At 40.6% G+C, this 144,179-nt stretch overlaps 1 protein-coding gene across 1 annotated transcript; it reads left to right on the plus strand.

Annotated features, from left to right (window-relative positions):
* The first annotated feature begins 40,037 nt into the window (after positions 1-40,037).
* On the plus strand, positions 40,038-99,616 carry LOC136874318 (GDP-fucose transporter 1). The gene is made up of 6 exons (XM_067147962.2): positions 40,038-40,489; positions 58,285-58,489; positions 61,164-61,302; positions 85,171-85,257; positions 91,290-91,582; positions 98,650-99,616. The coding sequence occupies exons 1-6, from the start codon at positions 40,431-40,433 to the stop codon at positions 98,851-98,853; spliced, it is 987 nt and encodes a 328-aa protein (XP_067004063.2). The 5' UTR covers positions 40,038-40,430; the 3' UTR covers positions 98,854-99,616.
* The last annotated feature ends 44,563 nt before the right edge of the window (positions 99,617-144,179 follow it).

A 144,179-nucleotide genomic window follows, 5' to 3' on the forward strand; every position in this document is an offset into this window, starting at 1 on the left:
TCCTATAACAGCGCTACAGCATTTAGTAGATATATACAATGCAGCATTGCAAATAGGCTGTTTCCCAGCAAAGTGGAAACTAGCGAAAGTCATCACGCTCGCTAAACCAAATAAGGATCACAGCAACCCATACAACTATCGACCCATTAGCCTGTTGGACGCATTAGCTAAGCTATTTGAAAAACTCATACAACTCAGGCTACTAGAAACCGAAAGTATCAGGAAGGCCATCCCAAATGAACAGTTTGGATTCAGAGCAGAACATTCCACGGTACAGCAACTAATCAGAATAATAAACATTATCACTAAATCACTAAACCACAGGAGAGCTAGGCCAGTGGTATACCTTGACGTAGCTGAAACCTTCGATAGGGTATGGATTGCAGGACTACTCATAAAACTACGAAGGCTAAACCTAGATGACACGTACTGGAGGCTCCTAGCGGATTACCTCACTAGCAGGAAATTCTTCGTCTCCCTAAACGGGAAAAATTCGATGCATAAGGACATCAGGGCAGGCGTGCCACAGGGCAGTATCTTAGGCCCCCTGCTCTATGTCCTATTTACAGCCGATATTCCACACACGGAATGAACGGAAATTGCACTTTATGCAGATGACACATTAATCACGGCAGATTCCTTTAAAGTAGAAATCGCAGTGGCTAAAGTGCAAGGAGCACTCAACAAAGTCCATGACTGGATGGAAACATGGCGAATCAAACTAAACGCTAGCAAGACGGTAGCCGTACTACATACGCTACGATATGACCATAAACAAACAGTTAACATTCAGCTCAGCGGAACTGAAATACCATGGTCACTTGAAGGAAAGTATCTTGGCGTCATACTGGACAAAAACTGACCTTCAAGAGCCAAGTAGAAACAGTCATAACCAAACCAAAGCAGGCAGCTCAACCTCTATACTGTCTGCTGTCCCGAAAATCCAAATTAAACAGAACAAATAAACTCTTGTTATATAAAACACTCATCAGGAGCGTGACAATGCATGCTGCCCCGGCCTGGGGGAACAGTGCGGGACACATACCTGGAAAAACTACAAATACAGCAAAATAAACTACTAAGGATGATAGCCGATGTCCCATATCATATCAGTAACGGGACAATTAGACAAATGCTAAGCACACCCACACTCAAAGAAGAAATCCAAAAGGCAGCTAAACAGTTCTACGCCAAACAGGCAGGAATTAATAACCCACTCATCCAGGAGATCCACGATATGGATGAACAGGTTCACTATAAAATCAAACACCCGAAAACATTACTATTACACTAAATCGAAACGGACGCACGCATGTGTGTGACAAGGGCAAACATATAAGACAAGATCCTCTGTAGATCACTAGTAAGAAATGTACATAATGTAAATATAAATGTAAATAGAAAATACTAGTATAAACCTGTAAATATAATAGTTAGTTAAGTCAATTAGTTAAAGTAAAGACCAGTTGGACTACACATACCCAACAAACTAATACACAAAATATAACTGTTGAAACATGCTCAATAACGAGCAAATAAAATTAAAATAAGTAAAAGTCAACCAAGTTGCACCAAGCAAAATTACACCCCAGTAGGCATGGGACAAAGGACCTGAGAAGGTCGGCGGTCCCAAAAAGATCTAAACAAAAACCACGCGACCCCCCTTCGGGGGGTCACGTGGTCTCGCATATCAGTCAGACACCACTCGAACCCAGGACCATCTACCAATGCATATACGACCCAGCCCTGCCAAGCTTCCCACGCCCTGATCAGTCTACTCACCAAGCTATTAGCAATTCCGGATCAGCCTCTACTCCCCACTATGCCTGCCAAGCAACTGATCCTCAACTAAATCCCGCCCAGAAAACCGTCCCCGCCAAGTAACAAACAGCAAGAACTTGCCCTCACTTCCAAACTGCATAAGCACCTCCTTCCCTAAAGCTCTAACAAAACACTGGAACACTCGGAAACCGAGGCGGGTGCACTACAACGAACTGCCGCATTTCTTATGCTGTTTACTTCTAAATTTAACACCGCACTCTCACACAATAACGTGGCGTCAGCTAGTTATGTGTGAGACACTGCTTTACGATGTCGGTTAACACCCACTGCAAACTTCCAAACGCACCAGGGCGTGGTTAGCTTCTAGATACCCCAGAACTACCACATCCGACACACACGTACTGCTGTGTCAACCTGACACTGAATGAAGCGAGTCCCGGTCACACACACACACACACACACACACACACGACCACACACACACAACGCACACGACTATAACACTCACATCTACAATAACAAAATACAATACAGTACGCACACACAAACTGTCAAAGCAACATCGGGCGTGGTCACCCACTGGATGGGTGACCACGAGCACACATAACTTGAAAAACAACAAACTGCTAAATAAACACACTAATTCACACAACGACCCATACATACAACTTACACACACAACAGTCCGACAGAGGAGCGCAGAATAGCGCACCGGTATCGGCACGTCACAAACCATCTATCTCTTCGGAGATAGGTGGAACATACGGATGACTAAGGCTCTTCAAGCTGCCACACAGCCCGCCCTCAGTCTCAGGGCTACCCTACATCAAAAAGCAAATTTGTCTTGTACTCAGTGGGTTATCTGCTCGTGTCTTGTCCCGGCACGACCCGTTAAAACTACACCTGACACGACTGGTGCCCACTGGGTGTGCTTTATTCTGGTCCTCTTCGAAGTTTGACCCTTCACCACTACCTCCCCCCTGACCAACCTGTCGGGCCAATCCCGGTGTATTGAGTAGCTGGGATCCCGACAACTCCAGCCATGAATCCGTCCCCAGGTTCTAATCCACCACTGCCTAAGTCCCCCCGCCTCCCCCGTTTATTTCACCGTACCAAGGAATTTAAGACGACCTTTTCCCCCCATCATAATCCCACCACCACCCACTGTTGACCCCAATGACACACACGCTAGACAAAATCACAGTCAACTCATAAACTCAGCCACTACTTCCATCCTACATCATGTCCAACTCCTCCAAGAACTACCAAATGCCTTTATCGTCATCTTCGCACATGACGTAAACAGCTTTTACGACATCACCACCCATCTGGAACACCATAAAGTTCCCTATTTCGTATGCAAAGGAATAATTTTTTTTTTTTTTTTTTTTTTGCTAGGGGCTTTACGTCGCTCCGACACAGATAGGTCTTATGGCGACGATGGGACAGGAAGGGCCTAGGAGTTGGAAGGAAGCGGCCGTGGCCTTAATTAAGGTACAGCCCCAGCATTTGCCTGGTGTGAAAATGGGAAACCACGGAAAACCATCTTCAGGGCTGCCGATAGTGGGATTCGAACCTACTATCTCCCGGATGCAAGCTCACAGCCGCGCGCCTCAACGCGCACGGCCAACTCGCCCGGTTAAAGGAATAATTGAAATTGATGACAAGGCCTCTCAAACCGATCACACGCTCCCACCTGACACATCCATCCCTATTCTCCCAAACCCACCCCCCACCACCCACCAATCAACTCAGACCTCTCCATCCTCTAACCACAAACACACTCAAACACTATTCTCCCGCCTTCTCCCCAAGATTTCCAGACCCACACAATCCGACATCACGCTCCCACCTGATCACCAGACAACACTATCCACCAACACATCATCACCACTCACTGACTCCCCACAATCTCCCGAGCCCGGAAATGAGACCCCTTCATTCTCACAACCGGGTAAAGTCGTACAAAACAAACATACTCAGACTGGGAGCAGGCGTAAAAAACCTGCCCCCCAGTCAAAACCTACACCAACACCTAACACCTCCAGCACAATTACACGCCCCCGCCCCTCCTCCTTGATCACACAGTGCTACAACTGCCTCAAATTAAACCACTCTGCGGCCTCGTGCCCAGAAGATACCCGCTGCAACAGATGCGGTGGTCCCCACCATCATACTGTTTGCAAGGTTCCGAGGCGCCAGGCGAGGTGCGCGAACTGCGAAGGTAGTCACGCTGCCTCCTTCCCCGGTTGTCCCTTTTTAAAGAAGGCATTAAAGACACACTACAGACACCCTGAACACCTGAACACACACTCCAATCCTCCCCCCTTGCCAGACATCAAGCAACCCCCTACTCGAACCCAGTACCACCACCTACCCAGCACACTGCCCCGCCAAGCTTTGATAATTCCACCCTGTTAAACCTGCTCCTTATCCAGTTACTATCGACCCTAAACCCGCCTTCACTACCAAGCAGACAGCTAATCATTAGCTAATCCCCCTGTTTGAATCCCGCCCTGCACCAAGAAGATTTAACTCCTCATCACGCCCTATCAGTACCCCCCACCCAACCAGCACCTATCGATGACACCCCTATCTTACCTCCCAACAGTTATGCACACATCCAACAATGAATAGTTAAGACAGCAACATCGGGCGTGGTCACCCAATGGATGGGTGACCTCCACCTGACATCGCTTCACCCCCTCTCCAGAGAACCAACGTCCCCCCCCCCCAAACATTCGCCCAACAAAGGACACCATCCGCCCCGCAAGGGGCGCAGGCCATACTCTGGTCAATTCGATCCCCGCACAAGCCGTCCACACTCCATTCATACCCATCATGTTAACAACATCTAGACTTCAGAAATAGCACTCAAGTCCTGAAAGAGGTCGACGGGCTATAATCCCTCACTGGTCCCTCGGGACCTCTCAGAATGTGGTCTGAGACATTCCGACATTAGTATGAGGCATTCTGATATTACTCTGGGATTCTGACATTCTTATATTTTACTTCCACTTAGACATTCTTTAATCTTCTACTTCGTGTTATTGAGCTGCGTAGGCACTCTTAACTTGGGTATGAACACACTTGTTTAAACTTGTACTCATGAAGCAGTTCTATCTTGAACATTTGTGCTTGCAGTGGACACTTCTACACTTGAATTCTTCAAGTACCGGTACTTAAGATGGGTTTTTTTTGCTAGGGACTTTACGTCGCACCGACACAGATAGGTCTTATGGCGACGATGGGAGATGAAAGGCCTTGGAGTTGGAAGGAAGCGGCCGTGGCCTTAATTAAGGTACAGCCCCAGCATTTGCCTGGAGTGAAAATGGGAAACCACGGAAAACCATATTCAGGGCTGCTGATAGTGGGATTCGAACCTACTATCTCCCGGATGCAAGCTCACAGCAGCGCGCCTCTACGCGCACGGCCAACTCGCCCGGTACTTAAGATATTACCGCGTCGCTGCACGTATTCGCTCTGACCGTCATTACGAGTTAGATTTGAAACAGAATACTATTCTGATAGACAGTCAGTTACAGTTAAATGTCTCATTTCGCGACTGAATCGTGCTGTTGGTATAGAAAGAACACAGGGAGAACTGTACTTACGGAACATCGCATAGCGGAGTGACAGTACGCATGTGTTTGGCCAACGCCGAGGTGCTGAGATCGTACTCCGAGAGTACAAAACAGTGTAAATAAGGAGTGCGGGAAAGGTTCTGTCAGGCTACCGCGGTGCGAATCAACTTATAAACCCATGCATTCAGGTCTGATCAATTGTAACAAATACATAATGAAATCTGGTGATTTTCTAGGTCTTTCTTTTCGTCCAAGTTGAGCAGCAATTAAAATGGAGGTCACAAACGTTCTCTTCACATGGTTTGCCACAGGGTGACTTTTTAAAGTCCTATTTTATATTAGTATACCGTATACCTCACAGTTAGAATATTTAGTTAGCAAACGTGCTGGAAACATTCTATTCGCAGATGATATAGTAATATATCAATCAGTAGATCAATCACGTCAGACAATAATCCAACGGCAGAGAGAGCCCATATTTAGTTATATAATCATGGATTGTAAATTGAATTCAAAAAGTCAGTTGCAGTAATGTTTACTAACCACGGCAACTATGACAAATCTCCACTGCGATATGACAGAGATGAGATTTTAGTTAAGAAGTGAACTAAATCAGTGGCATAACGTTACGGCCAGCAGAGCCTGCAATGCAGGTGGGCCCGGGCCTATAAGGGGCCCCACGGATTCCTTGCAAAGTGTTAAAACAATAACTTATATAATTCTGGTGGATTTTAATTTATTTGCATAGCGCATAGCACTTCGCGTAATCGCGTAGACGCGTGATGAATATATATTAATCTATGCATTTGCTAAGTAATGGCATTTGAGTACTTGACTCATTCACACGTGTGGATCATGAGTTCGTATTATTTTTGGAAGGTTTAACGTAGACTGATCGTCCCACGTACCCACGTCCTATAAACCTGTAAGGGAATGGAGACTGGTAATTTTAATTTACGTGTGATGTTATTGATGAGTCGATGACAATGCATATAAGCCTTATGGGGATTATTTCATGTATAGAATTGCACTTAGAATCCAATACGCCTACGTCATAAATTAATTGGTAACTAGCGTGTAAACACCTCTTAGTTGATTGCGCTGCTTATATACCGTTCTCCGTTCATCTCATCAACAGTCAATCTCTCAAATCAAATCTCACTTCGGAAGCAGTAAATGACAGTCAACTCAGTTTTGAACAAGGAGTCTTTGCGCGAAGTCAATAATATGTTTATCTACTTTTGCAGTGTGATACTTTTCGAACTTCATTTGAAGTGTTTGATTTAATTTTGTTCGTATATTTTTGTGTTGTAATCGAATAAATTATTGTAACTGGAATTTTGGTGTCGGTTACAAATTACAGTTCTGCAGTTACTGAAAAATGAAGCCATTTAAAGTTAACTACGAGCATCTAAGTGGTGCACAAAAAAAGAAAGAAGAAGCGAGAGTTAGAAAAAGCAACGAGCACATTAGTGAAAATAAGTAAAAAATGTTTCTCTCCCAAGTTCTAGTGTTGATGAAACAGTTACTTATGCTACTCCCTCTTGCAGTGTCATAGACAATTATGCTTCTAAAGTGAAATGTGATGTAGAAATAGACAGTAGTAGTGACAGCAATTGTGAAGGTGAAAAAGAAGATTGTGACAAAATCGCAATAAATACTGTGATATCGCCTGTCAATATCGGGCAGTATTCAAATAATCGTGCAGTTTATGAGTTAGATGTAGACGATTATATTAAAAAGTTCTTTGTTAGACAAGATCCATAACAGCCTGCGGGCCCTTTTCCTAAAAAATGCTATACTGCATAACGGATCCTTTTCCACTAAATACTTTCAGAAATCACATTGACAGGGTGAAGAATTTAGGGAGAATGGGTGTGTTATTCATCTAAAAATGACTGTTTATTGTAAAACATGTTGGCCCTTTGGAGGACAAAAATCGCCTTCAGCTTGGAGGGAAGGGTTTCGAGATTGGAGATGGTTAACCAAAAGTATAGTGCGACACGAAACTAGTCACGCACAGTTGAACGCATGTGTCTTTAGTAGGTGGCATAAGAAAAATACAGCTGACGCGGATGTGGATTCAGAACTAAATAAAAGTGAGAACACATGGAGACTGGTCCTTGAACTTACTGTGAATCTGACATTAACATTGGCATCTAATAATTTAGCTTTTCGGGGACAAAGGGAAGACACTGGGAAATCAAATAGTGGAAACTTTTTAGCAGTCGTCGAACTACTCGTAAAGTACGATTCCTGTGTTACGCGATTTCATAAATGAAACAAAATACACTCAAAAGTACCAGAGTCCCTCGATTCAAAATGAGTTAACAAGCGTTCTATTCCGTGCAGTTAAAATTATTAATGACATTAAAACTGCCCCTTTCTTGTCTTTTTTTACAGACACAACATAGGACATAACAAAAAGAGATCAACTGACTCAAATATTTAGCTACGTTACCATTTCATATTGTGAACCGGGAAGCCTTGTGACGGAAACATCAAGAAAGCTTTTCTTTTGGTATCTTCTTATACGGTACCTTAAAAAAAACTTTTCCCAACACGTTGGTCTTCCAGATATCAGTCTGTTAAAGCCCTGCATTATGATTATGCCGACGCTGTGTCAAAAATAATATTAATATCTAAAAAAGGAAGAAATAGGAAGAATTAGAGAAATTTTAATTCTAGTTCAGATAGTGTTGCAAACAAAGATTCTAGAATGTACTAATTTAGCATCACATATTTTACAATCAGAAAATGTAGAGCTCTATAAAGCGTGCATTTTTATTCAGAATGCAGCTGAAAATTTATCTTGTCGGGCTGAGTGGCTCCGACGGTTGAGTCGCTGGCCTTCTGACCCCAACATGGCTCAGTCCGGTGGTATTTGAAGGTGCTGAAATACATCAGCCTCGTGTAGGTAGATTCACTGACATGTAAAAGAAACCCTGCGGGACTAAATTCCGACACCTCGGCGCCTCCGAAAACAGTAAAAGTAGTTAGTGGGGCGTAAACAAAATAACATTACTAAAATGTATCTTACTACCGAAGTAATTTTGAAGAAGCAATGTCATCAGCTACATTTCTCGCAAAGAGTTGTGGCATTCCACCACAATTTCAAAATAAAAGAACTCGAAAAGTCAAAAAAATTGATTAATTGTGTCGGGATGAGCGGCTAGTACATCAAAAAATATACTTCAGAGCCACTGTTTTTCATGTCTGTTTGGGCATCATTGTAGCCCAAATAGAAAACCGATTTGAGGGTATGCATAATATTAACCAGTAATTCAAAATTATTTTCCCAGAATTCCTAAATTCTGCTTCCGACGAAAAGATACATAATGCAGCAGACGTTCTTCAAAATTAATATGACGAAGATTTGTCCAGTGAATTCCCAGACGAAGTAGTAGGTTTCAGAAACGCTTTGAGAAAATAAATAGCCTCAATAACCTCTATAGGTGACTTAACAAAGCTATTAGTAATAAAGAATTCGATCGTAGCTGCTAGCGTTCGAGACTTATGCATGGTGTTTTAGCTGTTTTTGACTATTCCTATTTTACCGTTTCTTCGGCCGAAAGATCCTTTTCAAAGCTAAAACTTATAAAGAACTCTCTATGAAATTCTATGTCCCAAGACAAATTCAGGTAGCTCAGCCTCCCACATCGTCCAGTTTCACTAGAGTTCAATGTGAGTACAAGCAACAGCACATAACTTGCTTATTATTTTATGGCTGTTAATTAAGTTGTTTCTTTTTCAGGTGTAATTAAGCTAAGCTCACCTTGAAGAACTACAGATTATTTTTGAAAATATCAGAAAGCTGGTTACGTGGAGATTTGCCTTCTTGTGCTGTAAATCTCGCCGGATACTCGCTCTTACGACATGACCGCACTGACAGACGAGGTTGGTGGAGTAGCCTTTTACTACAGGAATGATTTAAAATGCAAGATCATCTGAGACTCAGACCCAAGCCTTCCCCTGAGTCCTGAGTATACGTTTGTTGAACTCGACTGCAATAAGAAAATATTAATAGGAATTGTGTATAAGCCACCTAATATTAGACAAATGGAGGACTTTGAAGCAGCTTTAACAGATCAGCAGTTCAAGTGGAAGAGTCAATGGCTCTTTTCCTTCGGGAAGATGTCATAGTCATGGGCGACTTTAATACTGACTTGTTAGAACAAACCAGTGAATCGGATAAGTTGCGTCATATATTCCACGCTCTGAACATGGAAATCCTACCACTTAACGCTAGGAACCACGTCTACTACCCTGATCACTCGACTCACACATTGATTGACCTTATAATTGCAAATCAACCCCAGAAAGTCATTAAGCACGGACAGATCCCAGCTCCTGGGATTTCAACTCACGACTTATTGTACTTACGTTACTCTATCCATGGACCGAAGTATAAAGCACGCTACATTTTTTTAAGAGACATAAAACATATTGAATTAGATGACCTATGCAATGACGCATTTAACTTACCGTGGGATGACATACGTGATCTTCATGACATTGACTCAAAAGTTAACAGATTCAACTCTTTAGTGCTGAACTTGTATGACAAACATGCTCCGGAGAGGCAGGTAAGATTTACCAGCCCCCCTTCTCCTTGGCTGACGACCGAGATAAGATCTGCTATGGTCAGCCGTGACCGTTGGTACAGAAAATTCAGACAAACATGTGACAAAGGTGACTTTGAACAATACAGGAAACTGAGAAACAAAGTTAAACAACTCATTAGAAACAGCAAATGCCACTATTTTCAACAGTTAGCGGGAAATAATAATTTAAACCAAACATGGAAGAAGCTACGATCTTTGGGCATAGGCAAAGCTGTAAAAGAGCACATTCCCACCATACCTCTAGATACATTAAATGATTACTTTTCTCAACCTAAAGTCGGACCAGTTCCATTACCGGCTAATCCCACAAACTCAACATGCCGTTCCGAGCACGACCAGTTATCTTTCCACACAGTTAGCGCAAATGATGTTAAACGTGTGTTGTACTCTATCACTTCCGATGCGACAGGTAATGACGGTATCTCGATAAAATTAATTAAAAACATCATCGGGGCTGTACTGCCAGTACTGACTCGCATATTCAACTACTGCCTGACCAATGGAGTATTCCCTAATGTTTGGAAAGACGCACTAACAAGACCAATCCCGAAAAACGCTACCTTAGATTCTCCATCAGATTACCGCCCCGTGTCCATCCTACCACCCCTCGCAAAAGCACTCGAACGTCTGATTCATGCACAAATCACTGGATACATGACCCAGAATTCCCTCCTTGACCCTTTTCAATCCGGCTTTAAAAAAGGACATAGTACCGCGACAGCATTACTGCGGGTTACGGACGATATCAGAAATGCAATAGACCAACGATATGTGACTGTAGCTACACTACTAGACCTAAGCAGCGCCTTTGACACAGTTAGCCCTGGGTTACTACTGCTAAAACTCCGTAGTCTCAACTTTAATGAGACATATCTTACATTTTTTTAGTTCCTACCTTACTGACCGTCGGCAACGAGTATCAGTGGGAACAATGTACTCAGGATGGCATAACAAGTCAATAGGTGTCCCGCAGGGGTCGGTTTTGGGCCCACTTTTATTTGTTGTTAGTGTGAACGACATAGGGGACGCATTGAAATATAGCAAGTAGCATATCTATGCAGATGATCTTCAGATTTATTATCACTCATATCCACAAGACATAGATGTAGCCATTGACAGAGTAAATTTTGACTTACGACGACTGAATGACTATGTCAAAAACAACAGCTTGTTAATAAATCCTAACAAAACTCACACTAATCGAAACAGACTTTCAACGTATTAGATCGTGTTACGTACATGTAGTACGTGTTGAAGAGATGTTAAGTACAGAACAAAAATGGCCAGCCGGACACCAGTGGGATCCGAACCCACAACCTCCCGATTTCGCGTCGGTTGCTCTACCAATTGAACTATGGTGGCCTAGGCCATCTTTGTTCTGTTTGAAAGGATCTGAGCTACAGGTCTGGCACTGCTGCTAGCACACTGTAGAGTGCGTTTAAGTCGCCCGTTGTGGGGCGAAATCGGGAGGTTGTGGGTTCGGATCCCACTGGTGTCCGGCTGGCCATTTTTGTTCTGTACTGAACATCTCTCCAACAACGACATAATACGTTGAAAGTCTGTTTCGATTACAATGCGGTCGTGAAAATTCAATATTCAAAACTCACACTATTTTATTTGGTACCAAAAGGAACCTTAACATGTTAAAAAGTAGACATGAACCCCCAATTATTTTAAATAATACTGTCGTGCCCTATTGTACGTCAGTAAGAAACTTAGGTGTTATAATGACTGAGACACTAAACTGGACTGAACAAGTGACAAATACATGCCGTAAAGTGCAGAAATCTCTTTTTCCTCTCAAACGTTACTCTTTCATATTTCCAAAATATCTTAAAATACAACTAGTAAAATCCCTAATCTTACCAATTTTAGACTACTGAGACACTGTACTTACGGACATAACTCAAAACCGTACTTGCAGAAATTTTGTTATGAGGGAATCATGAGTTCGTTTTTACATACCGAACGACGAGACTTTAATATTAACAACATTCCTGGAAACACTGTATTTTGCAGTCCCACTCACAGGTGGGTTTTCAGCTTGTTGAACTGTGAGAAACTGTCACTGACAGTCGTTGCACGAGAGCGGAATCGTACACTTACGTCGTCATACTTTTCATTGTAAGTCCCCACGTGTCTCACACAAATTGCATTATGAAATAAAAATAAACCTTGCTTCTCTTGCCTCGGTATTCGTCGGTAATCTGTAGGTTGTACATGATCAATAAACGAACAAATAGGTACGATACGTAATCAAAGTACAACGATTTGAAGGGAAGTAATTTCTTTTGATGTTACACTATATAAGAATAAAGTATTCGTCATATAGATGCTCGACGCTAATATTAAGCCAGTTGTGGTAAAGAAGAACCGAGACGAAAGGGGGGAAAAGAGGGGCATGCTCACACGTGGAGGGATACTTTTCCTCAACCCTTGAGTTGACTTTCACCATAGTAGATATCATATTAATTTTAAAACCAAATGTCAATAAAAAAATCACTACACTAGGGTTTCCTAATCAAACCAAACCAACAGAAGAAACTAAACTGATGCTTAGCACATGCTCAAGTTTGCATTTGAACAAACCAAACGCGGTACTATTTTAGCTAATATCGATAGCTGCATTATGGTCTGATATATTGAAGAAGGTCTTGTACTACTGTTATACCAGGTGGCTCCCGAACGCCGTACTTTCTACTTATAAATGTATCGCATGCATAAATGATGAATGGGATATCTACCAACTGATTTTCACAGGGGCAGTACTACTGCCAGTTGGCATGTTACGTCAGAATATGAAGCGGTAAGAACCGGACTGTCGCTCGCAGTATGTTACTCAGCGCTACAGGTCTAATGCACCCCTTGCATTAGTAAACCTCGTTTTCCACCGCATAATTCTAGGCTGGTGTATGGTACAGCCGCACTATATTTGCTGTCTGCATATCGGCAATGGGTAGTGTGTTCAGCAGCGACGAACACACAGACATTATGTTAATCTGGACAACCTGGTCGGAATACAGCCGAAGCTCCAAACAGACGTACGCCTTCACACACGTATTTCACCGAACAGTATTAGTTTTTATTTCATACAAGCAACTCTTTTATCGAGTGGAATGTCTGCACGTGTATAAATTAATGAGTTATTAAATTTCCTTTTCTGCATCTTTGGCGTATTTAAACAGTAGCGGCGATAAGGGGGTGGGGCGAGGAGGGGCAGTCCCCCCCCCCCCGACACACATTGTAGAGTAAACATTACATTTTTATTCCAATTAGCCAGCTGGAACTAGAAATTAGTTTTAAAAAGCTATTTGTACGAGCCTGGTTGTCTTATCTGCTAATTCTTTCCTTTATTTTCTTTAATTATTAACATAATTATTGGTGAAAACAAGCACAAAATACCGTTCGTCGCGGCTCACCGATTTGTATAGCTTTACGGCAAGTAGTGGAGACTTTGCATGTGCTGTGAAGAAGGGTAGTAGGGGTGCATAATTTTTTGCCAAGGTCGTGGACACTGAGGTATAATTCACCCGCTTCCGCGCGCATTCGTCAGTCTGCCAGTCTCTTAAGTGTATTTTAGTTCCTTAGTGTGTATTCAAATACTCAATGATTTCTAATTGCATAATCATGCCGTACGGCTATTTAATAGTAGCAGGTAGCTGCCTCTATGTGTCAGTGGTAGAGTGTCGGCCTCCGGATCCCAAGATAGCGGGTTCAAACCCGGCAGAGGTAGTCGGATTTTTGAATGGCGGAAAAATATCCATTCGACACTCCATGTCGTACGATGTCGGCATGTAAAAGATCTCTGGTGACACATTTGGTGTTTAGCCGACAAAATTCATTAAATCTCAGCCATAGACTCCCAAGAGAGTTTCGGTTTACTCGTTCTGCCATCTAGCGGGCCTAGAGTAAAACGGAACGTCGAAATTGACGAGCAGACAACTAGATGGCGTCAAATTGAAATGTCTGCACACGGTAACCGAGGCCATTCGATTATTATTATTATTATTATTATTATTATTATTATTATTATTATTATTATTATTATTATTATTATTATTATTATTATTATTATTATTATTATTTATTATATATAATTTACACTTTTACAATTGGGTTTATGAGCTTCTTCAGTACAATGTACATGGAAGAAGTACTATTTAGTACATACGCACATATGCTTCATACATATTGGTATATAGGCCTACTTAACGTTGTTGACAAATAGACTTGACAGATATTTATGAGATATTTACTATATATAAACGGCCAACATTATTAGTGGACGATTTTCATTAGTCCTCTCTGTATGGTGGATTGTTCATGCCAATAAACTTTCGTAATATAGGGCAAGTGGCCAGGATTGCTGCCTTTTGTAATTCTCTGTAAGTGAGAGGGTGGAGATTAAGAGCTTCAATGCTCCTGTGTAGTGTCTTTGGTATAGGCCTAATACCATTACATCCAATCACTACTGGAATGATGATAACATTGTTGAGTTTCCACATGGTTTTTATCTCTGTGGCCAGATCTGTGTATTTGGAAATCTTCTCTGTATGTGTTGATTGAAGGTTGTGAGTATTAGGGCATGCTACGTCGATTATGAAGCAGATGTTCTTGGTTTTATCTACAAAAGTTATATCTGGTCTATGGCAGGTAATAGTTTTATCAGTGATGATACTTCCATCCCACTAAATTTTGTAATTTTCACTTTCCAAGACTGATTGGAGTTTGTACTTACAATATGCTGTGGTACAATGGATTAGGTTATTTAAGTTATTTTTTCGGGCTAATTTCTCGTGAATGATTTTTGCAATTTGGTCATGTCTGTATTTGTAGTCTGTGTTTGCCATTAATTGACAACCTGAGGTTATGTGCTGGATGGTTTCTGGAGATGTATTTCATCGTCGGCACAGATCTGAATAGACAGACGGATCATGTAGTATATGCTTTCTGTAGTTCCTTGTGGCAATGACTTGATCTTGTATGGCGAACACGAAGCCCTCTGTATCTGCTACACAAAATAAATTACTCGTTAAAGACTGCGTATAAATTTTATACTTCAACAACGCGGTTAAAATATTACTTCTTCTCCTCTGGAGAATCTGGACACAATATAAACAACATAACCATTTGAGAACCACACATCACTTACGACCACCACGAATTTCACCAATTTCCCGCCAATCGACAGTAGCACAGAACACCAATATACCATGTGGCTCCCGAACGCCGTACTTTCTACTTATAAATGTCCCGCATGCATAAATGATGAATGGGATGTCTACCAACTGATTTTCACAGGGGCACTACTGCCAGCAGGCAGGTTACGTCAGAATATGAAGAGATAAGAACCGGACTGCCGTTCGCAACATTTTACTCAGCGCTACAGGTATAATGCACCCCTTGCATTAGTAAACCTCGTATTCCACCGTATAGTTCTAGGCTGGTGTATGGTACAGTCAATTAAGTCAAGGCCAAACCGTTTAACTTATCGAACCAAGATTAGTAGTTAGGAAAATATCTCTTTCCAGCAGAAAGTGGTGAGTTTTCTAGGAGACAAGCTGAATTTTGCCAAGTGCACCGAACAAGATTCGATCTACTTTTGATGACCTTAGAACAAACTCTTGGTTGCACGTAACGTAGTAATGAAGGATGGTACTGTATATTTTTTATTATTAAAGTACACGCTGGTGGTAGATTTGACGATATCCATCAAGGAATTCCTGTTTCGAAGTGTCGAATGCCTTGAACGTGAAAGTGTTTTGTAAGAAAATAGGTGTCTGTCAACCGAGACCTTCTGTATAGTAGCTGGAATAAGCTGTACAATTTGGTGTGCCAGTTTACAATTACGAACATCATTCCATTCCAGTAGGATTGATATCCTAGTGAATATTTCATCGGATGCGTTCATTCATGATAGTGATGTGGATATAGTAAGAAGTAGGAAAATAAAATTTGCTTTGGAATGATATTATAATTATTTAGTTTCAGCTTAGGGTACAGTTTCCTCCAGAGCTTCTGATATGGGCTACTGCGCGTATCCAGGAACCTATCAGTTAATACAAAGAACTAGCACCATAACTCTATTTCATCATTATCTTTGACAGAATAGTTAGTATGAATACTATAAAATCTTGCTCTAAATTAGACCAGGAATTCCTTGTATCCCACAGCTATCGAGAGGCAGAAAGTTGCTCTAGCTATGAACCTTTATCATAACATAACATCTGCGAGTCGGAGCGTGGAATGTTAGAAGTCTGAATCGTTGGGGTAGGTTAGAGAATATGAAAAGGGAGATGAATTGACAAAGGTTTATTTAGTTGGTGTAAGTGAAGTGCGATGGCAGGAAGAACAGGATTTTTCGTAAGGCGACTACAGAATTATCAACACGAAATAAAACGGCGGAAATGCAGGAGTTGGTTTAATAATAATTAAGAAAATAGGGCAGCGGGTAAGCTACTACGACCAGCATAGTGAACGAATTATTGTTGTAAATGTAGACACCGAGCCACTGTCCACAACAATAGTGCAGGCCTATATTCCTACTAGTTCAATAGATGATGAAGAAATCGGAAGAATATATGAAGAGATAGAAGATTTAATACAATATGTAAAAGGTGACAAGGATTTAATTGTGATGAGAGACTGGAATGCAGTGGTAGACCAAGGAAGAGAATGTAATACAGCAGGAGAATTCGGTTTGGGACAAAGGAATGAAAGAGGTAGACGGCTGGTTGAATTCTGCTCCCATCATAATTTAAACTTGCTAATACTGGTCCAAACACCACAAACGATGGCTGTTTACATGGACGAGACCTGGAGACACTGGAAGGTACCAAATAGACTTCATTATGATTAGGCGGAGATTTCGAAACCAGATGTTGGATTGTAAAACTTTCCCAGGAGAAGATTTGGGCTCTGACCACGACTTATTGGTCATGACATGCCACCTGAAGTTGAAGAAATTGAAGAAAGAAGGAATGCAAGGATATGTGATTTGGACATGTTGAAAGAAAAGTGTGTGAGGGACAGTTTCAAGGAACGTGTTGCACAAGGACTAAATGAAAAGGCTGAAGGAAACGTAATAGAGAAAGAATGGACAATCGTGAAGCATGACGTCTCTAGGAAGAAATTAAAGATCAAGTAAGAATGACTGGATAACTCAGGAGATACAAGACCTCATTGATGAACGACGAATGTACTAGAATGCAAAAATGATGAAAGGAATACAGGCGATTAAAGAATGAAGTGGGTAGAAAGTGTAGGACAGCTAAGGAAGAATGCATGAAGGAGAAGATCAAGGAAGGTTGTATGGTCCTTTGAAAGATAGATGCTTCATACAGGAAAATCAAGGAAGTCTTTCGTGAAAAGAAAACTAGTTGTATGCATTTCAAGACCTCAAATGGAAAACCACTTTTAGGGAAAGATGACAAGGCAGAAAAATGGCAGGAACATGTCCAACAGTTGTATCAAGGTAAGGACGTAGATGACATGGTTCTGGAACAAGAAGAAGCTGTTGATGCTGATGAAATAGGTGTCACAATTTTGGGGTCAGAACTAGACAGAGCTTTGAGAGACCTAAAATTAACAAGACACCTGGAACTGTGACATTCACTCTGAATTACTGAGTGGCATAAGAGAAACCAGTATGGCGAGGATATTCCATTTAGTGCGTAAGATGTTTGAGACAGGAGTTGTACCATCCGATTTTCGGCAGAATGTTATTATACCTATTTCCAAGAGAGCCGGTGCTGACAAATGTAGAAACCACCGAACTATTCGTTCTGTATCTCACGCCTGCCGAATTTTAACACGTGTTATTTACAGAACAATGGAAAGACAAGTTGAAGCTGAGATGGGAGGAGATCAATTTGGCTTCAGAAGAAAGTTAGGAATACGTGAAGCAATCCCGACTTTACGTCTGATCTTAGAGGACCGAATTAAGAAGGACAATCCCACATACATGGCGTTCGTAGATTTTGAAAAAGCATTTGATAATGTTGATTGGCACAAGCTATTTGAGATTCTGAAGGTGATCGTGACCAGATACAGAGAACGAAGAATTATCTACAATCTGTATAAAAATAAGTCTGCAGTGATAAGAATCGAATGCTTTGTAAAAGAAACAGCAATCCGGAAAGAAGTGAGACAAGGTTGCAATTTTTCCCCCCTCGTTTTGAATGTTTGTATAACAGGCAGTAATGGAAATCAAAGAGGAATTTGGAAAGGGAATCACGATCCAAGGAGAGGAAATCAAAAACCTGAGATTTGCTGATGATATTGGTATTTTATCTGAGATTGCAGAAGATTTAGAGAAATTGCTGAATGGTATGGGCAGAGCCTTGGGTAAGGAGTACAAGATGAAAATTAATAAGTCCAAATTCAAAGTAAGGGTTCAGTAGAACTAAGTCTGGTGATGCAGGAAATACTAGATTATGAAATGAATTATTCTTAAAGAAAGTAGATGAATATTGTTACGTGGGTAGTGAAATAACTAACGAAGGCAGAAGAAAGGAGGACATAAAATGCAGACTAGCACAAGCAAAGAAGGCCTTTCTTAAGAATAGAAAGTTGCTCGCTTCGAACATTGATATACCGGTATTGATTAGAAAGGTGTTTTTGAAGACTTTAGTCTGGAGCGTGGCATTGTATGGAAGTGAAATATTCCTTTATTTCAAAGAGTATGTATAGACTTTACCTCCATTGTTAGGCCCTGTGGAATATACATACCTAAACAAGCTCTTTCAAATCGACTTGCTGGACAAATGTACAAATAAGCAACAAACAACAAAACAATATAATAATTAGGATCAATTGGCTCACGGTCGGCTCCCTTCCGGAGATCCGATAGCCATGGTAATACGGCAACTGAATGAACAATATCAAATAAAATAGCATAAAATAAGGTGGAATAAAATAAACGACAATCATCGGCAAAAAAACGGGCCTTCATATCTCTCCTGACTGGATTCGCGAACCTTGGCAAATTCCATACCTTATACCATTCTCACTATTGACCCACTAAGGTTAGCTCATCCAGTCTTAACATTACAACACCTGCCGCGTTGTGTGCTACATTCTCCTCACATTGCAACTTTCTACTTGAACTAATTCCTTGTTACCAGTCATTATTACCTAACTTCACCTCCAAATCAATCTCTTCTCTTTCAGATGTATTTAACCATACTCAATCTCATTTAAACTTGAAACTAGTCCCCACATTAAATTATACCATCACGTCTTACAATAACCAAATTTACCAACCATACTTCACTGCCTCCCTTTTCATCAATCTTTCAATCACTATTTTACCTTTTTCAATATTCTTAGCCACCACCAGTCCAATCTCATTTAATTTTCAGGTCATCTCTTAAACATATTATCTCATCGCAACCTTAACTGAGAATTACCATAATACTTTCTTATCACATATAATTAACAAACACAACCACTCATTGCCACCACCACTCCCAACTCATTAAAATTACTATCAAGCCAGTCTCCACATTAAATAAAATAAATTATACCATTACGTCTCACCATACCAAAATTTACCAACCATACTTCACAACTTCCCTTTTCATAACCACCACCACTCCAGTCTCATTTAAATTTTAGGCCCTATTCGCATTATATTACCTCACCAATCTCTTAAACATGATCACTCTTACCCCCACTTATAATTCAATTATACTTAAATATCAAACTCCACATTAAAATCACTATTCGTTTCAAATAGAATTAACATACACACTCTACCCCCTACCACATTAAACATCTTAACATATTCCAATCTAATTATTTACAGACCGAATCACCTTTCATTATTTCCACTCTCTTGTTAATCACTCTTACCTTCACTTATACTTCAAATATACTAAACTATCAAACTCCACATGAAATTCACTATTCATTTCAAATACAATAAACATACACACTCTACCATCTACAAAATTTACTTCTTAACATCTTCCACTCTGAATATTTACAAACCAACCCACCTTTAATTATGACCACTCTCTTACTTACCATTCGAATATACTTTAATCACACCATACCTCCAATCTATACATTAACTCCCTTACCTAGCTTACTTACTAATTCTAATTGACTTTTTGCTTCTCGTTAATATGCCTTCATCACGTTTACCTTTCTTACCCCAACGGTCCTTTAAACTCAAGCTTCTCCCTTTAATCATAGTTCCTCTTACTTCTGCTTTCTCCCTCAAACCATTATTTTTTCACTACGCGTATGTCCACTTGCCATTTCTTGAGTTTTTCCTGTACCGGCACTTCATGTATCCTCATTTCATATACCGCATGGCCTCCAGCATCAGTTCTTTTCCTGCATCCCTGATTCATTCTAAAACCGCTTCTATGATCTCACTGTTACTCGGTGCTCCTCTCTTTCTAGTATACACGTCCTCTCCGGTCCTACTTATTTCTTCCTGCTTAAGGCTCTCTTCAAATTCCTGAAGTTTCGACACTGTCCAACTTCGAGTCCATTCCCCATTGGTAACCACCAGTAACTAGCCCCTAATATGCGCCCTTAACCCTTGCAGTCTCGCTCGCACTAAATGTTTCTTTAAAATTTTGCAATTCTTGTTCCCATCTTTTCCCATGTCCCTTTAAATCCAAATTTTTTCACTCTGCAGATCGCCGGCGTTTCTTGTCACTATGTCCGCTATCAATGTGGATAGCAGCGTCACTTTTATATGTCTGCGCCCTCTCACCTTACATACTCTCTCAGCTTCATCTATATCGACCACATCAAATTAATTTTCATTTTATTTTGAATGACATCCACCATTTTATAAATAATGTCCACTTTAGCTTCTGCCTTTTCTTCTTGCACACCGTAAATAAATATTGTTTACTTCCTACGTTCTTGACTGTTGGCCGCTATTTATTTCTTCAGATGCAACACCTCCTCTTCCATATTTATTTTATTTCCTCCCTTAGTGACACAATTTCTCTCTCACTATTTTCCATTTTTGCCTTAGATTTTCGTATTTTTCTGAATCCATTGCCTCGTCTTTTCGTGCTCCTTAACTTGCTCCTGTATCATCTCTTTTAACTGTTCAAACGGGCAGAGCTCCTTCTCTACCTCCTTTACCACCTTCCTTATGACTTATATGTCCTCCCAGCTCATGTTTTCACTGCTCTGTTGTCCTGGATTTACTTCCAAGCTCCCAATAACCAGCAGCACATTGACTATCGCTACCACAAATAGCATCTCACCTTTCAACCGTAACTCCACTTTACCTTCCTTTCTTTTGGTTGTTCCCTTCTTCATTCTTCCCTGTCATCTTCCTATAACGACCCGATATTGCTCTATACCGATCATCTTCCTCGTCACACTCCACTTGACTCGTCAACTCCCCACTCTTACTCCATTCCACTCAATCGGCACACACAACACGGCACGTCCGTTCCCATTTATTGCTTAGGCTAGACTGGAAGTGAAATATGGACGATAACTAGCCCCAAAAGAAAGAGATTAGAAGCTTTTGAAGTGAGGTATAACAGAAGAATGCTGAAGATGAAATTGATAGATCGAATCACGAGTGAATGAAGAGATACTGAATCGAATTGGCGAGAGGAGACCGGTTAAATTTGACCATAAGAAGAGATAGAATGATAGGACAATCCTAAGACACCCAGGACTTGTGCAGTTGGTTTTTGAGGGAAGTGTAGGTGATAAGAACAGTAGAGGTAGACCAAGATATGAATATGACCAGCAGATTAGAGAAGAGAAAGGATGTAGAAGTAACGTAGAAATGAAAAGGTTAGCACAGGGCAGGGTGGCATGGAGAGCTGCATGAAACCAGTCTATGGACTGATGACTCAAACACACAACTTAGCGTAACATATCATAAGATTTTATATAATGAGCGTACTGTTATTTCTGAGGGCACTGTCCAATTTCTGAATGTATTATCCAAATAGTGTAATATCTAAATAAAATAAAAGTGTTGGTTTTGGAAAGAAAGTTAGAGAGAGCCACCATCGTACTGGGCCTAGAATTTATTATCCAACATGAGAGTTGGGTGGGTTAGGTGAAATGCTTCCGAAAAAGCAGCTGAAACCATTTTATTCTGCTAGCTTCGAACAGCGGACATTGAATAAATATATGGTTAATTGTACCGACCGAGGCATTACGTTTACATAGATTACACTCTATCATTTTCATGCGATATAATTGATCAGGAATGCACACGTGATTGAGACGCAATCGAATAATATTCGTAATATGACGTCGAGGATAATAATACCGTTCAAACTACGGAGATTTATGTATAATCGGAAGAAGCGTAAACAAGCCCCGACCCGTTCCACTCTGGCCACAGTTTTCTAATCGTATCTCTAGAATTGCTCCAAAAATCAGTAAAGGGTAATGCCAAATGGTATGCAACACCCTGTCCTTTAGCCGCTACATTGGCCAAGGCATCGGCCTGTTCATTCCCTTTAATATTAGAATGACCAGGAATCCAAAGTAAGGTAACCATTATTCCTAACTGATGAATATCGAATCAAATTTTTCGAATATTTTGTATTGAAACAGGAACCGTCCGGTTACGCCTGCAATTGCCAATAATCGAACTGGAGAAAGCACGGCCTGTTTTATAAGTTTAAACTGTGCGCGTTGTAGTCTGTGACGTAACGCATGCTGCTAACAAGCTCGGCTGCATCTGCCAAGGCACGACCGCGACGTAACCGAACACGTGCCTGCACGCCAGAAGGAATGATCTAGAAGCTTTTGTTCTATCTCCACTTCCTGATGAGATAACAGCAAATGGACAACGGGATCGTGTAGCTGGTAATAACAATTACCTCGCACTCAAATTTGAAGTCGACAGCTACATTATTTGCGGAGATATTAAGACGTTAATATATCGGATGATTTCCATGATGTTCACGCTCAGGGTCATGTTTGTGTATAAAAGGCCAGTCTGGAGACTCAATGACACACAGCGACCGACAGCAGAGACCGGTGGAGGTCTGCTGCATGTCGTGGTACCGGTGAGTACGCTTTGACTTAGTGCGTGGAGTATGAAGTTCCGAACATCTGCAACTTCAAACTCAGTATCAACGAGGCACGGCCTAGGTAGGGACTTCCACTTCTAAAGGACTTATTTCAAAGTTGTAGCATTCAGACACATTAACATATTATGTTGCTTGCTTGAAAACCCAAGTGTTATACTTTGTTCAGTGGGACATATTTTTGTGCCATATCCTACAGAACTGTCAGTAAACAACATAACTTTCAATTTAATGAAAGAAGTTTACATATTTGAACTTCTGCAAGTGACCAGCTCTTTAGGACTCTGTTTCTTAAAATTGCGTGCCCATTATTGCACGTAAGGGAACATAGACTATGGAACTGAGCATTAATACTTTACGGTGTGCGAGATAGGCAGTAGACTGTTTCTTGAATATTACGTGCCCATTATTTCTTGTGAGGGAACACAGATTGTGCAGTTGAACATAACGACATTATCGTGTGCGAGATGGCATGTACAGACTCTGTGTAGAATTCACGAACTCTGTCATGACCAGACTACACTATAGTGTAGTCCGACCATGAATGTATTCAAACTTACAGTCGGGAACACAGTGCATTCAGCGTATCGAACTTGTGTAGTTGGACAGTGGCAGTTCGATCGCATTATTAAGTGGAACCTTGGTGCAAATATAATTTACATTTCCCTACGAACGTTACACTTGTTAATTATGAAAAGACAGTGCTATAACACACCAGGTGGGTGAACCATTTGACGCCACATGCATAGACTTAACCACCCGTGTCATCGTGTGAACTTCCATCGTGGGGACATGGTACCTTCGGGGGATACGTGGTGATGGTGTTCCGGATCGTCGGGGGACATATGGTAATGATGTTCCTGGTCGCCGGTGGATGCGTGGTACTATGGGGCTGCAAGTACGCAGTCAGACGGAGCCAACAACCTCAAGATCCAGAACAACTTAAAGGTGATATGAATATGTGTTGTTTAAAGAACAGTCAGTTCGAACTTTATGAACTGTGACTTCCAATTTAACTTCCAAGTTCACAAGTCACTTCCAATTTTTCAAGTAACTATTAATTTTTCAAGCGACTTCCAATTAAACTTTCAGTTTCAAAAGTTGCTTTCAATTTCTCAAGTAACTGTCAATTTCTCAAGTGACTTTCAACTTTACAAACAACTCTCAATTTAACACGTAAAGCCAGTGTAATATTTAGAGCTACTCCAAACTTGCTAACGAGTGGAAAACTACGAAGGACCTTTATAGAATGCAATCGAGACAGCCATTTCGTTAGATATTTTTCCAGTGAATCAGAACCTGACTTATATCAATTTTGCTTCTCACCTCAAGAGTGAACTCTGATTAATTTATGATAATTTTTAAATTGGACATTCAATTAAGAACCTCAAGTGTAAACTTTATTTGTTTTCATAATAAGTAAAGCTGATTAATTGTTCAAAGAATGAACGAAATTTATTTCGTAATAATTGAATTAAGCGTTTGGTTGAAACTTCAAGAATGAACATTGATCGTTTTACTATAACTGTCAAACATTAACAGAATTCAAACGTCAGAAATAAACTTTGTTTTCTTAAATACACGCCTGGCATGGTGCCGGGCTAGAGCGACTTGGATGAGGGAATGGCGGAACGTCGTGTTCTCCGATGAGTCACGCTTCTGTTCTGTCAGTGATAGTCACCGCAGACGAGTGTGGCGTCGACGTGGAGAAAGGTCAAATCCGGCAGTAACTGTGGAGCGCCCTACCGCTAGACAACGCGGCATCATGGTTTGGGGCGCTATTGCGTATGATTCCACGTCACCTCTAGTGCGTATTCAAGGCACGTTAAATGCCCACCGCTACGTGCAGCATGTGCTGCGGCCGGTGGCACTCTCGTACCTTCAGGGGCTGCCCAATGCTCTGTTTCAGCAGGATAATGCCCGCCCACACACTGCTCGCATCTCCCAACAGGCTCTACGAGGTGTACAGATGCTTCCGTGGCCAGCGTACTCTCCGGATCTCTCACCAATCGAACACGTGTGGGATCTCATTGGACGCCGTTTGCAAACTCTGCCCCAGCCTTGTACGGACGACCAACTGTGGCAAATGGTTGACAGAGAATGGAGAACCATCCCTCAGGACACCATCCGCACTCTTATTGACTCTGTACCTCGACGTGTTTCTGCGTGCATCGCCGCTCGCGGTGGTCCTACATCCTACTGAGTCGATGCCGTGCGCATTGTGTAACCTGCATATCGGTTTGAAATAAACATCAATTATTCGTCCGTGCCGTCTCTGTTTTTTCCCCAACTTTCGTCCCTTTTGAACCACTCCTTCTTGGTGTTGCATTTGCTCTATCAGTCAGTGTATCACATTTTGATGTCCATTTGACAAGGATTTCATGATCAATGGGAATTTATTTACATTTGCCAATAGTAATGGACTACTATGCAATACTTATTCAACTGCAATTCCCTCTCTGTACCCTCTCCTGCTTTAAGACCGCACACGCCCTGCGTACTTCTCATGCGCGACCACACGCGTGATTAAGTGCGTGTCTGTTACTGGTACAGTATGTACCAATTTTTCCCGAAACTGGGATTGTTTAAAGCCTGTAGGACACTTAGGGAATTAGATGCAATGTAAGCAGAGGTGAGTTGAGAATACTTTTATCCATAATAAGGCCCCACCGTAAAGATGGATGTTACCAAAGAGATCGTATGTTGTTTATTAATGTTTAATGTTTAAATCTTGTGAGAAAACAGCAGGCCCTACACCTGGAGGGTTATTATATTTGGACCCATCGGTATACAAGATTGATGAAAGGCAGTGAATCTCCTGTGGCAGTGCCACACGTACGTATTTAGTAGAACTGGTTCCAGTATTTGGGAACCACCGAATGAGGGGAGGATAATTTGGCGGACATAGTAATTTGCTTGAAAAGTAAGAGTGTAATTAGATGTAGAATGGGTGTATATGGTAGAATTTCGAAGTGAATAAAAGGAATTATAAGCCCGTGCAAGTATTTGGTATCGGTGAAGTGGAGTACCTCGTTCCTGATAGTAGCGTACGAGTAAGGATAATTTTGGAAGGATGGGGTGGGAGGTAATCGAGAGAGTCCTGAAGATAAACTTGGAAGCAAGCTATTTTCTCCTCAAATATAGTGGTAATTCCTCAGCCTCAACCAAAGTAACATTATTGTGGGAAGATTTCAGAGCCCCGATGCAGATTTTAATAAATTGTATCTGAATAAAGTCCTATTTAGAAAGCTTCTTATTGGCCGCCGTATCAACGAAGCTCGTGCCATAATCAAGAGTTGAACGAATGATGTTTAGGTATAACGAAAATAATATTATTTTCGGAAGAGATCTCTCTTCAAGGCAATGAATGTGCTAGTGCCATAATAATTTCCTGTCTAGATGAATACCTAAATATTTAGTCGACGTTACAATCGGGATCGAAAAACCTTGAAATAAGACAGGCGGGTGATCAGTATTATGTGACGAAGAGAAAATTACCACTTTACATTTTTCGTAGGCCACTTTTAATCGATGATCTTGAAGCCAGTAGAGTCATATGTAAGGAAGTGTAGATTTCTTCAATAGACAAGAGACTTAGATAAATAACAAGGTCATCGGCAAATTGCAACAACCAGTATCCAGTATTCGGGAGATAGTAGGTTCGAACCCCACTATCGGCAGCCCTGAAAATGGTTTTCCGTGGTTTCCCATTTTCACACCAGGCAAATGCTGGGGCTGTACCTTAATTAAGGCCACGGACGCTTCCTTCCCACTCCTGGCCCTTTCCTGTCCCATCGTCGTCATAAGAACTATCTGTGTCGGTGCGACGTAAAGCAACTAGCAAAAAAAAAATTGCAACAAACGAGACCTACGCGTTGTAACCTTCTCAAGGGACATCGAATATAGGGCAAGTAAAATAGGACTAAGAACACCACCTTGAGGCAGACCCTGAGATGTCATTCGTGCCTTGACATGCGGAAAGTGTTTTGAATGAAGTAGCCTACTATATTAGAAAACATGTTCAACAGAAGATTAACAAATAGGGACAGGAAGTTTTAAAGTCCTAAAGGAACAATTTTTGAAGTAAAACTTGGCTGTCAACGTTATCATAAGCCTCACGCATGTCAAAAATAGACATCAAAGGTTCTTTCCGACAGCGCGCGAGAGTAACATCGGTTAACAAAAAATTAATAGCGTCGGTGGATGAAGGACCTGGGAGGAATATGAATTGGAACTTGGGAAGTAAATTATAGTATTATAATGACCATTTTAGTCGCTCAAGGATATTTCTTTGAAAAATTACCGTGGCCATTGTCCAAGGTAAACGTCCCTGTAACTCTCGGGAAGTAGAGAGTTTTAACCTGGTTTTAAGATCGGTACCAAATAGAATTCGTTCATTGGTTAGGTATCTGAGCGGACGCTAAGTAGCGATTGAAAACCCGAAGTAAGGTAGTTCTCACCAGTAAGTTGTTTTAAAACCGAATACGATATGCCATCCCGTCCAGGGGCCGAGGTTCGTGACATCTGGATGGCCAAATTTAATTCATGTATATCAACGGGACTCAGGAGAGAAGAAAATTTATTTTTATATGTGGGATGTGGAAACTACAGCGAGGGGAGGCAGAATCCGGGGTTAGCTGATGAAAGAAAAACATTATAGCCTCCATATTGTAGTGTACAAGAGATGGTGTGCAAAAGAAATGATTCGATAGCTGTCCAATCGCTCTCCATATGTGTTTTGACGGCGATTGTCTATTAAGTGTGCAGATAAAAGATTTCCAAGCCAGGCGACGTTTGCCACTAAACTTCTTTTTAAATTGGACTACAATTACTTTATAATGTAAATGTGCTTGGAAAGTTCCCAAACGTCAAAAGAAGCGAAGTGCTGCTTTCCTTTGTGAAATTAAAGTGACACACCAATTGTCCCATCAGCGTGCATATTGGATAGAATTGGGTCTGATAATTGGACGTTTAGGATGGTGTTGATCTAAATAATTAGTATTAGTGAAGTAAATATGCTATATGACATTTGATGACAGTCATCACTGGATAATTTGTCCACCAAAACCCGTTGAAATTGGGTTGTGTTAAAGTGTATCATTCTTCTGCCGATTTTGACTGAATCTGGATGTCGAACTGCTTGATGACAGTCAGCAAGGACAATAAGGATGGGGATATGCTCAGTCGAATGATTGTTCTTTACCACCTCCCATTCAACTCTATGTGCCATTTCACTGGTACATATTGTTAAATCAACTGCACTTTTCTTTTGTAAAGGTGACGTCACCCGAGTTGGCGAACTGTCATTTAAGATATGTAAATTATATATTGCTGCTAATTTATCTGCCTTACTTCCTTTAGAACAAGCTATCTCGCATTCCCAGCTATGATGGTGACAATTGAATTCACCTCTGAGGTTAAAAGGGCGCCGAAGTTGCGATAAAAATGTTCCCAGTTGGTATACGATACTTGAATTTTCGGTGGACAGTAGAGAGAAACGACATTGATATTTTCAACAGAAATAATAACCAATTGTGTGCCCAGAATTCTGTACTGCAAGGGGGTAGAGTGGAACTGTAAGTGGTTCGATACCGTACCAAAATACAGGCACCATCATAGCCATAGTTATCATGTCGAAGACAAGTATAATTTGGAATATGAAATCGTCTGGATGGGGCCAGCCAAGTTTCACTGATCAAAATTATGCAGTGGCGTGCGGGGAACATATTCATTACCTCAGCTGCAAAAATGTTTTTTTAATATAAACAATCGTAGCCCTACTACACTCTCCAAAGTCAACATTACCATTTATAAGGATGCGTTTTTCGTGGAAAGGTCTACCTGAGAAAGATTTTTAAAGAATATTTTCAACCACACGCTCGCACATACTTCCAAATTGATATCCACGGCAGTGACGACACCATCATAACTTAATCTATAGCAGATTTTAAACAATGTACGAGGGTCATCCGGAAAGTAGTATCCGTTAGCGCCGCATGAAGCGCTGACGACTCGGGTAGCCACTGGGCAAGGTCAGACCACGACAGTGACTTGTCTGCCTACTTTGTGCGAGGTTGTGTGACGCTAGCATTGCCTGTGATGTGTCTGTGATCGTTTAAAATGTTTAAACAAATTGAGAATCCCGCCAGTTGTGAAGCGAGGGTCGTGATTACATTTCCTAATGCACGAAACGTTCGACCTTGTGATATTCATCGCCAGTTAACGGAGGTGTATGGAGACAATGTGATGGACGAGTCGTCTGTTCGGCGTTGGTGTCGCAACTTCAACCTGGGAAGGGGGAATACACACGACGAGGAGCGTTCAGGGAGACCATCTGTCATTACAGATCAACTGCTGAGCGCAGTAGACGAATGCGTGAGGAACGATCGGCGCGTCACAATTGATGAACTCTGTGAACATTTTCCTAATGTGTCTCGAACAATTGTTCATGAAATTGTCAAAGACCATCTGCATTATTAAAAAATCTGTGCAAGGTGGGTCCCTCGCATGCTTACAGAGGAGCACAAAACCAAGCGTATGGCTGCAGCACTGACGTTTCTGGTACGTTATTCCGATGAAGGAGACTCTTTCCTGACTCGCATCATTACTGCGGACGAAACATGGGTTTGTTATGCATTACCTGAGAGTAAACGACAGTCAATGGAGTGGCATCATGCTCATTCACCAACCAAACCAAAAAAAAGTTCTGTCCTCCAGGAAACTCATGACAACCGTTTTCTGGGATCGCCAAGGTGTACTGCTTATTGATTATATGGCCCGTGGAGGCACAATTAATGCTAATGCGTATTGTGAAACATTAAAGAAATTACGGCGGGCAACACAAAATCGACGGCGAGGTCTATTGTCTACAGGCGTCATTCTCCTTCATGACAATGCCTGGCCTCATGCAGCTTTGATAACACAACAACTTTTGCAGCAGTTCAAGTGGGAAACCTTCAACCATTCCCCGTATAGCCCGGGCTTGGCCCCTTCGGATTTTCATCTCTTTACGAAGCTTAAAAACTTTCTGGCGGGAAAAAGATTTGACAGCGATGAAGAACTTATGCCCGGTTTCTGGAATGATGAGATATCTTTCCGATAACTATTGCTTTGTTACAGCTGTCGACTCGATAAATCTTCGCTGCGTTGCACAGCGGAACAGCAGCTAACTTATCGAACTGTCAACTATTGACTCGTTGATCAAGTTTCATAAATACACACTAGATGCCACCCCTCGTACTGCTTTGTTTTTGTGCATTAGGTGTTTTCCCTAGATTGTCAGGCGCATGCGCACAAGTAATGCATCGCATTTGAGCTTTCTGTACAGCTCCTATTATCCCCTCTTTGCCATGCAGGAAGAAATGGATATTCGACTAGTTCTTGCAGAAGTGGGTGTCAGTTTCGTGGTGTTTAAGGACTGTCAGAAGAATTTTATATTATTTGAGGATTTCGAATGAAATATGCACATGAATGGCACATGTCACACGCAATCCAGTTTGCACTGAGCCTTATAAGTATACCGTATCTCTTCCCTGTTATTACAAAATATGAGCATTGTTTGATCACAGTATAACGACATACATCGCGTAATTAACATAATTATATAACCTGTTAGTTCCTTGTAATGTAATATCGCTAATTAAAAACAATCCCACGATAAAAGTATATGCTCACTGCCAATGCAAGAAGGCCTGCAGTAGGCCTACTACGATAAATGTGTAATTATCTGTTATACTCAGTTACTGGTACCAGTGCTTTTATGGACACGAATGCAGTCACAGATACAAATATGACAAGACGCAGTAGTACTGAATCTTAAAGGTTATCGTAATAATTGATCAACAGGGGACAATGGAAAATTATTTGTCACAGGACGCAAATTGTCGCCTGTAACCTCTACCATACCTACGGCAGTATATTTGTTTAGCCTCAGTCTGTCTTTGAATTCATTTTCACTACTGTATAGTTCATTAGAACTTTAGGCCGACGGAAGAAGATGAGAAAGCCATAGAAAATTTTAACAAACGCAACGTTAGCTGCTGATACTGAAGTACTGCGCACGTGCTCAGCAAGTTAACAACTAGATATCTCCTGCTCAGGGCCCTCTAAGTTAGCAAGCGATTTGTCGATCCGATAGATGTATCTTACGTTCGTGCAACGCCAAAACACAAGTTAACCATTCGATACCGCTATAGGTTCGATATCTCACGTTCCAGAAACCGGGCATTAAACGAGCCGTGACTACGTATCTCAATACGCTGGCGGCGGAGGACTATGACGCTGGAATACAAAAACTCGTCCCACGTTATGACAAATGCCTAAATTTGCTTGGAGATTATGTGGAGAAGTAATGTAAAGTATGCTCTTTCCAATAAAAATGTGTATATTTCTTAATATTTACTCCTGTGTCTTTATTGCGCAAACGGGTACCACTTTCCGGATGGCCTTCGGTACTTACAGTTTCATCCGGTGACGCTTCGTGATAGTACAGTTATGGTTTTCACAAAAATACACGGGGACTAACTATTTGTTTTTTAATTAAAAAGCCTAATCTAAACTAATCAGAAAAAATTTAACTAGTATTTTACTGTCGCTGAAGTTTTAGAGTTTAATTCGCATTCTGAGTGTAAGTGCTTCAACGACAAGCGAGAGAAAATAGTTGTCATGACGTATAACACACGTTATATTCATGAAGAATGCCACAGAACTCGCGAAACCTTCACCTATAATCCAAGAGGAACACTACAAAAAATCACGATACACCACCATCACAGACAACCAAATACAAAATTCTTTTACTTCGCGCTTAACTCTGTGTTCATGCTGGGCAACCTAAATATTTTTCTGCGGCTATCGGAACACATACTCTGCACGTGCCATCACTGAATTGTTCGAAAAAACTGTATACATGCCGAAACCCAAGACTAAAATATATTCTTCTATATTACAATTTATTTCATACACTGGCTCTAGTTTTATTAGCAAGACGATGTGCAAGTGTTAAGATGTTGATATTTTTCTTGCAGTCTATAGTGTATGGCGCTGAAGACTTCGAGTGTTAAGTATTAAAACTAACATTATCATACCTAAGTTGGCTGGCCTGTCGCCGTAAATTGCTGTCGGGACGGGCCTACAGCTCCACCCCACTCCCAGGACAAGGAAGCTTCAAGTGCATGCATCACCCAAGCGACCTTAAATTTCGCTGGGGTAACCCTCTTTTGTGCCGGCAAGGAAACCCAGCTCGCTGGAGAAGCTGAACTGAGGTAGTGCGAGCTGATTGTCGAGACATCTGTACTTGGCTTGGCTTACATGTTCGCAATTTTTTAAACATTATAAAAAGGTTTCTAAGAAATAATTAGAAGATGTTAATACAAAGTTCTTTACCCCAGCAGCGCTGGGGTAGGTGGGGTTCAGTGCACGCCACTGAAATTATATGTGGATTATGTCAATCAATGAAAAAAATTCGTGTCTCTTACTTAATACACTATGTGCATTTCACTGTAGAATGATTATAGTTTTTGGTACAGACTTTGCTAAAGAGTGGAAGAAGTAACATGGCCTCTTCTTGTATGGTTAGAAGCATCTTAGACCATTTTACTTATGTTGCGCTGCCCGAATATAGGCTAATAGTTTATTGGAAATAGCTTCAATTGTGGCGTTAAAAGGAGGAGATACCGGGAAGTTTTCTCATAAAGTGCCATCAACTTTATCAGCATTACTAGGAAGAACCGGTGATCGATTCATAGATATGGAAGACATGGGAGTAGGTTCACTCCTGGAGGAGGTAGGCATATGAAGAATTTCGCGGTATCCCCGTACATCAAATCCTGATGAAGGATCGTGTTTAGACGGTGAAGATTGTAAACTGCCGTAAATTTCCTTTTTCTTGACGTAGGAGACTGCGGAAGTTGAGAAGTAGACCACGGTAAGGGGGAAATTGTTGTGGGGATATGAGAGGTGCGAATATATTTTATACTGGGGCAAAATAGGACTGTAAAGTTGAAGAAGTATGAAATTCCATTGCAAGCTTTTTCTTTAACTCCTGATGTCTTTAATGCTTGGGGCAGTGGAGGGACCCCACTTAATGTTCCTCGGAACAGTTTAAACATTTCAGTCGGGAATCAGTACAATCTTGAGTCTCGTGAAATTGTGCACAATTGGCACACTGAGGGCTCATAGCTCACCAATTATTCCTAGTATGCCCATAACGTTGACATTTTCCGCATATGGTGGGTTGAAAAACAAAGGGTTCGACCAGAGCTCGAACCCTATAGAGAGATACATATTGAGGCAGTGTCTGACTACGGAATGTTATCTTAATTGTGCCTGTATGAACGTTGGAGACCTTGCCATCCTGCATAGAACGCCCATTAATACGCTGAACTGGCACTATTGGGACGGGCGATTCAGTGTATTTTCGAATTGTAGCTTCTATCAATTCCCTGTCTACATCTCTGTATGGTATATGGTATGCATCGTCGTATAGATTGGTTTTCTATGCAACAGGAGAAGGACCGTTCGGCCTATCGTTAGATGGAACAGGATTATGTTCGGATGTAAAGTTACATATCAGGAAGCACTATAGTCTTCTCCATGGAGCCTCCTCTACTGTCAACTAAAACTGTCTCCTGCTCCACATATTACGGAGGCTTTTTCGCCATTTCCGCTGCTTTTTTTCTGCTCCTGACGCGACGCTCTATTTTTTTTCGACCGGGTGACTGCTCACCTTTAATTCATCACCTACCCGAGCGAACAAGGCAAATTGGCTGGCACCACGTAGGAGGCCAGCCCTCTCACCATGCTCTTCACATGCGTTGCACGGTTCGTTCCTCTCGATCTGTCAGAAGACACCATCCACACCGCCCTTCGTCGGATCGGCGCCTATTGTGCTGTTCGGCTCCACACCGGGGTCCAACCAGCCGATGAGGTATAGAGGATGGTTGCCTAGTTGTAATTCCTCTTAAAACAATAATCACCACCACCACCACCACCACCATCACCACCACCGATGAGGTACTGCTCTACTGCCACGCACCTGCTGACGTCTCTACCCTTCTCAAGACTGGCGCCCGCATCCATCATCACACTTACATCGTCGAACCAACGTCGGAGCATATTCTCGCCCAGCTAATGGACAGCGACCCACCTCTGCGTACCACCACTGATCCCCCCGCCGCGCCCACACCCCCTCCATACCACTCATACCCGCAACCTATGTCCTGCACCCAGCAGCGGCGACTGGGAATTATAAGTGCAGGGGGGGGGGGAACAAAATTACGGACAACAAAAAGTACCCGGGTTATTGGGATATAGCCAGGGGAGGGGGTAGAGCGTGGTATATGCATGTAAACTGGAAGAAAAGCTAAAAAGTGGTACAATTTTTATGCTCTCTGGGCGAATTTCCACAGAGAGGCAACGGTTTTACCAATTTGAGTGCGGTATTAACAGTTTTAGAGATATTGATTCAATACTAGACTACTTCTTCTTAATCTGCTTACCCCCAGGCTATGCTGAACAGGGCCTTGGTGGGGGATGGTAAGATTGAAAGGGATAGACAAGGAAGAGGGAAGGAAGCGGCCCTGGCCTTAAGTTAGGTACCATCCCGGCATTTGCCTGGAGGAGAAGTAGGAAACCACGGAAAACCACTTCCAGGAAGGCTGAGGTGGGAATCGAACCCACATCTACTCATTTGACCTCCTGAGGCTGAGTGGACCCCGTTCCAGCCCTCGTACCACTTTTCAAATTTCGTGGCAGAGCCTGGAATCGAACCCGGGCCTCCGGGGGTGGCAGCTAATCACACTAACCACTACACCGCAGAGGCGGACCAATACTAGACTACAGGATAAAACTTCCACTAAAGGAACAATATACATATTACAATTAATTAGAAGTACGTCGTGAATATACAATTAAAAATCATTTAGTATTTGACTACACACAAAGAAACTAACAGACAATGCTTGCCGGGCTGATTGGCTCAGACGGTTGAGGCGCTGGCGTTCTGACCCCAATTTGGCAGGTTCGATCCTGGCTCAATCCGGTGGTTTTTGAAGGTGCTCAATTATGTCAGCCTCGTGTCGGTAGACTAGCATGTAAAAGAAGTCCTGCGGGACAAAATTCCGGCACCTTGGCGTCTCCGGAAACCGTAAAGTTAGTTAGTGGGACATAAAGCAAATAACATTATTATTATTATTATAAGGGACTGCCAGCCAGACGAATGCGCGCGACAATCGGTGAATCATACCTCAGTGTCCTTGATCTCAGCAAAATAAGACATACCCCTGCTACCCCTTTTCATAGCACATGCAACGTCTCCACTGCTTAATGAGGCGCTATGCAAATCAGCCGCGACGAACGACATTTTTGACGTATTTCCGCTAATAATTAAAGAAAATAAACTAAAGAGCTAGCTGATAAGATAACGGGGCTCGTACAATTGTTTAAATCATTCCAGTAATTCCTCGTTTCAGCCGACTAAAATGGAATAAAAATGTAATGTTTTCTCCATAAAGTGGGGGGGGGGGGACTGCCCCCTCCCCCTACGCCCCCCTTATTCGCCGCTACTGCCTGCACCTCCATTACTACGATCACTTTTATTACTACTACTACTACTACTACCACCACCACCGTCACCACTTTCGCTCACATCTCCTCCTCCCAGTCCCTCGCCACTACTACTATGTCTCATCCTTCTCATGACGTCGTCTCTTCCTTTCCCTCCTTCCTCTGATCTCACCCACCCTTCCAACGCTTTGCTTCCACCATCTTCCGAGGGTCGTTCATCTTCAGATCCTGTTGGCAACTTGGACGCACCACCATCTACCAGCACTTCCACCTACAGCTGCGTAGTCTGCGGTGTGGACCCCAGCATACGAACAGCTATCCTCGTTCAGGACCTCCGCCGGGCAGGGCTTCCGGTGCGCCGCGCCTTCCGGATATACATCGCGGATGGTCCCACCTATCTCATCAGGATTCATCTCCCTACGCTTGAAGACACCGAACGCCTCATCGCAACTGGAATTCAGACACGATTGGATAGAACCTTCTCGCTCATCTCCCCGCACTCCACCCAGTCCCCCGACATATCGTAGCCGTCCCCGGCCTACCCCACCTCCCTCACCACCTCGTTTTTCATTTCCCTCTTATCCACCCCCACCCCTACCTAGTTACTTCTCACCACCACCTTCCTTCGCATCCTCCTCACTTCTTTGGTTAGCTTCTCCTCCTTTTATCACACCATAGCCCTTCACCTATTTCCTTCACATCTGGTCTAACCCCTCTCATCTTCACATCACTGTTCTGTGTATTATTCATGCATTGTCTCACTTATATTGTGAATCATGTTTATCTCTGTAAATAAAGCTTACATATATTCACACCCCCTTAGCCAAGAGGCCTCCTCCCCGCATCTTCCCGTTTCAATTTATATCACCTTTTACCCATCTCCTTCCTCTAACGCATCTCCTTTCCCCGTCCAATCTCTTGGCCAAAGGGAGGGCGGAACCCTTCAGGTGGCCCTCCCCACCTCTTCAGGGTGGGTAATGAAAACGTTCTGGAACGAACATGATTACCCCCACTCGACTCCGCCATTAGGCCAGGAGTGTTGGCGAAAGTTAACACATAAACCAGCTACGATTCTCGCTCACTCCCAAAGGGACAGAGAAGATACACAACACCAATCAGGGGTACGATGCGCATTGGTATCACCCAAATATCACTGTAAAATTTGTCACAAATGGAACATAATAATTGCTTTTACACATATCAAGTGAAAAATCCCTAGCAAATTAAGAAATACCGTCGTTATTTGAGAAACATGAAAACATACTTAAGGCTTGTAGACAGGACTGGTTTATGACGTACTGCGCTGCTGGTGCCGTCTTTTGTTACTTTCTTCAGGTCCACGGCTAGCACCGTGGAATGGGAGTGCTATGTCTGTAGATTCTCATTATCTTTGTCCATATGACTAGAGCGGCCAGTTCAAATAGCAAAATTTAATTAATATATTTAATGCAGCCAAATAGCCATAACAGAGAATATAGGTTACATTGATGGGTTACATATTTGCATAATCACTTATAGACATTGTTCTTCTTGTACAGAATTCAATGTGGTACTGTTCACACGTTTTTCCACATAGTTTGCACTCACAGTCTATACTTGGGTCATGGAAGTGTTTTGATTTGCAGAGTAGGTGATGAAAACCGTGAACTGCTAATCCTATAATGACATGTCTTAATTCAAAATTAGCTTTCGTCCACGAGCGATCTATCATTGCTCCTGTGCCATAGAAGTCTGGTTGGACTTCTTCTCTCTTCTCCGTCAGATTTGCTAGCAGTTTCTTTGATGCACCGGTGTTCGGTAGTGGCATACTTGTCCTGAGATCTTCTATGAGAAATGATTCCCTTGCGAGCAGATATACAAGTCTAGATCGTGTCGTTTTTGATACACCTATTACCTTCTTTATATAGTTCGCTTTCACCTTTCACAGCAAAATGGAGGTCAACAAAAAATAGCATGATCCCTGGACCAATAAATATTTTTATGTCTGTTCGAACGAAACTAGCTCGATCCCTGGACCAATAAATCACTAGTCCGCTGAATTTTTCTTATGTACATTGGCCATACCATTTTGTCGCCTATTAAATATTGCATATCGCGATGCAGTTCATGAAATGATGATGTTTGAAAAGTGAAGCAATGAAACGAAAGCAAAGAACTTCAGTGAACACAGATATCACACACGAAATCGTTGAAAGTGTAAGACAAAAGACATATTTGTGTCACTGTGAGCGCAACACCAAATGCACTTGTAAAGTGGTAAAGTACGTATACATAATATTCTCCAAAAATCAAATCTTTCTTAATTTGCCAGGGATTTTTCACTTGATATGTGTAAAAGCAATTATTATGTTCCATTTGTGACAAATTTTATAGTGATATTTGGGTGATACCAATGCGCACTATACCCTTTTAAAGGATGCAAATGTAATGTATTTTAATCTAAATGACTTCGTAATCTCCTTCTTGTTTATTGTGCATCATTCCAATTATTGTCTGCAAAGTTCCTGGAGAAATGTATTAATAGTCTAATTTGCGAACCTTTCACGTCGAAATGAAGTTAGGTCTATTTACATGACTGTGACCAAATACAGTAGAGACAATACGCGACACTGAGCGAGATATCGAGGGACAGCTATTGGAGCTCACTCTAGCGGATAGACCTGAACGGTACTGATTCTGTCATAAGAGCACGTGTATTTTTGTGTGAAGTTTTTGGTGTTATTTATGCGTTTTCAGTGAGTTGACATAATTAAATAGTAGCGTGTGTCATTCCTTGATATCTTCTCTCAACATGAGGGGAAAGGTGTGTGCTGTGTTTGGCTGCAGTAATTACGAAGTAGAGAAAAATGCGCGGTCGTTCTTCAGGTTCCCTGGTGACAAGAACATGTAAGTAATATTGTGTTTGCATATATATTCTTCCAGTGACAGAGATTTTTATAGTACTTCATAATCTTCTGACCTGCTCGACCCATGTTTAACGGGCTTAAAATATAATACGCATATTTTATTGTATAGTGCAGCAGTTAACCTTCAATACCGATGTGTTGTTGTAGGTGTGATCTGTGGGTTTGAAATGTCACAGAAGCGATTTGGATAAAGTGTACAAGAAAGAAGGGACGTTACGCTTGTATAAGAATTATAAGATCTGTTCAGATCATTTCCAGGCCAGCGACTTTAAAAATCCTCGACTATACAGCCAAGGGTATGTTACATTTCTACTCTAATTGTACGTAATTATTCCTCAAAGCATCACTATCAACAACATTTTCAAATTTTTCTTTCTTTTATCTTTCTTTTCAGATTAAAGCCGGGATTTTATAGATTTTCTTTCTGTTAGTAGGCTTCATGTTAAGAGGAAAATTGTCCAGCTATTAAATGTTAATTCATTGCATCATATGTGTAAGGAATGTGCCGATATTTTTATTGACAAATGTCTTAATGTGATGATACAATGTTTTTAAATGAGGAAAAAAGACAAATCCAACCGTAAGATTTCAGGCAGGCATGCTAAAGCTAAAAAAGTAATGCATAAATGAAAGATCAAGCCATTTCACAGCAGTCCACTTCACACCTTGTTTATATGTCTAATTTCAGTCTTTGATTAATAACCTTTTAAATAATTCTTCATTCATTTATCCAGAATTGCTTTAGCAACTTCGAAGTTAATATCTCAATACCACTTTCTTTCTAGACGTAATTTATTTATCTATTTCCGTATATACATTTCCATTGATATTTGAATTTAGCGCGATTTGTTCAGGTCAAGTCACTAGGAGCGCCACCGTCGAATTGTCTCCCATTTTAGCAAGGCGAAATCCGTAAGTGTCGTGTATTGTCTCTACTGTATTTGCTGTGACATAGCCAACTACATTAGATGGCTCTGCTCTGTAACCTTGTTGAACGGTCAGCAGCTTTTCCCCCTATGATGTCCACAATTTTGGTTTTGATATTACGGTCTGAGATATTGCTGTCGGTCTTTGTTCCTAATATAAGAATATTAAAAGATCAAGGTATCAGTGAATGGACGAGGCAATGTGGAGGCCAATAGTGATCAAGAAGACGAGGAAGAAGAAAATGGGAGTGTTGGCACCCCTGTACAGATGGCCACAGATGGCGCTCCTGACGATCAACATGTTGCAGATGTCACCAGGCCAGGTGTCACCTGACAGCTAGATAAGGCAGAATTGCAGGTTAACTTTGTGGAGTTGGAATTGTCTTGGGAAATTTACTGTCTATTGATGTGTAGGTCGGGGCTGTCAGGAATTACTTCCCATGTTTGGTTCTAGTATGAATGACAGCTTTGTCAATGACGACTTGAATCAAGCTATGTCAAAAACTGCCATCGTTGAACGGTATTAGGTTAGGTAAAACTTATGAGTTTGGGCCGATGACCTAGATGTTAGGTTCCTGTAAACAACAAGCATCATCATCATCATCATCATCATCAGAGTATGAGTAGTGCATTCCATTCCTTTCGTCTTGTCGAATCAACCTTCACAGGGTCTCTTATGTTATAAGCAGTGTTTCATTAAACCTTACGAGCCGGTGGGACGGTAGCGTGACAATTTTCTGGTGGCGTCCTACATGTTCCCACTTGTTTAAAAATTACCAGAATATATTTAATTTTCCTCTGGGAAGACTTATTGCTGTGAAGTGCTATACTAACAATGTCACATAATCTGGATATAGTTATAAAACATCTTAACGCCCCACGTACGTTATGCCGGTAACAGCATTGAAGTTAGATATTTGGCACTGATGATGGGGTCGTGAAATTCACATCTCTCACATTTTATTTTTTTCATATCAATCGTTAGCCTGCTAACTAAAAGATGCAAGAAGGACTCTTTGTCAAATATGTTCACATTGCAGGTGTTGTTGCTGCCTACTGGTAAGTTATCTTAGCTTATACTTTGAACTCTTTCTGTTTCCTCCTTCAGTTATTTTTACAAGGGCTAATCCAGTAGGCTACGAATTTAAACACTTATTTTAATATATCAAGCCTGTGCCGTGGTATACGGTTAGCATGTCTGACTCTTACTCTTGATTCCCAGGATTGAATTCAGTTCAACAATTTTTATTCTGGACTGAAGGCTGAAATGGAATTCACTCAGCCTTGTGAGAAAAACTAAATAGGTTTCAGGTACGAGAGGCAGAGGGTCCTGCCGCGAAAGTTAAGGAGTATGGCTAAGGATGTCATGTCGACTATGTAACATTCTGATATTTAGCCAACAGTGGTTGTCCTTCCAGGTCAAGGCCATTAAGGAATTGTTGCACCATTGGTGTTTTTTATATATCATAGATACAAATAATACCAGTGTCAGGGTATGGGGTAATTTGTGCTACTGAATAAGATTAAAGATTCAGCATGTTTCTATTGGATCACAATTATTTAGTTAATGGGTAGTTAGAGGATGATATGCAGGTGCTATTAGTAAAATTACTGGGCTCCCTTAAAAAAAAAAATTTAAAAAAAATATTTATTTGGACCTAGGGTATCTCAGTACAGAAATCGGCAATCTCTCCTGATAGCCAGATCTCACCTTGGTTTTTTTTTTGCTAGGGGCTTTAAGTCACACCGACACAGATAGGTCTTATGGCGACGATGGGATAGGAAAGGCCTAGGAGTTGGAAGGAAGCGGTCGTGGCCTTAATTAAGGTACACCCCCAGCATTTGCCTGGTGTGAAAATGGAAAACCACAGAAAACCATCTTCAGGGCTGCTGATAGTGGGATTCGAACCTACTATCTCCCGGATGCAAGCTCACAGCCGCGCGTCTCTACGCGCACGGCCAACTCGCCTGGTCCACCTTGGTTTGAGCCTTCTATTGTTTCAATGTCGTGGTGGATATGTTTTTCCCATTTCATTGCAGCACTGGAATTTGCTGAGGAAAGTGTTAATGTTAGAAATGGACCTTTGAAGATATACAGAAACTAAAATTTGATTAAAGAGAGCCCCCTGTTGGTGGGGGACGCAAGGAAGGAATGCACCCACCATATCCCCTGCCTGTCATAAGAGGCGACTAAAAAGGGCGAGCAAAGGATGTTGAATTTTGAACCATGAAATTACCTGTGCTTAGTACCATCACGCGAGAAATACAATGAGTCGACTTTTTTTGCAATTAGTACCACTATGTTAGGAATACCTGGGGTCACTGGGCGGATCTCTATGGGTTTAAAGTACCCATGTATAGTATCCACCACTATGATGGGGTCTCCCCTCTATCCAGGTTTGGTTGGAACTCCCCAAGGAGAAGAAAAAGAGGTTATCCTCACTGGGGTGTTTCCAGCATCTGGTCGCAGACATCATGGGTCTGCGTTTTGAGGAACACCACAGATCAGGGCGTTTCCTGTGATTAGTACCACTATATGAGCAACGCCGTGGGTCTGTGGTGCCTGTGATTAGTACCCACTGTGTAAAGAACACCACGGGATAGTACAGATCCCTTTGATTAGTACCACTGTGTGAGGAACACCATGGGTTTGCATTGCCTATGAGTGGCGCTATTATGTGCGAATCAGCATAGGTCTGCGTTACCTGTGCGTAGTCCATCATCTGTGACTAGTAACACAATATGAGAAACACCATGAGTCTACGTTACTTGTGATTTGTAGTTACGTGAGAAATACCATGGTTCTATTTTACTAGCGATAAGCACAATTATGAGGGGCCATTGACCTGGATTTTGGACCCCTTTAGACAACAAGCATCATTAATTCAGGATTTTGCTTTAGAAGCTGCTCCTTGGTCAGTATATACCATTGTTTTAAGTTAGTTTCTGGGAAGGTGAGGCATTGTAGGCTGGATCCTCTGATTGTTTTAAGTTCATAATCATTGCTCATCGTCGTCTCTTTGAATTCTAGTCAGTGGATTGATTTTGGAATTATTTTTAATTTTTAAAATTGTGAGTTGGATTTACTGATTATTTTAAATTCATATTCATCCATTCGTTCTTCATCGTCATGTTTTGAATTCTGGTCATTAAGTTAGATGAATTTTTGAATTTTAAATTGTCATTACATTTCGTTTCATTTCGTACCATCAGGGGCCAATGACCTAGATCTTAGGTCCCTTTAAACAACAACAATCATCATCATCATGGGGTCAGTGGGCAGATCTCTATGGGTTTAAAGTACCCATGTATAGTATCCACCACTATGATGGGGTCTCCCCTCTATCCAGGTTTGGTTGGAACTCCCCAAGGAGGAAAAAAAAAAAAGCATGAAGTACACAGGGAATCTGGAGCCTAGAAATCTTCTTGTATAACATGTAGGAGAGAGAGGGAGGGAGGGTGGGTTCATTGCCAATGCAAGGGACCTCACCAACCCACCCTTAGAAATATATTTACTTTTATAGTAAAATATCAGAAATCTTACTATATTTTTCATACATCCGAATGAAAATGTCCGATACGAAACAGAACCATCCTCCTCCACGAAGACACACTATGCATTTTTGGTGTATTAGACCAATGGGTTTTATTACTAACACACACGCTGGTTAACAGTTTGTAATTGTGTGAGCAAGTAAGGTACGTCAGTAGGAAAAAGAGTACCAGTATTAGTGAGGGATGCTTGTATACCTTTGTCCATTTTTCTGTAGTGTGGTATGGAATTGTTTACTTAAGACAGTGTTATGGATTTCTATATATACTGTATATATATATATTTTTAGGAGGTGCTTCATTCCCCGTCCAAAGAGCAGGGCGGGCCCCTAGACAGTAACGCTGTCTCCCAGGCCAGAGATGTGATGAGAACTGTGAGGAATGTTGATTGAGGGAGATGGAAAGAACGATGTGCAGAATTTAGGGAGGAGGATTTACAGGGTATCTTGGTTACATAGATGGGAATTGTAGGGGATGCTCGCTAGGAGTGGGGTTTAAATGAGTTTACCAGGGTGGTAGGGAGAGATGCAGTGATGTTGCAAGGGAGGTGGTAAGGTTTTACATTAGGATTTTACATGCATGTTTGATTTACAATCTTACAATTTTAATGTACAATACAGTGATACAAGTATATACAACGGTTAAAATCTGGGGTATGTGTGAGGGGAAATGTGGAGCGCCAGGATGTGAAATAATGAGGAGAAATTCCTGAGTGAGGTGAGTAGTAGACGGAGAAGGTCAGAGTTAGACGGTGGGGTTAGAGGGCAGCCAGGCTGGGTTGGATAAAAACGAGGCAGCGGACTAGATGGTTGTGGAGGTGGGGCGAGCCGGGGACGACGTCGGGATGTGGTAGGGCGGGTCATAGAAGGAATAGGAGAACGGGAGTGTTCTACATGGTGGTAGCGGCCTTGAAGATGTAATCCGTGATCGACGGGGTGTTGGACATCTTCGTAGGTTGGCAGATGGAGGCGTACGAGGAAGGTAGGGCCGTCGGCGTTGCGGATCCGGAACGCTTGTCGTACGGGAATTCCTGTCTTGCGGAGGTCTTCGGTTATGTCTTCAGGTTGAATGCTGGGGTCCACTCCGCGTACAACACAGCTATGGATGGTATTGTTGTCAGGCAGTGTTGGGGACGATGGTGGTCTTCCTGGGTCAGTTGGGGTAGCAGTGGTAGTTTCCTCTCCAGGTGGCTGAAGGAGTACTTGCTGTGGACTAGGTTGTTCAGGGGTGTGACGTACGGGGTGAGAGGACATCATAAAGGAGGTAGGATGGGACATGACTGTGGTGGTGCTAGGAACGGGAGAGGAGGTATGTACAGCAGAGGTGGTGGTGGTGGTAGTAGTAGTAGTAGTGGTGCTGGTGGGGGGTAGTAGTGGAAATGGTGGTCACTTGGGCGATGGAAAGAGAGGGTGAAGTCTGTTGTTGCGGTGGTTCCTGCGGCGGCGTTGCTGGATGTGGAGCTGGTGTGTTGTCTAGTAACTGAGCCAGAATATTCTGGGGAGTAGGTTCGGCCCTATGGTGGCGGCAATGGATAAACACTCCATTGTCCGCGATGTACTTGAGATTATCTGCCTGACGAATATATAGTAGTATATCCGAGGGCGGTTCGGTGCCGGCGAGTAGTCTAGAGGCACTATGGACGCCCAGGATGCGGAGTTCCCTTTCAATTTCATAATCGGTGATAGAAGGATGAACATTGCGAGAGATGCAGGTGAACTGTTGGGAAGGCAGACTTCCTTCGTGGTGTCAGGCCGATATGTTTTTTTGAGGCCTGCGAGGTACGAATTTAAAGATGAGGCGTCACCCGGCCAGGCGAAAAAAATGTGAGGCGTTGATGTGAAGGATGGGGTGGTAAACAGTTGGAGAAGTAACCTGTAAGAGAAGTGTGTTGTTCCTCTATATTTCCCATAGAGCCAGAAGTTACTGCTTTAAAGGATTTCCAAAAGGTAGTTCCAGTCAGTTTTGTTTGTCAAAAGGTGTGTGTTTTAACAACTTCTGGTCTATGGATATTAAAAAAAAAAAACCTTCATTTTTGTGTCACTAATCTTCAGAAAATTATTCATCATTTTTAAAACTTTTTACCTACCAACATACTGAATAGGTATAATCTATATATTTATTTTAATTTTTTTAGCCAACATAGGACTACTTTAGTCAGGTTTATGAAGGTTTTTCTTTTTGTCAGCCCAGTACCGTTTCATTCTTTCTGAACATAATTTTCTTTCTGCTTCTGGAATCACTCTTCCTATTCTCTGCTTGTTGATTTTCATCTGTAATCTAGTGTGTTTATCTTTCAATATATTGAGTGTATTTGTTTAAGTTCTGTGATCCATCTATTATTCTTACTCTTCCATAATTTTTCTACTGATTCTATTTTCTGGTGACCATATTAGATGCCCTAAGAATATGATTCGTTTCTTTTTCATTGTGCTAGTCACAAATTTTATTTCTTTATAAACTGTTTTATTGGAAGCTAGTCTCCAGACTCTGTTTACTTGATAATTTTTATTTAAAAAGGTTCTCCCTATTCTCCTTTCTAACTTGAGTATCAATTGCAACTATGTTTGTTGTTTTGAATAATGTTTTACGTGCATATGTAATTTGTGGCTGAGTGACTCTTTTGTAGTGTTTCAATTTGGTTGCTATTGAGAGCATGGGCGCCCATGCCCGGGGGCAAGGTGGGGACGCGCTTCTCCCCCCACTAGCTCTCAGGGAAAGGATAAAACCTAATATAGCCAGGTGTTTTTGTTTCACGAAAATGATTTAAAAATCGGTATTACGTAGAAGTGGTAGGGGATGCCGCGTGTGGTACTCTACCGTAGAATACAAGTCACCATTCATCTTCCAAAATATTAAAAATACTACATACCCCCAGGTCTAGCCTCCCCCCCCTTACAAACTATCCTATGGGCGTCCATGGTTGAGAGACACTTATTAGTATATGTATTCTTGATAACATGCTGTGCTGTAACCAGTTTATCTATTCTACTTTGCCATGCTGGTTTCTTGTTCAGGTTATATGTGATTATTTCCCCTAAATATTTAAATTTTTCTACAATTTTTATTTCTTGGTCTCCCAGCTTAACTTTATTTCAAGTGGAAGTTGAGTTAGCATAATTCCTGTTTATTCAAACAAAATTTTCAAATTTTGAGCTATTTCCTGTAAATGTTTTATTTGTTGTTTTGTTTCCTGAATATCATTGGCAAGAAGAGCTAGATCAACATCAAATCCTAGACAGTTCAAATGTATGTTATCCTTCTGGGTTCCAGTTTTTATATTTTTCGAGTTGTTCTTGTACCATTCCCTCATAACTTACTCTAGTGCACAGTTAAAAGGAAGAGGTGACAATCCGTCACCCTGTCTTAAACCAGATTTTACCAAGAATGGTTCAGAAAGTTCTCCTCTGAACTTAATTTTAGAAATTGTATTGGTTAGAGTAAGTTCAGTAAACTTGATTAGCTTTGGGGGAAGTCCAAAATTTCTTAAAATTTTTAATAATGATGGTCTATGGATGGAGTCCATAAGCTTTCTTGAAATAAAATCTATAAACAGTGTATATATAAAATAAGAGTTTTGTCTGTACATTGTTCAGAATTTAACAAGAATGGTTTTTCTGTATTGTTCATGTCCACAGTAATAAGGAAATGCACTTTTAAATTTTCCGTCATCTCTGTCTGTCTGTCCGTCCGTCTGTCTGTCTGTCTGTCTGTATGGGCATCATGAGAAAATGGCTGAAGAGAATTTAATAAAATTTAGTATGTAAACTTGGGAAATGAGCCATTACAGTCTAGGCTACAAATAATGTTATTTACGCTGAGTAAAATGGTGGTAGAGGAAGGTCTAAAATTTAATTCTCAAATATTTATGTTATTAGAGGTCCTATTGATAAATACTACATAACTAAAGTTATATAGAATTAAATTTGCAATTATTAATGTCTTATACATTTTTACTGTACCGGCTATGATAACAGAGATAGGCCCTATTCATGAATTTCGAATTTCTATTTTTGTTGCCAAGTCTATATCAACGCCGAGCATTGCTATCATGGAAATATTTTTTAATTGTGTTACCTGACAATGTTTTTTGTCATGATTGTCTTAATGTGTAAAACCACATTATCATCCATCCGTATCTAAAAATTGTTAAGATGAATTTCTCTGTAAATTACTGTAAAGGCAGTGAGTAAGATTATATTAAATTGCATGTCTCTTAGTGCTACCCGAGAAACAAAACAGGGAGGACGCCATACATTGTTTCCGATGTAAGGTAGGCATTGGGGAAGTTTTGTTAACAATGGCAGGCCACATTTCCTACTGCGAATCACAATCGAGTTCGGGAGTTTCTACTATAACGGCAGGCTCACTTGGCTACTGCCACTCACAGTGGGGATGGAGTTTTTTCATTTATATTAATGATCTGTTTTACGTCACACTGGCACAGATAGGTCTTGTGGCAACGATGGGAGAGGTGAGGCCTACGAGTGGGAAGGAATCGGCCATAGCCAGAATTGAGGTATAGCCCCAGCATTCGCCTGGTATGAAAATGGGAAATCATGGAAAACCATCTTCAGGGCTGTAGACAGTGGGGTCAGAACCCACTATCTCCCGGATGCAAGCTCATAGCTGCGCACTTCTAACCGCACGGCCAAATCGCCCAGTAGTTTTCATTATAAGGGCAGTCCCCTTTTTCTAATGCCAGTTACAATCGAGTTGGAGAGATTTGATTATAATAGAGAAATGCAGTGCTATCTAGCGTATCTATGGTTGTCCAGTTTGTCAATATTTTGGGACATATTAGGGGGAAACACTAATCTCAAAATCTTAATTCTATCTTTAATTGGTACGGACGCAATAGTCATCTCTTGTGACCAGCTACCAAGCGGTAGTATCTCAGATTTTTTATAACTGACTTGGGCATTAGAGGCTTTCTCGTAAGTTTTTATTATGCTCTTCAACTGTGGGGCAACGGTTGGTGTCTGTAGTAATATGGTGACGTCATCAGCATAGGCTGCAACCGTGAACAGGCTCTGGGGGTTCGGAATCGTGCACATTACAAAGTGGACTGCCCGAATAAAGGGCTCAGTACTTAAAGCAAAAAGAGTCATTGATAGGGGACATCCTTGTCGTACCGATATTTTAATTGGAATTGGTCTGGAAATGTCTCCATTAAGAAGTATTCGAGAATACGCCGAACTATACAGGGTTCGAATAAGATTGCATATTGCGGTTGGGAGACCTAAGCGTTGGAGCACTGCTAACAAGTACCCATGATGCACTCTGTCAAAAGCTTTTCGGAAGTCCAGGTTTGGAATCGCGCCCATTTCAGTTGGTTCTGCTTCAAAGTTTAAAACTGCATTTCTTACTGCCTGTAGGATGTGGGTTATTTTCCTTTCGGGAATAGCACATGTTTGCCCTACCTTGATGATGTTATTAAGGTAGGGTTGTATTCTTTTCGCCAGTATTTTCATGAAGAGTTTGTAATCGGTGTTGAGGAGTGTTGTTATTGGTCGGAAATCCGATACAGTTCATGGTGCGGGGACTTTGGGTACAAGGATTATAATTCCTGTATTAACACCTGTGCAATCTTGTAGATTGGCGAACAATAGTTGCATTAGTGTTAAAAGGGTTGTTTTCATGATGTTCCAGTACTTTTTGTAGGAAAGATAAGTCATACCATCAGGGCCTGGAGCTGATCTGTTACTGGCCGATCGTAAGGCCTTGAATAGTTCACTTTCTTCAATTGTACTTGCAGTTGAACCCAAGTAATGCACTGTATACAATCAATTGGAGACTGGATAGCCGAACAGTGAACCTTGTGCCAATGCAGGAAAAACACTAAGATTATTCATTCATTCATTCATTCATGTTGTTTCGGCTAACTAAGGACCAACTTATTTGAACTGTCTCCTTCCCTGGGCCATAACATTTGCTCAGTACTCCCACATTCGTTGCCAGAGCTGATCCTTTCTTTCTTTGATTCATGCCTTCCCTGTTTTCAGCTTTGGCTTTTCTTCAAAACTCTTGTGGTCTTGAAGTTTCTTCTTAAGTGGGTTGTGCTCCATTATATCATCATGTATGATGCCCACTTCTTCTAGATCTTTTTCTACCTCTCTGAACCAGGCCACTTTTGTCTTCTTATCTTGGAAGTAGAAGAAAATCCACTTGGTTGACCTTGCAGAGCTCATTCTTGTCATGTGACCGTAGAAAGAAATCCTTCTCTTCCGCATCGTTTCGGTTATCTTTTTTATGTGGAAATAGAGCTTGTGGTTTTGCCGTCTTCTACATTCACCTTTGTCTTTTATGGAGCCCAATATTTTTCTCAAAATCTCTCTTTGATTTCAAGTTTCTTAATAAGGCCTTTTTTGTTCATTGCATGGCACTCCGCTGCATAGAAGATACTATATAATACTAATGTTCAGGGAGCACATTTTGCACACGATTCTGAACCCTACCGAAATGGTATATAATCCGTTCGCAAAACATGATGCCTTTAAATAATGTAGCAACGTCCTTTTACCATGTAACTAGGTTAATGTGTCTTGCTTCGTGACCGGGTGTAACGAAGAGGGGAATCAATGCATAAAACTAGGTAACAGTGTAGTAATGAATGTCTTAAACACCAAACCAGATGGCGTATGTACTCTGCTCTTGCCGTACTACCAGCATATTCCCAGCAGTGTAGCGTAGCGATGTGATTAGACGTTCGCCTCACAATCGATGGAATGTGCCAGCGGTGATTCGAATTCTGCATCATTGAAATGTTTTTGCATAGGTATGGTATTTGAATATGTAAACACAGGCTCACATTTGCCACATTCAAACAGTTGAATGACGCTGTTATTCATCTTGTGTGACCTGCGCATACTCCGCTGGTTAGGGCTTACATGTACTGTAATCTCTGCTGTCATTTGGAAAGTTTTCCACAGAAGAATACGTTGACATACTCCTCATTTATGGGGAAGCAAGACAAAACACGTGCAAAGCACTACGTCTGCACCAAGAACGATTTCCCATCAGGCAACACCCGGCTGATACGACATTCCGCCGTGTTGAAAGATGCCTAAGGACAACAGGCGTAATATCCAACCAGCCACCACTCCGTGATAGGCCTGTTACATAGGGTGAAACAGAAGAGGCCGTTCTGGAGGCAGCTCGTAACAATCCACACATCAGTACAAGGGCGATTTCACGACAGGTGAACACCAGCCAGCCGTCCGTCTACCGAATACTGCATGGACATAAATTTCACCCATCAAGAGCTCCATGGCAGGGATTTCGAAGCTCAAATTTAGTTATGTCAGTGGCTATTAGGCAGGCTGGACAATGATGCAGCATTCGTGTCGCATATGTTATTCTCGGACGAATCGCACTTCCACAATAATGGGAACATCAATTGTAAAGTCCTCACTGGGTGCGGCCGATCAAGTACCAGGGAGAGTGAATGTTTTGTGATTGGAATTTATTTCTTTGAGAGCCATTGGACGGGCCCACACTACCTGCACTTTCTGTGTCAGGAACTCCCACTGCTGCTGGAGGATGTGCCCTTGCATCGTTTGACGATGTGGTTGCAACAGGGTGGATTTTACGTGAATTTTGAAATAAAAAGCAATATCTCTATAACTGTAAGTTACAAAAAAAGTATATATGATAGCCTAAAGAACGCTTTGCAAGTAGGCACCAGAAGATACACAAGACTGATTTTCTGGAAGTCTGCATTTGGTAAATATTAGGAAATAGCTTCTGTAAATATCACCAGCGGGTTCCTGATGGGGACCGCAAATAATGTTTCTTAGCCATGCAATAGCTTCACTATGGTTCGTACACCCTTAAAAAGCAACAAGTTTGTAGGGCAGGTACTGGAAATTGTATGTTCGATTGTAGGCATTACTTCAAATATTGTTACTATACTGCTCGGTAGAGCACTAACAGAGAGCTCATCACTCATCCTACATCTGTTGAAAATGAGAATTGGTGGTCTTTTCTGATCAGGGACACTGTTACAGCACGGCACTTCTTCCACTGGAGATCGCACCAACAGTTGTCTTTTAAGACTTATCCAACAGAGTTTTGTGTTCTGTCTTGTACTGTAGGGAAATCACTTTAATATATGCGTTAGATATTCTTATGGATCAAAGATGTGTTTAAGACATGGGCTTTCGTGGAAATCGAAGAATACATGTACTCATTTCTTATTGATTCATTTTGCTTGAGGTCCATCTGCCTACTTGACAAATTAGTGTGTCAACACATGACTGTTGAGATTCATTTTCTGATTGCCTGACCTTGGTCATGAGTGAAATTCATATTTATCTGTAAATTCAAACGCGAATGCTGGTAAGTTTAAGGAAAGGGAAGCCGGTATGATTCAGAAATCTTCACCTTTTCTTCCTTTCTTAATCTGCTTACCCTCCAGGGTCGTTTTTCCCTCGGACTCAGTGAGGGATCCCACCTCTACCACCTCAAGAGCAGTGTCTTGAAGCTTCTTAACTCAGGGTCGGGGATGGAACTGGGGAGGATGACCAGTACCTGGCTCAGGCGGCCTCACATGCTGTTCTGAACAGGGGCCTGCAGGGGGATGGGAAGATTGGAAAGGATAGACAAGGAAGAGGGAAGGAAGCGACCGTAGCCTTAAGTTAGGTACCATCCCAGCATTTGCCTGGAGGAGAAGTGGGAAACCGTGGAAAACCACTTCCAGAATGGCTGAGGTAGGAATCGAACCCACCTCTACTCAGTTGACCTACCGAGGCTGAGTGGACCCTGTTCCAGCCCTGGTACCACTTTTCAAATTTCGTGGCAGAGCTGGGAATTGAACTCGGGCCTCCGGGGGTGGCAGCTAATCACACTAACCACTACACCATGGATGCGGACCATCTTCACCTTTTACTGAGCGATTTGGCCGTGCTATCGGGGCGAGCAACTGTGATTGTAGGTTCCAATCCTTTAAAAAAAAAATGCTATTTGTTTGGGGCGTTGATCTATAGAGGTATTTTGTCCCTACTTGCACCATGTGATATGAACCTGCATGTAATTGGAATGGAGGAAGTGTAGAGTTTTGAATGTGAGGAAAGGAACGTTAAGGGCCCATCATTTAACATCTGATCGATCCAACAATCGCTTGAGGAATGAAACAAGAGGGAGTCATGAAAGAAGGAACGTTAACACTAGATGCTCTACTTTATATCCCAGAGTTGGAAGAAAACTAAATGTGAAGGCATACAATACCGAATACCTCATAAAACTGATCAAGAATAACGTTACATTGACCATTGTTGTGATATGATTGATGTGGTTTGGCTGCCACTCCTCTCCGATGGGATTACTGCTGCGTCCCGCGTAAAGCAGCATTCCTGAATATTAGCAGAAAGTAGCTGGAGTGTTGGATAACTACACACATGCTATATGATTGTCCCGTCAATGACAGGTACTGCGGCTATTTTTTTGAATTAGATGTAGGATAATAGCTTTGTAGTTTTTTTTTATTTTTGAGGGTTTTGATGTTTTTATTAATCATTTAAGGAATTTATTTTAGTAAATTAATGTAAGCAGAATAATTTGGCCTATTTCAAAATTTGATTGCACTCAGCCATGCCAGAAACTACTGGTTATTTACATCTGGTGCTCCATCATCCAGCTCTGCTGCAGGTAGAGTAGCATGCTAAATCTGTGACTGCTCAGTCATTCATTCATTATACACTGGTTCCTTCACTGTAACGCCACAAGTCTCTGAGTGATCAACACTCATTCCGTTCTGAATTTGCTCTATTGGTTTTGCATTTGTAGCATTCACAGATTCTTCTATGAAGTCCATTTTTTCCTGACAGTAATACAAGACTCTTGTGATCACTGCACTCTGTCCACTGCTCTGCCTCCTGTCCTCTACCGGCTGCAATAAACAAACACTAGTGCTGCCTCGTGCAAGTCCAATTGTATTTTGAATATGTAATATCAGAGATGAGAGGGGAGGTATTGAGAAAAGGAAACGTGAACATAAGTATCTTAAAACTAAAAGAAACCTTGTCTACTCTTACACTTAATGCCTGTGCTCTGGATGAATGAAGTAATTAGTACATCTCATTTTGTGAGGTATCCAAGTTGTCCGCTTTATCACTTTTCACTGTTATGTATTGTTACTGTCAAAATCTCCTAAGCTGAATCTAACTGGATCAATTTCAGTGTCAAAATGTTCACCCTGTTCTTCATTTTCCTTTACAATTTAAGAATCTCATAATTGTTCCTATTGACTTTACAGTAAAGAAATATGTCGTCTAACTAGTAGGTCACGATTTATGATGAAACTTCACCTTTACCTTTAGCTCAAATATTGTCAATTGGATTTTAGTTTGGTCGGATTGTGTGCCAAACAAAGTTTCAATTCTACATGCCAAGATTTGTGCAGTTTATTAAGTCGGTAAAATGTGTGTTTTAGCTTGCATTCTGCCAAAGGAGTTAATGAGAGGAACAGTTTAGTGTTCACACTAGCTAAGAAGCTTATTAGGAAGTGAGATTTAGCCATGATTCAACTCGTATTACAGTATTTGGCAGCCTAAGTATATACCTATTAAATTCTATTCCTTTCCATACAATACTACTACAGAACTCTACAACTGATGCTTCCAAGTGATACACCACTTAAACTGAGGTCTGAAAACGTGTGGTGCTAGAGTATGGTAGTTGGGATGGCTTTGGATTTCATGCAGTGTTCAGAAGGCAACAACCGTTAGTGTTAGCAAGAAACCAAGGTGGGCGTGGTACGTTCGCTTGTGATGGAAGTGGTTGAACGTTTTGTTTGGTTCACCCTGGTTGAGAGGCTGTATTCTGGTGCTTAAATATGTTATTTCTCAGCTCCTAATGATAAAATTGACATAAGATCAAGTGTAGGGAAATTTTGGTGTGTCTACTTTAATATTGGCAATATTGGCAAGTGTCATGAAAAGTGGTTAAGTAGTTCTTGTGTTTATTCAGTTCAAACAGAATGATATCATGTATGCTATCAACCCTCTCAATATTGTGACTGAAACAAATGTACAGACAAACACTACATTCTTATTGTATTAGTAAAATTAGGTTAATTATAATTATGTAAGTACAGTATATTGAAGTAAAATTTAAATTTCCTCCACCTGCCAAAGTTGTTGATTTGGACCCTGGTGGTGGGCCTTATCAAGAGAGTCTGGCTGTCAGATAGAATTAATAACATCATTACTGCAGTTTTTGCTCACTGATATTAATGCCTCTGTTCCCCACAGAATGGCTGTCTTCTGTTTACTTCTCACTGTTTTCTCGCGGGGGATGTGGTCGGGGCAGTCGACGAGGCTGCCAACTTCTCTAGTTAACAACTAGTTAAGGTAGGAGTAGACAATACTAGTGATTTGGGGACAAGCAAATGGGATCTGGGGGCTTAAGCCCCCAGGTCAGAGTCGCTTGGCGGCGATAGGCCTCTAGTTTCCTGTGTGTAGTTTAGCAGTGGATAATAGTGAGAGCTCCTCTTCCTTAGGTTAAAAAGTAAATGTAGTGTTTGGGGCAGGATGGTGGGTTCCAGGACATTGCAATGAACACCTCTCTCGTCGGAAAGGAATTCCAAGTAAGATTTGCTTAAAATTCTACTTCCTAATAATGCTACTAACATTGGTCAGTGCGGGCAGTCCTTAATCACTGATGTTATAAGTGTTCACTGTGCTCAGTGGTATTTCTGGAGAAATTATAAAACATTTGAGCTAGTATCTAAGTATTAGTAGTTAGAATAGGGATTCAAAGTTCTCTGTTTCAGTTGACTCTCATTGTAAACAAGCATGGAACTAATGGATGGTGGCCAGAATATCAGTTTCCTCAAATTTTATATTGCGGCCCAGATGGTTTAATGCATTCTCAACTTCAGTATATTTCTCAGGTTACCTCAAGTGACAGAGACACTTTATTCTGATGTTAATAGTTTGCTTTAGAGTTTCCATATTCAGTACATTTACAGAACATCCGTTTTCTCTTTTCTTAATTATTGGCTAATTGTCATCCTTATCTTTTTTTTATCTGACTCCCTTGACCATTGTATGCTTTTCAGTCTGGAAATGTTCAAGAGTCACATGTACAGCGAGTTTCTCTCATCAGCTGGCCAGCAGGCACGCCAGGTTATCTGCCTTTACAAAAAAACAATATAAATATGAGTCTCCACCTTATCAATACAAAATTAATTTACATTAAGCTGGTAAATATAGTCAAGACTAGTTTCGACCCCTAGGGGGTCATCTTCAGTTGACATGCATTAAAAATGTATTTTTTACAAAAACATCACATCACATCACATCACATCTTTAGAGATCTCAACATGCAGCTACAAAGAATGCACGGTTCCAACACCTTACATACTGTACCTTGTTTTTACAACATATACGCTTCCATGATAAAATCAACGTGCATCAAGACGCATAATTTCAACACGTTCTGACAAATGTCACCAACTTAAAACATCACGACATACGGATGGAAAAACATGCTCCATTAATATATTCAAGATTTTTTAATAACTCCAACATTAGTAGCTGCCTGAAATATCTCCAGATATATAACTAAGTATTACCTGATCTGCAAGCGGATTATTTAAATACTTACCTAACCGTTTTTTACATATAAATATTTTTACGGACTCATTTTATCGGAACACTATACCTAAGACTGGTGTGAAAAATTCGTCAACCCCATTTATTCCAAAACAATGTACATGTAGCACCACATATCAATAACATTAATGTAATGTGTTTTTAACCAGGCATATATGGCTACATATACCACTGTTTTAGTTATATGTCCATTTTAACAGCATTATTTAATGCCTATACTAAGCAATAGTTTTTATTTAAAAAATTTTAACCCTATTCCAAGACTCAATCAAGAATAACAGGCTTTATAAACTGATTTTAGCATCTAAGATATATTCTAGTAAGGTGTTACATTGATATTTCAGTCAAAAGTGTTCAAACCAATGTCCTACATTTTCATATGACTAATCAATAGCCAATTTGTGTAATTTATGAACCAACTTTAAATGTATATTGTCAAACTTGCCACTGTTGATTTGCACAAATGTATGTATATTCCACATTGTATAACCCAAAAAAAAATTGGATGGTAGTAGCATAAAAATAACATGTGACTTCATGGATGATGCACACTAGTTAATCAACTACCTTCACACTGTGTGCTAAAAACTCAAAATTGGACACATACAATAGCCCAAATGTACCAGACATACCAACATTTATGATCGGTTCAAATTAATTTAAGCTTTTACCACTACATGTGATGTTTTTGTAAAAAATACATTTTTAATGCATGTCAACTGAAGATGACCCCCTAGGGGTCGAAACTAGTCTTGACTATATTTACCAGCTTAATGTAAATTAATTTTGTATTGATAAGGTGGAGACTCATATTTATATTGTTTTTTTGTAAAGTAATATCTATCAATACGGAAATGAAACTTATAAACAACAGTAGGTTATCTGCCTCCCGTTGACTCATCACTGCCCGCTCTGTGGCATAGCAACAAGAACAGCACTATGCTCATTTTATCCATGAGATAACAATCTATATATTAAAAAAATTTATGAAAACTAAAGTCAGTCAGTCCGGGCATTCTATCCGGTCGATTTCCTTCATTCTTTTTTTAACTGAAAGGTATTCACGCACAGATTTGTCACCAGGTACTATAAATCACTTTACTTCTGCCTTCCTCAAATTATTTGATTTTTTTCAATTTTTTGTCTCTTTTGAAGCAATCATATCTTTGGTTCTAATTGAGGTACGGAGTTCGTTTTGGCCTAAGAACACTAAGTGGATCAAGTTCTTTCATTTCAGCTCTTAACTATTCAAATTGGTTGATTCTGAGGAAAGTTATGAGTGCACATTCAATTTGACGTCTCATTTCTTACATTTTTTCTCATTGAAGCAATCATATCTTTCGTTCTAATTGAGGTACACAGTTCATTTTGGTCTAAAAACACTCAGTGGATCAAGCGCTTTCTTTTGAGGTAATAACTACTTAAATTGATAGATTCTGAGAAAAGTTATGAGTACATTTGTCTCCATGACGAAGATCTTTGAAGGACTTTTTTAACGTTTTGGAGTGCAGTGTTGTTCCAAGGAACGTTTAATTGAATATCTTTGTGTGATGTATTTTCAAGTGTTTTTTTGACATAACAATACATTCTATTACCACAGCAGATCATGTGCTTTATTTCATTAACTCGAAACTTTGCAATACCGAGCTCGATAGCTGCAGTCGCTTAAGTGCGGCAAATGCTGGGGCTGTACCTTAATTAAGGCCATTGCCGCTTCCTTCCAATTCCTAGGCCTTTCCTATCCCATCGTCGCCATAAGACATATCTGTGTCGGTGCGACGTAAAGCAAAAAAAAAAACTTTGCAAATACATCTGTGAGGATAGTAATGAACAACACCATACTTTGTACATTATGGGCAGAGCCTGCAGGAAACTGCTAGTTAAAATTAAGAAAATAAGAATTAAGAAAATAAGCTTGTACTTTGACAGGAGGTGTTGGAATTGTTCTCCTCCTGCATGAACCCATTTCTGGCATTGTCTTAGGAAACTCAGATTCACACACATAAGTTCATCTATTTCTTGTCTGGTTTCAATTTTAACATTTTCGTAGCCTGCCATGCTCAGCTCTTTGAAACCCCTGTTTCTTGTCCAAGTAATCTTGGGGATTTTGTAGGCGTATGCTCCAATCTTTCTGTGATTTCATTTACTTTTTCCTCGTTAAGTACACGTTTTTTAATACCTTGCTGCTTATCAATTAAAGAACAAGTTCCTCTCAATTTGTTTACGAGTTTCCGCATGGTCTCTCTATGTGTAGGGCGTACACCTGGAAATTGTATTACAAATCTCCTAATGACTTCCCTACAAGACTCTGTTTTTACATAATTATTGTACATAAATACCCTTTCATCTTCTGTGTACACATGTGGAGGTGTTATGAGAATTATACCCCCGAAGTAACACTTCACAACTCGAGAACAGTTGGAGCGACAGATCAACACTTAATGTACGTTCTAAGTACGAACCTGAACTGCGAAGTGCGGGCATTCTTGTGCTGTTGCTGTTCTGTGTAATGGGAAGTGATAAGTCAAGGGGAGGCAGATAAGCTGGGTGCGCCTGCCGGCCAACCGATGAGAGAAACTCATCCTTAACTCTATGTGCTTTCTATTGCTTTTCAGGGTAAAGAAGATTACCTTTTATTACTATTCCTAATTGTCTGGTTGATAACTGACAATGACATTTTATTTTCAGGGTGGTGTCTATTTTAACTGTATTTGTTAACAAAGAACTTCTCAGCAGTCAGACAGTGAACCTTGATGCTCCACTCTTTGTTACATGGTACCAGTGTGTGGTTTCATCTGCTGTGTGCTTCTCCCTGAGCACACTGACCAAATGGTTCCCTCAAATATTTTCATTTCCAGAAGGGACTCCATTCGATAGAGAAGTTTTAGTGAAGGTAAGTTATGTATTATAAATATCCACTTTCTTTTCTGAAGAAATTCGGTTATCTACGAGGGTAAACTCAAAAATAAGGTCCCTTGGGTTTGTGTGTGTGTGTGTGTGTGTGTGTGTGTGCGCGCGCGCCAAGTGAGTTGGCCATGCAGTTAGGGACGCGCCACTGTGAGCTTGCATCTGGGAGATAATGGGTTCAAACCCCACTGTCAGCAGCCCTGAAGATGGTTTTCTATGGTTTCCCATTTTTACACCAGGCAAGTGCTGGGAGTGTACCTTAATTAAGGCCGTGGCCATTTCCAACTCTTAGCCCTTTTCTATCCCATCATCTCCATAAGACCTATCTGTGTCGGTGCAATGTAAAGCAACATGTAAAAAAAAAAAAATTAAAAAAAATTATAAATACAATGAACCATTTATTTCTATAATATTTACATCATTTTAAAGGTTGAACATTTATCTATTTTTATACATAATCACCATTTCAGCCAATGCATTTTTGTAGACGCTGTGACTGTTTTTGTATGCCCATGTCATACCAGCTCGTTGCCATGCTGTTGAGGAAGCGTTGAACATCTTTCACCTCGTGATTGGTGTTCGCTTGAATTTTCGCGGTTTGGGCGAAGAGGGATACCACCATATAGATAAATTGTCAACCTCTAAAATTCTGTACATATTATAATTATAAATAAATGGCTCTTTGTATTTATAAAAAAAATTAGGTGACCTTATGTTTGGGATTACCCTCGTACTAACAGTTTCTGGAATTAGACTAATTAGTTAACCAATGTAATGTCTTTTCCTATAGGTCATACATGCTTGGAATATGCAGCAAAATGAATGACACTGAAATGTTATTGCATTGGTACAGTTTCAGTATGTGTTCAAAACGTGTACCCCTGCCACACACTGTACTTAATATTTCTGAAGATTGTTGTACATGTTGATGAACAAAAGTTGCTGTAATGACACAAAAAATGATGTTAGCTTCTCACGTTATCTTCAGGAATATTTTTAGGTGGATCACCTGTCTTGAAAACTGATTATTTCAACGTAGGCATATGGAGCTGTGTGATAAGGGGATCAGGAAGGGTACCTATGGGAATAAAGTTCTCTGAGAAATGAGGCAATCTTAAAAGTGTTGTTGCAGAGGGTGACATCCCCTCTGGTGTGGGATGTAGCTCCATTTTGCTTCATCCTTTGTCGTTGGAGAGATAAGTATTAAAAGTTGACCATGTGCTACCCAATATTCACATTAAGCTACGCGTGGTACGACTGCTGTTTGTTTACTTCTCGCAGAGGATGTGGTCAGGTGGTCTACAAGGCTGTCAACCTGTCTAGTTAGGAACTAAGATAAGCACTAATTTGAAAGGTGAAATAAAACTTTTTTCTTGCTGTACAAACAATATGCATAGATTTTAAAAAACCTCATAAGAGAAGTGTGACCTCAAAGGGGCCACTGTTCGCATGACAGAGATTGGCTTAGGGTGATAGCTCATTTATTTATTTGTGCTTTTATTCTGCTGGGGTTGGTAGCAGAATCTAATTATCATCATTGACGGGAATAACGTCGCATCCCATTTTATATTAACCAATATGAATGCTAGTAGCTACTTCAGCAATGGAGAATGGCGAGTGCTGCTCTCTATTCGGTTATAAATTTTCTTCTGGGGGCAGGCTGGTGGGTTCCTGGACATTGCAATGAGCACATCTCTCCTGTGAAAGGAATTCCAAGCAAGATTTCCATAATTTCTACTTCCTTACAATGTTACAAACCTTGGGTAGCACAGTGTCAACTTTTGCGAGGTATGTTTCTTTACTAAAACTGTGTAAAAGCCCGCGCCTAGGGGGTAATAATGAGTAAGGTCTCTGTAGACCACCTAGTCCACTGTTTTCGGATTCTGTGCAGCATCCTCGATGAAATAAGGGTCCAATATTCCATGAATGGACATGTAACGCCTGTTGGAGAAGTTGTCTACTATTCTTCTTTGTGATGACAGTTTCTCTAATATGCAAAGGTTTTCTTTTTCCAGGTTATTCCTGTCTGTCATTTTTACAGGAATGATTGAATTTAATAATTTGTGCCTAAAGTTAATAATAATAATAATAATAATGATGATGATGATGATGATGATGATGATGTTGTTGTTGTTCTGTTCTTTCTTTATGTTATATAAATATTCCTTATAGACTCTTGAGATATAATTTCCACTGTACAATTATGATACTTTCTGTGAAACATAAACGAATCGTGGTTATGCAAGGGGACCTAGGTATTTTATCTGAGCATACTTGTGTTGCGTTTTCTTTGTGTACACGATTTTTCAACATCAGGTTACTGGGTTCACTATTGCTCATTCTTGGTTTAGATAGGGATATTAGAGCCAGTTGCCCTTCTTGACAGTACATGATCCCTTTCAGATGGATTCAAATCTGAGTCATCAGTATATAAAGCAGCCATCATGCCATCGTGCAAATCTTCCGTTCCTTGGTACCGTATATAATTATATACTCACTCACTGGGGTGGGGAGAGAGAGAGATAGAGATAGTAGAGATTCACTAAGAATTGCATAATTTGATTTTAAACAGTTTATTGTTTGTCTTTGTTTAATCGTAGCCAGTCTAAGGGTGATTCAATTCTAAGGTTTGTCTAATATGCATTTATTTATTTTTTCAGGTTATTCCTGTCTCCATTCTGTTTACTGGAATGATCGCATTTAATAATTTATGTCTGAAGTATGTTGATGTGGGATTTTATTATATAGGCCGATCATTAACCACAGTTTTCAATGTTGCTTTAAGCTACTTAATACTTGGTAAGTTATGTTGAACTCTTGCTCAGTCATTATTTTATTGATCGATACTGTTTTAGAAGATTCTTGTCTGCAGCTGTTTTTTCTATTAAGTAAATGTTTTTATAATTATTATGCTCCCTTTGCTATATTAGAAGGATGTTTCATATATAAACTCTCCATTATGCTCAGACTATTTTAATGAAATAGATTAACTTCTTACAAAATTGTACAAAACTATTTTAATCCTCCTAGTCAATACTACATATTTTTACATCCAATTAAGACTAAAGTTCACACATAAATATACATGTTTCGACTCAGCATTGGGTCATCCTCAGTAAGACATGTATGATGCACTAAAAACATAGGAAACACACAAAATGAAATGTTAGTTAAAAACTATTTTAAAAAGCATGATGAAAATTTAAAAACTGTGAAATGTCGATCGTTCAGTCCGGTGGTATTTGAAGGTGCTCAAATACGTCATCCTCGTGACTGTAAATTTACTGGCACATAAAAGAACTCCTGTGGGGCTAAATTCTCGCCCATCATTGTCTCCAAAAACTGTAACAGTAGTTAGTGGGACTTGAAGCCAATAAAATTGTTGTTATTATTATTATTATTATTATTATTATTATTATTATTATTATTATTATTATCATTCCTCATCAATGGTATCTTTACCTTGTCGTGGTGGTGGGGCTTGTGTGGTCAAAAGATCCTGAGAGCTATGCCGGACAGGTCAAAGGTGATGATCCAGACTAAAAGGGATACCCTGGTCCTCCAGGTTGGGGGTTGGACATGGGGTTGACAACTCTATTCCATGAAAAAAAAAAAAAACTGTTGAGAAGCCGCAAAGAGTAAGAACAAACCGGACGGATAAAATTGAAAAGAGTCTGAAGATGGAGGACCAAGGCAATCAACAGAGAGCTTGGGAAGAAGATTGTTGCGGAGACCAAGGTTCTACAAGGACCGTAACGTCAAGGAGTAAGTAATTATTATTATTATTGTACCGGGCGGTACACCTCTACACCGTTAATTAAAAGTTGCGCCAGTTGAAACTCCTCTTCTGGAGGAAGGTTGAACTTTGTCTATTCTATTAATTCTCTACTTTCTCAGAAGATGTCACCACGTGGAAAATTTTGAGTTTTTGAACTGTGTCACTTTTGATGTGTTTCTGTTTCGCTTGAAGTAAGAAGTATGAACCTTCTCTTCTAGAGGACACTACTGAAGAATTACAATAGTGCAACCTAGTGCGAAATCAAAGAACTATTTTGTTGGAGAAATTTTTATTTCAAGAGTTTGTTCTTTGTTAAATTTCTTTCTGTCATGGTTTAAGTTGGCTGTATACCCCTCTTTTTCCCCTTATTTTGGATCTAGCCAATCCCGAATTTCGTTAATTAATTTTCCACCAATAATGTGTTTCTTCTTCCTCTATGTAGGGGTTTCTTTTCCCTAACCAATAAAAACTTTGAGGGAGGGTGTTTTATTTCCCCTAACGCCTAGAATCTTCCGCGAGAGGATATAAACTGCTGATTTTGGGGTCTCCGGGCCACTTCTGTTCCATCTTTCAGTGTATTAAGTACATAGCAGGAGGCGGGAAGCGCCTCTTTCTTCTTCAGCCGTTCAACACCAGGTAATGGCCTATTAATAACTTCTTTTCTTGCTAGGTCGGCAGTTTAACACTCGCGGCGGGTTCGAAGCATTTCCATCATGTAACCTTTTCCTAAAATGTAATTACTCTTTTCATCTTTTTCTTGTAAAGCTACATATTGGGATAGAGAGTGCTAACCCTCTCGAGCTCCCACTCACATTTGTTTTGAGGTGAACTTATTTTCTCAAACTATTCTTCGTTTATGTAATGTAAAGTGTTCTTCTCTAAGTCACCTCTGTAGTATGGGATTAGCCCTTGCGTTAGCGGCCCAGAGCCAGATTAGGTTTTAAAAAAACAAAGTGTATTAGGAGTGCAAGATCGCCTCCTCTCAAATTGTTAGTTTAGAGGTCATGTAATCAACCTTCTTTTCATGTAATAGACCTCTGTAGGTTGGGTATTTTACCCCTGTGAATACGTCCTTAGAGGACAGCTTGAAGGTAGAGTTTGGTGTGGCCTTTGAGAGGCTTAAATTTTAAGAGCGGATCGCTCTTTTGAAAATGGAGTGTCATATGCCTCGTGGAGGCTTTTCTGTGTAATTCGGAGCCAGGGGCTCCTAGGGATGAATGGGGTTTTCTGCCCCTCTGTTAAAACTTGTGTTTGTGGTAAAACTGAGCTGATCGCAGAAGTCAGGGCGTGAAGCCCAAAACCTGTAAATATTGTATCTCCCCTTGTTTTGCTACATTGTACCTGCCATGTCTGTTATTGCTTTGTTTCTGAAAAGAAAATATAACCTAGTTAAATTTTAAATTAATTTTACATTAACTTTGATTCCGTAGTTTGAAACCCATTCACACCCGCACCCTTTTACGCATAACTACCGCTAAAACACGGTAACAAGTGGTAGCAGAGCGTGGTTGAATGGGTCTCAATTTAGCCCCTTTTGACGGCTAAACATTGCTTTAATTCGAACTCTAACAATTGTCTCAGTTGCTGGAATTTTTTGAGTTTTTCAAAATTGTTCTGTCATCATGCCCGGCCCTCGCGATGTTCTCCTCCTTAACTATTTGCGCAAAGAGGAGTTGATATACGAGTTAACTATCAGAAATGTGCAATCTGGAGGCACGGTTGCAATCGACACCAACAAGCTTAGAGAGTCCCTTGATTTGCCCATTTCCATCCCCAATTTGGGAGAGAAAGAAATTGATGATTCTCTTTCCACGATCGTCGAGAATATTACTGGGCTAGCATCTGTAGTCAGCTTTTTTGATGAAAACGATCCGTCTCCTAATCAAATTAAGCGTGTGCAAGGCAGGCTGTATCACTTTGCAAATAGAGTTAATGATCTGTTGTCTCTAAAGGTGAATGACGTTCAGAGGAAGGACGCTAATACGCTCCTTGAAACTATTTCTGAATTGTCTAATAAGGTCACTCAATTGCTAACCGGCGAAGTTCCTCCCAAAACTGATCAACCCGCCACAGTGAACGTAGGTAGTGATGAAGAGCCTCCTCAGGGAGAAGTCAATAGGATAACCGTTGCTGCTCAAACTATCTCTGCCCCATTGGACAACGAGTCTGAACGCCGCACATCGTTGAACAATGTACGTGCTGAATTAACTTCCTTGCCATTGAAACCTTTACCTACTATGTCGCCCGGGTTTAGCAGCTTGCCTCATCCATTGGCAATGTTGCTCAGAGGTATATCCAAGTTTTCCGTTAATACCACCAGTGACGTAATTTCATTTTTAAGATTTCTAGTGGAATTTCAGGATCATGCCCTTGTGTTTTCTCTTTCCCCATGTCAAATTTTGCAAATTATCTATCCTTATGCTATTGGGGTTCTCTCTGATAAAATCGTAAGAGCCATTGCCGAGCAATCATCTATTGAGGATTTCCATGCCCATTTGCTAGCTAACTTCATCCCGGCTAGGGCCAGGTCCTCCCTGATTCAGAAGTACTATTACCGTGTACAGCGCTTGGATGAAAACTTGGCTGATTTCATTCAAGATATCAAATTCTACACTAGGGTGTTTGTTCTTCACTTCCCTGAGGATCAAATTGTACAAGCTATTGTGGAAGGCATTTCACCATCTTATAGATCATATTTGTGTTTCGCGGCGTGTCCGCAAACCTTCTCTGAACTTGAAGCATTGGCCGTCTCAGCGGAAGGAGTTAGATACGCCGATTCTTTGCGTGTCGCGAAAGAACCCCCGCCTTCCTTTAGTAACACTCGGCCTCCACCTCGCCGACCAGTCAATCCCCGTAAATGTTATGCTTGCGGGTCGCCTGAACATCTGCGGAATAAGTGTCCTCTGATCAAGTCAAGTGGGACAAGGAATGGAGCAGGGTCATCACAAGGTTGTTTTAAGTGTGGGGCCTTCTCACATATCGCCAAGAATTGCCCAAACTCAAATAGCACCCCCTCCTGCTCTGGTGCAAATTCCACCTATGCCAATAATAAAAAGTGACTAGCGGCTTCGGCTGAGTCGACTAATTCTGCTTTCCAAGGCTCAGCCCCGGGCAAAAGGGTCGAGAATTCAGGGAATGAGCAATCTTCAAATTCTTTTTTTGAATGCCCCAGAGAGTGTCTTAGGATTGCGGCGGATACCCCCGCACCTGTTCCTTTTCTTAGGATTGAGTTGAATAACGAGCCTATAACAGCTCTCTTAGATTCAGGCAGTGTTTGTTCCATTATTTCGGCTGATTGGTATTCTAAATTGAAATCTGTTTGTAAACTCCCTGACTATGACTCATCTCCTGTTAAATATGTTTCGGCTAATTCATCTCCATTAGAAATTCTAGGTTCCTTACATGTCAAAATTCGTGTTTTTAAATTTACATGGAAAATCAAATTGTTTGTGGCCAAGCATTTGTCTTGCCCCATCATACTGGGAGCGGACTTCATGTCTCACACTGGTCTGGTGCTCGATCTTCAGAGTAAGTCGTGCACATTCAAATTTGCCTCTAATTGTAAAATCCCTCTATTAAAGTGTAATTCTGCATCATGTTCATCTATTTCGCCTACCCAGGATGAGATGTTGTTAGACCTTAGACATCTACCTGAGGAGCAGGCTGATAGTATTCGCAAATTGTGTCAGTCGTTTCCCGAGGTGTTCTCTGATACTCTTGGTGTTACTGACCTTATTGAATACAAAATTGAGGTCACGGATTCGATTCCTGTTCGCTTTCCACCGTATAGGCTATCTCCACCTAAAATGAAGGCTCTGAAAGAAATCATCGATCAGATGTTGAAGGATGGTATTATTAGGCCCTCTAAGTCAGCGTATTCTTCGCCTATTTTTCTAGTCCCGAAACCCCAAGGAGGCTTCAGGCCTGTCATTGATTACAGGGCTCTCAATCGGAAGGTGGTGTTGCAATCTGTGCCCCTTCCCGACCTTCATTCTTGCTTTTCATGGTTTCGTAAGGCCAAGTTCTTCACCATCTTGGACTTGAATCAGGCCTATAATCAAATTCCCCTTGCCGAAGAGTCTAAACATCTTACAGCGTTTGCCACGGACTGGAATTTATATGAATACAACCGCGTGCCTTTCGGGCTCCCTACGGGAGCAGCTGTACTCACTAGGCTGCTAGATAGGGTCTTCTCCGACATCAAATTCGAGTACTTATATCACTACTTAGATGATGTCGTCGTATTTTCCGAAACCTTTGAAGAACATCTAGATCATCTGCGAGAAGTTCTCAATCGCCTTCGTAAGGCTGGGTTAACTGTTAAGTTGTCCAAGGTTGCCTTTGCTAAGCCCTCTATGTCATTCCTAGGGCATATTGTGTCACCTGATGGTGTAGCAGTCGATCATTCTAGAACACAGGCCATCCGTGATTTTAAACCTCCCAAGGACATTAAAGGTATCGCCAGGTTCATTGGCATGGTGAATTTCTTCAGGAAGTTCATTCCTAACTTCGCTAATAGAGCGGCGCCCTTAAACCTTCTTCGTAGGAAAGGCATCAAATTCGAGTGGGGACCTTCTCAACAAGCCGCTTTCGAAGACCTTAAATTAGCTCTCTGTAATGCCCCTGTACTTGCTATGCCTGATTTCTCGAAGAAATTCATCGTCCAAACCGACGCGTCGTCGTCGGCGGTAGCTGCAGTCCTTCTTCAAGAGACTGAACTAGGGAGGCGCCCCATCGCCTATGCATCTAGGACTCTCTCGGCTCAAGAAGCAAAGTACTCCATATATGAGCTTGAAGGTTTGGCAGTTTTATTTGCCTTAGAAAAGTTCCGTCTCTATCTGGAACATGTCAAATTCGACTTGGAGACAGATAATCAAGCCTTAAGCTGGGTCTTAGGTAGGCCGCGTCGTACTGGTCGTATAGCCCGTTGGGCCATCCGTATTTCTGCCTTCCAATTCGATGTACGACATATCAGAGGTACTGAAAATGTTGTTGCTGATGGACTCAGCCGTATGTTTTCTAACGACGTCGAGACCCATGAACCTGTCGACAGTTCATCACCTTCCGAGTCCATACTATCTGAGGTTAATGCCATCCTAACAGATGCTCCCATGCTCTTTAGGGATATCGAGAAATACCAACGTGAAGATCCGACGCTGGCTCCGATAATGGAAACCCTTTCTTCTGGGGAACATGTCGTCCCTTATGTTCTGAGGAATGGTGTTTTATGTTGCCCTTCGAGGCATGATAAGTTGATGAAAGTTGTTGTTCCAGCGGTTCTTGTACCTATGATCTTCAAATACTATCATGAGACCCCATTGGGGGGGCATCTTGGAATCTTTAAAACTCGTGAAAAGATTCGTGAAATGTTCATATGGAAAGGTATGGACGGTGAAATTCGAGAACTTGTAAAAGCTTGTAAATCTTGTTTGATCAGTAAACCAACCATGTCCACTAAAGTAGGCCTTTTGTCTTCTCATCAAGCGTCGCGCCCCATGGAACGCCTGTATATCGATTATGTGGGACCCTTCCCCCAGTCAAAGGGTAATGCCAACAAGTTCATCTTTGTGTGTGTAGATGGTTTTACAAGATTTTCCTGGTTATTTCCGACTAAGCTGGCTACCGCTCAGTCCACCATTACTTGCCTAAATTCTATTTTTGCTTCTTTTGGTCCGTGTCAATATATTGTATCTGATAATGCTAAGGCGTTCACATCAAATTTATTTCGTAAATTCTGTTTTGACTTGTCCATCTCTCATGTAACTACTTCTGCTTATTACCCTCAACCATCTCTGGCTGAACGGGTTAACCGTAATCTCAGGTCCGCACTCATTGCCTATCATCATGAAGATCCTTCCAGGTGGGACACGTCCCTGCATTGGATAGCTTTTGCTTTGAATTCGGCGGTTCATGAATCTCACAAGTTTACTCCAGCTTCTTTGATGTTCAAGTTTGTTCCCAACTCGCCGCTCTCTAACCTCTGGTCTCTGAATGACATTCTGCCCGAGACAATAGATCCGGACAACATTAAAGATCTTTGGAAGAAGGCTAAAGCTAATCTTAAAGTATCTCATGAAAAGGTTAGGGAAAGGTATGATCGTGGACGGAGACCCACCACCTTGAAGGTAGGTGACCAGGTTATGGTCAAAAATTTTGTTCCCGCGGGCAAGCTTGCCCCCAGATTTCATGGGCCTTGTATCATTCTCGATTTTCTTACGCCGGTTACCTTATTGCTAAGTAATCCAGCCACCGAGAGGATATTTAGAGTTCACCTGTCCCAGGTGAAACCGGTGTAATTTCTGTGTTAACTTGCTTCATATTATTTTGAAAGGATATGAAGGTTATATTTTTTTTTGAGTTTCACTTTTAAGGCATTCTGCCCCTTCTGTAATATTTTGGTTTTAGATGTAAGCCTTGTGTAAAACCTGCCCCGACCCGTTAAACTGCCATCCTGTTCTTGCCACGGCCATTACCACGCTCCCGTCTCCTGCTCCACCTTACACTGTGGCTTCATAATAGTAAATGCCATGGATATCTACACGCCGCTGGCCCCTCAACCTCTCCACAAGCCTGTACCCTCAAAGAAAATGATTGTCCAACACCATTCTGCCGCCTAGCTTTAATGTTTCAGCGCCCCCGCAGCCGCGCAGCGCCGTGCAGCGACTGGGGAGGGGGATGGGCCCCCTCCTCTCCAGCGAGGTCGACATGTGCACGGCGGGCCGGAGCTCTCCTCCCGGCCAAGGCTGATGTGCGGCGCACGACCTGCTACATGCCCGCAGCCTGTATCTGTTCACCGCGGGCGCGGCGTACTCCTACACCTCTGCTCCCCTCATAGTGCGGGCGAGCGGTATCTCAGGGTACTTGAGGGGTCCGAGCGGCCTCCGTTGGACGCAAGCGGCAACGGCCGGTCCGGCCATTCGACTCAATCTACATCAACTACATGGACAGTCACCATAAGCAATAACTACACTTGGGAATTCAACTACAATATTTGGTGGACATTGCAAAATTTTTCTTCACCTTTAAGTATTAAAAGTTTATCTTCAGAAATTCAAATTCTGCAAACATAAAGACTTTCATTCACCTGCAACAACAACATTTTGAAACTGAATTAAGAAATCTTGTAAATGCTTCTGCTATCTATCTTCGTATCAACATCATTACTTGGACTTTGTTTCAAACTGATTTCATGTGTCACCCCTGGAGGAACTTTTGGGGGGGGAGGTCTGTACCGGGCGGTACACCTCTACACCGTTAATTAAAAGTTGCGCCAGTTGAAACTCCTCTTCTGGAGAAAGGTTGAACTTTGTCTATTCTATTAATTCTCTACTTTCTCAGAAGATGTCACCACGTGGAAAATTTTGAGTTTTTGAACTGTGTCACTTTTGATGTGTTTCTGTTTCGCTTGAAGTAAGAAGTATGAACCTTCTCTTCTAGAGGACACTACTGAAGAATTACAATAGTGCAACCTAGTGCGAAATCAAAGAACTATTTTGTTGGAGAAATTTTTATTTCAAGAGTTTGTTCTTTGTTAAATTTCTTTCTGTCATGGTTTAAGTTGGCTGTATACCCCTCTTTTTCCCCTTATTTTGGATCTAGCCAATCCCGAATTTCGTTAATTAATTTTCCACCAATAATGTGTTTCTTCTTCCTCTATGTAGGGGTTTCTTTTCCCTAACCAATAAAAACTTTGAGGGAGGGTGTTTTATTTCCCCTAACGCCTAGAATCTTCCGCGAGAGGATATAAACTGCTGATTTTGGGGTCTCCGGGCCACTTCTGTTCCATCTTTCAGTGTATTAAGTACATAGCAGGAGGCGGGAAGCGCCTCTTTCTTCTTCAGCCGTTCAACACCAGGTAATGGCCTATTAATAACTTCTTTTCTTGCTAGGTCGGCAGTTTAACACTCGCGGCGGGTTCGAAGCATTTCCATCATGTAACCTTTTCCTAAAATGTAATTACTCTTTTCATCTTTTTCTTGTAAAGCTACATATTGGGATAGAGAGTGCTAACCCTCTCGAGCTCCCACTCACATTTGTTTTGAGGTGAACTTATTTTCTCAAACTATTCTTCATTTATGTAATGTAAAGTGTTCTTCTCTAAGTCACCTCTGTAGTATGGGATTAGCCCTTGCGTTAGCGGCCCAGAGCCAGATTAGGTTTTAAAAAAACAAAGTGTATTAGGAGTGCAAGATCGCCTCCTCTCAAATTGTTAGTTTAGAGGTCATGTAATCAACCTTCTTTTCATGTAATAGACCTCTGTAGGTTGGGTATTTTACCCCTGTGAATACGTCCTTAGAGGACAGCTTGAAGGTAGAGTTTGGTGTGGCCTTTGAGAGGCTTAAATTTTAAGAGCGGATCGCTCTTTTGAAAATGGAGTGTCATATGCCTCGTGGAGGCTTTTCTGTGTAATTCGGAGCCAGGGGCTCCTAGGGATGAATGGGGTTTTCTGCCCCTCTGTTAAAACTTGTGTTTGTGGCAAAACTGAGCTGATCGCAGAAGTCAGGGCGTGAAGCCCAAAACCTGTAAATATTGTATCTCCCCTTGTTTTGCTACATTGTACCTGCCATGTCTGTTATTGCTTTGTTTCTGAAAAGAAAATATAACCTAGTTAAATTTTAAATTAATTTTACATTAACTTTGATTCCGTAGTTTGAAACCCATTCACGCCCGCACCCTTTTACGCATAACTACCGCTAAAACACGGTAACAATTATTATTATTATTATTATTATTATTATTATTATTATTATTATTATTATTGTATCGGGCGGTACACCTCCACTCCGCTAATTTAAAATGTGCGCCTGTGGAAACTCCTCTGCTGGAGGAAGTCTGAACTTTATTTACCCTATTAATTTTCTAGTTTCTCAGAAGATGTCACCACCTGGAAATTTTTGAGTTTGTGAACTGTGTCATTTTCGACGTACTTTTGTTTTGCTTGAAGTAAGAAGTGTGAACTTTCTCTTCTAGAGGACACCACTGAAAAACTACAATTGTGCACCCTAGTGGGAAGAAAAATAACTGTTCTTTGGAGAAAATTTCATTTCAAAAGTTTGTTCTTTGTTAAATTTCTTTCTGTTATTGTTTAAGTTGGCTGTATACCCCTCTCTTTCCCCTTGTTTTGCATTTGACCAATCCCGAATTTCTGTTATTAATTTCTGACCAATCATTGGTATCTTCCCCCAACTTGAATATGTTTCTATACCCTAGCCAATAAAAAGTTTGTGGGAGGGTGTTTTCTTTCCCCTAACACCTAGAACCTTCCGCGAGAGGATATAAACTGCTGATTTTTGGGTCTCCGGGCCACTTCTGTTCCATCTTTCAGTGTATTAAGTACATAGCAGGAGGCGGGAAGCGCCTCTTTCTCCGGCAGCGGTCAACTATAAGGTAATGGCCGATTAATATATTCTTTCTTTGCTAGCTCAGCAGTTTAACTCTCGGGGCGGGTGCGAAGCGTTCCACCATGTAACCTTTTCCTAAAATGTAAATGTAACTACTCTTTTCATCTATTCTCTTGGAAAGCTACATTCTGGGATAGAGAGTGCTAACCCTCTCGAGCTCCCACTCATATTGTTTTGAGGTGAACTTATTTTTCTCAAAACAAATTGTTCTCTTCTTAAGTCACCTCTTTAGTATGGGATTAGCCCTTGTATTAACGGCCTAGCGCCAAGTAGGTCTTAATCTAGTGTATTAGGAGTGCAAGTTCGCCTCCTCTCAAATTGTTATTTTAGAGGTCATTTAATTAACATTCTTTTCGTTTAATAGACCTCAGTAGATTGGGTATTTTACCCCTGTGTTTATGTCCGTTGAGGACAGCTTGAAGGTGGAGTTTGGTGTGGCCTGGGAGAGGCTTAAATTTGAGAGCGAGTGGCTCTTTTGAAAATTGTATGTTGTATGCCTTGAGGAGGCTTTTCAGTGTAATTTGGAGCAAGGGCTCCTAGGTATGAATGGGGTTTTCTGCCCCTCTGTTAAAACTTGTGTTTGGGGTAAAACTGAGCTGATTGCCCAAGCATTGTGAACTCGGGGCGCGAAGCCCAAATTCTGTAAATATTGTAACTACCTTATTTTGACTTGCTATTCTGTACCTGCCATGCTTGTTACTTATTTATTTTGAAAAGAAAATATAACCGTATTAAATTTTAAATTTACTTTACAGGCACTATAATTTCGTAGCTTGAGATCCATTCACACCCGCACCTTCTTTCACCTCTACCTACCGCTAAAACACGGTAACAAGTGGTAGCAGAGCGTGGTTGAATGGGTCTCAATTTAGCCCCTTTTGACGGCTAAACATTGTTTGTTCCGAACTCTAACTATTTTTCCAGTTGCTGGAATTTTTTGAGTTTTTCAAAATTGTTCTGTTACCATGCCCGGCCCTCGCGATGTTCTCCATCTTAACTATTTGCGCAAGGAGGAGTTGATCTATGAATTAACTATCAGAAATGTGCAATCTGGAGGCACGGTTGCAGTAGACACTAACAAGCTTAGAGAGTCCCTTGATTTGCCCATTTCCATCCCCAATTTGGGAGAGAAAGAAATTGATGACTCTCTTTCCACGATCGTCGAGAATATTACTGGGCTAGCTTCTGTAGTTAGTTTTTTTGATGAAAATGATCCGTCTCCTAATCAAATTAAGCGTGTGCAAGGCAGGCTATATCATTTTTCGAATAGGGTTAACGATCTGTTGTCTCTAAAACTGAATGACGTTCAGAGGAAGGAAGCTAGTACGCTCCTGGAAAATATTTCCGAATTATCTAGTAAGGTCACTCAATTGTTAACTGGGGAAGTTCCTCCCAAATCTGATCAACCCACCATAGTGAATGCAGGTAGTGAGGAAGCACCTCCCAAGGGAGAAGTTAATAGGATAACCGTTGCTGCTCAGACTATTCCTGCCCCATTGGACAACGAATCTGAACGTCGTGCATCTTTGAGTAACATCCGTTCTGAATTAACTTCCTTGCCATTGAAACCTTTACCTACTATGTCACCCGGGTTTAGCAGCTTGCCTCATCCATTGGCAATGTTGCTCAGAGGTATCTCTAAGTTTTCCGTTAATACCACCAGTGATGTAATTTCTTTTTTAAGATTTCTAGTTGAATTTCAGGATCATGCCCTTGTGTTTTCTCTTTCTCCATGTCAAATTTTGCAAATTATTTATCCGTATGCTATTGGTATTCTCTCAGATAAAATCGTAAGAGCCATTGCCGAGCAATCATCTATTGAGGATTTCCATGCCCACTTGCTAGCTAACTTCATCCCGGCTAGGGCCAGGTCCTCCCTTATTCAGAAGTACTATTACCGTGTACAACGCTTGGATGAAAACTTGGCTGATTTCATACAGGACATTAAGTTTTATACTAGGGTGTTTGCTCTTCATTTCCCTGAGGATCAGATTGTACAAGCTATTGTGGAAGGGATTTCACCACCCTACAGGTCATATTTGTGTTTCGCGGCGTGCCCGCAAACTTTCTCTGAACTTGAAGCGTTGGCCGTCTCAGCGGAAGGAGTTAGATACGCCGATTCTTTGCGTGTCGCGAAAGAACCCCCGCCTTCCTTTAGTAATACTCGGCCTCCACCTCGCCGACCAGTCAATCCCCGTAAATGTTATGCTTGCGGGTCGCCTGACCATCTGCGCAACAAGTGTCCACTGATCAAGTCAAGTGGGACAAGGAATGGAGCCGGGTCATCACAAGGCTGTTTTAAGTGTGGGGCCTTCTCACATATCGCCAAGAATTGCCCAAACTCAAATAGCACCCCCTCCTGCTCAACTTCTGGTGCAAATTCCACCTATGCCAATACTAAAAAGTGACTAGTGGCTTCGGCTGAGTCGACTAATCCATCTTCCCGAGACTCAGCCCCTAGTAAACAGGTTGTAAATGCAGAGAACGATCAGCCTTCAAATTCATCTTTTGAATGCCCTAAAGAATGTCTTAGGATTGCGGCGGATACCCCCGCACCTGTTCCTTTTCTTAAAATTGAGTTAAATAACGAGCCTATAACAGCTCTCTTAGATTCAGGCAGTGTTTGTTCGATTATTTCGGCTGAATGGTATTCTAAATTGAAAACGGTTTGTAAACTTCCTGACTATGTCTTTTCTCCTGTTCAATACGTATCGGCTAATTCATCTCCATTAGAAATTCTAGGTTCCTTACTGGTCAAAATTCGTATTTTTAAGTTTACATGGAAAGTTAAATTGTTTGTGGCCAAGCAATTGTCTTGCCCCATTATATTGGGAGCTGACTTTATTTCTCACACTGGTCTTGTGCTCGATCTCCAGTCTAGGTCGTGCACATTCAAATTTGCTTCTAATTGTAAAATCCCACTATTAAAGTGTAATTCTGTGTCATGTTCTTCTATTTCGCCTACCCAGGATGAGATGTTGTTAGACCTTAGACATCTACCTGAGGAGCAGGCTGATAGTATTCGCAAACTGTGTCTGTCGTTTCCCGAGGTGTTCTCTGATACTCTTGGTGTTACTGACCTTATTGAATACAAAATTGAGGTCACGGATTCGATTCCTGTCCGTTTTCCACCTTATAGGCTATCTCCACCTAAAATGAAGGCTCTGAAAGAAATTATCGATCAGATGTTGAAGGATGGTATTATTAGGCCCTCTAAGTCGGCGTATTCATCGCCTATTTTTCTAGTCCCGAAACCCCAAGGAGGCTTCAGGCCTGTCATTGATTACAGGGCTCTCAATCGGAAGGTGGTGTTGCAATCTGTGCCCCTTCCTGACCTACATTCTTGTTTTTCATGGTTTCGTAAGGCCAAGTTCTTCACCATCTTGGATTTGAATCAGGCCTATAATCAAATTCCCCTTGCCGAAGAGTCTAAACACCTTACAGCGTTTGCCACGGACTGGAATTTATATGAATACAACCGCGTACCTTTCGGGCTCCCCATGGGGGCAGCTGTGCTCACTAGGCTACTAGATAGGGTCTTCTCTGACATCAAATTCGAGTACTTATATCACTACTTAGATGATGTCGTCGTATTTTCAGAGACTTTTGAAGAACATCTAGATCATCTGCGAGAAGTTCTCGATCGCCTTCGTAAGGCTGGGTTAACTGTTAAGTTGTCCAAGGTTGCCTTTGCTAAGCCCTCTATGTCATTCCTAGGGCATATTGTGTCACCCGATGGTGTAGCAGTCGATCATTCTAGAACACAGGCCATCCGTGATTTTAAACCTCCCAAGGACATTAAAGGTATCGCCAGGTTCATTGGTATGGTGAATTTCTTCAGGAAGTTTATTCCTAACTTCGCTAATAGAGCGGCGCCCTTAAACCTTCTTCGTAGGAAAGGCATCAAATTCGAGTGGGGACCTTCTCAACAAGCCGCTTTTGAAGACCTTAAATTAGCACTTTGTAATGCCCCTGTACTTACTATGCCTGATTTCTCGAAGAAATTCATTGTCCAAACCGACGCATCGTCGTCGGCGGTAGCTGCAGTCCTTCTCCAAGAGACTGAACTAGGGAGGCGCCCCATCGCCTATGCATCTAGGACTCTCTCGGCTCAAGAAGCAAAGTACTCCATATATGAGCTTGAAGGTTTGGCAGTCTTATTCGCCTTAGAAAAGTTCCGTCTCTATCTGGAACACGTCAAATTCGACCTGGAGACAGATAATCAAGCCTTAAGCTGGGTCTTAGGTAGACCGCGTCGTACTGGTCGTATAGCCCGTTGGGCCATCCGTATTTCTGCCTTCCAATTTGATGTTAGACATATCAGAGGTATCGAAAATGTTGTTGCTGATGGACTCAGCCGTATGTTTTCTAACGACGTCGAGACCCACGAACCGGTCGACAGTTCATCACCTTCCGAGTCCATACTATCTGAGGTTAATGCCATCCTAACAGATGCTCCCATGCTTTTTAGGGATATCGAGAAATACCAACGTGAAGATCCGACGCTGGCTCCGATAATGGAAACCCTTTCTTCTGGGGAACATGTTGTCCCTTATGTTCTGAGGAATGGGGTTCTATGTTGCCCTTCGAGGCATGATAAGATGATGAAAGTTGTTGTTCCAGCTGTTCTTGTACCTATGATCTTCAAGTATTATCATGAGACCCCATTAGGAGGGCATCTTGGTATCTTTAAAACTCGTGAAAAAATTCGTGATATGTTCATCTGGAAAGGTATGGACGGTGAAATCCGTGAACTAGTAAAGGCTTGTAAATCCTGTTTGCTTAGTAAACCGACCATGTCCACCAAGGTAGGCCTCTTGTCTTCTCAGCAAGCGTCGCGCCCCATGGAACGCCTGTGTATTGATTATGTAGGACCCTTCCCCCAGTCAAAGGGTAATGCCAACAAGTTCATCTTTGTGTGTGTAGATGGTTTTACCAGATTTTCTTGGTTATTTCCGACTAAGCTGGCTACCGCTCAGTCCACCATTACTTGCTTAAATTCTATTTTTGCTTCTTTTGGTCCGTGCCAATATATGGTATCTGATAATGCTAAGGCTTTTACATCTAATTTATTTCGTAAATTCTGTTTTGACTTGTCCATCTCTCATGTAACTACTTCGGCTTATTACCCTCAACCATCTCTGGCTGAACGGGTTAACCGTAATCTCAGGTCCGCACTTATTGCCTATCATCATGAAGATCCTTCCAGGTGGGACACGTCCCTGCATTGGATAGCTTTTGCTTTGAATTCGGCGGTTCATGAATCTCACAAGTTTACTCCAGCTTCTTTGATGTTCAAGTTTGTTCCCAACACGCCGCTCTCTAACCTCTGGTCTCTGAGTGACATTCTACCCGAGACAATAGATCCGGACAACATTAAAGATCTTTGGAAGAAGGCTAAAGCCAATCTTAAAGTGTCTCATGAAAAGGTTAGGGAAAGGTATGATCGTGGACGGAGACCCACCCCTTTGAAGGTAGGTGACCAGGTTATGGTCAAGAATTTTGTTCCCGCGGGCAAGCTTGCCCCCAGATTTCATGGGCCATGCATCATTCTCGATTTTCTTACTCCGGTTACATTGTTAGTAAGCAATCCAGCCACCGAGAGGATATCTAGGGTTCACCTGTCCCAGGTGAAACCGGTGTAAATTTGTTTCAACTTGCTTCATATAATTTGATAGGAATATGATGGTTATATTTTTTTTTTGAGTTCCACTCTTAAGGCATTCTGCTCCTTCTATTTTATTTTATATGTAAGCATTTCTTGTAAACCTCCCCCGATTGTTAAACTGCCATCCTGTCCTTGTCACGGCCATTACCACGCTCCCGTCTCCTGCTCCACTACACACAGTGGCTGGCTTAGATGAAATGCCATGGATATCTGCACGCCGCTGGCACCTCAATCTCTCTACATGCCTGTGCCCTCAAAAGAAAAATGATGGTCTAACACAATTCTGCCGCCTAGCTTTAATGTTTCAGTGCCCCCGCAGCCGCGCGGCGCTGTGCCGCGGCTGGGTTCGAGGACGGGCCCCCTCGGCCCCAGCGAGGACGACATGTGCACGGCGAGCCGGAGCTCTCCTCCCGGCCAAGGCTGATGCGCGGCGCACGACCTGCTACTTGCCCGCAGCCTGTATATGTTCACCGCGGGTGCGGCGTGCTTCAACACCTCTGCTCCCCTCATAGTGCGGGCGAGCGGTATCTCAGGGTACTTGAGGGGTCCGAGCGGCTTCCTTTGGACGCAAGCTGTAACTGCCGGTCTGGCCATCCAACTTAGCCTACATCAACTACATAGACATTCCTGTTCAACCTTAATACCGTTTCATGGGAATTCAACAGCAATATTTGGTGGACATTGCAAAACTTTTCTTCACTTTTAAGTATTAAAAGTTTATCCTCAGAATTCAACTACTACAAACAGAAAGACTTTACTTCACTTGCAACAACAAAATTTTGAAACTGAAACAAACCAAATTAAGAAAATCTCATAAATGCTTCTGCAATCTATCTTCATATTCACATCATAACTTGGAACTTGTTTCAAACTGACTTCATGTGTCATCCCTCGAGGAACCTTTGGGGGGGAGGTCTGTACCGGGCGGTACACCTCCACTCCGCTAATTTAAAATGTGCGCCTGTGGAAACTCCTCTGCTGGAGGAAGTCTGAACTTTATTTACCCTATTAATTTTCTAGTTTCTCAGAAGATGTCACCACCTGGAAATTTTTGAGTTTGTGAACTGTGTCATTTTCGACGTACTTTTGTTTTGCTTGAAGTAAGAAGTGTGAACTTTCTCTTCTAGAGGACACCACTGAAAAACTACAATTGTGCACCCTAGTGGGAAGAAAAATAACTGTTCTTTGGAGAAAATTTCATTTCAAAAGTTTATTCTTTGTTAAATTTCTTTCTGTTATTGTTTAAGTTGGCTGTATACCCCTCTCTTTCCCCTTGTTTTGCATTTGACCAATCCCGAATTTCTGTTATTAATTTCTGACCAATCATTGGTATCTTCCCCCAACTTGAATATGTTTCTATACCCTAGCCAATAAAAAGTTTGTGGGAGGGTGTTTTCTTTCCCCTAACACCTAGAACCTTCCGCGAGAGGATATAAACTGCTGATTTTTGGGTCTCCGGGCCACTTCTGTTCCATCTTTCAGTGTATTAAGTACATAGCAGGAGGCGGGAAGCGCCTCTTTCTCCGGCAGCGGTCAACTATAAGGTAATGGCCGATTAATATATTCTTTCTTTGCTAGCTCAGCAGTTTAACTCTCGGGGCGGGTGCGAAGCGTTCCACCATGTAACCTTTTCCTAAAATGTAAATGTAACTACTCTTTTCATCTATTCTCTTGGAAAGCTACATTCTGGGATAGAGAGTGCTAACCCTCTCGAGCTCCCACTCATATTGTTTTGAGGTGAACTTATTTTTCTCAAAACAAATTGTTCTCTTCTTAAGTCACCTCTTTAGTATGGGATTAGCCCTTGTATTAACGGCCTAGCGCCAAGTAGGTCTTAATCTAGTGTATTAGGAGTGCAAGTTCGCCTCCTCTCAAATTGTTATTTTAGAGGTCATTTAATTAACATTCTTTTCGTTTAATAGACCTCAGTAGATTGGGTATTTTACCCCTGTGTTTATGTCCGTTGAGGACAGCTTGAAGGTGGAGTTTGGTGTGGCCTGGGAGAGGCTTAAATTTGAGAGCGAGTGGCTCTTTTGAAAATTGTATGTTGTATGCCTCGAGGAGGCTTTTCAGTGTAATTTGGAGCAAGGGCTCCTAGGTATGAATGGGGTTTTCTGCCCCTCTGTTAAAACTTGTGTTTGGGGTAAAACTGAGCTGATTGCCCAAGCATTGTGAACTCGGGGCGCGAAGCCCAAATTCTGTAAATATTGTAACTACCTTATTTTGACTTGCTATTCTGTACCTGTCATGCTTGTTACTTATTTATTTTGAAAAGAAAATATAACCGTATTAAATTTTAAATTTACTTTACAGGCACTATAATTTCGTAGCTTGAGATCCATTCACACCCGCACCTTCTTTCACCTCTACCTACCGCTAAAACACGGTAACAATTATTATTATTATTATTATTATTTCTTCTTCCAATTCCATTGCACTTCACCTAAAATGTCCATTGTTCTCAAATAGAGTTAAATTGGAAATGTATTCTTTTTCATACACACATTGTCATTATCATCACTTTCACTACTACTATTAGAAATATTTTCTTTGTAGTTTCCTAAAAACAAAAAACAACAAAAAAACAAAAAAAGATACGAGGATTGGGGCAAAAGTCATAGCAACTATTTTTTTTTCTTATATATATGTGAACGGATCACAAACGTATATGTGTCGTGTGGAAGTTCTGCAGGCGTAGTGTGTATGCAGAACAGATGGCTCTGTGATAGCTGGTAGTAGCACAGCGAGGGCTGTGAAATCAGTCAGTTAGTGAGTGTCGTGGGAGATGGAAGTAACCCGTGTTGAGCAGCACGCTTACATCAAAATAGCCGTTCTCCAAGGGAGAAATGCGATGGAATGTCAGAGTGTTACTATTCCACCTCGTCAAGACACTTGGGAAGATGAAAGTTATTATCTTGGGACACATGAATATTAAATAAACTATTTGTGGCTTGCCTGCAAATTGCCACGCAAATAGAAACAATTAACATTCCATGGTTCCCCATTTCTCTATGTAATGTATGGGCGCCATGGTTACAGTTTTAAATAAAACTGTAAACCAAAATTTATGTTTACTAGCATAGAGACTTATACTTAAATCACAGGGGTAGGATTTTAAATAATTAACCATTAAGTATCGCTTAAGAAAGAAAATTAACGCAATATAAAATACAAATGAATTTATTATACAAAAAAAATGAGATGAATCGGAAAAGTTTCCTTAAAGCGTGGAGGGATTTAGAATTTACTGAATTTACTATTGCTTGCTTTATCTAATTGAAGCTCACCAATTACAGCTTTCGTTGACGTCATCTGGTTTCCGTGCTTCTCGTTCTCTTCTTCTCGACGTAGACTCTGCTGCATGGACATCCTTCCTTCCTTCTCTGATATGGTACGGGCTATCTGGACTAACACTCCCTACATGCCTAGTCTTTAAATTAGACATTGGCCCTATACTTGTAAAAACTGATCAGCTTTGATCGTAAGAGGAGAAAATTCAGAGATATGAATTTTTCCATATTAGTAGAAGTCTCAATCCAACTGAGCTATTCTATTTATACGGTACAGACTTGTACCAAAATTCCGTAGACTTGAACTAAACATAGTTCTTCGTCCACAATATTTACTGAATATCACACAAGCCATAAGCTTGTTTCGTTTCTTGTAGATCCGATAACATAACCGAAGCGACAACACATTGTACAAAAATAACTATGTCGCAGAGCGACCACACACTGTTTCAAATATCAAATCACGTCGTACAGAGTAGATGTTCACAGTAGAAGTACTAGTGATGGAGTTCACGTAGTTAGGTTGTAAGGTTGTACGGTCGTAAGGCTGTAAGCTTTTAAGGTCCCGTTCTCGTGTTGAGAATCAGTATATATCCGGGCTCACCCCCACTCTTGGTAACAGTTCAATCTCAAAACTCATATACAACGAAGTATCTGATTTGATAGGTCGAAGCATCAACTCCCCTTCCCTTCTTCCTCGACAAGTCCAGAAGGCGTGGCGATGATGTAGCTGAAGATCTTGCAAGCCTCGCACACAGGTCGCTGTTTACTAGCCTTGGTCATAAAATAAACCCATGACTAACGCAAAATCCCAAGCTTCAAGAATAACCCTCCGTATACACAAACATGAGATGAAATGAAAACAACTATGTCTCAACATATTGACCGTATTTACAACATAATTAATTCTTATCCTACATAATATAATAATTTAAATACTAAAACGATGTTATTATATATACAATATGATTCCAAAAAGCCTTGATTACAAATGATTGACGTTGAATAAGTATATTATTACAAATAATTGCCTATGGCGGATAAACTTGATATCAAATGATATCACGTAAAATGATATTATATTAAATTAGTAGGGCTGGAGAAGCCTGGAACAGTGAATTAGTGGAAGCCCTTGGGAATAATGCCCTACCATACCGTACAGTAGCACGGTGGGTAGGAAAGTTTCAGCAAGGACGTGTGTCAACCAGTGATGAGAAATGTTCGGGACGGCCTGTCAGTGTGCGGAAGAATTGGAGCACCCACCGTACTCTCTCGATATTTCACCCTGTGACTTTGATCTCATTGGAAAGATTAAGAAACCACTACGTGGTAGGCGGTTTGCAACACGAGACGACATTGCTAATGCTGAGCGCCAACAGGTGACCCGATTCAAACATGGTGTGGCTAATGCTGAGGCAGATGGTATTCAGCCCCTCCCACACCGTTGGTAGCATGTGGTGTCAGTAGCAGGAGACTACTTTGAGGGTCTTTAGGCCCAGGTTTGTCATGTCAACTTTATGTGTACTGTGTTGTCATTATTTTGCACCGGGAAGGCCATATTGCCCTGTATACTACCGTAATAAATGAGTGTGTTACGATATTTCAGTGGTATTCATTGTCCACACATGTAGTTAACACCTTGTCCTTTCGTCTGTATGTGTCACATTTTCCAACCGGACTGGTATCTTCAAGAACAAAAATGGTTGACATGACTTTTGCCTCAACCCTCGTATATTATAATGACTTTGATGTTTGAAGTTGTTATTATTTCTGCACTTTTAGAGAAATTATGAGTTACAACAAAAGGATCAGTACTAATATTTCTTTGGAATGTAACATTGGAAATTCAGTTGTACAGTTGTAAGTCTGGAGTAATAAAGCACAAAGTACAAGAAAGCTTTGTGGAACAGAATTCTACTATTAACAGAACTGTTAGATAACAACACAAACAAATAATTTCTTAGATTAACTTAATATTGGGATTTATTAACTACAGTTCCCTTATTTACACTCATACAAACCGTATTCTGACATTCATTTCTAAAGAACCGAGCTCAATAGCTGCAGTCGCTTAAGTGCGGCCAGTATCCAGTAATCAGGAGATCGTGGGTTCGAGCCCCACTGTCGGCAGCCCTGAAGATTGTTTTCCGTGGTTTCCCATTTTCACACCAGGCAAATGCCGGGGTTGTACCTTAAGTCCACAGCCGCTTCCTTCCACTTCCTAGCCTTTCGTATCCCATCGTCGCCATAATACGTGTGTGTCGGTGCGACGTAGAGCAAATGACATTTCTAAAGACTTCTATGCATAGGCCTACACATGAAAGAAGAAAAAAACAAGTACTAAACAATGAGTGGTCAGTTCCAGTCCATCAAAGTTAGGAGTGAATGTTAGATTACACTACATAACTACAAGGACATTCTTTTATCTATGCAGGGGATTGTCACTCGCCCGGTTGCCTGCACTGCGAGCCTGTCTCCTGCCAAGCACTGGCTGCACTACGGCAAATTGCTTGGCTGTAGACAAGATCGCAACACAGGCGACTGGGCTAGTGACAATCCCCTTCAAAGATAAAACATTGTCCCTGTATTTGTAATACCTCAATACTCTTGTAATGTACACTCTTGAGCAATTGAATTTGAGATAGCTGCCTTGGAGGGGAAATGGGGCTGTGCTCGGCCTGGTGAATGTAATGCATGGCATAGAACAGCCAGGACATCAGACTTTGTACGAGTGGTATAAGTGTAACAGTTGACTACAGGATGAGTAAGACATGAGACCTCAGCACATTTGATTGCAGCTAGATTGTTGGCATCAGATGTGTGCGCCACTCCATCTCTAAAGAACTACAGGCACTGGGCTTTCCAAGTGTCACCATATTGAGTGTACTCTGATGGATTCAGGCAAAACCACCGCCAGGTTCAACTGTCATCGATGACGGGTCGCCGTCAGGTAGCTTGGATTGTAAGAGCAGATAGATGGTCCGCAGTGCAGCAAATCACTTGTCAGTTCAGTGCTGGACAACGTTGATATATGAGCAGCGGTACCATCTAGAACCATTCTCCTCTCCGTGGGGTTCAGAAGCAAGCGTCCTTTACATGGCATGACGACTGACATGGGCAAAGCAACACCACTATTGGACACTCCAAGCATAGAGAAAGGTTGCCTGGACAGATGAGTCAAGGTACCAGTTGGTACATGCCAATGGCCGGATATGAGTGCATCGTCAATCATGCCAGACAAGGGACATCTCTTGCTATCTGGGTACAATTCAGGCTGACAATGTCCCTAACTGACGAACATTATAGTAACCTGCTGGCAGATAATTGCTTACCCCTTTGTTTGCCTCCAGCACCCTGCAAGCAACCTGTACCTACAGCAAGACAATGCTCCAGCCATTGTTCCCGAATTGTGGCTGGCTGGTTTGATAAGCACTCCACGAATGTGAAAATGCTTCCTGGCTCCCAGGCAGCCCTGATCTCAGTCCCATTGAGCATACCTGAGATGCTGTCGAGGGATGTTTGTCTGCCCTGGACCCTGCTCTAACTAATCTTCATGGATTATGGGAGGCTGTGTAGTGATCATGGATTAGCATGGCTCCCCAACACTTCCGGTGTCTTGTGGAGTCCATGCCATACTGCACTGCTGCCGTCAAGGTGAAAGAGGGTGCAGTATTCGGAAGATAGTAGGTTCGAACCCCACTGTCGGCAGCCCTGAAAATGGTTTTCCGTGGTTTCCCATTTTCACACCAGGCAAATGCTGGGGCTGTACCTTAATTAAGGGCACAACCGCTTCCTTCCCACTCCTAGCCCTTCCCTATCCCATCGTCGCCATAAGACCTATCTGTGTCGGTGCGACGTAAAGCAGACTAGCAAAAGAAAGAGGGTGCTATATGCTATTATACAGGTAGTATTTCTAATTCAATTGCTTGTGAGTATTTTAGACATGCTTTTGTGAAACAGGGCCCTGGTATGTTAGAAATCTCCCTCTTATGGGTGGGGCAGTAGAATCCATCCACAATATCCCCCTGCCTGTCATAAGAGGAACCGAAAAGAGGTAACTCCCAGAAGCTTTCAACTTGGGAGCATGGTGTGACAACCACAGGGCCTCTGAGTGTGGTATTCCTTCCACTTGCTTGTGCAGGGCTCCTGAATTTCAGATTTCATATTTAATCTCCCCCCTTGTTAACTCTTGTTGTCTTCTGAGTCTGATGGTGTTAGGTTTACGTGACCGGGGGAATCTTTCATTTTCAAGACCTTTTCCTCTTTTGGCAATACCCTCTTTCTTTAAAGGATCGGCACTCTTCTTCTGATGGCTGTTAAGAGGGCTCAGTTACCTGGTTTTACTTCCTCTTAAAACAATAATTACCACCAATCACTGATAGAAATCTGTCCTCTCTCCTAGGTTTTACTTACCTGTTCTGGATAATACATAATTAGCAGGCTAAATGTAAATTGTTGAGATATCCAACTATGCTCATAATGTGTAGAAAGTATATCTACCTAATTAAACATATTAAACTCTTTTCTCAGGTCAAAAGACTTCCTTTCGTACAATGATGTGCTGTGCTGTTATAGTGGGAGGGTTTTGGCTTGGTGTAGATCAAGAAAATGTTGCAGGTAAGGTTGAAATTGTAATTCTTTCGCTTGTTTCTTGTAGGGTAGTTTAGAGAGTAGATTTTAGCATTTTAAACTAATAATTTAGAATTTCAAAACTATGAATTTAGCATTTCCTAGCACTATTAATGTTTAGTATATTGTGGTGTGTTACGATGGAAGTGATGGAGAATTGGATGTTCAAATATCTGTGTATCAACTTTTGGATCGTCTAGATTTTCCAGATTAAATTCAAAATATGACTAAAGGAAGATATCAAATTGAAATTAAATTATGAACACTAACAAACATGTAAATTGATATTGACTTGTGTACTCATAAAAAATCCATTTAAGCTGGGCTGGGTAGCTCAGGTGGTAGGGTGCTGTCTTTCTGAGCTGAAGTTGGTGGGCTCGATTGTGGCTCAGTCTGTTGGTATTTGAAGGTGCTCAAGTACGCCAGCATTCTGTCTGCAGATTTACGGGTATGTTAAATAACTCCTGTGGGACATAATTCTGGCACCTTGGCATCTCCGAAAACTGTAAAATTGAGACATAAAACCAATAAAATTATTATTATTATTATTATTATTATTATTATTATTATTATTATTATTATTATTATTATTATTATTATTATTATACCTTTTTACAAATCAGTACTCTTGGCAATAATTTTATTTTTCCATTTGAACACATCCATTACAAGCTTAACAAAAATTATTTCATTTTTAGGTTGTTTTTTTTTTTTTTTTTGGCCATTTTAGCCTGATATTTATTGAAAGCATCACTATTCAAGATAACATGTGAACTTACATCATTTGAACCCCTCATCAAATCAAACCACATCAGGAAAGTAATCAATTAATCATGTACAGTACTAGCATACCAATCAAATATATAAATGATATGAGTAAAGAAGTGGATGGTGTTATACTGTATAGAGTAATAAATAACTTACAAGATTGTGACCAATTGCAAAAAGGTGTTGACAATGTTGTGAGATGGGCAGCAGAGTTTAAAAGTCAGGATGTGAGTTCCTTATATGGGAACACTGTAAGTACCTGGGTGTTATTATAAGGAAAGTTCTTCATTGGGGTCATCACATAAACAGGATTGTAAATAAAGGGTACACAGATCTTTGCATATGGTTATGAGGATATTTAGGGGTTGTTAAAGCCTTTGTGGCTCAGGTGGCAGCGCACGGGCCTCTCACCGCTGGGTTCCGTGTTTCAAATCTGGGTCACTCCATGTGAGATTTGTGCTGGACAAAGCAGAGGTTGGACAGAATTTTCTCTGGGTACTCTGGTTTTTCCTGTCATCTTTCATTCCAGCAACACTCTCAGTACCATTCCATTTCATCTGTCATTCATTAATCATTGCCCCAGAGGAGTGCGACAGGCTTCGGCAGCTGGGACAATTCCTATCCTCGCCGCAAGATGAGGCCTCATTCATTCCATTCCTGACCCGGTCGAATGACTGGAAACAGGCTGTGGATTTTCAATAAGGATGTAGAGTGGGCATATAAGTCTCTGCTAAGACCCCAACTAGAGTATTGTACGCGCAACTTTTAGCGATACCTGGGCTTCCTAGTGCTGAATCGGTAGACCTTGATTATCTTCGAGATTCATATTGGCAACCTTTAAAACACAAACTATGAATTGCTTATGCATTGCCGCGAGACATTTGGCGTACACTTTACGTACTAGTACTGTTGTTGTTTACACAGCAAAGCCAAACTATAGTATTCATGCTAGGAACAAGATTCACATCAAGAAATGTTATGTGTGTGTGACACAGTTGTTGGCTTAAGATAATAAAGGTTTATAAAGTTCATATTGATCGATCATACTATCGATTCAATTCAGATTTCATTTCCATTCAGTTGGCAGTATTACCAGAACCAGGAGAGCTCCCTCCTTACTCCTCACCCCTGTAACACCAGGTATCACCAAAAGTTGTGTGTACAATATGGTTCCAGTGTTTGGGACCCTCACCAGGATCACTTTATTTGAGAACTGGAAAAAATCCAAAGAAAAGTAGCTCGAATCGATTTGTTCTCTGTGATTTCCTACGAAAAAGTAGTGTTATAAAAATGTTGCAAAGTTTGGGCTGGGAAGACTTGGAAGAAAGGAGATGAGCTGCTTGACTAAGTGGTATGTTGCAAGTGATAAAAATCATTGTTTCCGTATTGAAGATACTGAATGTAGGATGCTAAATGGTTTATTTTGTCACCTATTCAATACATATAAAATATTTTACATTTAGGAATTTATTTGAATTCCGCTTGAGACATGTTTCGCCCTTCATTGCTACAATCATCTTCCAATGATTAAAACAACGGGACGCACTTGGTATTAGAATTTTTTTTTTTTATATCCTTGCTCACCAAGCTGCTCTCTTGTAAATATGTATATAAACTGTATATTCTCAACTGTTCAATTGGATATGTAAATTTAGTGTATAGTTTCCAACCATTGACAGTAATTTTTGTTACAAACATTGACGCCAAGCACTATACCCTTTCCCCCCTGACTGTTATACTGTAAATAATTTTATAAACTTTATAATTTCCCAAGAGTGCGTCAATTATTCTTCAGAGCACCACTACTGAACTCTGCTATAAATACCGAGTAATTTGAAGCATTGGTGCCAATCTTATTCTTTAAAATTACATTGTTTAACCATCACCATTGGACAAGTGTTTCCATACTTAATTTCCTCATTGTAATGTGTATTAATTTGTGCATGTTAAATGCTAATCAGGTACCTGATTTTTGCCTTGAGAAGGTAATTTGACTGATGATGCCCTCAATGAAGGGCGAAACATGTCTCAAGTGGAATTAAAATAAATTCCTAAATGTAAAATATTTTATATGTATTGAATAGGTGGCAAAATAAACCATTTAGCATCCTACATTAAGTGATATGTTCCAAACTGTCAGTGAAGAGACGGCGTGGAATGACAAAGAAGTTCAAAAGGTGCTTTTAAAAGTAGGAAAAATCACAGTATGAAGATAAAGTTGGAATTCAAGAAGACAAATTGTGGCAAATATTCATTTATAGGAAGAGGAATTAGGAAAAATAATTTACGAAGAGAGATGTTCAATAAATTTCTGAATTCTTTGTAATTATTTAAGAAAAGACTACTCTAAATGCAGAGCAGTGGTGATTGATTGAACTAATATGTACGATCTTTCATCCTGCTCCTAGGTGAAGAATTTGCATGTGATGCAACAGCTGAGTACTTTTGTCATCAAATGACTTGCTGTATTTCCATAACCTTGTCAAATAAATTCACAAAAAATGCTGTATAGCGTTCTTTCCTCATTATCTAACTGATGTGAAGAAAACATGCTTTCCTGATCAGCAAAAATAAATTATGTACGAAAGGGCTAGAGAGAATCTAGAACTTGAATTGTACTTATTTTGACTATTGAATGAAAAACTACAAAATTAAACAAGTCATGATAATAAAATGTGATGAGGGAATGGTACAAGGAAAATCCTAAGAACATGAAAGTTGGAACCAAGAAAGATCAAATAAACTTAAATTGCTTGCGATTTGCAGACGACTTAGCATTACTAGCTAATGACATTCAAGAAACCAGAAATCAAGTAAGTCTACAAAATATAGCACAAAAACTAGGACTCCAGGTATCATTAGAAAAGACAGAGATAATGGTAGCAAATCCACTAATAATAAAACACACAACAATAAACAGGAAAGTAAAAATCCTGAAACAATTTAAATACGTAAGAGAAATTATACAACTTGGACGAGAAACCTACATGGCAAGAAAGAACTAATAAAAATGATACGAGGGTTGGGGCAAAAGTCATGGTAACTATTTTTTTTTTTTCTTGAAGATACCAGTCCGGTTGGAAAATGTGACATATACAGACGAAAGGACAAGGTGTTAACTACATTTGTGGACAATGAATATCACTTAATATCGTAACACACTCATTTATTACAGTAGTATACAGGGCAATATGGTCTTCCCGGTGCAAAATAATGACAACACAGTACACATAAAGTTGACGTGACAAACCTGGGCCTAAAGACCCTCAAAGTAGTCCCCTGCTACTGACACCACACGCTGCCAACAATGTGGGAGGCCGTGAATACCATCTGCCTCAGCATTTGCCGCACCATGTGTGAATTGGGTCACCTGTTGGCGCACAGCATTAGCAATGTCGTCTCGTGTTGCAAACCGCCTACCCCGTAGTGGTTCCTTAATCTTTCCAATGAGATCAAAGTCACAGGGCGAAATGTCGGGAGAGTACGGTGGGTGTTCCAATTCTTCCTATCCCCAATGTCGCAGTAGCTGCCCTACACACTCTGCTTTATGTGGTTTTGCATTGTTGTGCAGGATTATTGCACTGTCCACAAGATCCAGACGTTTCTCCCGAACACCACGTTGTACCTGTCGCACCAAGAAGTCCCTGTAGTACTGTGCAGTCACTGTTCTGCCATGCGGAACAAAGTGGCAAACAATGACACCCCTGATGTCAGAAGCGACGATCACCATCAGTTTGACTGGGGAAGGATTCTGACGGACCTTCTGCCTCCTTGGTGATGCAGCATGTCGCCACTCCGCGGACTGACGTTTCAGTTCTGGTTCGTATGCCCTAGCCCAAAATTCATCGATGGTGATTATTCGTGACAAGAATTGATCACCGTCCTGTTGCCAGCGTGCAAGGTAGTCGGAGCATATTGCATAGCGGACCCACCTTTGAACTTCCGTCAGTGAATGCGGTACCAACCGCGATGCGATTTTGCGCAGTTGCAGCTCATTACGCAATATCCGGTGGACGGTGCGTTTCTCGATACCACTTGCCCTCTCTAACTCCAGTAGCGTCCGTCTGTCTTCATCCAGGAGCTGCTCGATGACGGCATGTGCCACGTCGGTCCGCACACTGACAGGTCATCCCGAACGTTGCTCATCACTGGTTGACACACGTCCTTGCTGAAACTTTTCTACCCACCATGCTATTGTACGGTATAGTAGGGCATTATTCCCAAGGGCTTCCACTAATTCACTGTGACATTCCATCGCATTTCTCCCTTGGATAGCGGCTATTTTGATGTAAGCGTGCTGCTCAACACGGGTTACTTCCATCTCGCACGACACTCACCAACTGACTGATTTCACAGCCCTCGCTGCGTTACTACCAGCTATCACAGAGCCGTTTGTTGTGGCCGAAGTGGCCCGATGAGACCGCAAAAGCAGAATAATAATAATAATAATAATAATAATAATAAAAGTGCATCTGGAGAAATATTCACTAACCAATATGCTGGAGCTCAACAACAGGGAATGTTACAGGAATAAGATAGAGATGCATCAGTGTGGGAGACAAGAGAAGAGGAGGCTGAAAATCTCAGCTGAAGAACAGGAGAGGATGAATAAGTTCCAGGAGAAGCCAAAGAAAACAAACCATGACAAAGCTACCCATGGTCCTACATAGGCCATAACGGAAGTAGTAGTAGTAGTAGTAGTAGTAGTAGTAGTAGTAGTAGTATGTGAATATAAAACATATCTAATATGTAGGTATTCATACCTTATAGAGAGAACAAAGTGTTCACCATGGAAATACAGTATACTGTTTTATTTTTCCATTTTAACTTGTAGGGCCATAGTCTCCAAATACATTGGCTGTTGGCTTCATAAGAATAAAACATTTGTCTTGTTGATTATGTGGTCTGCAGACAGATGCTATTAAAGATACTTTAGTGTTCTATTCTGTTGAATTTGTATAAAAACAAGTGTGCATAGGTGTGATAAAAATAAAGTGATAACAAAAAAACAATAAAATTGTGGCCAATAGACAGCTGTTCATTGGTTGAAGTTCATGATATTCTTATGCCATTAGCTAGCCTCTGATGTGAAACAGCCATATGTTAAAAAATGAATGAATGAATTAATTAAATAAATAAATACTGTCTTGTTAGTCATAAACTATTTGCAGTTAAGTCAGTAAATTGATACAAACAGTCATTGTCATTTGCATATCCTTCTCTAATTGAAAATATTTCTTCTGGTGTTTCAGGTTCCTTATCTGTTTTGGGTACCTGCTTTGGAGTGCTAGGCTCTCTGTCTCTGTCGCTGTATTCGATCTTCACCAAACGAGTGCTCCCATATGTGAACCAAAAGATTTGGCTCCTTTCCTACTATAATAATGTGTATTCAAGTTTCCTGTTTCTTCCCATTATTCTAATAAACAAAGAAATCCCAGTGATCTTGAGATATGAAAAGATGTGGGATATAACATTTTGGAGTCTGATGACACTTGGAGGATTCTGTGGGTTGGCAATTGGATTTGTTACTGCCCTTCAGATTCAGGTAAGAGTGAGACTGTGTTTTGCATTGCAACATAAATATTTAGAATAGGCACGCCAATAACATGCCGGAGTTTCGATATTTATTATTTACATTGGTCTGGGAAATTCTTATGACTTTTGAAGTTCTATCTTGGACGAAATAAAATACAATACAATACAATCTGTGAAAAAATGTCTGTATGTCAACCCCTTGGTCCTGTTTCCTTACACGGGGTCAGAGATGAGGTGGAATGAAATTTATGGCACCCCCTGTGGGTGGGGGATGCAAACGAAGAATACACCCACAGTATCCCCTGCCTGTCGTAAGAGGCAACTAAAAGAGGTGACCAAGGGATGATCGTATTAGAACCATGAAACTACTTACGATTAGTACCATCACACGGGGAACACCGTGGGTCACCTTTACTTGCGAGTAGTGCCACTATATTAGATACACAATAGGTTTGTGATTAGTAGCAGCAGAGAGTGGTTCACTGTGGATTTACAGTACCTTTGATTAGTAGCACTATACGCAGAACACCACAGGCTTATGTTGCCTGTGATTAGTACCACTATGTGAGGCAACACCGTGGGTCTGTGTTGCCTGTGATTAGTAAGTATGAGGAACACACGGGATAGTATGAGTCCCTGTAATTAGGCGACCTATGTGAGGAACACCATGGGGTTGCGTTGCCTATGAGTGGCACTAACATGTGAGAAACAACATAGGTCTTTGTTACCTGTGCAACGTGCAATACTTGTGAGTAGTACCATAATGTGTGGAACACCGGGAGTGTGCGCTACTTTTGATTAGTACCGCAACATGGCAAATTTTTTTGCTACTGACTTTACATCGCACTGACACAGATAGGTCTTATGGCGACGATGGGATAGGAGGCCTAGGAGTTGGAAGGAAGCGGCCGTGGCTTTAATTAAAATGGAAAATACCACGGTTCTACTATACTACCAATAAGTAGCATTATGAGGGGCCGTTGAGCTGGATTGTGGACCCCTTTAAACAACAAGCATCATCAATTCAGGATTATGCTTTGGAAGCAGTCCCTTGGTCACTAATACTATTGTTTTTAGATGGTTTCTGGGAAGGTGGGGCATTGCAGGTCAGATCGTTTTAAATTCATATTCATCCATTCATTCTTCATCATCACGTTTTGAAATCTGGTCAGTGGATGATTTTGGACTTTTAAACTGTCATTACATTTTGTCTCATTTTGTACCAGTAGGGGCTGATGACCTAGATGTTAGGCCCCTTTAAACAACAATCATCATCATCATCATTATGACATTTATGGCATGAATTTACGGCCAGATGCCCATGCTGTCACCAACCTCAGTTGAGGATCTAATGAAGATGAAAGGAATTGGCTGTGGCCTATGAATAGGAACTGTCTCAGCATTTGCCTTGAAAGTGGGGAAACCATAGAAAACCATTCTCAGGACAGCTGTCATTGGGGTTCAAATCCACTTGTCTCGCAAATTCAGAGCATGGCCACTCTGCTCAGTTTTGAATGCATGTATTTAATTTAATTATAGTTAACTTTCTATGGACATGACAAAAAGCATTTTGTGAATGGTAGCTTAGGTAGATATTATCAAGTTTATAAGAAAACAAATCGCTTCCTTCCACTTTACCCGCTGGTCTGTCGTGAATTTTTAAGAGATGCAGTTGGTTTTAAATGGCATTCAGAATTTATTATCATAAAACAGGTTAAACCGATCATGTTGGGTAAAATCAATAATCTTTTTTTTAAATTTCTTGAATTTTGTGCACAACACAGATTAGCAGGAAAGCTCTCATTGATACTTTTGTGGTGTGTGCTCCCAGACCAACAGTACTGGAACAACAAGTCGCTCCAGGGTTACATTTACAAGGTAACAGAAGTGTTATTGAGATAACAGTTCTACTTGAATTACTGAGGTCAGGAAAGAAACTTGAGGTGCGGTATTAACAAGTGTTATTAAGCTATGATTTGAGCACATAATTAGGAATAACATTACATTTCTCTTAGCCCTGTTTATTGATGTGGAGTCGGGGATGGGGTGAGATGAAGTTATGTGGCATGTTTTTATGGCTGACCGAGCGAGCGCAGCTGTGAGCCTGCATTCGGGAGATAGCGGGTTCAAACTGCACTGTCGGCATTGCTGAAGACGGTTGTCCATGGTTTACCATTTTTACACAACGCAAATGCTGGGACTTACCTTAATTAAGCCCCCTTTCCACTCCTAGCCCTTTCCTTGTTTTGTTTAGTGTTTAGTTAAATACAGTATATGTTGGTTAATGTTAATTTGTTACGTGTAATGTTAGTAACTTACAGAGATGTGGAAATGGTTAGGACTCAATGCCAGTTTAGAGTATTTCCATTATCACCTTACTTTTTACTCCCTGCCCATACAAATGACCGTGAAAATCTTTGCGTTACAGTCGAACTCAAGTTAGTCTACAATTTCTTTAAGTGACATCAAGATGGCACTGTAGCTAATTTACACTCTTATATCGATATTTAAGTTTGTTGTTGATGTTTCCTAACCTCTCTTTTGAGCATATTTGATGAGAGAACTGAAAAAAATCTAAAGAAAAGCAGCTTGATTTGTTCTGGGTGATTTTCGACAGAAGACTACCGTATGGAAAATTCTAAATTCCCATGGAGGGAATTAGATATTTTTCACCAATAGAGCATGTCAAAAATGTTATCTGATCTGTTTTTGACATAGAAGACTACCGTTTTGAAAATTTTGCAGACTTTGGGCTGGGATGGCTTAGGAGAAAGGAGACCTGCTCGACTAAGTGGTATGTTAATATAGATGTTGATTCCCATAGGGAACCTGAAATATTTGTTCCGAATGAGTACATTTATAATACCAATATAAACGGTCCGTTATTGGACAATAGGAAAATTTATAATGTCCAATAACGGACCATTTATGTTAGTATTATAAGCGGTATGTTCTGAGCTGTCATTGGAGAGTTGGTGTGGAATGACATTAGTAGATGAATAAGTTTGAGTGGTGTTTTGAAAAGAAGGAACGATCATATTATGAAGAGGACGAATTGGGGCAAATATTTGTTTACAGGAAGAGGACTTAGGAATTGGAAAGATTTGCCAAGGGAGAAATTCAGTAAATTCCCAAATTCTTTGAAATTATTTAAGAAAAGACTAGGTATACAACGGATGGGGAATCTGCCACCTTGCGACTGCCCTAAATGCAGATCAGTGGTGATTGGTGATTGAAAATGGAATCGCATTGAGTGGTTCTGTGATACTTTGTTTCATTTGAGCATTGATATCATTCATAGTGCTGTGTGCTATTTGGTTTACTATACAAACTCTTGGACAGTGATATTAAAGGAGTGTCAACCGCCAAAATACAATCTCATTACAATATTTAAATATTGAATAATTCAGAAATCTTATTTAGTCAAATTAGTATTTGACTGAAAGACAGGAAGTTCTATGGTGCGAATTGGAAGGACAACTGAAAGCAAAAGCTAAAACTAAGTCTCTTATTTTGTAAAATCTCCTTCAAGTCTAATAATTTTCACACCTCTGTAGTTATGCCATTTTATATGTCTAAAGTTGTATGAATTTTATAAGCAATGTCAAACTGAATAAAAGAGAAAATAGAAAATATTTTCCTTTTAGAAAATATGTGTAAACATGAAAAAACTCCAAATTTTATTAATTGGTGCCAAAGAAGGATATTAGGATTAACATAATTACTGATTTGAAATAAAGAGAGCAAAACTGTTATTCAGGCATAATATGTAGGTGTAAAACGTGGGGTAAAACCGATCAAAACTCAAAATCTCGTAATTTTGAGGTGCTAAATATTTCCAGCATATGCAGTTGAATAGTTGAAAGATTGAACATTCAAAAATATTCAGATATTCAGAAAATTCAAATCATGTTAATATTTTTAAAAACAAAAAACATGAAAAATTGATTGGTTTGGCTTCCACTTCACAGTAACATATTTGTATAAGCCTTTAAATATTGTAGTGTGCTTTAAGTGATGCAGCAGTATATTTATACAGTAGATTGATATGGCAAATATTTCTTGCAAGTATGTCAATGATACAGTCGGATAATGTTTTTCTTCTTCTTCAGATTCATCAACAGCTTTTTTTTCTGTTGCCGTTCAAGAACGTACAAAAAGTCTGTTCTGTCCGTGGGCATTCCTTAGATATGTGTGTATTCATTGCAGGGCCGAAAAGGATCACACTGTTGATGCACTTGAAGGAATTTTCATGATAAAATCACACAGTGATTGTCTTTTGAATTTCAGTGCATGGATTTTCTCACTGAATTAAAATTCTATTAAATCAGAGAATTCTGCAGAATTTTTCATTCTCACCATACTGAAATATTTTGTGTAGTTATTGATCAGAACATGACTGGATATGCTGTAGAATAAGCCTTGAATCTGTCAATGCTCAGCAGTACTAACAATTCTAGTTCAACTCATTGAGCCCTGCATATGTTTTGGTTTGAAACTGCATTGGCCTGGGATTATTTTGAAGGAAATACCTCCTGTGGATGGGGGACGCAGACAAAGAATACACCCACGGTATCCTTTGTCTGTCGTAAGGGGCAACTGAAAGGGGCGACCAAGGGTTGATAAAATTAGAACCATGAGAATACTTATGATTAGTACAGTTACATGTGGAAAACCATGGCTTGACGTTACTTGTGACTAGTACCACCTTGCGAGGAAAACTATCAGCCTTATGTGCGAAACACCATTGGTTTGTGTTACGTGTGACTAGTGCCATTGTGTGTAACATACCAAGGGTCTACGTTACCTGTGATTAGTACCACTATAGGAGGAACTCCATGGTTCTACTTTAGCAGTGATGAGTACCATTATGAGGGGCCGGTGACCTGGATTTTGGACCCCTTTAGATAGCTATTATTATCCCAGTAATGATTTTGTTTCATGATCATGTTCTGAATCGTCATTCATTTTAGATTCTAGTCAGTGGATACATTTTGAAGTTTAAATTTTTGTTTAGTTCACTACCTACCGTTAGGGGCTGATGACCTAGCTGTTAGGCCCCTTTAAACAGCAATTATCATCATCATTATCATTTTGAAGGAAATGCAGTTATATTTTTGTGAATGCAACAGATGAAGTAATCAATGCTATATCACACCTATCATTCTCTGTACTTCAAAACTGTGTAGTAAGCCTCAAAACACTGTTCCAAATGCAGATAACCTGGCATTTTTGGAACAAACACTCCACTTCAGCTCTCTTCTTGTGTTTTGTGCAAACTGTAAAGGCTCTGGAGGGGAACTACTCACACTAATACTAATATCACTGAAAGAACTACATGCCTGATTATCATCACTTTCCAGAGAGATTTTATATCAGCAACTATCAGTCATTAACTCTGAACAAAGCTGAAAATTAAAAGATAGCTCACTTCAATCTAATATTTAAAAGCACACTGTCAATATATGTCAACAAAGAGCATATAAAATTGAAGGCAGTAAGTCTCTGCACGAATAACAAATACAACTTACTGTGCCATCTCTTGAGGGAAAGTCGAATTATGTGGTAAAGTGACAAAACCAAACAGTTCCGTGGTCTGGCATTCGGTCCAGCAAAGCGAAGCACGGAACAGTTCCATAGCTCAGGCCCAATGAGTTATTGTTCAAAATTTTTATTTCATTCTTAATTGACCCTGTAAAACATGATCGATATCATAAAACAGACACCATTATAGATCCTATACTGTTACGATGGTTCCAGCTGTGCTGATTTGCTATGTACGTAGCACCATTTCTGCTTCATTAGCAGTGTATTTCAATGTTTGACCAGAACTTGCCAATATTTTCACACATTGGCTGCAGATCATTTACAAATTGATCAGTATTCTGTTTACAGTAATCTACATCACTAATTTTCTTCTGTATAATGCTGAACAAAGCGTCAGTTCTCAGTAATGCCTGAGAAAACTCCTTGAAGCTGAAATGTGAATTGAAAGCTATGAATGACATGAAAAAATCCAGTAGCACAAGAATCTTCCCCTGTGAGTGGGAGCGGGCTGTAGAATAACATCCACGCTATCCCCTGCCTTTTGTAAGAGGTGACTAAAAGAGACCGCAGGGGCTATCAACTTGCGAGTGTGGGTTGGCAACTACAGGGCCCTTAGCTGAGTCCTGGCATTGCTTCCACTTACGCCAGGCTGAGTGGCTCAGACGGTTGAGGCGCTGGCCCTCTGACTCCAACTTGGCAGGTTCGAACCTGGCTCAGTCCGGTGGTATTTGAAGGTGCTCAAATATGTCAGCCTCATGTCAGTAGATTTACTGGCACGTGAAAGAACTCCTGCGGGACTAAATTCCGGCACCTTGGTGTCTCTGAAAACCAAAAAAGTAGTTAGTGGGACGTAAATCAAATAACGTTCACATTATTAGCTTCCACTTACTTGTGTCAACTCCTCACTTTCATCTCTCCTATTCAACTTCACTTGGTCAACTCTTGTTCTTTTCCGACCCCGACTGTATTAGGTATCAAGGCCTAGGGAGTCTTAAATTTTCATGCCCTTCATAGCCCATGTCTTTCTTTGGCCGATACCTTCATTTTTTGAAGTTTTGGACCCTCCAGTTTATTTCCTCTGATTAATGTTAGTAGAGGATGGTTGCTCAGTTGTATTTCCTCTTCAAACAGTAATCGCCACAGCTGCCACTCTTCAGAATCTTCTTTTATTGACTCAAAAAATTCTGAAAGTTTTGACCAGGGGAGTTTGCTGTGTGGTTGGGAATGTACATCTGTGAACTTGCATTCGGAAAATAGTGGATTTGAACCCCACTGTCGGCAGCCCTTAAGGTGGTTTTCTGTTGTTTCCCATTTTCACACCAGGCAAATGCTGGTTCTTACCTTAATTAAGGCCGTGGCTCCTTCCTTCCCACTGCTAGCCCTTTTCTAATCCATCGTCGCCATGTGGCTTAAAGCCAATTGCAAAAGAAGAAAAATGTTTTGACTTGGAAAACGTCACTTCAATCACCCTGTATCTTATATGATTGTGTGTGTTTTGTTGTTACGTACATTTAAAATCTTATTTTCCAGGTTACTTCCCCACTCACACACAACATCTCCGGTACTGCCAAAGCTTGCGCTCAGACAGTTCTGGCATCATATATTTATTCAGAAAAGAAACCGTGGTTATGGTGGATGTCGAACTGGATAGTGCTCGGTGGAAGTACTGCATATGCACGTGTGAAACAGCTGGAAATGGAAGAGAAGCATAAGAAAACTGGACTGGAAATTTAGTAACTCTGCGAGAGGAATTACCTATATGTTTCTGTTCATTCCGCACCTACATGCTTTTCTCTTACATACTTATTGCCATATCCTTGCTTATGAAACAACCTGTATTTATCTCTGTATTATGTTTCTTCCCTTTTCCTGTACTTATCCGGCTTTCTTTGTATCCTACACTTATCAGACATCAAGACTGAAGATCTGTTGTTGCCCACCCTCGTTAATGAAACACAGAGAGAGTTGGCCATACAGTTAGGGATGCGCAGCTGTGAGCTTGCATTCGGGAGAATGTGGCTTCAAACTCCATTGTCGGCAGCCCTGAAGATGGTTTTCCGTGGTGTCCCCTTTTCACACCAGGCAAATGCTGGGGCTGTATCTTAAGGCCACGTCTGCTTCTTTCCCACTCCTAGCCCATTCCTATCACATCATTGCCATCAGTCCTATCTGTGTTGGTGTGACATAAAGCAGATTGTATTTTAATTTCCTGGTGAAGCCGGGAAGCAGAAATGAGCTCTTTGGAGGCTGATAAGAGATGGGTGTAGAAGAACTCGAATTGATGAGAGGAGAGGTGTGTTAAGATATAGAGATTGTCCTTGTCCTTTTTTGCATCCATGTTTGTCCTCGTCTCCTCTGTTGCTCCCTCTTCCTGCACTAGCCTGCCATTGTGTTCGTCCTATTATATGTGCTCCTTTCTTATCCCCCCCTCCCCGACTCTGACTTGACAAAAGTAATACTGTGTAACTGACGAAAATAAAATTTTACAAGAGAGAGAGAGAGAGAGAGAGAGAGAGAGAGAGAGAGAGTAAAAACTGATTTAAATGTACCAAAATGCAATTTTGAACAAAGAAATATGCTTCAAATGCTAAAATAATGTTGCTCTATCATGAATTAAAACATAAATATGTAAATTAAATTGAAATAAATGTGACACACATGCAATATTTGAACTCTTCTTTTTATAGCAAATTTGTATTGTGCCGGGCTGAGTGGCTCGGACGGTTGAGGCGCTGGCCTTCTGACCCCAACTTGGCAGGTTCGATCCTGGTTCAGTCCAGTGGTATTTGGAGGTGCTCAAATACGTCAGCCTCGTGTCGGTAGATTTACTGGCACATAAAAGAACTCCTGTGGGACTAAATTCCGGCACCTCGGCGTCTCTGAAAACCGTAAAAGAGGTCGTTAGTGGGACGTAAAGCAAATAACATTATTATTCTTAGTATTGTATTGTAAGCACCTTTATGCTGATAATGCTGATATCTCGAAAATGAAAGTCCACAGCCTGTTTCCAGTCATTTGATCAGGTCGAGAATGGAATGAATGAAGCCCCCATCTAGCGGTGATGATAGGAATAGTGCTGGCTGCCGAAGCCTGTTGCACTCCTCTGGGGCAATGATTGACTGACAGATGAAATGAAATGATATTAGATTGTGTTGCTGGAATGAAAGATGACAGGAAAAATCGGAGTACCCCGAGAAAAAACGTGTCCTGCCTCCACTTTTTCCAGCACAAATCTCACATGGAATGATTGGGATTGAAACCACGGAACCCAGCAGTGAGAGGGTGGTGTGCTTCTGCTTGAGCCGCGGAGGCTCACACCATTATCTTGCTAATTATAATTAGTACAAGTCAAAGTGTACAGAATAAAACTTCCCTCAGTTGTCAATTCTTTGACATGGAGAAAATAAATATAAGGTTGTTCATGAGTGCAACATTTGTTGCAGTTTAAGACCAGTAATATTGCAAAAAAATTGGGCAGAGGCATATTTTGTGCAAAGATTTGAACTCTTTTTCTTTTTTATAGCAAATTTGTCAATTAGGTGGTATTGTGTTGTAAGCACCTTGATACTGATAAACCAGAATCTTGCTAATCATAATTAGCATTGTTATAAACAATGAAATAAAATTGTGATTGCATTTTGATGCACATTAGATAACGTTGGTATTTTTTTCTGTAGGTGTACTCTACATCTCTAAAATACTACAGATTGAGCATTGACGAAACAGTTTTGAAAAGAGTTGGTGTGTTCGTTATCTGCTGTTTATGCTAAAAAATGAATACACACTTGTGCTAAACTGAATTAGAAGAATATTCAAAATTATAGGTATATTTCCTTAAAAATAACTAATCATCCAGGTCGGATCCAATGCACCCATGGGATAAACAATCAAAGAAAGAAAGTAATTGAGGGTAAATACTTTATTTATTTATTTTTTATTTATTCATTCATTTTATTTATTTATTATTTATTCATTTATTTATTTATTTATTTATTATTTATTCATTCATTTTATTCATTCATTTATTTATTTTTTATTTATTTTTTATTTTTTTATTTATTTATTTATTTATTTATTTTGTGGCTTTCAGTGGCGAAGATGTCCAAGGACATGTTTGGCTCACCTGGTGCAGATCTTTCCTTTTGACTCCCTTAGGCAACCTGCACGTCTAGATGTGGGATGTTTACAGTGAGGTAGGGAGAGGGTGTAACCCGGTGTCAGCACATAGCCTACTCCTGTTGAATAACACCAAGGGGTCTGCTTAAAGCTTTACGTCCCCATCCAACGGATGAATCACCATTAACAGCATCATATGCACTCACTCCATATGAGCATTGCAGAGAGGTTTTGGAATTTAATCTAAGCTTTTGGCTCGCAGTCTAATGATTAGAAATTGTGTACCACCACCTCCCCTACCCTACCGGCCAACATTTTGATGGTGAAATTTTTTTTGACCACAGGACTCAAACCAGCTAACCACAGTGTCAGACCATATAGACTTCAATGCCTTAACTATCATGGCCAGGTGGGCTAGGGTGAATACTATTTGATAATACTGATAGGCTTATCCAGAGTGCTATTTACCATATAAAGGGACACTTTAACTTTCTTCCCTTCAATGTTCTCTCATCACACACTGCATTCCTTCATGCAAGATAATATGCATGACAACCTTGACATAACACCTTCAGCTGATGCAAATGAATCCACTTTGTTTTAATCTTCAGTTGCTGAGTGTATAGCTTTGGGAATAATACTTAAGCAGTAACCATTCTGGGATGTCTTAGCAGTTTCCTGAAGGATTCAGTGAAGTACTTGTAGGTTATAACACCATCAGGACAGCACTGAATCATTCTTAAATCGGTTACTGTTGGGCCATTCACGCTTTGTCCGGACAAATCGAGTCATATATCCACATTTCCTTTTATGCGCAGTTTGTGAAAAAATCACAGTCCAAATAATGAATGCGGTAGGGGCATGGCTTCTCCCTTGCCTCCTTCGATACTGATGTATACTAACTTTGGAGGGTAATTTCACGTCCCTGCAATTTGCATTGATGGAGCTATGAATTGAAACACACTCCATTTGGGTATGGTCCTTTTCTAAAAATTACCGAGCAAGTAGCTGCGTGGTTTGGGTCACGTAGCTATCAGCTTGGAGTACATGGGGAACCAAGTTTTCTACTATCTACGTCATGATTTACTTTACCATCTTCTGTAGCCAATGTAGGCTGGCTTCGCTTTCCATTCTTAATTTCTGATTCACATTTTTCTTCCGCTCATGAAGACGAGGCTTACTCTTATTTGTCGATTTCTGGCTTGCTTATCTTCCCTCCCTTCATCTTTCTTTGAGGTTTTTGTCAGAAGAGGAAGATGATGCAGATTGAAAACCATCAGGTTTAAATTTTGAATGAGCTATATAAAACAAATCTTTTTCAATCGTGAAATTATCAGCATTTTGCCCCATTGTAGCAGTGGGCTCATCAGTTGGATTGCTACACCTTTCCAAGATGCTGGCGGCTAGTGTACCGTTGAGACACCACTGCAAACCTCTTATATAGGACAATGCAGTGAAGATGCACTAGGGGAAGCGTGTGCCTCCACTTGTATAAATGCGTGCCTTTGGCTTTTTTTTTTTCATTTTTTAAAAACAAATCTTTTGTGCGTGGTAAAGACGTTGAAAGAAGAGAGTGGGGGATTATTTTAAGGAGCATGTTTCCAGTAGTATAGCCAGGATTTGAGTTGATGGTGTGGGGAGGATTAAGCTATTTCTTCATCCAGAATTTTATTTTGATAGGTGTCCAAACTTCCAGAGTTTGTGGTATAGAATGCCTAAAAAGGAAATGAGTATCCTTGGATCCAAGTAAGAGTGGTGGATTTGTTTGGATTCCAGAAGCTAATAATAATATACATAATATATAAAAGGCTTAATAAAAGTACAATAGTTAAAACTCCTGGGGTGTCTGGACTCCTCGGATGACAAATCCCCTCCCGCAAACCTCTGTTATTCCAATCCCAACATAACTGCAGCATTTGATATATTCCGAGTACAAGAGAAATGAATGCAAGAATAACAAGTTTGAGTAAAGATGCAATATTCTGGTTTAGAATAAATACGGTAATAATTTTGTGTGGCTATTTCTAGCCGAGTGCAGCCCTTGTAAGGTAGGCTCTCCGATGAGGGTGGGCGGCATCTGCCATGTGTAGGTAACTGCGTGTTATTGTGGTGGAGGATAGTATTATGTGTGTTGTTTGAGTTGCAGTGATGTTGGGGACGGCACAAGCATCCAGCCACTGGGCTACTGAAATGAACCAATGAAGGTTAAAATCCCCGACCAGCCGGGAATCGAACCCGGGGCCCTCGGAATCAAAGGCTACTACGCTGACCATTCAGCCAACGAGTTGGACAATAAATACAATAATTTTATTATTATAATGGTCATGTGATAAGCTATAAAGAAGTGACACTTTATACAAATAATGCAGTGAAGAAACACACACACAAGACATATATATATATGTATAGAATGTAAGGGGTATGGGTATAGATACTTTGTTAGTTGGTAAAGAAAAATACACGTCACAACGTATGCTAGGTAGGATTTACCATGTCCTATTAGTTTCCCTCGCAAGCCTGAGATACAGAATATAGTGGTAGGCTATAAAGTTACATTTTTGTTATTCTAATATTCGTGTGTGTAATTTTTGTTAACGTGCCAGAAACCAACGACATGGAGCTGTTGCCAATTCAACATCGTTTTAAGGACCACCGACCCAAGCCAGGATTTGAATCTCCGAACTTGGACAGAGAAGGACAGCGACTTAACCAACCGAGCCACATGAAAAGGAGGTGTTTGTGATTATTGTTATAAATAGATGCAGTTAGTATTTTACAAAGGTTTTATGAGGAGCATTTATTAAGGCGTACGTTTTCCAACGGTTCTAAATGCACGAGACCAGACAGAAGAACTAGCTGGAAGCTGAAGAGCCTTGCAGGGATGTCGCTTCCTTTTCTGTTTACTTTTCCAAACTAAACTCCATGGCGTAACAGCCCCGAAGGGCCATCGCCTACCAAGCGACCGCTGTTCAGCCCGGAGGCCTGCAGATTATGAGGTATCGTGTGGTCAGCATGATGAATCCTCTCCGCCGTTATTGTTGGCTTTCTAGACCGGGGCTGCCATCTCACCATCAGATAGCTCTTCAATTATAAGCACGTGGGCTGAGTGTACCTCGAACCAGCCCTCAGATCCAGGTAAAAATCCCTGACCTGGCCGGGAATCGAACCCGGGGCCTCCGATAAGAGACAGGCATGCTACCCCTTCACTGCGGGGGCCGGCTGTTTACTTTTAGGTCTCCTTATTTTAAAATTTGACTTAAGGGATCCTGCATTCGATTCGCGGCACTGACTGAGTTAAGAAAGGTATGGGGTGGAGAAGATACAGCCTTGTTTGTGGGTGCAATAGAATTGGCCTTGAGTCTCCCGCAATCGAAATATCTACGACCTGGAAGGTAGTCACCTTCACGGGGCGTAGTACCAAAGTGGTTCCTTTTTTAGGAAGACAAATCAAATGATTCTACTTCCTCACAAACGAAGAACGATATTATCAATTTTACGAACAATTTCAATAATGCAAGCGGTTTATGTTAAAAGAGTACAGAACCTGCGATTTCGATTGTTGGATATAATTACATGGTAACAATCAAAACCATCAATATCTCCTGAAGATCCGTCACTGCACTCGGTACGACCGGCTTTCTTTTTATATCCAGCGGGCGAGTTGTCTGTGCGGTTAGGGGCACACAGATGTGAATTTGCATCCGGGAGATAGTGGGTTCGAACCCACTATCGGCAGCACTAAATATGGTTTTCCGTGGTTTCCCATTTTCACAAGAGGCAAATGTTGGGGCTGTACCTTAATTGAGGCCACAGCCGCTTCCTTCCCACTCCTAGCCCTTTCCTTTCCCATCGTTGCCATAAGACCTACGGTGACCCATGGTACGCCATGTAGGATAATTTATTATGTAGTCTTGAATAAGACTATATTATGGAATAGGAAAGGGCTAGGAGCAGGAAGGAAGTTACCTTAGCTTTAATTAAGGTACAGCGTGAAAATGGGAAAACCATCTTCAGGGCTATCAACAGTGGGGTTCGAATCCACTATCTCCCAAATGTAAGTTGACAGTTACATGACCCAACCCGTGGAGCCACTCGCTCGGTGGTGTGCTAGTTACTGATGAGCCCAAATTGGTACACTGGGGCGAAACGCTGGCAACCAGGAATGAGTTAGATGGAAAATGTATAATTTCTAATAATGGAACAATTATACTGGAATTATAATTAACTCACTCCAAACAAATATCTGAAGTTCCCTATGGAAATCAAAATCTATCATACTGGTTTTTCCTTAAGCAATCAGTAATTCTGAGGGTATGTCATCGATTCCAGTTCCTATTTAGGCCTCACAATGCTCTGTCGAATTCTGACCTCCGTAGTTTTGTTTTCTCCAAAGGTTTCTTTGATTCTCCTATGTGCGACATCTACTTTTCCTACAACCATACACCTTTCAACATTCCTGCAATTCTCTTTCAAACATTCTTCCTTACCAGCCCTGTGCTTTCTATCTTCTTTATTATTTAATTGCCTGTATTCTTTTCTTCTCATCAAGATGGCCGAGGCTTGATTCACAGTCGATGCTTGAAACATTTTTAAAATAGGAAGTCACGTTCTATCGATTCGGATTCTACTTAAAACACTACATCCCGAAGCTTATCTTTCTTTAGTACTTTGGAGCCATAACCGCATCATTTATGGTGATGGGTCAGTTAGCAATACAAGCATGGCTAGAGGCATGATTCTTTTTGTATTAACGATAAGCGCGAGAAAAAATATTTTGATGCGATTTTGAGATGTCTTAACGAATCATATGATTCTGGTTAAGAAAATAGTGGTTTCGTTTTCGCGAATTAAAGCTATAAGGCCAGTTGAAAGAGAAATTTACTTATTTGTGATTTGTGCAAAACTGCAGTGAAATCCATGACAAGCCTGACGTTTCTTTGGTACTTTTGAGCCATAACCGCATCATTTATGGTGGTGTATTTTGAGTATCCAACTATTCTTCGGGCTTACCTTGTACCTTAAATGGTGAGTGGATGCAGTGGCGTAGGCCTACCCACAAAATGTCAGTGGGGGGAGTATAAGCCCAGGCCAGTAGCGTGGATATGACTTTTCCTTGGAAGGGGTTGTGAAAAGATTATTTAATATTTGCTTTACGTCACCAGTTTGTTATCACAATCATTGCACACCCAAAATCAATGTAGGCCTACCTTGTGGCTTTATGTAGGCCCTACATCTCACTCAACACATTTCCTAATCGCCACCTCATCGACATCGTTTTTGATTTCAGGTCGTCAAATAAAGTTTTTATGGTTGTCGCGCCTTCTTTTTCATCCTAGCATTACTTTTTCGTAAATGTTTAATGCTCATTCTCATAGTTCTCAGTGAAGCTCTCATTTTCCTAATTATAATTAAAGATGTGCACCTACAGAAGCCGCCAGTTCCTGTACTTTCGCGTACTTACCGCTGTATACAGTGCCAGAATGTGCATCCTTTATAATTATGTTATACTGCGTCCAAATAGACTTCGGTAGAAATAAAAGAAATGAATGCCACAGTCGCTTGTTGACACGTATTTACGGAATTGAGAAGGCCCGTGGTTGGCTATTCTAATACTCGGCACAAACAACATACAGCTCCGACTACCTGTACGCCTACGACACGCTGCTCGCCACACAGTGCGGAACAATGCTCTCGAGTCACTCGAAATTTCTCGCGACAAATATTGTATGCGCCAATCTCGAGAAATCTCGAAACCCTGTCTTAGACTGCCCATCACTAATGAGCAGTTCTTATATGGAAACGTATATGCCGATATATTTTGTCAAAAGCATGGAAAACTATTGCATATTCAAATATGAGTCCCTTAATGCCATTAACGAAAGTGAAAACATAATGTCAGTATCTTAAACAGTTCAAGAGTTGTTTGAGGTGGACATCTTAGCTGAATAACACTGATTAGTTAGTAAACAACTGTAGATACGTAGTATGTAAATCTACCTGGATACCTTGCAATTGTTGTCGACAGAGTAGCTTCTTGTGATGCAGGCCGGGCCGGAGGGTGTTCTCTGTGACGAATCCCCTTCACGATGTTACGTGTTTTTCAAGTGCCGGATCATTCCAGAAGTATTTCTGCTGACGTATTTTACTTCATTTGAATAAACAACACAGCGCACTGTGTTATCTGGCATCTCTTCAATATAACCCGAATCCACTACTTACGTTGCGTTTCGGATACCATCTTAAAGTTGTCATATACCAAAGTATCTAATTATGACGCGAATACTCTATAACAGGGGTTCCCGTTGGTACGTGTACCACTGGTGGTACGCGGGAATGTTTCAAGTGGTACGCGTGAGTGATACGAGCATAGAGGCAACACAGATGGAGTACGCAAGCACGCCGAACCGATACATCGAAGATAGGAGACAGAATAGAGGGATCGTTTATAACAAGTTACTTGTGTGAGAGTGGATTATCTGAACTTTTATACATCCAAAATATAGAAACAGAATAAGTGTTGAAGAGGTCTTAAGGTGAAGTTAAGTTCCATTACTCCTGATATTGATATTTTAATCTCGGGCAAGCAACAAGTTTCGCACTGAAAGTTGATTTTTTATTATGTTGATGTTTTTTGCTTAGTTTATACTAATTACATAGAATTGTATGCTTTTAGACCTATGAGTGATAACAAAACTGTAATTTGCAGGAATCGTTTTATTTTGTCTATTATAAAAACTAGCAAGATACCCGTGCTTCGCCACGGTGTTATAATGAAGTTTATAATTGAATGCTTAACGTTTTATATATAATCCGCCGGAATTCGAGATCTAACTTGTTTTCTGAGAGAATCCGCTAAAATTCGTAATCTGACTCGCTTTCTGATAGAGTACGGCAAAGTTCCTCCCATTTTTCAATCTTTCTTTCCAGCAATCGATTTCGTACTTCCCGGGCTAGGTCCAGGTACTCCGCCTGGTCAGTTGGGTCCCTAAATATTTGCCATCTTTTCCTATAAGCATTTTTAATATGGATCAAATTCTTAAAGAGATCCAGCTTGGTGTCGTCATGGGTGCCTTGGCGGTACTGAACCCGCGACCGGACTGCATTACCCGGCCAGAACCCGTTTCCAGCGCGGTCCGCACATTTTGATGACGGCCCAAATTATTATTATTATTATTATTATTATTATTATTGATGGGCTGGAACCCACAGCAAAATGCGAGACCGCTACTTGGCGGTAAAGTACATCTGCAGCCATTGTCATGCTGCCAATGTGACCAGCACCATCGTCACGCGTAGGCAAGTGCATGAATGATATACTTCCGTGCATTATTGGCCTTACTACAGAGGTGAACAATTGCACGAACAATTTCATTCCTATCGTTTATTTCAAATGTATTTAACTTTTTATTTATATGCCAGGAGAATCTATTGTAATCTAACTTTATGTTCTCCAAAGGAAAAGATATTTCTTGAAAACGAACCCAGGAAAGATTAATGATCTGTGTTCCGGGAAATCTGTGGATCAGCAGAGGTGAAAGAAGGTGCCGGGATGAATGGGTCTAACTACAGAGTCAAAGTTGATTTAAAATTTTAACAAAGGTTATGTTTTCCAGAAAACAATAGAAATTTGATAGCTTTACACTTTAATTACAAAGACACAGCAATCTAAAAACAAAATTTAGAAGGATCCAAGAATTTTAACTCTCTTGGGCTACAAGCCCTTAGTTTTACAATTTCGAGCTCCTAGCTCAACGCACAAATTTGTTCAAGGGCAGAAATACCCTAATAACATGGAGCACTTGCTCCCACTTTACAATGCCAAGCCTCCCAGAGGCCTTCTTACAACACTGGAAAAGCTGACACGCTCTCAGTTTTTCAAGCCTATTCAAGGCAATATCAGACTTTACAATTACTTGCCATCAAGGCACAACTTACACAAATGAAACGGGGGTTATCTCGTGCCCAACCTACTGGGCCTTAGCAGAAAAAGAACATGTTAAGTAAATGGCCCGAAACACTAAGTTGAATGGAGGCGTGTACTTGCACTCCTAAATATGCATTCTTAAAACCTAAAAGGCACTAGGCCGATGAAACAGGGGCTATTCCCAAACTATGCAGGTGACTCGTATAAGAATAATTTAAGACATTACAGAAAGGAAGAAAACCAGTTACAAAACGTAGTCACCTCAAACCAATATGAAGGAGAGCTCGAGAGGGTAAATCACTCCCTATCCCCGAATTACAGTTGCAGATTTGATGAAGTTTTTACATAAGCCGGCAGAAAATTACATTTTTAGAAAAGTAGGTTAAGTTACATGGTAAAAGTTTCGGACCTTTCCCGCAGGTTAAACTGCTGAGCTAGCAAGAAATAAAGATGTTAAACGGCCATTACCTTGCTGAAGAACTATTGCCTGATGAATGAGGCACCTCCCGCCTCCTGCTTCACATACACTTAGTTAGATGTTGATCAAGTGGCCAAGAGCCGTGAAAATCCGCAGTTTATAAACCCTCGGGGAAAGTTCGAGACCTTTCATGAATAATCAAGCCACACCCTCTTACTTTTATTGGCTAGCGTAAAGTTACACACCAAATCGAAGAAGAAGCCTGTGATAGGCCGATAAATTAATTACAGAAATTAGGGATTGGCTGAATTCAAAACTGGCGGAAAGAAAAGATCAATATTGCCAACCCAAAAATGAATGAACATAATTTAGTAAAGAACAAAAAATGAATACAAAATTTCTTCAAATAAAGTTCCTTCACTTCGCACCAGGGTGCATGATCATAGTTTTTGTAGTGACATCTGTTGCAGAAGGTCCAAACTTCTTGATAAATGGTAAACAAAACACGTAAAATTGCATACAGTACCGGAAACTTCACAATCACAAAATTAAGGTAGTGACATCTTCTGAGTAAAAGTTTAAGTAGGTCTAGGTTCAAGTTCAGTACTTCTCCTGTAGAGGATGTTTTAATTGGCGCAAGATTTAAATGTACGGCGTAGAGGTGTACCATCCGGTACAATCAGAATAAGTACATTATGAACAGTAAAATCAATTGGTCTCAAGTCCTTTTTCACCCCACCGCCATAAAATACATTTACCCCCCCCCCCCCCCAAAAAGAAGGCGTGTTTCCTTATGTTTCTTTCACACTCCCCCCTTAAGTGAATTTCCGTTTAAAATACTTGTTTCACCGAGCTCGATAGCTGCAGTCGCTTAAGTGCGGCCTGTATCCAGTATTCGGGAGATAGTAGGTTCGAACCCCACTGTCGGCAGCCCTGAAGATGGTTTTCCGTGGTTTCCCATTTTCACACCAGGCAAATGTTGGGGCTGTACCTTAATTAAAGCCACGGCCGCTTCCTTCCCTCTCCTAGCCCTTCCCTGTCCCATCGTCGCTATAAGACCTATCTGTGTCGGTGCGACGTAAAGCAAATAGCAAAAAAAAAAAGTACTTGTTTCTTTAATAGTAAAGGAATCTTTTAAATACCAATTATCACGACTCTAACATCTTCAGTTTTTGAGATATGTGTCCTCATAAAAGGAATTCAATTCCTTTTCACCCCCGCCCCCCAAGATGATTTTCCCCCAAAACGCTTTTTTCTTTGTTTATAAAGGAGATCCAAATACCAGTTTTTACGTCTGTAACATCTTTAGTTTTTATTAGAGGCAAGTATCCTCATACAATTAATTCAAATAATTTTTCAATTCCTTCACCTCCCCACCCCCCTTCATTGGTATTTCCGAGAGTACGCGTTTCTTGAATTTTAAACCAGATTCCAAATACCAATTTTCACGTCTGACAAATAATTCAACTAATTTTTCAATTTCCCTCCCCCCTTTAGGTGGATTTCCGCAAACAAAAAAATACGTATTCCTTTATTTTTAAAGGAGATCCCAAATACCAACTTTCAGGTCTATAATATATTCTGTTTCTGAGATATAAGTATCCGCATTTAAGGCATTCAACCCTTTTTTCACCCTTTTTCACCCTTCCTATTGGGATTTTCCAAAAACAAAAAATGCGTGTGTCTTTATTTTTCAAAGAGATTTTAAATACCAATTTTTATATCTGTAAACTTTGAAAGTTTTGAGATATAGATACAGTCATTTAAAAAATTCACCCACTTTTCACCCCCATTAATTGGATTTTCCAAAAACAAAAAATGCATGTTTCTTTATTTTCAAAGGAGTTCCCAAATACCAATTTTCAGGTCCGTACTATCTTCAGTTTCTGAGGTATGAGTATCCTCATTAAAGGCATTCAACCCCTTTTTCAACCCCCTTTTCACCCCTCCTATTGGGATTTTCAGAAAACAGAAAAATAACTGTTCCTTTATTTTGAAAGGAGATTCTAATCACCAATTTTTACGTCTGTAAACTTTCAAAGTTTTGAGATACAGATACACTCATTTTAAAAATTCACCCCCCTTTTCACCCTCCCCTTATGTGGATTTTCGAGAAACAAAAAAATACGTGTTTCTTTATTTTTAAAGGAGATCCCAATTACCAACTTTCAGGTCTATAATATTATCATTTTCTGGGGTATAAGTATCCTCATTAAAGGCATTCAACCCCCTTTTCACCTCTCCTATTGGGGTTTTCCGAAAACAAAAAAAATGTGTTTCCTTATTTTTAATGAAGATTCTAAATACCGATTTTTACATCTGTAAACTTTTAAAGTTTTGAGATATAGATACACTCATTTTAAAATTTCACCCCTCATTTCACCCCCTTAACGAAGGAATATCCAAGAATCCTCTCTTAGCGAGCACCTACATGTTAATATAAATATATCCCCAAAATTTCATTTCTTTATGTCCAGTAGTTTTGGCACGGCGATGATGAATCAGTCAGTCAGTCATTCAGTCAGGACAAGTTACTTTATATATATACATTTTATTAATATACGTATATCTCTTTTTATTTTATATAAGAATTAGCAAGAAAATTTTTAATATATGTATTGTTGTCTTGATAAAGCCCAGTCAGCATTGAATTTCACAATCAATTCACCGTGAGTTCACTGTGAATTTCAGTGCTGACTGAGCAGTAAAGAAATTAAATACATTGAAACTCACAAAAACTTTTCTGCAAGCTCATTGTGAGTTAACAAATAATCCACTGCAAAATCATTTGCGGCATAATGGGGTGCAAATTGTGAAGCACGTGTGAAACATATGTAATTCACATGTGAAATTAAGTGCCGACTGGGAGAATTGAAAAAACCGAAATACAAACAAGTGCGTTAGTAATTAACTAGGAAGTTTTCTCAGTAATTTAATTAAAATAAAACAAGACATTGGGCACTTTTCTGACAGTAAATATGTTTCCAAAAACATTAGGACTGTTGGTATGCCAAAATTTCTAAAAATTTCAAGTGGTACGCAGTTGCTAAAAGGTTGGTATCCCCTGTGCTCTGTAATATTGTAAGGAATTATTTCCTTCTTCACCATAATGTCGGTAAACACAAGCACCGGACAAATGGATATTGAACGTGGGGTCTGATAAATTATGAGTAATAACGATGTACACCTACAGTAGTCGTCAGATTCTGTACTTTCGTGTACTTACCGCTGCGTACAATGCCAGAATGCGTATCCTTTATGTTATACTCCGTCAAAACAGACCTCGGTAGTCGCTTGTTGACACGCATTTACGGGCTTGCTGTTCACATACTTGGCACAAACGACATTCAGCTCCGGCTATATGTAGGCGAACGACATGCTGCTCGCCGCGCAATGCGGGGACAACTCTCTCGAGATCTCTCGAAATTTCTCGCGCTAGTCTCGAGAAATCTCGAGACCCCGTCTCAGACTGCCCATCACTACTCACTGGGTGAATACAAACTTACGATTAGCAACTAGCACACCGCACCGCAGAGAACCGTAGAGCTAACCAATGTGGCTGCCGGTTTCAAGGAGTGGTCTCGTTTGACCTGGCTAAGGGTTACTCCATTTGGTTACTCCAGATTCAGTCCAGTATGCTGTATCTTAATCAGTAACTAAATTCAAGAAGGTCAGAGACAATATTGATACTTTATCTGTCGAAGTCGACACATTACAGCATGGCGCCAAGACACGGTGTCGTGATCGCCCTCGTCTACCGAGAAAACTCCCGGTGAAAGAAGTCTGCGACATAATTAACCAGGCATCAGTTTGCTGGGCATTTGGCAGCTTCTGCTTTGTTGGACTGCCAGAACTCCTTCATTATCCATAAAACATTCCCAGAAGCAGCTTTAGACGAATCCATTTATTGACATTAAACTATTAAGCACAGAACTTCAAGCAACATACGCCAGGGATGATTTGAGGACTATTAGTAATGCCAGTGATTTTCTGGGGTTTATCGTCGACAACTTGCATGACTGTCTTGGTGAAGTAACTAAACGTCTACACCTGATCATCGCAATTCCGATGTCAACAGGCGAAGCAGAGGGATGCTTCTCTACATTGAAGATAATTAAGACATTATTAAGAAGCACAGTAAATGGAGATAGACAGATAGACTCAGCGCTCTTGCAATATTATCCAGTGAAAAAGATATAATCAGTTAGCTCATGGACTTAAGTGAGAAGGCGATTGATAGATTTGCAGCCCAGAAACAAAGAATAATGGACTTCACGAATAAACATTCCACCACAGCATCATTAGGCAGTTCATCTCGCACACAAGAATAACTATTCAAGGTAAGACTGTCTCCTTCATAACACAATTTGTCTGTTTCTTTTAGTTACAAATATTTTGTTATCTTTGACTGAACTCCAAGTCTCAAAATTCACGAGCCGCCACTATTATGGACGTAATGCTGCATTATTCTCACCGAGCGTATTGGCTGCGCGGTTCATCAGGCCACCCCTGAATATAGTTTTGTGTAGTTTCGCCGTTCTTTCACAAGGCAAATGCTAGGGCTTTACCATAATGCTACGACAGTTACTTTCCCAATTCTGTTCCTTTTGACTTGCCTGTTAGTGTAACGTTAAACCCCTAGAAAACTGAAGTATTATTCCCAGTCGAGGAATTATGTTTAATAGGGAACATAAGCACTGGTATCTCAACAAGGAAGCCATGAGTCTAATCCCGACCAATAAATGGGATTTTTGAAATGCAAAGTCAATTCGATGTGGTTCAGATTTCATGAAAAACTGGAGATGCGGTGACTGTGGTCACAATATCAATAGGCACGCAAAAATACAAGCTTTGGTTTTAGTGGTTATTTATATCTATATATATATGAGGTGGATTTCCTAAGAATAAGAATAGCTAGCAGTGTTAGCAGTGACACGCAGTGATCAGGTGGTAACCGGTGCGGAACACTTCTTATCTTTCTGGTTTATTTACTTAACGCTGTGAACGTAAGTGCTGAAACTCTATTTTTCTAACTTTATATGAAAATTTGCCCGGCTAAATGGTTAGCGTGCTGGCCTTTGATCCAGAGGGTCCCGGGTTCGATTCCCGGCCGGGTCGGGGATTTTAAGCTTCATTGGTCACTTCCGATGGCTCGGGGTCTGGGTGTGTGTGCCGTCTTCATCATTAGAATTCATCATAGGTATGTTCACAGATGCGCAGGTCGCCTGTATGGCGTCGACTCCAAAGACCTGCACCAGGCCTCTTCACAGGCCACACACCATTATTATCCGTAAATTTGCAAATCACTTAATAAAAATCAATTCCTTTCGCTACTTTGTTGTCAACTCACGTCCGGCTCCATGCTAAATGGTTAGTGTGCTGGCCTTTGGTCACATGGGTCCCGAGTTCGATTCCCGACAGGGTCGGTAAATTTAACCACAATTGGTTAATTCCGCCGGCACGGGGGTTGGGTGTATTTGTGGTCTTCATAACAATTTCGTCCTAATCACGACGTGCAGGTCACCTAAAGGAGTCAAATCAAAATATCTGCACTTGGCAATCCGAACTTGTCCTCGGACACTCCCGGCACTAAAGGCCATACGCCATTCCATTTCATTTGTCAAATTGACAAGATGGCTAAACCAAGGAGCCGAGCTTCACTCATAGTGGACTTAAAATAACTCTTGATTGATTTTAGTTTTGAAAAACTCCTCTCGCATGATTACTGAAATGCAAGATGTGGTATCGAATCTGAAAGTTCATTTTCAACAACAAACTAGAAATCTTAAAGAAACCTTTCCAGAGAATCTTCTTGTGAAACTTCGGTAGCTTGCTGATGCCTTCCTAGGCGTGGAATCCCTTCGAGAATACTACCTTAAGAAATTTAATCATAGTTTATGACTAAGTTTTGTATTACCGGTGTGGAAGTTCATCTTCTGACGTTGTGATGAGATTCTTGGCATTGAGAACTGCAAACCGAGCTGATGTACTTTCCATGTATTTGCAGCGATCGCTGATGCCATGATAAATCCTATCAATGCTTTCCAACATGATCTTTTCAATTCTTCATTGAACGTGAGTGGATCATCTCGAGCCTCTTCTCCAAGCATCGTTTTTTTCTTTCTGACAGAACTTATTTTCACTAAAGGAATTACCATATCTTCACGTGTTCGTTTCACACCGTAGTGCGGTCGTCACGATCCATTTCTTTTGTCTTCCGAAAGGTTCTCCAATCTTCTCATTTTGATAACATACTTATCAGAACTGACTCCGACGATCTGTAGGTATTTTTGAGTGCGGTTTACTTCTTCTAAGACATTACTCCAGAAAAACAAATCACATAATGCTGACAAATGCGCTGCTCCTTTGGTTTTGACAGTTACTGTGGGATCACATAGTTCATCTTGAAATTAGCACGTACATGCAGCGCTGGTACATGTTTTACAGCTTCGTAGTGAGCACTCTATCTTTTATCAAAGTCTCTTGATTTTAACTCCAACATTATTTACAAGGATCGCCTATCTGTGTGCAGAAACAGAAAAAGCAGTACAGACTTTCTAAGGTCCCAAGAAAAGGTTGTGAAATAGTTACAAAAGAATACACCCCACGCATATTAAGAGAGCGATTTGTACAAGGAACAAATAATGCTTTAGGTTTAAGTTTACGAGTCCTCGCCTTGACTCCAGAGTGCACTCCATATTTATTTATTTATTTATTTATTTATTTATTTATTTATTTATTTATTTATTTAACCAAAACAGCGAAAAGCCGAATTACAGAGTTCCGCAATGAAACATATTTACACTGGTCATCTAATGATAAAACTGGCGGAAGGAAATTAAAAACCAACAAAATAACTGTAGAGACACAACCGTTAACAATAAAACATAAAGGCAAAAGAAAAGAACGAGGAATACTTATAGTTAATACTTATAGCTAGGCACAGTACGATAAATACAGATATGACACATAAGTAACGGGATAGTGCAGTTAAAAATAAAACATATTGCATTATATACAATAGAGAGGACAGCAATGAGAAGGTAAAAAAAAGGAATATGAAGAAAATCATCAAGGTTAAGGAAGAATCGATTAAAGAAGACATAGCAAGAAAAAACGTCCAAGTTCCTGTCAGAAGATATAGAGTTCAGAAGGGTTAGAATGCAGATAAATAAAGTCCTTTGAACAAGAAAGAGGCGGGAATACGGAATATGAAGGGGTGATTTCTCCTGGTTTTGCGAGTTGGCTCATGTATGGTAAAGAAGGGTGCAGGTTCAGGAGAACGAAATAAACCGTTAACAGCGTTAGTATATAGGAATGTAAGGTCGGCTACTTTCCTGCGAGTAGATAACGGGTGAAGGTTTAACTTATCCAGTACCCATCTGATTGCTGCTCAAGTTTCGACAATCAGATACTCTGGCTCTAACAATGGCACAGAAGAATGACTGCACGCGGACAATGTGATTCAGATTAGTGGGTTAAGAGGTGGACGAAATGGGAGGCGTGAATTCAATATTCGGTAGGATGCAAGATATATAGTAGGCTGTCAGTGCGTGGATATCGGCGATGTCAGAAAATCAATACAACAAACCGAGAAGTGGCATTGCTCGTGAGGTTATCTTTTGTATATGGGGGACAAATAATTTACTATCAAACAACACTAAGTCATTTTGTTCTGTTAGCAGAGCCATCTACAGTTAAAGCCGGAAGGTACGCTTGACAACGCTGTATCTATCTGTCAAGCGGAGGCCGCGTAAAAAAGGGGGCGTGTCCGATTTTGAATGACTTCACCCATATTCACTACATTTAAACCAACACGATGATTATGATAAATGCACACTCTTCGTAAAATGGTACTAAGAAACACACACATCAGTAAATGCATTCACTGAAGTTAGAAATAGGTACACATTTTACATGAATAAAAACAAAACACTTTAAGAACAGTACTCACAAGCTCAATTATTGTGGAGCGTTGGCAGCTTCCTCCGCTTAGTGTTTATATCCTCACTGCTGACATAAGTCGTGTTCTTCATCTGCGTTCAGCACTTATTTAAGACGATATTGGAAAATGTAGACAATAAACAATCTATCGCACCATTATTGCCATGCCCACAATAATGGCGTTCAAACTAGAACTGTTGGTTGTCATCTTCTCCTAAAGCAGCTCAGGATAGAGAGAACAGAAATTCTTTATAATTTTCACAATCCAGGTAGTCTTCGTATACCACTGTTCTGCAGACACACACAACACAAAATGTGATGGCACCACTATCCCACCTCAGAAGGTCTTCAAAATAGGGATCACATGTTTCGTTACTCTGCAGGAGACCTAAACAAGTGTCACAGCTTATCTTTCTGGATATTGTCCTTAGTGTATACCAAGAAATGTACAGCATATTACCCCTGACATTTCAAAATGCCCACCAAAAAAATCCACATGATAAAAGTGAGTTTAACTTGTTTATTACTTCCATACTGAGCCCAATAACATCTGTCTTGATGGAATCAGACATTTCTAATTGGATATGGCCAAACCTCACTTTTCCATACCATCACCAACACCAACGCAACCCTAAAACACCTTAATCCTAATTTTCATCTCACTTTCCAGAACTTGAAGTGCAGTAACATTGTAGTTACAACCAGTAAGCCATAAGTACTGACTAAACCTTCTTTGTAAGTTATCACTTTGAAACTTTCTTGACAGTAAATAATTTGCTTTCACAGTTCCAAACGAAACATTTTGAGTAGGGCCTAATTCTTCTTCCTTTTACTACTACTACTACTACTACTACTACTACTACTACTACTACTACTACTACTACTACTACTACTACTACTAATAATAATAATAATAATAATAATAATAATAATAATAATAATAATAATGTCATTTGCTTTACATCCCACTAAGTGATTTTACGGTTTTTGGAGACGCCGAGGTGCCAGAATTTAGTCCCTCAGGCGTTCTTTTACGTTCCAGTAAATCTATCAACACGAGGCTGACGTATTTGAGCACCTTCAAATACTACCGGACACTAACACTACAAGAAGTGGTCCCTATATAATTTAATAAATATGCATTTAGTTGAGAACAGTTTGATATTTTACCATCTACTAAACATGTCATTTCTTTTACCAACACCTGGTAACTTAACATATACAGTGGCATTCATATCCTGGTGAATTTTGAGTAAATGGGTTACATTTGGCATACCATCCGTCTTCTTGTTTACCCTAATCTACATTTCCAAGCTCCTATCTTCAGGATCTTTTCTTTTGACACTTTTCGATCACAAATATGTTGGCAAATTTGGGAAAATAATTGGACGTGCATCAGGGAGAAGCTCATTAGGTTTAGGTGGTAGTATAGTTACGTTGATTTTAGAAAGCCAGCTCTACAGTCCAAGCTACTCAGCCCTACTTAGCCTTCACAATATTTCGATAATAGGCTCTACGTACCTATGCTTATTCTATCACTTATCTTATTATATATAGGCCTACTCGAACCTATTCGTGAAAAATTAAACGAAACACGAGATGAGGTTCACTAGACATCAACATACTAGCACACGAATAGATCCCGTGCTTTCAGCTTGGCCTCCACTGGATGTTGCCAAACTTACATGATTCCGGCTTGTAACTGTAGTCGGCTATGTCTGTTAGAGTTAGTAACGGGTTCTTTCTAAGTATGGCAACACTGCTGCTCGTCCGTTCAGCTAACCAGAGCGTCGTATGACAATATGTAAATCACTCTCCACACTTGTATATTTATACCGATATTTCCATAATTATGGTGTCTGCGATGATAAGATGATCGTGTAATCATGCCAGATAGATCGACGGTTCAGAGCAATACGATCGTAACTAGCATTTTTCCGAGTAGCAAGTTAAGGTAATGGGGCCAGTATATGACACTTTAAGGGAAATTTCAGACACAAATATTCATATAGAATTTTTTGCAGGATGAGCTATTAAATTTATTATTGATTAATTTACTTCAGTAATTTTTTTACATAGAAATATAATGAAAGTGATAAATGGGTCCTTCCCGAACTATAAAATTGAACAAGAAAATTAGGTATGACAAGTCACCAGTAGATGACATCTGTCTTTAGCCATTGCGCCAGTAGTTACATCACAACACCAGTAGTTGATAGTTTGTTTATAAAATGTTACTAACCACAAACTTTTGATTATTCATATATTAAAAAAAAAAAATTTAAATGAAGAGAGTACAAAGCATTACTGAAACAAGGTTATATAATTGAACCAGATATCTTAAAAAGTGCAATAGCGGTATATAGTCCGGCTCCATGACTATATGGTTAGCGTGCTGGCCTTTAGTCACAGGGGTCCCGGGTTCGATTCCCGTCAGGGTCGGGAATTTTAACCACAATTGGCTAATTTCACTGGCACGGGGGCTGGGTATGTGTGTCGTCTTCATCATCATTTCATCCTCATCAAGACGCGCAGGTCGCCTACGGGCGTAAAATCAAAAGACCTGCATCTGGCGAGCCGAACTTGTCGGACACTCCCGGCAGTAAAAGCCATACGCCATTTCATTTCATACCGGTATATATTAATTTCTGGTACTCGATAGTGTCCTCTGTTAGTATACAATTTGGGGCTTGTAATCACTTCCTTTATATTTTCCTTATCATACCAACACACATCGTCAGTTTTTGGCCCCTGCCATGCATTAATTCCTGCCATGGCCATTACTTTGATATATGCCCGATTTGTATCTAACTTCAAAATAATTCCAGGATTATATTCACCCTCATAATCGCATATCACATAAACTCCCTTACGTAAATTCATTGGGGGGAACTGATTCACTGTCATTTTCTGGAATTTCAGTCAACTTAAGCCTCTTCTTAGCTTCTAATTCAGCACCTATTTTTCTTCATACTTTCTTCTCTGAATCTTGCTCTTTCTTGTTTCAATCTTTCTGCTTCATCCTTTGCTTTTTTCTTCCTTTCCTAAAAAAACTGCCAACACCATGGAGACTTACGGCTGTCAGTAAATGCCGGGGATGTACCTTAATTAAAGCCACGGCCGATTCCTTCCAATTCCTAGGCCTTTCCTATCCCATCGTCGCCATAAGACATATCTGTGTCGGTACGACGTAAAGCAAATAGAAAAAAAATCATTTTCACACCCTTCATGGCCCTTTTTTTGGCCGGTATCTTCATTTTTTGAAGTGTCGCATCCCTTCCTTTTTTTTGTCTGTTTAGTGTTATATAGAGGATGATTGCCTAGTTGTACTTCCTCTTAAAACAATAATCACCATCACCACTTGCGATAGTAGATGTACTAATGACTCTAATCGCACACTTATACACACTAGTTCATCATCTCAAACACAAATCTGTTCTTTCTTAGAACCTCCTCACATTGCACAGTAGTACAAAATACACGTTAGGCCCTACATGTTTTATAGAAATAACTCCAATAGTAATACTGTACAGTACTGTCATTTACCTCTTCCAGTAATTCAGGATTGTACGCTAGACACACGGTTCTCAATTAAAATACGGGCACGACAAATAGTGTCAAACAATTCCGCGTCGTTTTTTGTTAGCGAAATAGACTGACTGTTCTTTACGGCTCATAGGGCATTTCGGTCTTCATCGCCATCAGTTTCTGGTTCCTTTTCTTGGAGGTGATGGGTGACGAACTCTTAGATGATTTCCAACGTCGCCACTGTCTGAGCTTCTGTAGATCGGAGGTGCTCACGCTGGGCATTCCGTCCCGCGGACGCCCAGTTCTGTAAGTGGGCGGGCTGGCAGTGTATGCTATTCAACCACAGTGACGTTGTGGCTACGTCACAGGTCGTAAAGGTTGGGCGAAGTTCTCCCACTCATTCTCGATAACTGCGGCGATACACGAGTTTGAAATGGACGCAGAAAATAATGAAAGAAGGTAGAAATTCGTCATTTTCAATTTACGTTGTAAGAAATAAGTTATTTAAGTTCATTGCAGTTTGTGTTTTTGTGACCGGAAACCATAAAGAGTTAGGCCTACAACCTCAAATATTTGTATAATGTTCGCAATGAATTACAATTTTCACTATAACGTTTTAAGAAGTTCTTTAGAAACGGTTCTAATATAGTATAAGGTGGATAAGCTGTGACTTGTGGTTGATTGGGTTTAAATTATCCGATAAACTCACCAACAATCCAATCATGCTTACCGGAAATAAAATCAGTGAAGTTGTTAATTTGAAGGCATACTGTACATCTGTTTGGTAGATACATTTACATTGTTGTTGTTGTACTTTAATCTTGGATAGTAAATATATATATACTCACTCGTGATGAAACTCCCTTTCGCCATTTAGAGGCTAGCTATTATCAACGGACGCGTGTTAAATTTTAAATACTATTTTGAGAAATTCAGTGAAGAGGGAAAGCCGCACAACACTACAACACTACAACACTGTGCAAAATCATTCTTGCATTATGTAATTATATTACTTTATGCTTAATGAATAACAGGGATTTTACTTTTTTAAGTGGAAATACTGTATTTCCCATCCAAGGAATTGTAAATCGTAGCTTGTACGCTTAAACCCTGTATCTTTGTAGATTGTAACACAAAAATGATAACGTGTCAGTTTCCTTTGAATTAATAAATATAATAAAATACAACTGACTGTTTATATCGAGCGCAGTATAAATCAAACCGGAATATCTTGAAAAGGTCAGTTTTGTTGTTGCGATTATAGAGTTTTATTTTAATGTACTCCACTTCACTGAGTAGTGGAAGAGAGCTTCGTAATCACAATCGAACCTCAATGTTCTCTCGCTTCATTCTGACGTATGCTTGCTACGTAAGCTGCCCGCATTTACGTCACGTTAGCTTGGCCGCACTGGGCTAGCCTCAACGGGCGCCCAGCTGAGCACCACTGTTCTAGATCAATGGCCACGCAATCTTCTGCTCTGACATCACCATAATTACACTGATTGAGAGTTTGTTGCAGCAATCAGTATCTCATCTATCGTAGATACATTTGGAATACAAATGTAGTGAAAGGGGTTAGGAAGGAAATTTACATTTTTTCAATTATAGTCGCAACATTTCCTTCCGTTTCCGCGTCAGACAGGTTTCGCTAAATAAGGTAAACTCATACGACTCGGGGACTGGATGTTTGTGCCGGAAGTCCTGCACCAGGCCTCTCCGGAGGTACAGGTCATTATTATTATTATTATTATTATTATTATTATTATTATTATTATTTACTTCTTTAAACCATACAATCAAGAGTATTGTCATTGTTCATATTATCATAATGAACAGTAGGTGCTGATTAAAACAGAACTCATTAAACTATGCAATCGGAGTTTTATCACTTTTCATATTATTTTGTTGAAGCGTAGGTAATGACTAAAACAGAACTCATTAGTGCTGTAAGTACAGACCTTTAAAACTTCAATAGTAATTAACTCTGACGGTCATGGCATTTCTATTAAATTACTTACAGCTGTCCAACAATTGATCAAGTGTTCATTTGTTCATATAATCGTGTTTAAAAGTGAAATAATAATTAATAAGAGAAATCTAACGGTCTTGATTAAACCCTTCCCATAAGGCACCAATTAGATGAATGAGTAACATTAATTGCATCTCCGTAATACTCTTTACTTTAAATGGAAGCATTAATCTAAGGATTTTCAGATCATGATTTGGGTTTCGATGAAAATGTTGTTGCTTCAACTGTGTCCTTGAAAAGGTCATCCGGGAGTGGCGCAACGACTTGAATAATCAAGGAGTTTAAATCGGAGTCAGGCTAGGTTGGAAAAGCCAAAATGTTGATGTTGATTGTCTAATCTTTGCAGATGATCTTGCAATTTTCCCAATTATTTAAACACGATTTTCAGCTTAAAACACAAGCAGCGAAGGGGCAGACCTACAGATCTCTTTTGAGAAAAAATCACCTAGCAGCCAGAGAGCTCAGAGTAGGACGAGACAAAATGATGCGAGTAGATAAGTTCAAGTATCTGGGAGAACTGATAACACCAAACTTGTCAGAGAAAGAGGCCCTTATATTTACGGATGAACAAAATGAAAATGGCGTACCATTTAACCAAAGGCATCTACAACAAGAGGTCCATATTTTTCAAAAGGCTAAAGCATTACTGCTCTGTCATCCGTCCAGAGGTCTTATACGCTTCAGAATATCTTGCAATGAACAAAATAGGCCTGATGGAGAAACTGGAGGCCAAAGGAAGGAATGTTTTGAGAAAGATCTTACGTCCCGTTAAAGACAATGGCGAGTACAGAAGGCGGCATAACGACGTACTATACACCGACGTTGAGTAGATTACCGGAAAAGAAGAATTATATTTTATGGGCATGTGACACAAATGCACGAAACAAGACTGACCAACCGCATCATTACGTTCTTTCAGCAGAAGAAAACCAAAGGGGCTTGGTTCATTGAGGTGGATAGAGACCTTGAAGAAGTGGGAACCGTACATAATGACATCCAGGAGCGTGTCCCACTTAAGAAGAAACTTGAAGCGTTCCAGGGTTTCCGAGACAAGCCAAAATTAAAAACTGGACAGGCATGGACGCAGGAGAGGAAAGAACGACACCGAGAACGCATGCGGATGTATTGGGCAGACAGCAAAGCCAGAAGTAGCCAGTTGAAATGACGTGGTCCAAAGTTGGCCGATACGACATGAATGAACGAAAATAATAATAATAATAATAATAATAATAATAATAATAATAATAATAATAATAATAATAATAATAATATCCGCCTGTGTGGTGTAGCGGTTAGAGTGATTAGCTGTCACTCCCGAAGGCCCGGGTTCGATTCACGGCTATGTCAGGAAATATGGAAAGTGGTACGAGGTCTGGAATGGAGTCTATTCAGCCTCGGGAGATCAACTGAATCTATTCCCATCTCAACCATCCTCGAAGTGGTTTCCTGTGGTTTCCCACTTCTCCTCCAGGCAAATGCCGGAATGGTACCTAACTTAAGGCCACGGCCGCTTCCTTCCCTCTTCCTTGTCTATCCTTTCCAATCTTCCCTTCCCCCCACAAGGCCCCTGTTCAGCATAACAGGTGAGGCCACCTAGGCGCGGTACTGGTTCTACTTCCCAGTTGTATCCTCCGACCCAATGTCTCACGTTCCAGAACACTGCCCTTGAGGCTGTAGAAGTGGTATCCCTCGCTGAGTCCGAGGGAAAAACCGACCCTGGTGGGTAAACGAATTAAGAAATAATAATACTAATAATAATAATAATACCGAGCGAGTTGGTTGTGCGGTTTGGGTCCCGCAGCTGTGAGCTTGCATTCAAGAGATGGTCGGTTCGAATCCCACCTTCGACAGCCGTGGAGATGGTTTTCTATGGCTTCTCATTTTTTCACCAGACAAAAGCTGTGGCTGTACCTTAATTAATGCCATGGCCGTTACCTTCCCAGTCCTAGCCCTTTCCCATATGTTAGTGTGACATTAAAGTGTTAGAAAAAATAAGTATTAGGCTGCCATGCCTTCCATCGTTCAATCTGGAAGCCTCTGTGAATTAACTTAGTACGACTACAATCCTCTGTCTGCAAGTAGCTGTGTGTCGTTCCACACCTCATACATTTAAATCGTCAAAAACTCACTCTAATCATCGCGGCCTTCGTCTTTCTCTGCTTCTCTTACCCTTCATAGCCGACCCCATCGTTCTAAGCATTGTCGCCACACCCATTCCAACCTCTTTCGACATCGAAGGGTGCGGAAGATCTTCCAAGCGTGGTCGTGTCCAGCCTCCAAACGTGCTGGCTCACCTTTGAAATCGCCCAGGCGATCTTCCTCGACAAAAGCGTAACTGCGAAATATATTTCCTCCTCTACAAGACCTCATTGTATGCTAGTATCCAGGGGCGTAACCAGATTATGGGGAGGGATTCTGAGGGTTGGAATGGAAATTTTACAACAACAAAAAAAGCATAAACAGAAATTACCAATAAACAAAAACTAAATAAACATTCTGAAACATAATTGTAGAACCAACAGATCTATTTAATCCATTTCAAAGAAGCGTCAAAAGTTGAATGTTAGATTGTAAACTGAACATAACATTCGCTGTAAAACTGTAGTCCTTGATCGCATTGTTCTTGTTCTGTTGTCCAGCTCTATGTCTAAATGGTTGGCGAGCTGGCCTTTGGTCACAGGGGTCCCGGATTCGATTCCCGGCAGGGTTGGGAATTTTAACCATTGTTGGTTAATTTCGCTGCCACGGGTGTCGTCATCATCATCATTTCATCCTCATCACGACGCGCAGTTTGCCGACGGGCGTCAGATCGAAAGACCTGCAAATGACGAACCGAACATTTTCTCGGTCACTCCCGGCATTAAAAGCCATACGCCATTTCATTTTTTGTTATGTAATTTAATGTTAGATTTTGTAGTGCACTGCAATCTGAATATCAGCATAATTAACTTGTATCAGTGTCCTTGTAATGACAAGTCTTGCATGTGCGCACCACACAAGCACCTCCATTGTGTTTACAATAGAGTAAAATAATATATTATTATTGGTCCACCTTTTCAATACAAAATGAAAATTACATAGGGACTAGTTTCGACCTAGTAATAGGTCATCATCAGCCTGAAGTAAATTAAAGCGTAAATATCGAAGAAAACATAAACAATGTAAACACAAGTACAGTCTTTTTACTCTATTGTAATCACAGTTCAATACGGATCTATCATTATGAAACTTATTTCTTTTAACCTCCATTGTGTCCAATCATCACTTTGTAACTACTGTATAAACCCCCTCCGCCCTGCTAGTGTCTAAAGCAGTACGCACTTGTTTTAGTCTTTGATAGGGTAGATCATGGTCAGCGTACTGGTCTTCGGTTCAGAGGGTCCCGGGTTCGATTCTCGGCCGGGTCGGGGATTTTAACCTTAATTGGTTAATTCCTACGGGGCTGGGTGTATGTGTTGTTGTCTTCATCATCATTTCATCCTCATCACGACGCGCAGGTCGCCTACGGGTGTCAAATAGAAAGACCTGCACCTTGCCGAGCCGAACCCGTCCTGGGATATCCCGGCACTAAAAGCCATATGACATTTCATTTCATTTCATTTCATGGGAGACTACTGGCAAAAATGAGTGCAATTGGACATAACAAAAGAGTGACTGAATGGGTGGCTCTGTTTCTAGAAAATAGAACTCGGAGAATTAGAGTAGGTGAAGCTTTATCTGTCCCTGTAAAAATTAAGAGGGGAATTCCTCAAGGCAGTATTATTGGACCTTTATGTTTTCTTATATATATCAATGATATGTGTAAAGAATTGGAATCAGAGATAAGGCTTTTTGCAGATGATGTTATTCTGTACAGAGTAATAAATAAGTTAGAAGATTGTGAGCAACTGCAAAATGACCTTGATAATGTTGTGAGATGGACAGTAGGCAATGGTATGATGATAAACGGGGATAAAAGTCAGGTTGCGAGTTTCACAAATAGAAAAAGTCCTCTTAGTTTTAATTACTGCGTTGATGGGGTGAAAGTTCCCTTTGGGGATAAATTGTAAATACCTTATGTTATGCTAGTTGCTTTACGTCGCACCGACACAGATAGGTCTTATGGCGACGATGGGATAGGAAATGCCTAGGAGTGGGAAGGAAGCGGCCGTGGCCTTAATTAAGGTACAGCCCCAGCATTTGCCTGGTGTGAAAATGGGAAACCACGGAAAACCATTTTCAGGGCTGCCGATAGTGGGGTTCGAACCTACTATCTCCCGAATACTGGATACTGGCCGCATTTAAACGACTGCAGCTATCGAGCTCGGTAAGTAAATACCTAGGTATAAATATAAGGAAAGATCTTCATTGGGGTAATCACATAAATATGATTGTAAATAAAGGGTACAGATCTCTGCACATGGTTATGAGAGTATTTAGGGGTTGTAGTAAGGATGTAAAGGACAGAGCATATTTGTCTCTGATGAGACCCCAACTAGAGTATGGTTCCAGTGTATGGGACCCTTACCAGGATTACTTGATTCAAGAACTGGAAAAAAAAAAAAAAAAAATCAAAAGGAAAGCAGCTCGATTTGTTCTGGCTGATTTCCGACAAAAGAGTAGTGTTACAAAATTGTTGCAAAGTTTGGGTTGGGAAGACTTGGGAGAAAGGAGACGAGCTGCTCGACTAAGTGGTATGTTCCGAGCTGTCACTGGAGAGATGGCGTGGGAGGATATCAGTAGACGGATAGTTCTCTTTTGCGCTTTTAGGATTGTATGCGCTGTGTCCAAGTTTACCGCGGAGTGCTTTGAAAATCAATTCAATTTTTTTAGCAACATATTTTTACAAGTTGCTTTACGCCGCACCGACACAGATAGGTATTATTATTATTATTATTATTATTATTATTATTATTATTAGTATATCACGTTATGGTATACAGGTTGTATCAAGAACTATACCGACTATACTTCGTGTTATGTTAAGAACGATGTTGCAATCGGATTGTCGGAGAAAATGTTTCTTTTCGAAGAAATGAGGTAACCGGTACTTTGTTACTTCCGGGCGCGCGATTCAAATCGACGAACTCGTATTTGCGATGCCAGAGAGCTAGCCGTTGCCTGTTGCTGTTCGTCAGAGGAGGGAGAGGGAGGAGAGGCTGTTGTCGGTGGGAATGCACAAGCTTCTCGTTCGTTTCGCATAGTCACTGCCCAGCCCCAGTAGACAGTGTACAGTTTGTTCGGCACAAATTGACTACTATGCGAACCCCATAGGAAGAGAAGATGAAGAGGTCGTTAGCGACACATAACACATCCTGAAAAGAGTACAAAGGTCACTACTACACCGTTGTGAACTGTGCATCGAAGTAGGAGCATACTGAACATCTTCTGTAATCAAACCATTGGGCGTTTTGAGTGAAGGAATACACAATCGTGGGGCAAAAGCGTTATATCTAGAGCCCTGCACGGATATACAAAATAATATCCGCTCCGCATCCGCACTTCCTTCATCCGCACTCGCATCCGTATCCGCGAATGGTTATTCGCACCCGCAAAATGGTTATTCATGGATAATTTAAATATTTAACTACAGTATATTACACCCAAGGTATCGAAACGTATAGATCTGTTAACATAATACAATAGGCCTGGTACCAGAACCCCTACAGTCACAGGTTTATAAGGGATTTTCTCTTGCGACAGGTACCGGCGTATTGACCTTCCTCCCTCCCTCCCTCCCTCCCTTCCTTCCTTCCTTCCTTCCTTCCTTCCTTCCTTCCTTCCTTCCATTAATTGCGGGCAGGAGCCAGTTAGGCTTAGGTCAGATTTACGGCTTTTTGTTCTCAAGGCTCTTTATTATCACTATTCTCCCATACCAATGCCAAAGGTCGCCTAACCACAAACAAAAACAAGAGTAGGACCTAAGTGAAAATAATAAACGTCATTATTTAGAAATTATCAGCAAAAATTATCCGCACTGCCATACAGTTTGTATCCGCCAAGACACTAAATTCGCGGATATCCGCATCCGTGCAGAACTCTAGATATATCTTCAAGCATGTTATTGAAGAACGTTACTGCGACCAACAGACGAGATGAGAAACAATCTTGTTCATTCCTTGATTGACAAGTGTGTCTTAATTACACTGTGTTTTTGTGGTGTGTATTTAGTTACGGCTGTTTAATAAATGCACTGTGGATATTGCTTGTAAGAGACAAGGGCAATTCTGTGCGAGTCGAACGAGGAAACTCGTGCATACGCGCGGAGCATTAACTCTGTCTCCGTCATACATCCCACTTCCCATCCCTTCCCTTCTCTTCCCTGAAGCACGGCAGTGCCTTGTACTCTGGCATAGAAAATACGACAAGTTCGTCAATATGAATCGCGGACCGGAATTAACTAACTCCATTTTCTCGAAAAGGAACACTTTTTTTCGCCAATCCGATTGCATCATCGTTCTTAAGATAACACGAAGAGCACCCCTGATTTCTTTTTGTCGGTATAATTCTGGTACAGTTAAGGTGAAATACACGCGCAAGTACGGGGAGACATTGAAGATTCTATTTCTGAAAATAGATAATATCAGTGAAGTTGAAACGGGTGATACTACCGCATGGTCAAACTTCCACTGCCATACACTTCAAGTGAAATTACATGCAGTGCAGCTTTGAAAACTTTCGGTGTCAAGTTCAACTTTTGCAAGGAACAAGTTATGTAGTCAAATGAAGAGTGTCTTTCAGACAAGAAAAATCTTGCATATTTGATCTACTGTATTTTGAACTGATTTATCTATGTTCATAAGTGCCCCATGTGTGGAGTGATGCACATGTAGAGCTATGACGAATATTTTACTTTTTCAAGATTGTTGTGTTTTCGATTACAATATTTTGCGTAGTAAGATAAAATGAAAATGAAAATTCTCAGCTTTTTCGAGTCATTCGATCGGGTCAGGAATGGAATGAATGAAGTCTCCATCTAGCGGCGAGGATAGGAATCTGTGCCGGCTGCCGAAGCTTGTCGCACTCTTCTGGGGCAATGATTAATGACTGATAGATGAAATGAAATGATATTGGGTAGTATCGCTGGAATGAAAGATGTCAGGGAAAACCGGAGTATCCGGAGAAAAACTTGTCCCGCCTCCGCTTTGTCCAGCACAAATCTGACATGGAGTGACCGGGATTTGAACTACGGAACCCAGCGTTGATAGGCGGGCACACTGCCGTTTGAGCCACAGAGGCTGTTAAGACAGAAATATTTCTCAAAATTTGTTCAAATGTTTCCCATATGTATGTATGTATGTATGTAGGTATGTATGTATGTTGAAATCGTTCATGAAAGCCGGCTCCATGGTTATATGTTTAGCGTGCTGGCCTTTGATCCAAAGGGTCCCGGGTTCGATTCCTAGCTGTGTCGAGGATTTTAGCTTTCATTGCTTAATTCCGATGGCTCGGGGACTGGGTATGTATGCCGTCTTAAGGCCCCATCCTCATAGACGCGCAGGTCGTCTATACGGCGTCATCCCGAAAGACCTGCACCAGGGCTCTTTAGAGGCCACGCGCCATTATTATTATTATTATTATTATTATTATTATTATTATTATTATTATTATTATTATTATTATTATTATTATTATTATTTAAGAAAATTATTTAAGAAAAGACTAGGTGAACAATTGATAGGAAATCTGCCACATTTATTTATTTATTTATTGTGCGACAGCTCAAGGTACATCTTTTGGAATACATAAAATAATACAATTTTATTTAAGTATGATATATGAAACTATAGTCCTAGGTCAAGAAGGCAGAGATAACCGAATGTTTATTAGCGTCACTGTATATTCCAAAGCCCCGCCCACCTGGGAAATGAGTGACTTCCCAGACCATACAAACCTAACACTGTCGGGGTTTGAAGATTAAAAAAAGGTATGGCCAAAGGAGGCCGAATAAGAAAGACGAGGAAGGTGATCGTGATACACTTAATTAGAACATTATGCTAGGCTCAGCTGGTCGTAACACTGACGTCTCAAAAGCTGCGAGCCCCTAAAACACTGATCAACGGAGAGTTCTGCCTCGGGTTTGCAATTTATAGAACACTATTTCCGCTAGGAAAACCAAGGACGCTGCACTCAATCCTAAGCCTAGGGCATAAAATACTCCTTGTAAATGCGTCATTGTCAGAACAGTACGATGTTGGGTATCTTTGCTCCCATCTGCCTCATATCGATTTAAAATTCTAGATGTCACCTTGATGTCTCTCCACCATTTTTCAATGAATCCTGCGAATATTAACCGCTCTATCACAGTATTGTACATATCAGTCAATGGACTGGACTTTTTAAGCCATATTGAGACAGGGAGATGTATTATATTTTCTTCCATGTAACAAACAGTACTTCTTCCATCGCGTGAATACTTGTACGGTATATCGTACAATACATGATCCTGTCCTGTAAATGTAGCAACATTTTGGCCCTCTGAAATCCACTTAATACATACGTTAATATCACTACAGTTCGTGTACAATTTTTCAACAATTCTGTAATTTTCGTCATCGAAGTTCGACATTTTAGCCAGTAAGTAGGGAGAAACCAGAATATCGATGCCACTCTGCAGCAGTTCCGCTAGATTCTTGACCGGAGGGATCATTCCAGGATAAACTAGAACACTGATGAGTGCCGACTGGTACGAAGAATTAATAATAAAAGACTGGATGATCCAAAGGAGGTGAATGAATCTAGGAAACATGGTGATTGGCACTGTAGGCCAGCTTGCGTTTAGAAGAAGGGCTAATGCACTTAATACATATTTGGTGAGCTGCAATTCAGGATAGAAAGTAAAATAGAACTTCAAGTAGTATTCCACGTTAGCTATCCCCCAAAATAAAAGAGAGATCATAACAAAACTTACGAGGACCGCAAGCCATAAACGAGGAGTAAAAACTTTGATGATGCTCATCCACTGAGGGAAAGGTCTAGCGCAAGGAATGAACCAGGAAAAATACTCTCTAGCATATGGAAGACTAACATCGATCTGCTGGGTCTGATATTCTCCACTTATGGTGAGAACGCAATAACTAACGTCACTGCGGTCTTTTGTGAGATCCAGGTACAATCCACGCCATCTCTGAAGAGTTTTTGGAACATAATATATAGTTGAATTGCTATAGATGCGAATAGCCTTCATAATTTGTCCCTCAATACCTTCCTCGTATAGAGTAATGTTTGGATCTGTTGGATCGGGGTGCGACATGACATATGGAGTCCAAGCAAATGTTGACACTCTTATCGTACATCCATGTAGATTTCTTAGTCTTTTTGCTGCTAAGTTTGAACCATTGTTCAAGAATTTCTCCCCATCCCAAGTATCTAGATGCTGAATTGTTCGTATAGGACCACCGCATTCTCTGGGAGAACTGTATGGTAACCAGGAATATACTGAAATATACTTTCCCCGTGGACTAAGAACTAATACGTGGTAGGCCTTCACATTCCACAGCATCTGAAGGAGTATACTGGGTGGAACGAATTCTGTTGGAACAACGATGAAATCTGCTTTTGCATTCCATGAAGGATGATAAGTCAGAGCGATAAGATGTCTATTAAATCCGTTCAAACCCTGTTCCATATTCACGACTATCACTATAATATTGGCCTTTTCTATGGCTCTGTTTATTACCCTAGAACCAGGCCACTGTTTCACAGCATACATACGAAGATGTTCCGTTCCATGCACGTGCTTCCACGTACTATCGAAATTCGTAGTGTATATCTCACGTTTCAGTTTATCTTCTGTAATGGTTGGGAAATCATTTACCGAGCTCCCCCCAGTAACTAAGAGAACTGTGTTGTATGGCCTAGAGAGTGCATTAATTGTCTCAACAATGCAATGATGTATAGACGCTGCAGGTATTTCCCATGGAATGACAAGCATGGCCATGATACCTTGTAGAAAGAAACCTCGAAGCGCAGGCATTATAGCAGAGGCTCGCCTGAAAGAAAAATAAATAAATAAATAAATAAATAAATAAATAAATAAATAAATAAATAAATAAATAAATAAATAAATATACTATTATCATTACAGTAAAAGTTGTCTTAAACGGATCCTCTATTAAGCAGAAACTTGCATTTAACGGAGAATTACATCAATCCCGTGATTTGGCTGTAAAATATATTGCAAATAACTCGGAATTAAGCGGAAATGGAAGCCGAAATATGCCCTTAAACGGGAAAATCCGTATCCTCCTAGTGGATTGTTAAGTAATATTTTAACCATCACATGCATTTTTTATTGCTAGTTGCTTCACGTCGCACCGACACAGATAGGTCTTATGGCGACGATGGGTTAGGAAAGGTCTAGGAGTGGGGAGGAAGCGGCCGTGGCCTTAATTAAGGTACAGTTCCAGGATTTGCCTGGTATGAAAATGGGAAACCACGGAAAACCATCTTCAGGGCTGCCGACAGTGGGGTTCGAACCCACTATCTCCCGGATGCAAGCTCACAGCCGCGTGCCCCTGACCGCACGGCCAACTCGCCCGGTGAAGTAAGAAATAAAGTCGTATATAAACTTATAATACACTTTTCCTCAATAGCATAATAATGTTCAGTTATATGGGCACATAATTTAACAAGGTATTCATTAACAGTTTTAAACCTGATATATAACTGATTCTTGTTATCTATCCATACAAGTTTTCTTTCCGTCCCTGAAGGGGGTGGCGGGCCTCCTATACGGTATCGCCGTCTCTCAGGCCAGGAGATTTGTAGTGGTATGGGAGATAGAAAATTGAATCTAGCAAAGAAGGCAGCTAAGGATAATATGATGGCAAGCATAATTGGCAGTCATACAAATTTTAGTGAAAAATGGAAGGGTATGTATAGGTATTTTAAGGCAGAAACAGGTTCCAAGAAGGACATTCCAGGAATAATTAATGAACAAGGGGAGTGTGTATGTGAGGATCTTCAAAAGGCAGAAGTATTCAGTCAGCAGTATGTAAAGATTGTTGGTTACAAGGATAATGTCGAGATAGAGGAGGAGACTAAGGCCAAAGAAGTAATAAAATTTACATATGATAACAATGCCATTTACAATAAGATACAAAAGTTAAAAACTAGAAAAGCGACTGGAATTGATCAGATTTCTGGGGATATACTAAAGACAATGGGTTGGGATATAGTACCATATCTGAAGTACTTATTTGATTATTGTTTGGTCAGAGGAGCTATACCAGATGAATGGAGAGTTGCTATAGTTGCCCCTGTGTATAAAGGAAAGGGTGATAGACATAAAGCTGAAAATTACAGGCCAGTAAGTTTGACATGCATTGTATGTAAGCTTTGGGAAGGCATTCTTTCTGATTATATTAGACATGTTTGTGAAATTAATAACTGGTTCGATAGAAGGCAATTCGGTTTTAGGAAAGGTTATTCCACTGAAGCTCAACTTGTAGGATTCCAGTAAGATATAGCAGATATCTTGGATTCAGGAGGTCAAATGGACTGTATCGCGATTGACCTGTCTAAAGCATTTGATAGGGTGGATCATGGGAGACTACTGGCAAAAATGAGTGCAATTGGACTAGACAAAAGAGTGACTGAATGGGTTGCTATATTTCTAGAAAATAGATCTCGGAGAATTAGAGTAGGTGAAGCTTTATCTGACCCTGTAATAATTAAGAGGGGAATTCCTCAAGGCAGTATTATCGGACCTTTATGTTTTCTTATATATACTGTATAAATGATATGAGTAAAGGAGTGGAATCGGAGGTAAGGCTTTTTGCGGATGATGTTATTCTCTATAGAGTGATAAATAAGTTACAAGATTGTGAGCAACTGCAACGTGACTTCGAAAATGTTGTGAGATGGACAGCAGGCAATGGTATGTTGATAAACGGGGTTAAAAGTCAGGTTGTGAGTTTTACAAGTAGGAAAAGTCCTCTCAGTTTTAATTACTGCGTTGATGGGGTGAAAGTTCCTTTTGGGGATCATTGTAAGTATCTAGGTGTTAATATAAGGAAAGATCTTCATTGGGGTAATCACATAAATGGGATTGTAAATAAAGGGTACAGATCTCTGCACATGGTTATGAGGGTGTTTAGGGGTTGTAGTAAGGATGTAAAGGAGAGTGCATATAAGTCTCTGGTAAGACCCCAACTAGAGTATGGTTCCAGTGTATGGGACCCTCACCAGGATTACCTGATTCAAGAACTGGAAAAAATCCAAAGAAAAGCAGCTCGATTTGTTCTGGGCGATTTCCGACAAAAGAGTAGCGTTACAAAAATGTTGCAATGTTTGGGTTGGGAAGAATTGAGAGAAAGAAGAAAAGCTGCTCGACTAAGTGGTATGTTCCGGGCTGTCAGCGGAGAGATGGCGTGGAATGACATTAGTAGATGAATAAGTTTGAATGGCGTTTATAAAAGTAGGAAAGATCACAATATGAAGATAAAGTTGGAATTCAAGAGGACAAACTGGGGCAAATATTCATTTATAGGAAGGAGAGTTAGGGATTGGAATAACTTACCAAGAGAGATGTTCAATCAATTTCCAATTTCTTTGAAATCATTTAGGAAAAGGCTAGGAAAACAACAAATAGGGAATCTGCCACCTGGGCGACTGCCCTAAATGCAGATCAGTATTGATTGATGATTGATTGATTGATGCTCGGAGAAGGTGAGGGTGTAGGCGACCGTGGTCTATACTGGGAACTGTCGCGGCATTCGCCTTAGTGTAGAAGAATGGAAACGAATATCCATTCTCAGGACAGCCGACGGACGGGGATACCAGCCTCTCTCTATCTCCCGAATACAGAGGCGGAGAGCCATGGTAGAGCCGTGGCCACTTGTGAACCGAAGCCTACTCTTCATCCACCAACCTGATCCTAGCTTGCTGGGCTAGCTTTGAAAGAGATTTCGCGGTGATTGTCTTAATAAAGCACCCATAACCTCGACCGAGTGGGGCAGGCTTCTACTTAATGGCGGTTTTACTAGACTTACAGCTCTAATTACAGGAGGTGGAGGGGCTGGTTCCTCCCTCAATCTCTATCCTTTTTTAAATTTTATAACGTTGGGATAGGAAAGCGCTAGGAGTGGGAAGGAAGCGGCCGTGACCTTAAGGTACAGCCCCAAAATTTGCCTAGTATGAAAATGGAAAACCACGGAAAACATCTTCAGTCGGTTTCGAACCCACTGTCTCCCGTGTACAAGCTCACCGCTGTGCGGCCCTATCCGCACGGCCAACTCGCTCGGAGGGGCCGGTCCCCACTAGCGGCCGTCCTGAACCTAGTTTTCCATACTCTTGCACTAGGGTGAACACCGGGATGGTTCTTATTTTCTCCGCAAATCTCATCACCGAAACAAATCTCCCTGGCGTAGGAGACGGCGTTACCGTGTAGGAGGCCCGCCGTACCTTGTCTGGGTATGAAATGAAAACTTTAACCGCCGGGCTGAGTGGCTCAGACGGTTGAGGTGCTAGCCTTCTGACTCCAACTTGGCAGGTTCGATTATGGCTCAGTCTGGTGGTATTTGAAGGTGTTCAAATACGTCAGCCTCGTGTCGGTAGATTTACTGGCACATAAAAGGACTCCGGCGGGACGAAATTCCGTTACCTCGGCGTCTCCAGATACTGTTAAAGTAGTTAATGGGACGTAAAGCCATTAACATTATTGTTAAAATTTTAACCTACCCCACCATCTTTCTCCTTTGTTGAAATGTGACGTCTCTGGTGTAGTTTCCTTGTCCAACACTGTTCCTACAGTTTTGAGTTTGATACTGTTTTATTTACTGAACACCTATTGAAGTGGAGCGACTTCAAGGATAAATCTTGCAGATATTTTCTAAAGTTGTGAAAATACTAGATCAGTTACTATTCGATTGCCCTCCGGCTGAACTGAAAATACTTTTCATCTGCAAGGACTTCTAAATGACATAAACTAATTATTAATGTTCTCGATATTAGTCTTCTAAGCACCATGTGTTGATTTTTCTCTAGTAAACAAATGGTTAACAGTTAGTTGAAAATTGAACATATTCATACTAACCTTAACTATATCTAAACAGAGTGATATCGCAAATTCGTAATTACTTCTATGTACACCAAACTGTTCAGTTCTAGAAGTATCCAGACCACATGATTGTAGGCTTCCAGAAGAAAATAAAGTTCTTGTATACCTACACTTAAATGTGCTTATATACATGACTCATAAATTGTTCTCATTTGTGCTTCATATTCTAGTCTAATTAGGCATGAAATTGAATGGTATAATGAAAGCCGTTGCTCTTTATTTAGGAAAATTGCCGATTAGAAATGAGGTAATCGTTTTGATTTAAACAATTGAGATTACTTCGCAGTTGTACGTCGTACTTAATTAAAACACGAAGTACAGCCAATAATTATCACTAATGTGCTCGATCCACAATATAGCCAGTAATATGTCGTGCCCAGAAATTGCCACAAACTTGGAAGTTAATTCTGATAAGTTAATATTAAAATTTTGATTAAAAAACGCACTTCGTGGTGTCCCATCTTATTTTAACGTTGACTCTTCCTTCTGTAGTGATAGGGCGCCAGTCCAGAGCTGAAGGTGGTGGTGGTGATTATTGTTTTAAGAGGAAGTACAACTAGGCAACCATCCTCTATATAATATTAATCAGAGAGAAAAAATGGAAGGGACACGATGCTTCGAAAAATGAAGATATCGGCCAAAGAAAGACAAGGGCCACGGAGGGCTTGGAAATGAAAGACTCTCTAGGCCTGGAGTATTCTAATACCGTCGGGGTCGGAAAAGAACAAGAGTTGACCAAGGGAGGTCGGATAGGATAGTTGAAAGTGAAAGTGAAAATCCTGGCACAAGTAAGTGGACGCAATGCCAGAACTCAGTTAAGGGCCCCGTAGTCACCAACCCACGCTCCAAAGTTCAGAGCCCATGGGGCCCCTTTTAGTCGCCTCTTACGACTGGCACGGGATACCGTAGGTGTTATTCTACCACCCCCACCCACAGGGGGACCAGAGCAGAAGGTTCCGAGATAATATTTATATTTAAAAGGAGAGACTCTAAATATTCCCAGGGGTAGGGTGACGGGACACTAACCATTAAGTATAAGTATACATATAAAATAAATACAAAGTTTAATCCACCTTCTCAACACTTTACATAAGTTGCGATGTTTACAAAAACATTACAATAAGTTGCGAGGTACCGGTACTAGTTTCGACCCTGCCCTGTATGGGTCAAGATACATATGCCAAAGTCTTAAAACAGAATTACACGCTGGAATGAAATATAAAAGAATGAATTGAGTATATGAGGGAATGATGCACATAAAATGATGAATTTATGAACTGTTATAGATGTAACAATGTTATGTTTATCATTGACAAATAAAATCTTTAGAGTTATGTCACGTATAATTAAACTATATGAATATTTATCATACAATTATTGTAAAATTGAATAAAATGAGCTCTGCTGACGAATATTCTAAAATTGCACATTTAAAATCGTAATATGCCGCTTTTAAAGTGAAATCCAAATGTGTAATAATTTGTGAATACTAATAAATAATCATAAAATATCATAAATAAATAAATAAAATAACATTACTCAAAAACTGAATAAAATACTTGAAATACATTAAATTAATAAACATAATTAACCGAAATGTCCGTAGTATGGGCGCCAGAGTTCACCAGAATGGATCCCTCGAATTTAGATAGAGCATGATAATTCTTTATCTCCCAGGGCGTGTACATAATGCTGCGTACTGGTACATCTGCTACAGGCCTTACCTAACCTTCTGAAAACGACTAAATAGGTAGGAACTGCACATATGTTCATCAATAACTCCACTGATTCTAAAATATCTAACTATATTCTTAATAAAATCCGTGCATGAGCACCTCATCAACATACCAAAATACACTTATAATACACAAACAAAAGATTGCTGAAAGACTCCATATTTACAATAACAACAATGAAAACAGTAGGAAAACGAAAGCGAGAACTAAGCCACCATTTGTAGTTAGTTCGTCGAACAATGTACATATATGTATATAAGAAACCTTCACTGTCTCTGTATCAACACTACCTGCCGATTCTCATAATCGGCAGTTATAGTATCACACAGATACTGTACCTCGTAATACTGTGTTCACAGACTTTAACACTTCTTGTAAAGATATATACATTTTAGCAACACACGCTTGTCGATCCTGAACATAAATTATGAAAACTCTGAGATAGCTTTCAGCAACATATAATGCCAGGCCGCCACAAGTGGTAAAATACTTAATGCGTAAGCACTCCACAATTTGTCGATTAGCAACTTTCCACGAATATAACAAGACTACGTTCCATGAACGTTTGAAGTCCAGTCCATTGTAGCAGTGTCACTCGAATACCGTATATCCAGTTTCACTCCCGTGTGTTAGCACCACTTCCATCCCGTACAGTCTGTCCGCACTACTTCCTTCTCGTACAGTGTGTCAGTTGTGTTTTTTTCCGCTGTGATCTCGAAGTATATAAAGACCTCAGGTCTCACATGATACGCCGAGATTGATCCTGGTCAGCCAATCATGGTAGATCCTCTTGTCAAGACCATGTCCTGAACTTCTCCTTGGTCCCAAGACATAAACAAACGCTGGGGTGTTTCACATGAGTCATAGAACTTTCCTAGTACATCATCAACAAGCTCATGTGATTCTGGGCTATTCACATAATTCATCGAACTTACCGACAACAACAAGTACATCTCATAAGACACTGGGATGCCCGCATGAGTCATACAAATTACCAGAGTCCAATATAGCAATGTTTTCCCACTCGTTGCTCAAAACAAATTACTCATACTGCATATATGGAGATCTCCCAGCTTATAAATATAAACGACAAATATACAAATAAAATGCTGTTAATAATAATAATAATAATAATAATAATAATAATAATAATAATAATAATAATAATAATAATCGAATACTGACAATAACATCTCTCACTTCTACATATAGTGCGAGGGTGTGATATATGTACTATCACAAATGCTTCTATTGATTTCTAGAAGATGTAAAGTTCAACATTGGCGCAGAGGGAATCTTTCTTGCATGATGTCCAATAAATCCACAACAGAGGTTAAATGTTGGTAGAACTGTTCGACATTCTTGTAATATAATAAAATCTTGCTGTGCTATAAGGAATACTCCCAATTCAAGCAGGAACCAATAGAACCTTGCGCGCAATGTAAAACAACCTTACCGGTATTCTGCACTGCACCGGTAGTTTAATTATACGTGACATAATTCTAAAGATTTTATTTGTCAATGATAAACATAACATTGTTACATCTATAACAGTTCATAGATTCACCATTTTATGTGCATCATTCCATCATATACTCAATTCATTCTTTTATATTTCATTCCACCGTGTAATTCTGTTTTAAGACTTTGGCATGTACATATGTATCTTGGCTAGGCTGATGATGACCCATCCAGGGTCGAAACTAGTACCGGTACCTCGCAACTTATTGTAATGTTTTTGTAAACATCGCAATTTATGTAAAGTGTTGAGTAGGTGGATTAAACTTTGTATTTATTTTATATGTAATCTTAATTCAATACGGAACCAATAATGAAGTTTATAACCTTGAATGAACAAGTATAATTAATGTGACCTGAGTTAAATTTAAAGAGCAAAGGAAACAAGTTATTGATATGAAGGGTGAAATGAGGGTATAGTACTGAGCCATATCACAATATGCCTCAATTTATTTATTAGAACACTGTGGCATAATTTTATTTAACGCGGCATGGAGTCGCAGGGAATGAAAGCAGGAACTCTGAATGGCCGTGCCATAGGCCATGAGAGCCCCGTGTTGATCCGGAAGGAACGGATTCCTCGAGTTGGAATTGAGCCGCAAGCCGTGATTTCATTCATGGAGACCCCTACTATAGTACCAAACTCAACCGCTGTAACCTGGAGAGGATGTAATTTAAACGTGGGGATCCAGAGAACAATTGTCTCAGGTTGACAAACCTCGCTTTCCCAGGGGTGGAATCATCTGAATTTAAGTTAATATGTCCGCCAATAAGCTAAATTCCACAGATCTGACTCGACGCATAATTAAGAACAGAATTATCGCATACCAGGAGTCGATAATATTATTTACTTTGCTCAGTTGAGAGAAGTGCGTATTTACAGGAGAGACCGTTGACATCTGCTGGGCAGTTACAAAGAAGGACTCCCTATTAGCCGGGAGTTTACCTCGAGCAGTGGCGGTTTCTGGTATAGCGCAATGGAGCAATGAGCCTCCAGTTTATATCAAATTTTATTCAAATACTTAATATTCATAACTCCCTTGTCAATCTCAAAGCTCTTGCTTAGCCCATCTATCCGTAATATACTCGTACTGGCTTTCAGTTCGTGTGAACTGCGCACGTTCCGTGGCTGGATACTTGTCTGGAATGAACCCCCTTCGAAGGCGCTCTCTCCGTCCGTACCTGGGCGAAGGGAGCGGCGAGGTGCGGGGGGACATCGGCCGGCACGTAGACTAGACCAGGATATCGCAGAAACAGATATCCTTGGTTTATGCATGCGCAATATGCCACTCTGTCTAGTCGTATTGTCGGGGGTGTTGGGGCAAGGTAGACTGACCTTGTGTTGGGGTATGTGCCTGCCATCTGTTGCCCTTACAGGAATTCAACTACGTAACAGAAAATGGTGCACATAATTAGCGCTAGTGTTGAAGAGCATCATTACTGCCAGCAGTCACATAACTGCCAAATTCCAATTGATGTATTTTCCCAAATGTTGCCTTCTTTGGAATAATTACTTTTTGGAGAGAAAATTAACTTAAAAATCACCGAGGCAAAGAGTAGCGGGAATGTAATACCAAAGAAAACGCTAATTGCCTAGCCACAGGAGTTCTTAAAATTAAGTTACCAACATTGCGAACATGCATCCCTAAAGTTTACTCTGTTTTTCAAGTGTGATGCTAGTGTTTACAACAGTTTGTAATAGTTATCATAATTCGTAATATTATTGTACGCTGTGCAAGCGTGTGAGTGTTTTTCTGCACTGTTGTGCCGTTCAGAAACGTAATTTTTAGGACATAAAGAAGTTACAATATTTTGTCCGTGTGTGTATTTTTGTGCACTGTAGTTGCGTCCATAATTTTTGTTCCCGGCAAAGGTAAGGAGCTACATAATAAGTTTGAAGAGTGATACAATACTTAAGAAGACAACCTTTCCTTCTCTCTCTCTCTCTCTCTCTCTTGAGCGTAAACTTAAGATTAAGGTTAAGGATGCCGGACGCCCAGTGCCTGATTTGATATAACGAGGCAAAAAAGTAAAAGTAATGAAATTGTGCGTAAATTCAGATTGGATTTATACCGTATAAAATAATCGAGTGAATCTGTGGGTGCGAAATTACTAACATGTTGATTTGTTTTCCTTTTTTATGATTCATGAGTGATGAAAGCAAAGTGACTTGGACCAAAGTCGGAGTGGTAGATATAGGATATCTGCCCAAAAAATAATAATAAAGAAACACAGAAGTTCTAAATCTCATATGCTTGCCCAGTTACAATTCTATCTCCTGGGAAGACACGATAACCGTCAGTAATTTGACTGTGCTTACAGGCAGTCTGTGGAAAGAGACAACGACCAAGTACGGAAAATTCGTTATGTGCTGTGTAAAGTATGTGGCGCGTTTGAGATGGCACTGCGTGGGCATGACGAAACAAGTGAATCATCGAATCCTGGCATATTTCGAGGCCCCGTCAATTTTAATTCTGAAATTGACGTTGCATTAAGGGACCATCTGTCCAAAGCTACTGTTTTCAAAGGCACCTCGAAAGACATTCAGAATGATTTGCTTTCCTGCATGTATGAAATCTGTCGTGAGAAAAAAAAATCACCACAGCGCACTTCATTTCGGTAATCGCAGATGAAACCACCGATATATCAACTACAGCACAATTTATCATCATTCTTCCCAACAGTAAGCCAGTTGAAATATTCTGGGGTTTCCTCTACCCTCTAGTCATGATGCTAAGACAATAGCAGAGTGTTTAAAATTTTCTTTGAGCGAAGTTGTGGTAGAGATAAGTTGATTTCACAAGGTTACGATGGAGCAAATGTAATGAGTGGTCATCATTCAGGGTGCAAGTTCTAATCAGGGAAGATTTTAGGCATGCACATTATGTGCACCGTTATGCCCATTCTCTGAACTTAGTCATGACACAGGTGACAGGGGTGAGAGGAGATATTGAGGGGGGGAGGATATTTCCTTCTGTTGAACCCCCAGTGACGAAAGTCACGCGCCGCCACTGACCTCGAGATGGGCATATTTTCAAGGCTATAAAAGCTTGCTTGAAGAGGGAACTTTTCTCATTCGAATTTAGTCGCTCGTTGTGTACGTATTTGCTCAATCGAACTCATTCATTCGCTTATTGTGTTCAGTGTCATTAGCTCGCTCGGTGTATGTCACAACACACACGAATAATTTACTGTCACAACAAACTAACTGTGTCAAGATTTCACCGTAACAATCTCTTCCACCTCTCAAAAACCATTAATCCAGTATATAAAATATATTGTCTATCATTTACGAGGTTTACATAATATTACTGTTACTTTTGATCTTCTTAAATATTCCCAGTCGTCTGATAACGGACTAGTAGTGTTCTAAAAATATATCATCCCTTCGGGCTAACGGTTTGCCGGTCCTTCTAGCCGCATAACACCTATCGTTTTTATACCCGCGGTAATTCTACATAGAAAGAATCACTTTGAAACAAACAAGATTATAATATACTCATTTCAAATGGATTTATTTCTCACAACATCTAACCTTTTGAGATCACATACTTCCTCCAACCAAACGGTTTTCGAACCCTGGACATTGCACATGCCTTTCATGATATTCTAACACATTATTTCCTCGGACATCATCCCGGAACTCGTTCACTATTATTTCCTCGGGGCATTACGTCGTCCCGGAATCCATTCTCTATTTTAATCATCCCATAATTCTTTCTACTTATTTATTAAACACTGTCTCTACTGGTTCGCCTTTTCCTCATCATGGCTATTGGATTTATATTTGATCCCAAAGTAATTTC

The sequence above is a fragment of the Anabrus simplex genome, chromosome 5 (assembly GCF_040414725.1).
Source record: "Anabrus simplex isolate iqAnaSimp1 chromosome 5, ASM4041472v1, whole genome shotgun sequence".
In the NCBI taxonomy this organism is placed as follows: Eukaryota; Metazoa; Arthropoda; class Insecta; order Orthoptera; family Tettigoniidae; genus Anabrus; species Anabrus simplex.

Coding starts and splice junctions, on each gene's coding strand:
- LOC136874318 (XM_067147962.2), top strand. CDS start 40,431: ATGCAAGAAGGACTCTTTGTCAAATATGTTCACATTGCAGGTGTTGTT. Junction 58,490..61,163: donor ATAGAGAAGTTTTAGTGAAG/GTAAGTTATGTA, acceptor TTATTTTTTCAG/GTTATTCCTGTCTCCATTCT. Junction 85,258..91,289: donor AGATCAAGAAAATGTTGCAG/GTAAGGTTGAAA, acceptor CTGGTGTTTCAG/GTTCCTTATCTGTTTTGGGT.